General features: G+C 41.3%; 29 protein-coding genes across 29 annotated transcripts in view; 10 read left to right on the top strand and 19 right to left on the bottom strand.

Annotated features, from left to right (window-relative positions):
• Positions 1 to 186, bottom strand: part of EAF01_004657 (uncharacterized protein) — a gene marked incomplete at both ends in the record, with an annotated part of 1,746 nt that extends 1,560 nt beyond the window's left edge. The window contains 2 exons of the mRNA XM_038912911.1: positions 1 to 99; positions 171 to 186. The exon at positions 1 to 99 is cut by the window's left edge and continues 87 nt beyond it. Of these exons, the coding sequence (XP_038770997.1) occupies positions 1 to 99; positions 171 to 186 (115 nt within the window). The remainder of the gene's footprint in view (positions 100 to 170) is intronic.
• A 3,850-nt stretch (positions 187 to 4,036) lies between these two features.
• Positions 4,037 to 5,446, bottom strand: EAF01_004656 (uncharacterized protein; the record flags this gene model as incomplete). Its single annotated transcript, XM_038912910.1, has 1 exon — positions 4,037 to 5,446. The coding sequence occupies one exon, from the start codon at positions 5,444 to 5,446 to the stop codon at positions 4,037 to 4,039; it is 1,410 nt and encodes a 469-aa protein (XP_038770996.1).
• A 1,776-nt stretch (positions 5,447 to 7,222) lies between these two features.
• On the top strand, positions 7,223 to 8,059 carry EAF01_004655 (uncharacterized protein; the record flags this gene model as incomplete). The annotated part of the gene is made up of 1 exon (XM_038912909.1): positions 7,223 to 8,059. The coding sequence occupies one exon, from the start codon at positions 7,223 to 7,225 to the stop codon at positions 8,057 to 8,059; it is 837 nt and encodes a 278-aa protein (XP_038770995.1).
• Positions 8,060 to 9,962: 1,903 nt separating this feature from the next.
• Positions 9,963 to 13,346, bottom strand: EAF01_004654 (uncharacterized protein; the record flags this gene model as incomplete). The annotated part of the gene is made up of 3 exons (XM_038912908.1): positions 9,963 to 11,489; positions 11,546 to 13,148; positions 13,228 to 13,346. The coding sequence occupies 3 exons, from the start codon at positions 13,344 to 13,346 to the stop codon at positions 9,963 to 9,965; spliced, it is 3,249 nt and encodes a 1,082-aa protein (XP_038770994.1).
• Positions 13,347 to 14,310: 964 nt separating this feature from the next.
• On the bottom strand, positions 14,311 to 16,234 carry EAF01_004653 (uncharacterized protein; the record flags this gene model as incomplete). Its single annotated transcript, XM_038912907.1, has 5 exons — positions 14,311 to 14,974; positions 15,023 to 15,587; positions 15,666 to 15,717; positions 15,874 to 15,957; positions 16,049 to 16,234. The coding sequence occupies 5 exons, from the start codon at positions 16,232 to 16,234 to the stop codon at positions 14,311 to 14,313; spliced, it is 1,551 nt and encodes a 516-aa protein (XP_038770993.1).
• Positions 16,235 to 19,636: 3,402 nt separating this feature from the next.
• EAF01_004652 (uncharacterized protein) lies at positions 19,637 to 21,366 on the bottom strand. Its single transcript, XM_038912906.1, has 4 exons — positions 21,016 to 21,366; positions 20,445 to 20,864; positions 20,074 to 20,387; positions 19,637 to 20,019 (listed from the first exon to the last, which is right to left on the bottom strand). The coding sequence occupies exons 1-4, from the start codon at positions 21,174 to 21,176 to the stop codon at positions 19,946 to 19,948; spliced, it is 969 nt and encodes a 322-aa protein (XP_038770992.1). The 5' UTR covers positions 21,177 to 21,366; the 3' UTR covers positions 19,637 to 19,945.
• A 6,223-nt stretch (positions 21,367 to 27,589) lies between these two features.
• Positions 27,590 to 27,952, bottom strand: EAF01_004651 (uncharacterized protein; the record flags this gene model as incomplete). Its single annotated transcript, XM_038912905.1, has 2 exons — positions 27,590 to 27,597; positions 27,664 to 27,952. 2 exons carry the CDS (start codon positions 27,950 to 27,952, stop codon positions 27,590 to 27,592), a joined length of 297 nt encoding a protein of 98 aa, XP_038770991.1.
• Positions 27,953 to 32,341: 4,389 nt separating this feature from the next.
• Positions 32,342 to 33,974, bottom strand: EAF01_004650 (uncharacterized protein; the record flags this gene model as incomplete). The annotated part of the gene is made up of 5 exons (XM_038912904.1): positions 32,342 to 32,893; positions 32,949 to 33,194; positions 33,387 to 33,463; positions 33,585 to 33,610; positions 33,934 to 33,974. 5 exons carry the CDS (start codon positions 33,972 to 33,974, stop codon positions 32,342 to 32,344), a joined length of 942 nt encoding a protein of 313 aa, XP_038770990.1.
• A 1,201-nt stretch (positions 33,975 to 35,175) lies between these two features.
• EAF01_004649 (uncharacterized protein) lies at positions 35,176 to 35,361 on the bottom strand (the record flags this gene model as incomplete). Its single annotated transcript, XM_038912903.1, has 1 exon — positions 35,176 to 35,361. The coding sequence occupies one exon, from the start codon at positions 35,359 to 35,361 to the stop codon at positions 35,176 to 35,178; it is 186 nt and encodes a 61-aa protein (XP_038770989.1).
• Positions 35,362 to 36,308: 947 nt separating this feature from the next.
• EAF01_004648 (uncharacterized protein) lies at positions 36,309 to 38,097 on the top strand (the record flags this gene model as incomplete). Its single annotated transcript, XM_038912902.1, has 2 exons — positions 36,309 to 36,689; positions 36,745 to 38,097. The coding sequence occupies 2 exons, from the start codon at positions 36,309 to 36,311 to the stop codon at positions 38,095 to 38,097; spliced, it is 1,734 nt and encodes a 577-aa protein (XP_038770988.1).
• An 8,925-nt stretch (positions 38,098 to 47,022) lies between these two features.
• EAF01_004647 (uncharacterized protein) lies at positions 47,023 to 47,259 on the top strand (the record flags this gene model as incomplete). The annotated part of the gene is made up of 1 exon (XM_038912901.1): positions 47,023 to 47,259. The coding sequence occupies one exon, from the start codon at positions 47,023 to 47,025 to the stop codon at positions 47,257 to 47,259; it is 237 nt and encodes a 78-aa protein (XP_038770987.1).
• A 4,958-nt stretch (positions 47,260 to 52,217) lies between these two features.
• EAF01_004646 (uncharacterized protein) lies at positions 52,218 to 55,029 on the bottom strand (the record flags this gene model as incomplete). Its single annotated transcript, XM_038912900.1, has 4 exons — positions 52,218 to 53,402; positions 53,532 to 53,738; positions 53,861 to 54,356; positions 54,425 to 55,029. 4 exons carry the CDS (start codon positions 55,027 to 55,029, stop codon positions 52,218 to 52,220), a joined length of 2,493 nt encoding a protein of 830 aa, XP_038770986.1.
• Positions 55,030 to 56,054: 1,025 nt separating this feature from the next.
• On the top strand, positions 56,055 to 58,705 carry EAF01_004645 (uncharacterized protein; the record flags this gene model as incomplete). The annotated part of the gene is made up of 6 exons (XM_038912899.1): positions 56,055 to 56,417; positions 56,652 to 56,840; positions 56,892 to 56,949; positions 57,002 to 57,025; positions 57,189 to 57,251; positions 57,309 to 58,705. 6 exons carry the CDS (start codon positions 56,055 to 56,057, stop codon positions 58,703 to 58,705), a joined length of 2,094 nt encoding a protein of 697 aa, XP_038770985.1.
• A 5,082-nt stretch (positions 58,706 to 63,787) lies between these two features.
• EAF01_004644 (uncharacterized protein) lies at positions 63,788 to 64,891 on the bottom strand. Its single transcript, XM_038912898.1, has 2 exons — positions 64,369 to 64,891; positions 63,788 to 64,283 (listed from the first exon to the last, which is right to left on the bottom strand). The coding sequence occupies exons 1-2, from the start codon at positions 64,540 to 64,542 to the stop codon at positions 63,843 to 63,845; spliced, it is 615 nt and encodes a 204-aa protein (XP_038770984.1). The 5' UTR covers positions 64,543 to 64,891; the 3' UTR covers positions 63,788 to 63,842.
• A 1,537-nt stretch (positions 64,892 to 66,428) lies between these two features.
• EAF01_004643 (uncharacterized protein) lies at positions 66,429 to 67,333 on the top strand (the record flags this gene model as incomplete). Its single annotated transcript, XM_038912897.1, has 3 exons — positions 66,429 to 66,483; positions 66,533 to 66,896; positions 66,946 to 67,333. The coding sequence occupies 3 exons, from the start codon at positions 66,429 to 66,431 to the stop codon at positions 67,331 to 67,333; spliced, it is 807 nt and encodes a 268-aa protein (XP_038770983.1).
• Positions 67,334 to 67,968: 635 nt separating this feature from the next.
• On the bottom strand, positions 67,969 to 68,691 carry EAF01_004642 (uncharacterized protein; the record flags this gene model as incomplete). Its single annotated transcript, XM_038912896.1, has 1 exon — positions 67,969 to 68,691. One exon carries the CDS (start codon positions 68,689 to 68,691, stop codon positions 67,969 to 67,971), a length of 723 nt encoding a protein of 240 aa, XP_038770982.1.
• Positions 68,692 to 70,200: 1,509 nt separating this feature from the next.
• On the bottom strand, positions 70,201 to 72,816 carry EAF01_004641 (uncharacterized protein; the record flags this gene model as incomplete). Its single annotated transcript, XM_038912895.1, has 1 exon — positions 70,201 to 72,816. One exon carries the CDS (start codon positions 72,814 to 72,816, stop codon positions 70,201 to 70,203), a length of 2,616 nt encoding a protein of 871 aa, XP_038770981.1.
• Positions 72,817 to 75,450: 2,634 nt separating this feature from the next.
• Positions 75,451 to 75,994, bottom strand: EAF01_004640 (uncharacterized protein; the record flags this gene model as incomplete). The annotated part of the gene is made up of 1 exon (XM_038912894.1): positions 75,451 to 75,994. One exon carries the CDS (start codon positions 75,992 to 75,994, stop codon positions 75,812 to 75,814), a length of 183 nt encoding a protein of 60 aa, XP_038770980.1. The 3' UTR covers positions 75,451 to 75,811.
• A 3,285-nt stretch (positions 75,995 to 79,279) lies between these two features.
• EAF01_004639 (uncharacterized protein) lies at positions 79,280 to 80,347 on the top strand (the record flags this gene model as incomplete). The annotated part of the gene is made up of 1 exon (XM_038912893.1): positions 79,280 to 80,347. The coding sequence occupies one exon, from the start codon at positions 79,280 to 79,282 to the stop codon at positions 80,345 to 80,347; it is 1,068 nt and encodes a 355-aa protein (XP_038770979.1).
• A 736-nt stretch (positions 80,348 to 81,083) lies between these two features.
• On the top strand, positions 81,084 to 83,891 carry EAF01_004638 (uncharacterized protein; the record flags this gene model as incomplete). The annotated part of the gene is made up of 1 exon (XM_038912892.1): positions 81,084 to 83,891. The coding sequence occupies one exon, from the start codon at positions 81,084 to 81,086 to the stop codon at positions 83,889 to 83,891; it is 2,808 nt and encodes a 935-aa protein (XP_038770978.1).
• Positions 83,892 to 84,570: 679 nt separating this feature from the next.
• Positions 84,571 to 84,777, bottom strand: EAF01_004637 (uncharacterized protein; the record flags this gene model as incomplete). Its single annotated transcript, XM_038912891.1, has 1 exon — positions 84,571 to 84,777. The coding sequence occupies one exon, from the start codon at positions 84,775 to 84,777 to the stop codon at positions 84,571 to 84,573; it is 207 nt and encodes a 68-aa protein (XP_038770977.1).
• Positions 84,778 to 85,212: 435 nt separating this feature from the next.
• On the bottom strand, positions 85,213 to 86,328 carry EAF01_004636 (uncharacterized protein; the record flags this gene model as incomplete). The annotated part of the gene is made up of 2 exons (XM_038912890.1): positions 85,213 to 85,814; positions 85,999 to 86,328. 2 exons carry the CDS (start codon positions 86,326 to 86,328, stop codon positions 85,647 to 85,649), a joined length of 498 nt encoding a protein of 165 aa, XP_038770976.1. The 3' UTR covers positions 85,213 to 85,646.
• Positions 86,329 to 88,101: 1,773 nt separating this feature from the next.
• EAF01_004635 (uncharacterized protein) lies at positions 88,102 to 89,835 on the top strand (the record flags this gene model as incomplete). Its single annotated transcript, XM_038912889.1, has 2 exons — positions 88,102 to 89,623; positions 89,678 to 89,835. The coding sequence occupies 2 exons, from the start codon at positions 88,102 to 88,104 to the stop codon at positions 89,833 to 89,835; spliced, it is 1,680 nt and encodes a 559-aa protein (XP_038770975.1).
• A 1,873-nt stretch (positions 89,836 to 91,708) lies between these two features.
• On the bottom strand, positions 91,709 to 92,879 carry EAF01_004634 (uncharacterized protein; the record flags this gene model as incomplete). Its single annotated transcript, XM_038912888.1, has 3 exons — positions 91,709 to 91,854; positions 92,038 to 92,407; positions 92,568 to 92,879. The coding sequence occupies 3 exons, from the start codon at positions 92,877 to 92,879 to the stop codon at positions 91,709 to 91,711; spliced, it is 828 nt and encodes a 275-aa protein (XP_038770974.1).
• Positions 92,880 to 93,656: 777 nt separating this feature from the next.
• EAF01_004633 (uncharacterized protein) lies at positions 93,657 to 94,171 on the bottom strand (the record flags this gene model as incomplete). Its single annotated transcript, XM_038912887.1, has 3 exons — positions 93,657 to 93,682; positions 93,839 to 94,048; positions 94,114 to 94,171. 3 exons carry the CDS (start codon positions 94,169 to 94,171, stop codon positions 93,657 to 93,659), a joined length of 294 nt encoding a protein of 97 aa, XP_038770973.1.
• Positions 94,172 to 94,700: 529 nt separating this feature from the next.
• On the bottom strand, positions 94,701 to 99,026 carry EAF01_004632 (uncharacterized protein). Its single transcript, XM_038912886.1, has 2 exons — positions 95,899 to 99,026; positions 94,701 to 95,851 (listed from the first exon to the last, which is right to left on the bottom strand). The coding sequence occupies exons 1-2, from the start codon at positions 98,809 to 98,811 to the stop codon at positions 95,093 to 95,095; spliced, it is 3,672 nt and encodes a 1,223-aa protein (XP_038770972.1). The 5' UTR covers positions 98,812 to 99,026; the 3' UTR covers positions 94,701 to 95,092.
• Positions 99,027 to 99,649: 623 nt separating this feature from the next.
• EAF01_004631 (uncharacterized protein) lies at positions 99,650 to 102,459 on the top strand (the record flags this gene model as incomplete). The annotated part of the gene is made up of 2 exons (XM_038912885.1): positions 99,650 to 99,820; positions 99,874 to 102,459. The coding sequence occupies 2 exons, from the start codon at positions 99,650 to 99,652 to the stop codon at positions 102,457 to 102,459; spliced, it is 2,757 nt and encodes a 918-aa protein (XP_038770971.1).
• Positions 102,460 to 104,302: 1,843 nt separating this feature from the next.
• On the top strand, positions 104,303 to 107,091 carry EAF01_004630 (uncharacterized protein; the record flags this gene model as incomplete). Its single annotated transcript, XM_038912884.1, has 3 exons — positions 104,303 to 104,920; positions 104,976 to 105,937; positions 106,051 to 107,091. 3 exons carry the CDS (start codon positions 104,303 to 104,305, stop codon positions 107,084 to 107,086), a joined length of 2,616 nt encoding a protein of 871 aa, XP_038770970.1. The 3' UTR covers positions 107,087 to 107,091.
• Positions 107,092 to 108,342: 1,251 nt separating this feature from the next.
• EAF01_004629 (uncharacterized protein) lies at positions 108,343 to 110,155 on the bottom strand (the record flags this gene model as incomplete). Its single annotated transcript, XM_038912883.1, has 2 exons — positions 108,343 to 109,151; positions 109,201 to 110,155. The coding sequence occupies 2 exons, from the start codon at positions 110,153 to 110,155 to the stop codon at positions 108,343 to 108,345; spliced, it is 1,764 nt and encodes a 587-aa protein (XP_038770969.1).
• Positions 110,156 to 116,456: the final 6,301 nt, after the last annotated feature.

Here is a 116,456-nt window from a genome sequence, read left to right as displayed (position 1 = left end):
CAAGCATTGGTACAAACGGCATCGACAAAATAGCACCCAAACTGTATGCCGCAGTCACAATGCCTAAAAGCTCTGCCTTCAAAGCATACGTCGAACTCCCTGCCCCGTCAATCGTCGGCTCTCCAAAGTCTGTATTTCATCATCAATACTCCTCCGACCAATAAACTTACTAAACACCAAACTCATATTTATTTCAAGAAGGAATAAACTGCAATTCATTGATCATCTGAGAGTCGAAACCCGACGTCATCTCAATTCCCATACATGTTGGATTCTCAAATTTCTTTTCTTCACCAAGCCACCTTATTCTCATCAACAATACTGGTGAGAACGGGATCTGCTTCATGACCCCAATTGACTAGACCCATTTTCAAACCCGATCCCTAGAAATCTTCGAACTATTGAAGAATATTGACGCCCAAAGATATTATTTTCCAGAACGTTCTTTGCGTTCGGCGTTGAAGTGAATTGAGGAAGGTGGTATGATGGTCAATAACTAGACGCGGAGGAAACTGAACAAAAGTTGAATGCGTCCGATCGTGCAGACATAGCTTCCAAATATGCACTTGACTGATTCCAGGGGGGTTTCGACCCCGCGCTGACTGCACACTTAGCGCCTTGGTCGGCATCTTCCTGTTGTACAATAAATGCAGCCAAGACGGGGTCAGGACCGGAAATCTCCAAATTACTGGATGAATGGGTTCGTGGGGGTCATGCAACCGGTATTTGGAAATTTATATAATGCATTCCACAGAAAAGTTAATGTTATGTGCAGGTAAAGCGGATTTCAGGAGACTTTTCCACAATCAGAAATTTATTTCTTGTCTCCTTCTATATCCAGGAAGAAAGCCGGAGTTCCTGCAGCGACTTTATGCGCTGTGGAGAGCTAATGCATGTCGATTTGGGGGTGGAGATCTTCTAGAAGATGAGTTTCCTTCTGTTTCACTGCATATGTATGCACGGAATGAAGAAAATGTACGGTTCGATTCAGGGAAGAGGGCTCTTTCTCCGAGACTCCCGCTGTGAAATACCGGGCCATGTCATCGTGAAAACAAGTATGTACAATGGCAAGCATGCTCGTAGCTTTCGAATTGATCCAAAAGTGACCCCCATCGTGTTTCGGCGGGTCCCGATTCTTTTCCAGGCATAGTTCCAGATTCCACACAGGATTTGACGGCATCCAGGACAATTTCCAATGTTCTTTTGAGTAGATCTTGAGACATCAGGTCAGTAAGGTATGGATCGCTCGTCATTGACCTCTTCGTTACACAAGACCACAAAATGCAACTTATCTCCATTCAATTTTTCAAATTTGATTTTTCTACATAATCGATTTCCAATGACCTCATACCTCCTGATTACCTGTTTCAACGATCTCCATCTAGAAAGAATTGTGTGGAATCTACACAAATTCGGGCACATCACGCCGTGTGTGTCTCCTTTGAATCATGAATGCTGGAGCCTATCAATATCTGGTCAGTTTAGAAAGCTCCAGAAAGACAGATGGCGTGACTTCTAGTCCATCTTGTAATCATGACGATCTTCGAGAAAAGACAGGCTGTCCTTTCAATGATTGAATGTATCATCAGAGGAGCAGTGATATCCATATTAGTCAGAATGGGTCAGGCCAAAAGGAAACTCGTACATTTTCAAGGTGATGTTTCGTCAACAGGAGCAAATATGGAGTGCAATATGAATTGGCGTAGTTGATGTATATATTGCTTGGTTCATTGTCTGTTGGAGCCTATTTCAAGATAAGGATGTAGAGTAGTGACTGGTCGTTGGCTGTGACGAGAATTACTCGCTGTCCTTCAACCTCACATACAAGTTCCCATATGCATATTTGAAGCTCTGGAGGCAATGTTGAGAGACTAGTAAAATCCCTAATTTCACCAAAACTCTCCGGGCTAGACTCTCCATTTGCATGGCTAGCTGTGTTAAGCTCTAGTATTGGCACGAATTGCGGGCTAGAACAAGTAGGCTTTGTTTGCACCAGATATAGCCTTCAGAAGTGTGTAGTCCAAATCCCTCGTGGATGAGAATGGTTCGAGTATTGCCCATGTTGACCTTCCGCAACGACCTCACGTTTATCATCATTTCCGCGCTTGCTTCAAATGGATTGTAATCAATGACCTACCTCGAATGTATGTCGTCTAGGATACGGTGAATCCCGAGGAAATGTATCAGAGAAATTGTCTTAATGTTCGTAGTCTGGATGTATATGCCAATATCTCCAAGAGCTCATCTTGTAGAGAATTTATCTCTTGAACAGTAGTGCTTTTTCGGTGTCAAGCCGTCCAGCAACTGGCCCGAAGGCTTTCGTGAAAGCACCATGTTGAAGGCTATCCCTACCTTTACCACCTTGTAGCTTCTGAACGTATATAAATCACGAAAGACCGTCCTTCACGATACCTCCGCAGCATTGATGCGTAGACTTCCGAGCCAGCTAGAACTTTCCCATATATTTTATTGTTTCTTAAGTGGTTTGAGACTTTGGAAGCTTCGCGAGGAAATCATCGGAATTGATTGCCCACAATGTCGTCGTTCGAGTTGACATACCTAATTCACTCATATTACCTGTGTGCTGAGATGTTTAAAAGACCAGGAGATCGAGTATGCTAGTAGTGTTCGGGGGGGGTCCGTTTGCTGCCTCACATGCTTTGAATCAATGGCATTGTGCAGTAAATGGATCAATCTACAGAGAGACCCTTCATCGCGATTACCTGAGTAGTCTAGAAAAAGCTACGTAGCCAAGTGCAAGATGTTGTTCGTATCACAGTATAAGTGACTGGATGTCGATTTTAAAACTCCATGCGCGGAGAGTTCGGGACGGAAGTGAACTGAGATGATTACGTAACATGGATCACTCCCGATCGTATCCTCGCATTTTCCGACGACTCCTCGTTACCATGCAACTCAAGTGAAGACTAATCTCCGTACCCTTTTCAATTCTAATTGCAAAATACAAATCGATTCGTCTAAAATATCTAACCCTCTTGACATACCAGGTAACGGCAATTACAGTGTGTTAGAGTGAAATTAGTGAGAGCCCATTTAGGCTTGCACCGGGATATGATCTGTTGGTACATCTGACCTGGCTTAATGTACTCCAAGGACTCCAAGAGTCTCCCTCTCCATTTAACCATATGGAATGCCTCAATCTGAGAAAACCACGGCATAAGGCAGCTTTCAAGTGGAGGCCTATCATCAAAGTATCGTCTGCCCAGAGGGGTAAATTACGGTTGATAGTGAGGCTAAAGCTAAACACGCGGGCTAGCCTACGGATTTCTGCTCGGGAACATATCATATTCAAAATAGTCGGAGATCATATGACAATGACAGACTGCTAACGATATTGAGATTCAATAGGCACATTGGGCTTCAGACTTGTTTGATGAGATCAGATAATACTTAGTCTGTTCCAAAGACTTTTGCACCAGATTTGTCAAGTGTTAAGAGTAGTGTTTCTTGATCTAAACAAATCTAAGTATATATTTATTGCTTCTAGAAGATTTGAAGGATAGGCTATTAATTAATTCGAAAGACGCAACGATTTCGGTGATACTGCTTGCAATATCGTTTCAAGCCTGTCGATACTTTACATTCAGTCACAAATAGATGTCAAAGCAAGGCAACATGAATAGGTATCATTTACCATGAGTCATTTATCGCAAAAATTAACACAGGCAGCGAAGGTTCACTGGCTTGATGAGAAACAAGTCCCGAACCAAAACCCCAAACCCGTTCATATACACTCAAGATGACAGAAAATGCAGATATCCTTCCCCAGGTCTCCCACAAATAAACGCGCACTCATTTTGTTGTGTGCAGCCTTCCCTCACATCAAATCAAGAGCCACCCCTGTGTCTAAGCATCTTCGACCATGTCAAACCTAGCTTCATCTCACATCTCATAACACACAGTCTATTTCGGCATTCTCTCCTTTTCACCGAACTTCTCCACCCTAGATTCTCAAGATCTCATCCTTCATGTCACAAATTTTGATGCAATCTGTCCACCTCAATAAGACTTTCCCTCACATCTTTTCATTCCAACCCCCATCAGCTACCTCACCACTGGAAGAAAATATTAAAGCCAAATGTTCGAGCAGCGTACGGATAAAAAGTATAACAAGAATTACACCAAGTAGCCACACCAAACTCACAAAGGCCCCACATAAGGTATCCCAAAAGCTCTCTTCTGGTTCGCACTTTGAGGGTGGATTGGGGCGTGACTTGCGGGAATTGTGTGATACCTGACCATCGTTGACACCCCAAGTAAAGAGGTATGGCTCGTCAAAAGACATAAGCTCCTCGATAGGTTGAGTAGGGAAAGATGGAGTCAGCGTAGGGATATTCATTCCATATGGAGGAACGTGTCCACCAATTCCACCATGGCCATGACCCGGATTTTCTTTCTTGCCTGTTAGGATTCTGCTCGATGTCATCCATACAAGCCAGATGATGGAGCCTCCAAACAAAATATAAGCACCAAGGACTCTGGGCCTCACGTTATGTACAAAGCCCTGGTGTATGTTTTTAAGGAACGCGCGAGACGTGCGAAACGAAGGGGTCGATCCAGAACCAGAAACACCGGAACCGTAGCCAGAGCTATCTCCAGATGAAAATTTCTTGGAGGCGAATGGGAGATCAATAATACCGTTAATGGTGTGGTACTCATAGAATTCACTTGGAGCGCTGGTTGAAACAACGTGACGAGATGGCCCAGTGGAGGAACGATGTCGCTTTGGGAGTAGTGGCGTGGATTCAGTTTTCTTTTGTACGGGACGTGATAGGAATGATTCTGCGGGTTTGCGAGTAGCACTAGGTGTTGAGGGTGCCGTAGAAACTTGTATTGGTGTATACGATGCGTCAGACGTGAGTACTGGCTTCATGACAGCCGAAGAAGCGATCGTTCCAGAGCAAAGTTGGGGCGATTTCATCTGAGAAATGACACCCTTAATGAAAGTAGGCCCAGGTGGCGAAATAGCGGTAGTGGGTGAACTCTTTCTCTTGTTTGTGAGAGGACTACCTATGTCTGCTGCAATGCTTCTAGTCTCAGTCTGTGGAGGTAGCGGAATATCACAATCAGGCATGGCAAATTGATTTGTATCCATTGCCTCCGCGATCCTTTCCCTAATCGTTGAATCTGAATCCGATGAAGAGATACTAGGATTGTCTCTATAACATGAACCCATCTTACCACCACCAGCACCAGTAAGGGCAAAGGCAATCGGACTCGTACGAATCAAAGACGAAGCATGAGATCTAGTTGAACCAGGTCTACTTGGAATCTTTGAACAAGAACTTTTTCTACTCCTGCTCTTGTCTTTTCCACCCCTCTTGCTAATCGAACGAGTGCGTGCTGAAGTTTCAGGAGTTCTACAAGTAGGAAAATAGCTCTCGGATTTCTCGGGTGAGGTAAATGGAGGTGTACTGGGATTCATCTTGATATGGGGATGTACGATAGCTGCAACACTTCTGGGTATTTTGGTGGGTTTTCTGGCGTTGCGGAAATTTTTGGAGTCTTCTGTGGTGATTAGTTAGATGTTTGGAAAGTTTTGGGCGAAATGAAAAGGAGAGTGGTAGTATGGGAATAGTAGAATGGAAGAAGAAAGAGGAAGGTAGAACGGAAATTTATCATACCTTTACTGAAAACTATTTCGATTGTTATCGTTGTATATTTTGTGATTTTCTATCAATTTCCTGAACCGAATACTTATAGATTTTAATGTGATTTAGAGTTGGAATTGAAGACCATCTATCGAGATGTTTCTAGATCAAATGAGTGGATCGGATAAAAAAATCCTTATGTATCCAACCCGAAGAGTTCAATACGGCTAATTGATAATGATATGATGAAACGGTTGCTATTATTAATGCGCGTACCTAGTAACTTCTAGAGTGTGGAAGTCTCCGGCTAGGTGATGTCATAAAAGTGAATATCTATCTACCTACCGTAGCAAGCGAGGCTGGTGAAGGGGCTATGTGGAATTGTTGGAGTGCACTTGCGCGAGTGAATTTTTAGGAACTAGTCGGCCGCTTACGAGAGCCGACTATTGCCGGAGAATCTGTGTTGGAGAATTCATAGACTAGAATTGTGAGTGACATATTCTACAGTGATAGAGAAAATCATCTGATACCGATTGTGCTTTCTGGTTTTTGTCAACTTTCAGATAATATCTAGTGTTCACGTCCTCGAGCGAAACTCATGGTTTGGGTTCAGTATGCACTATAAACAATGGGACTGCACGAGCAGGATTTCATGTCTCTGAATAGTAAATCTTTTCACATTTAAATGTTCTTTATCCTCTTCTGCCTCAGACTCGTCTTGCAACCGGCTCATGTTTCGGAAAATGAACATTCCCTAACCTCTACACCAAAGACAAACATACTGACAAAATCCCCCCTCATGGTCAATACGGAGAATTTTCTACATCGTGACTTGACTAGTATGATCCGAGTATTGAGTAATTGATGACTGCCATGTAAAGTTCTACAGCTCATCGTGAAACAAACTTGCTACTTCTGAGCCGTGACATCTCCATTCCTAGAAGTCTTGATCGAGGTACTGCCGCTCCAAATTCACCTCAGTATGATTCGTCAAACCATAATACTGTAAACATCCCAAAAACTATCTAAATGATCCTGCTAGTTCCTAACCGTAACATCTTCATCCCTAGGAGCCTTCATGAGGATACTGCCACTCTAAATCCACCTCAGTATGATTCGTCAAGCCGTAATAGTTTCCAAATCTATATACACAATCTCCCTCCATGCAAGTTCCTAGAATTTAAAGTAATAAGAGATAAACTCTTATACAAACCCATACAACCAACTTTTAAGAACTTGTAAAGACGCACTCACTTTACCATCAACCTATCACAAGATCGAAATATCGAGATATCGAAACTTCAGCATCCACTCGAAAACATACAAGAAATTAAAATCTAGATAGTGTTCGATACTGATTGGGAACTCGGAAGTCTCGTAGATTTTTCTCAAGAAAAGGAATCGTACCTTAGAAGCTCCGGATATCCAACTACAGTAAGTATCCATTCAACTTCATCGATCGCCATCTTCCCCCTTCTATTCACATCCATACCCACCCCTATCTTCTAGCCACCTCAATACATCTCATCTCACCACATCTCTCCTCCACCCTCCCACAACCAACCAATCTAACCACAATACAGATTCCAGGAACCAACTCACTCAAAAACATGTTTCCAAGACCAAAAGCAAGAAAAAGCTCCACCCCCTCGCTCTACTCCATCTCCGGCGCCTCCTCGCTTACCAGCATAATCTCCACCGCAAGCAACGCATCCCTAACTCGCTCCGCCTCCCCCTCTTCCTTCGCACCTGATCCCAATCCCAGCCCCAACGACAACAACCCCGCCACTCCCCCCGAAGAATTCATCTACCCCATCCCCTTCAGCGGCGACATCTCCGAAACCACTCCTCTCCTCGCAAACCGCCACCAATCACCATGCAATAACCGCAGACCGTGTACCTGCATCTGCAGACATCCTCATCCCAATCTCAAACACAACGTTCGCACACCAGAAAACCCATCAACCAGAAAATCCTCTTCCATCCACTTCCGCTATCGTTCGATCCAAATCCCGCGCTCTACACTGCTCCATCTCAAGATTACCACCGGTGTTTTGTCTATTTTCTGCCTCTCTGTCGTCGTACTATCTCCTCATTCAAATCGCACTGAGAATGGATCTCCGACACTAGAACGAAATCTCACATCTCCAGAACAGCACGACACTCTCACATCCCTTCACGGCACTGGTGGTCCTCTCGAAACCCAAACCCAAATCCAAACACACAAACTCAACAACCCACAACTCAAAGGCATTGAATTCGCAATCGTGTGTTTCGGAATCTTTACAATTTGTTCGGGTATTCGAGCAGCGAGTTATGTGATGAGTAGATGGGGATTATGTTTTGGAGGGGAGGGATCAGATGGTAATGCAGGGATTCTCGGAGATGAAGAGGAGATGATGGGGTATAGAGAGAGGAGGGAAGAAGTGGTCGACGATATGGTTTAGGCAAGGGGTAGGAGGGAGGGATTATAAGGGGAGAGGAAGGAGAGCAAATGATGGGATACAGACAAGGCGAGAATTAGCAGTTGATGATACGGATTAAGCGAGTGGAGGATAGTGTGATTCACGTTGAGGAATGGGGCGGTTAGCAGATATTAGAAGAGAAAACGAAAAGAATGAATAGGAAATGATGGGATACAAACACAGGAATAGTGTGCCAACTCATCAGACGCTCGACCGAGTAAAATATCACAGGAGAGAAATCACAGCAAACACGTGATTCCAAATATGCTGCAGAAACCATAGGGTGTAATGACAAGCTTAGCTCAACGAATGACCAAATAATTTGAGAGTGTATACAATATCTCAAATCTCAAATCTCAAACCCCAAGAATATCCTCAAAGAAGATAAACAAAAAACTTACGGATACTTATAAAGCAAAGAATCAATGGTTTGTTATAAATAGATTAAACGAGTAACTTATCTTATAACCTAAAACATTACAAGTATAACAAACACATAATTCCAACTAATCACGCAGAAGAACCCGAGGAATTTGAACAGAGGCAACAATCAACCATCAACAAGGTATTCTGAAAGTGTACCGATTACAACCAAAGATCAAACAACAAACCATAGAAAAACATCAGCGGTAATCCACAATTCACCGCCTCAATCACGCGAGTAACCTACACACAAGTTACAACCCAAGATACCACATCGAATACAAGATCCTGATGATCTCATTTTGCGAAGAAAGGAAGGTCCACAAACAGATACCATCAGTGGGTGCATGAATTGACGGGACACTTCCCAACTTTCGAAATTTTTAACAAATTCAATCTTTGATTGTTGGATATGAGACTTCACCATTTTATTGTTTCAAATGTAATGAATAATTGTAATAGTTCTTAAGAAATATGATTTAATTTATCAAGAGATATTCACAAGTCAATTTTTATAGTGTCCCGTTAGTCCGTACATTCACTAGTGGACTATACTCATCAATTCATCACAACGAATTCGTGGAGTAACTTATATACAATTCAAGGAATCACATCAAAAATATGATTCCAACTAATTCCGGGCAGACACCGAGGGTTCCATAGTTTAAATAGAGGTGAAGCTCAATAATTCATACAATCCAATCCAATTCAATTCATTCACTCTCATAAACCCCATCACATTAAACTCCATCATATAACATTACATTAAACAACACATCAAGAAAAGCACCTCAAAGCTCACATAAGAGAACAAAAAAAATCCAAATCTCCATTCCTCATTCCTCACTTCCAATTCCCACATCACATATCACACATCCCACAACCCACTAACCACATAATAAAAGATGAAGCAACACAATGCCCAATCTATACCCCATCCCATCCCATCCACATCCACATCCATATCCAAAAACCCATCAATTACAATTCCATCTCCATAATAAAAATAAAAAATAACCCCAAAAAACTAATCCATACATCCACAAACCCACTTCCTTCCTTAATCGCGAGCACACTCCTCGAAATCATTATTGATAGTGATGGAATCGTAAGCCGGATTACCCATCTCCCACAAGCGAAAGTAAATTATAATAAGCTCAATTATATGATAGAATCTGAATTATAGGCTTGCACTAGCGAGACTTTAGAGTAAGTGATAACACATGTGAGGTAGGCGGGAATTTAGGAACCAATGAACCTTCCTACCCCTTCCCCTCACCCCAAACAATCTGTCATACAAAACCTGATTCACATTTACTATTTCAACCAAATCTTCATAAATGATCAAATAACCATATAATTATTATTTCTTTGCCCCTCTCCCCCTCCATTTCTCTCACATCCTCAACCCCCTCCTTCCTATCCCTTTGATCTCCCCTCCCTCTCCCTCCATCCCTATCCCCTACCCCCCACCACCCCCTCCATCCCCTCCCCCACCCTCCTCCTCCCCTCCAAAAAACCCACTCAACCCCAACATATCCCCCGGCAAATACTCCAACCAAGGCATCATATCCTCTCCCAACCCCCTCATATCAATATCCTGACTCTCCATCATCATATCACCCAATCCCTGATTTCCCATACCCATACCCATATACCCATGCGAATGCGAATGCGAATTCGAATTCGCATGTGTGTGATGTCCCGCATGAAATGAATTTCCCTGTGCATTACCCGCTCCACTCGCATGCCCGTTATTCACAGGATGTATATTATTACCATGTAGATTACTTCCGTTATTACTATTGTGATTATGATTGTTGTGATTATAGAATCCTCCCGCACTCGAGGTCGATGGGGTATGCGAGAAATCATACCCGCCTCCACGCGGTGTACTCGAACTTCCTGGTCTGGGACTCATTGTATTTCTTGGTCCTGGGTCAAACGCATGATTTTCACTCCTCGATGTCGGATATGGACTGCCACTTCCATTACCTCCAGCACCCAACCCCAATAACATTTCCGCATCCGCCGTTGCACTCGCATCAATATTCGAGTTCGTATTATGCATGAATTTTGGTCCCGGAGGAGGCATATGATTACTCCTCGAAGTCCCTATAAATCTATCAAACCTTCCACTAGTCGACGTACCCCCCGCCATATTTTCCGGTAAACTTTGTCTAATGGGATCATAAATCATGTTTCCCTGACCATATTCCTTCTGAGCTCTCATCTCTAAATGATCCGCTGCACTTTGATTTTGATACATAAATGTCAAATTTGAACTTGGAGAATTAGTAGTTCCGGTAAGGGACCAACCAATAGCTTGAGCCAAATCAATTGCCGGAGATCCAGGAAGTGCTTCCATCATGGGTGAACGTACAAATTCCGGAAATCTCCCAGGAGAGTTTGCAGAGAATTTTCGTCTCCAATTAGGTATAATTTCATGTCTTGGTTTGGTAGCTTCGGTATATTCTTCCGCCGTATATGTTTCGACTTCTTGTGGATCTATTCCACTTTGTTTTTGTTCCATAGCTACTCGAATATATCGTGTTCCAGCCCAATACGATTCTATGTGTTGTAAAGCTTTGTGACATCGTTGATAATTTTGATTCGCTGCTGCTGCAAGCAATGAATGTTTCTGTTTTTGATTTCCTTGATTATTGTGATTCCCTCCTGGCTTTACGGCATCCGATGGAGGGCTTTGACGAGGACTGTGGTTTCTAGAAGATGGTTGAGAAGTGTGCAATGCAATCTCTTTGAGAAAAGCACATCCAGCGATATATATCGGTTGACATGTAAATGGATTCCCAATAAATGATCTCGGATCAATAAGTTCAGCAAAAGCCAAGATATCGGCAATGGTTTTAGCAGATGACATGCTGAGTTCTCGACTATGAGGAAGTAATTGTAATACTTGTCCTTCGAGAGATTGCATTAAAGTAGGTTGATGAAGCAACATGATTAAAGTATGAAACCAAAAATGGACCTTGACAACAATTAGCAAATCTCATTCACATGTTCCGAGAGGTCAGGTAAACTCACAAGTATAAAATTTGTTCCCTCCCCACTCTTAACATAATGTTGAAAGTTGGTCGCTGAAAATTCCAATCTCCCATCCAAACTTTGATACAACACCGTCAAATCCTTTTCCATACCCTTGAGTTGTTTTATCAACCCAGGTGTGATATCATCCGCACCTCTTATCCGATTCAACAAATCTGAAACTAGACCATATAAATGTATGATTCTGATAAGTGCAGGAAAAGGATCTGGCCATGCTTCTTCTGTATTATTGGATACGGATGGAAGTGTCAATTCGAGATCTTCATCTTTAAGACTCACTGGTCTACCAGTTCCAGAAGAAATGACTCGATCAAGCATGAGAACTGCCCAGAGTGTATCCATTCTTTCTTCTTCAATTGCACTTTTCTCTTCCGCCGTAATAGTAGCATCAGGTTCATCTGATTCGCCTTCATTTGTCAACCTATGATATCCTGGATCCTTCTGTCCTTGATGTTTGACACCATCCAACTTTTGAAGTCCAAGATCCACAGCCATACGTATAGCACATCCAAGATACATCCATAACGCACTATCTTGATTCGCACCAAATCCCTCATAAGCAAGTAACAAACAAGCTTGTACCGCTCCAACCGTGGGACAAGGAAATGTATCCACAACAGCCGCTTTAGCTCGCTGAGCAAAGACTTGTCCATATTCTGATTTCGGTTGTGGTGAATCATGTGAAGTAGTAAGAAGTGGATGATCTGAAAATCGAGCCGCTAATGCACAAACTGCATCTACTAGAATAGGTTCAACTTTCTTTTCTTCGACCAGACGTTTGAAATTTTCCTGTCGTTTCGATAGAAAAGGATAATTGCAACCCAAATGAGCAAAGAATACTTCCACAAGATGAATGATAAGTCTATTGACCGGTAATGGATCATTAGGATCATAAAGTGGCATATCGATTGCAGACCTTGGTTCAGTACCCGCTTGAGATGGCGTGCCATTGACAGATCCCCCACTAGAATGTTTCGCGGATATAGGTGACATTGTGAGAGAAGAAGACGATGGAGCACCCATACCTCTTTTATGTTCTCGAACAGAGACTACCATTTGTTTAAACCCGGGCACGATAGCCGTCGGACCAAAATATCTGAAATATGGTACTCGATGGCTTTCACTAATGGTCGTTTCACTGAGCAGTGGTTGATCTCTTTCCAGAGGATTGGGACTCTCCTCCGGAAAGAGAACTGCATCCCTATAATCTACCCTTCGATTTCCAGGTCGATTATTCCCCATATCCTCGCTTCCCAGCTCTCTAGACGCATCATGCATATATGATTGATCAACCTCAACTCTTGTCCGTGCAGCAGTCGTATTCGCTCTCTGTTGGAATTGTTGCGGTACCGTATCCCTCGAGTTCTCTCTCAACGTTCCAGGCCTCCGCAGATTCGAATGTGCATAATCCCCCTCATCTCCTTCCCCACCATCTGGTGTTTTCACCTCCTTCCTTGTCAAGTTCGTTGCCCCATCAGATCCCTCCGCATACCCCATACATTCATGACCATTATCCGTACATGTCGAACAAAGTGGTCGCTTCCCATCGCATCTTGTTTTCCGTTTCCTGCAAGTCCGACATCTACGCCGCATTGAAGGTTAGCTTATACTCTCGGTAAATCACCCCTTCATTCTGCGAATATTCCGAAAATTATACATACGCAGCATTCACCCTCCGCCTCTTCGCAGGTGGTTGTCCCTCATTATTCACGAAGCGAATCTGTTTCTGCGGTGCTCCTCCTGCTCCTGCTCCTGCTCCTACTCCACCTCCAGCACTCATATCTCCTCTACAGCTCAAAAACTCTCTCTTCCGTAAATGCCCTCGCTAATCTCCCTATATCCCGCGGAAAACTCTGCTTCACTTCGCGCAAACCTCAGACACAATCAAACAAGAATCCCCACTCACATCATACGTCGTTTCTTCCTTTCGTTTGTTGAGCTCGTTTGATTTGTCTCATCCGACCTGGTATCGTATTGTCTTTCCCGGGTTCCTTCTCTCGATGCGTACCTTGGCCTGTCGTCCCTTCTAGTCGTCACTTTGGATCTCGTGTTTTGTACTCGGTGTCTCTGTTCCCTTTCCTTTTTTCTCTCTCTCCTGTCTTTGCCTCTTTGCCTTAAGCCCAATCTATCTTGCACAGCACCCTCGCAGAAACAATCACCCCACTATAAAAATAAATCGTGAGATTGGGTATCAAATAAGAAATAAATTTCATAAAACCCAATGAGCGCCAACCGTTGAACACCAGATGCAAGATGAAGCAAAATTCCGTTTCCAGAACGATAATTTCCGTCTTACAGGAATAGATACCTGGTACAGAATAATACAGGGTGTCCAAGTGCCGATCCCGGGGAAAAGCTAGGGTCAAATGTGCGCTTACGGATGGAGGCGGATCAGCATCGATAGCCTCAATTGGCAGAAATTTATATATATAGTTAGTAGGAAAGTACTCTGGGACATGCATATACTGGTGATGTAGAGTTTGTAGATAAATTTGTATATAGTCGAGTATATTTAAATACTTTCTTTTAGAATCAACGGAAAATCCACGAATATTTTGTTTCTCGTTAAGAGGCCATCATTCATAAACCCATCCATGAATCCATCCATCATATCATTCGTACCTTTCCACCGCCATTCCCACCATTACACCATTCTACTCATGTTTCCATCCATTCCTCAAATATCACCATCGAAACCCAGCTCAAACGAGACAATGAATTTAAAAAGCCAATGATCCGCCATATTAACAAATTGCATGAGTCTTACCCGTCTTTCCTTGCAAACTATGTTTCTCATTCTTATAATGAGAATGGTTATGCTTGCTCTTTCCAGAGTGAGTAGCATGTGTCTTGATGTATTCTTGATTCTTCTTGACAGTATCCTTATCCATCTCATCCAAGACACTGCAGCATAATTTGATATCAGTCAGTAATGAATCACATCTTGATTTACTGAAATCCTCACGGACGACTACACGTAACATCTTGAGGTTATCAGTCTTTGGTGCCATGGTATATGCTGGAACAACCCATCCACGCTGACGGAGTTGATGAGCAATTGCGAATTCATCATAATGTTTTTCGGATTTTGGGTCCATACGGAAAGCGACAAGTGGGAGACCTTTACCATTCTTTTGAGACATGATGAGGAATCCGAGTTGTTCAAGAGAATCGGAGAGATAATCGGCGGTTCTTGTCAAGTTACTCATGATAGCCTTGTAACCCTTCTTACCAAGACGAATGAGTTGGTAATATTGAGCAATAACTTGAGAAGCACCCTTGGAGAAGTTAAGAGTGAACGAAGCTTGATCAGCACCAAGATAGTTGATGTTGAAGACAAGCTCCTTGGGAAGGTATTCTGGTGCTCTCCAGACAATCCAGCCAACACCAGGGTAGACGAGTCCATATCTAGAATCTTGTTAGTGTTATCCAGGCAAGAGAGGATGAAGAACATACTTGTGACCACTGGTGTTAATAGAAACAACCTTTTCTAATCTGAAATCCCATTCCAAATCTGGTACAGTAAATGGAGCTACAAATCCACCCGAAGCTGCATCAATATGAATGACAGTATCGATGTTTTTCTCGATCAAAAGATCGTTGACAGCCTTGGCATCTTCATACTCTCCAGTGTAAGTCGTTCCGAGAATAATGCAAATACCAATGGTATTCTCATCCACCAAATTGACTGTCTCCTCAGGGTCGATTACATATCTCTCTGGAGTACAGTAAACATATTTTTCCTCAACCTCGAAGTATCTAGCTGCCTTTTCCCAGCAGACTTGAACAGCAGAAGACATGACAATGTTTGGATTATCGGTTGATTTGCCAGCAGCGATACGAGCATTCTTCCAGCGTTTCTTCATGGCCAAAACTGCCAACATGATGGCCTCGGAAGAACCGACGGTCGAGGTACCAACGGCAGCATCACCTTCTTCATTTGTAGGAGCGTTGAATAAACGACCGATCATGGAAACACATCGGTTTTGAATGTCTGCGGATTGAGGATATTCTTCGTAATCTACCAAGAGGTTAGCGTGAAGTGTAAAAACGAGGGTATGCCATGCGGAATCTCCGGATGAGAAGAAAGTGGACTTACCAATGAAATTCTTGCTGAAACTCTCAGTCATGAGGTCTTCGACTTCTTTTTCCTATGGAACATTAGAATTAAACAAGATGGTTTCGCATGTCCCCAATTCAATCGCATTCAGCGAGATGGGTGCATCATCAATAACCTCATCGTCTTCCCAGACTCCAAAGACCGAGGACGCTCCAACTAATCGAGGAAATCTGTTCCATAAACTCACCATAAAAGTAGTAACAAAAGATGCCAAATTCAACATGGGATTTCCATCAAGTGAGAGATGATCTTTGATCATACGATACGCAACCTATTCATGCATCACACAAGATTAGTCTTTCTGTTCCAGTTTCACATGTGCATTCAAATGCTGAGTCTATATTGTAAACTGGATCACATACCTCCTTGGGCATCTCTCCATCCGGCATCTCATGCTCTGGCAGATCCTCCGCAGCAAATCTAGAACCATAAACACTCGTTGTGAATCGATCCTCCTCGCTCGAAGCAGCCATTGTAAGTTTCTTCAACCCTTCGACGAGAGGAGCAGCAACTTTATTATCATTGGGGATTTGGGAAAGGTGAACCATGGTTGCGGGTGTTGTGTATGTGGTGATGGGGGTTGAGTTGAAGAGAGATCAGGGAGCTGTTGTCAGGAAGCTGTTGATGATTGAGATTGTTTAGTGTTGATTGAGTTGGAAGATGAAGATGTTGATGGTTGGAAGTGGGATTTGAGAGGAGGGATGTGAGAAGAGGGATGTGAGATTTGAGAAGAGGGGTGGAAATGGATGTATGAGTGGAAAGAGGAGAAGATGAATCAGAACTGGACAGAATAGAAAACCCTACCCCCAAAGAGTGACAAGTCAATAAAATCTTGTATTCATATATCTACCTCCCTCTCTATCCTTGATCAAACGGTGAATATTAGTCTTTCGTATCACTTCTAGACTTTTAGTGGGCAAATTCCGTATTTCTTCTTGATTTCCCATTCATCAATCCTTTCCCCCATCAACTTACGAGGACTCTGCCCCTCTTTTCAAGGATGTAAGCTCCAGCTGTTTTGGGATCTGGTGATAAACCTTGGCAGAAAAGCTTAGTTTATTTATCAAATATGGGAATTGAATCACATGATTGGTTACAATGTTGCGAGATCGATTGTGGATTGGAATTTTATATCTGCGTCATCTTTTTATCGTTTGATCCTACTGTTCGTTTTTCCCGCATAATAAGTTACATGGTATATATCAGAAAAATGGATTTTATAGAGAATGAACATGGTTACCATTGGACCAGCTATACCCCTTAGGGCTCTGGCGTCGTATTGATGATACATTATATACCTATTCGGGCTAGCACCTTCTTCTATATCCTTATACTTAGCTATAATGGACTGAATCGATTAAGAATTTACTACTACTACTACTACTACTACTACTACTACTACTATATCCTTCTATAGGTAGGTATGTACTTGTCTTGTAGAGTATATTTTTTGATTCAACCATCTGTCCCCTGCCAAGAATACCTAGTAGATATCTATCCATTATCTACTTTGTACATTTAGAGAAGGTAACCAGAGAGGGTACAACACATGGCACTTTTCCAACTTACTTACACTTACATACTTGGTACTTGAATGCAACCCTCTCTACTGGTCGTGGGACGATACAGTGGGAAAGGAGGGGTTTCAGGATCTATCGTCCCGGTAAGACCATTGGATACACAACGACTTCGTATGTACCTGTATCCATGTATATGTATCCCCGCAACAACCACACGTTCATTCATACACCCACAAATCAACTTTGATTCGATGAAGATGCGGTGAGATATCGATGTTGAGCTGATAGATTATATTACATTCATCATGCACATGCAGGATCATCGTTGGGCTAGAGATCAAATATAAATGTTATTCGGTGGTACTGCGGCTCGTTCTCTGAGCCTCTGATGTTTGTGCATAATACGCTGTGGTGATGAATCGGCCCTGTGATAATAAGTTTGAGTATGATTAACGTGATTCCTCAGTATATAGACTATATCACTATATAGGCCACTTCATTTTATATACAAAATTCTTCTATATATAACCATACACTTTCTTTATTAGGTAATAGAATTTTCCAAGAACTTTTGATATAAGATCTAATTTTTTAATTATTTTAATTATTTTTTCAAAATTCTAATTATTATTAAAGTTATTAAAGAAAAAGAGTTTTTATATTACAAAGTATAACAATTTCGAGCTAAAATGAAATATTTTAAAAATATAAATATCACGAAAACCTTGATTTTGATACATTTTCGAAGTAGCTTATGTACTAATATAGCCCACATACTCATGAACCATATTATAATGAATTCAAGATAGTAATTGGATTTACACTGGACTCAAAAGACAGATCTGTTTTACTTTTCAAATCCTCGCAGCTAAGACCACCTCATTTTCCATGAAGTAGCTATTCGCTTGTCAACATCAAACTCCCTCTCATCCCTCTCCACAGCAGCAAAATAAACGGCTAGATTTGATTGAGTACTTCAATCTCATTGATCAATTGTCATCAAAAATCAACTACAAATGAAATTCAAAAATTGAAAGCTCAAATCAAAAAATTAACTTCTATTTATCTTAGACCTCATAAAATATTCCGTTTGGTTCCATTTGGAAGAAGATTAATTGACTTGTAAAGACTTTTCGAGGATACTCAGATCTGGCTATTGATTTCGCTAATATTCCTTCGTTTGTAGCTTCAATCAACCATTCCTGTTCCCCCCCTAGAAAGCTATATATTCCAGACCAGCAGATAAACCTCAAAAGCCATACATAGTAACATAGCAACACCAAATCCCATAGCAATCCCCTCATCAATTATTCAACATCAACACCTCAAAAAACATCCATTACAACCCCTCATCTCGCAATACCTCGCTGAGAATCATTCACACAATTCATACAAACATATCACAGATGATCAATCGAAATCGAATCCTAAAAGCCATTCATTCGTAAGCTTGAATTTGAATCGGAGTCCGAATTCGAATTTGAACAGTTCAACTAACTGATAGAAATCAGCGAACAATTTCTTGTAAGATCAACACTGCTAGATACACCTCACCTCACCTAGTAGTGATGTGTAACAACCAACTCTCATCTACTGTATACATCAAAGAGATAGAAATCCTTTAATCTAATTTCGAGGCGTCATCACGAAAGTCGAAACCTGCAAGCTCTCCATCCCAACTCAAATCAAACTCTCCATATTCAAAACACAGAGACTCTGTACATAAAACCCACCATCATATAAAACTACAGCAACATACACCCTACCTTGACCTACCAAATAGCTCTCTCCATCTCCTCATCTCCTAACCCATTCCTAAGATACCCCCTACAATCTCAAATCCCAGTCCCCAGCCCTCTCTCCTCTAAGAGATCTCCCACAGCCCCAACCTTGACCCTCTCCCTCTCAAACATATCCATCTACATACTTCCCTATCCTCTTCCCCTCTTGTGATTCAGATTCATCATAACCCATCAAACCATCAAACCTAGCTTCAGATTCCCAGAGCGTAGAAGCAAATTTGACATTTACAGAGTAAATAGGGTAAACAGGGCAACATATCATGCACTACGCACTACACCTCAGCAAACAGGTTCGAGTAAGAAGAAGGAGAGAAGAGATGGAAACAAGGGGGGTAGAAAAATAAATGATATGATCAAGAATCTTGGAAGGTAAATTGTAGGTGACAAAATGCAGGCTTGTATTGGTGTACACAACCAACTGAATCCTCCCCCTCCTTTACCCTTGATCATCACTCCCTGAAAACCTCCTCTGCTTTGATCTAATATCGTCATGGTAGCTGAAGATGTAACAAATCGGCAATACACGACATTCAAGTTCAAGAAAAAAGCAAAAACAAAACATGGGACGATGCTTCAAAATCACAAGTACTAACTCAGGTCCTTATCCCTCTTTCACACATCGCACTCGATCACACTCCAGTCCAATCCAAAACAAATCAACATAAACCACATCCAATTGTCATCTATTCTATTGGAGAGAAGTCTCTATTATACAGACAGACGCCATGAAAAGCCCTTCCTTTCCTTCCCATCCTCTTCTAAAAGTTCCAGTCCATCATCTAATCTATTCCTTCTCTATTTCAAGGCAGACCGGAATATTTTTCGATAAAGGCGGAGAGGAAAAGGTTTGCTGGAACAAACAAATGCATGCGGGTTCGCTAAAAGATATCCGACGATCCCGTAAACCCTTTTGAAACAACTGCTTTTATACAATCATTTATTTAACAGCCAAATCAACACCACCAGTGGCACCGAGAGCCTTCTTGATATCTCCGTAGATAGCAAATTGACCTAAAGAAATTGATTAGTAAATAGATATGAGAATGTGGAAACGAGTTTACTTACCGGCAGTAATAGCACCGACCATAGCAAGACGAGCACCAATACCAGTGTATGAACCTCTGAAACCCAACTCTCTACCGATCTTAATCAATCGGGAAGTGGTTCCCTCTCCTGGAAGACCCTTGGTCTTGTTAATCTTTGACAACATGGTATCAGCTGGTTGTGAAACAACGGCAGCAGCCATACCGGCAATGAGACCGGATCCCAAGTTAATGGTGGTTTGCATTCCATCGGAAGTCTTGGATTTGTCGACCTTGGTGTAGATAGACTCAACGACCTTTTCGAAAACAACGAACTTGGCCATGGTATATGGAACTCTGTTGGGTTTTATTAGTCTCATAGTGATATCATCACCAGGAAAACTTTGAACCTACTGCTTGAACAAGATTGGCCCGAAACCAGCATAGAAAGCACCAACACCCTCATTCTTCAACATCTTGGAGAAACCACCAATGAGACCATTGGCATATGTTGGGTCAGAGACCAAACGGATACGGGTAGCCTCAAGAGGGCAAAGAGCGATATCAGCGAAGAATTCGGCGGTAGCAGAAGAAGCCAAGTAGACAGCGGTCTTGTTGTTGACGGCATTTTCATAACCGATCATGTTAATGGCTTGTTGCTTGAAGAGTTCATAACCTCCGAACTTGAATGCGCCTTGAAGGAAATAACCAGCGAAGGTTGGTCCAGCACCGGTCAAAAGAGCAGATGCTCCCTCCTTTGCAATAACTTGTCTGAAACCTCCAATCAATCCTCTGTTGTATGTGACGGGGTCGAGTTGGATTCTAGTCTTGACGCTGTGAAGAAAATTTATGTTAGTTATCTTGATATGTTGGTCATCTCCCACTCTCATGCCCACTTCGACTTCCACTTCCACTTCCACTTCTATCTACCCATCGAATCGAATCCTCAAATTGCGCAAAATCCAACAAGAAATCTAATACATACACATCGACGGGAGTAAGACCACCGTGGGTGACTGAACAACAGACAGCTCCGGCCAAAGCAAATCTGGAGTATAGTGCGAAACCACTGAGCTTCTCTGGGGTGTTAGCAGCGACCTGTTGGACGACTGCATCCACCTTTGTTGAACCAGTAGAGCCAACCATGATGAATATCTAGAGAAAAAGAATTGAGAGGAGAGGTGAGGGTATTATTAGATACTTCTTCTACAGAGAGAAGGAGAAGACAGAACAAGATATATCTCGTTGGTGGAGAGAAGATAAGGTGGTCAATTGAAACAAATGTAATAATATTGATTAGAAAGAAAAACGACAATTAAAACTTTTGACGCTAGAGGATCGGAACCTTTCGGACCAATAATTTATTTTGGGTCGCCTGAAACTGAAGGATTAATAACTGTGTGGAAATCTGGATGCCTGATTTTTGGGTTCGGAAAACCGGTTTCTTTTAAACCGAATCCCAATCCTTTTTACACGTGTGGTCCACAGGGAATAATATGTAGACGTCTATCTCATCCCTCAGCCATGGTGAGGACGGTGATGTTCTGAGGATAAGTATATCTTCATATTTGCCTATGTTGGAAGGATTTCCTATTTCTCCGTATACTTTGAGGGCTATCCCAATGGCGTAGCGACGTCAACCATAATAATGCCAGTGCGTTGAACATTATCGTCGGATAAAACGGAATTTGAATGCGTTGGTGTCTGAGTCGCGCGATATGGCGTCAAATGTCTTATAGTTGAGGCTCTATATGTTATGAGATTTTCCCATGAGTATGTGAAATAATCTAGCAAATATGAAGCCTTTCACAGTCGAGTCTTGCTGCTATATCTAACGATGGCGGAAGTTAATGCAAGGGACGCCAAGAATTATCCGGCAAAACCCATCGGGTGTCTCGTTGTATCGTTCTACTTTACGAGCTTAAGGATTATCTCTGAGGATGTGCTTTTGGCCTCTCCCATATAGTCTATATGGTGCTCATGTAGTAAGACTTTATCATTCTTCGCATACCAGGTAGTGTTCAGAATTTGCAAGCAATTTCTCAAACTGAGCTACGAGGTATCTCCTTCAAGCTTGCTTAGGTATTGTACCGCTCGCTATCATATCTTGACCCCTCTCGTTACTATACCCGACCTTGAGTGTTATTTGACTTTACGCTACACGCTACCAAGACTGTCAATTGTTATCCAACCCAGTCTCTGTCAAAGCTTCAAGAACGAAGTTTATTACCAGTTCTACATTCAACAGAGAACCAGTATCTGTTGGTTTGCCCTGAAATGAGATTTACTACGAATTACTATTCTGGCGGGAGCTTGGAGTGCAAATTGACCAATATCAAACCCTTCTGTACCACAACAAGCTCATATATAACTGTCCATGGCCCTACGTCTTTGCTTATATACTCGAGATTGAATTTCACTAAATTCAGCCACACTTGGAAAGCCTGTATTTTGCACAGAACTAGCTATGTAAACTCATATTGCGTCCATCTCCCATCCCTATATAAATCCCTACTGATTGAATGTATGACCATCAAAAGGGAGAAATTTGGTCTGCCTCCCCGCCCCAGGTGACTATGCCGAGCCGCGGGAAAGACATAAATAAGACCATAAACAAGAAGGCTAATATTTCGGAAACTGGAGATTAGTTTACTGTTGAGATTCGTTCTTTCGCCATCGCTATACAGTTTCTATCACCGTTTTCCCAAATGTTGAAACCTCTATAAGTATTGCGTAGCTACCCATACATCTGCCGTTGATCTGCAAACTATAGATACAATAAACCTCGATGAGTGTTACCACAACACTACAGAATGCGGCACCTGCTTATCAATGGGTCGCATAATGAATTCCTTGAATCTATGACATGACAAATTTCAAAGCAGTTTCATAAGAGAAATTCAAAGACCCTGCTATATGCTCTTGACAGATTCACTTATTCCATCTCTACATTGTTAATTTTGCATCATGCCGCTCCACTGAGAAATTCAAAAGAACTTCCCGCTCAATCCATAAAAGTCATCTTTCAAAGAACTCCGTAAGGCCATGCATTATCGGCAGATAATCACCACATTCGTACATGTGCCGAGGAGTTGCCGCAAAGATAGGTTCGACACGTATAATGCGACTGGGGTGTCTCAACTCAAAATAAGTATCTACCAAAATCGTAGATTCAAACTTCAGTTTCAAGGTTACTTGTCAGATAGTGCTTTAGTGTCGTTCCTTTATCATTATTCTCATTTAAATAGTATTGTTGTCGAAATCTATCATATGTCTATCCAATGATCGATCTATGTACTTCAAAGATGTGTTGAAGAATAACTAAGAAATCATCACAGGTTTTCCTTATTCCCCCAAGATGAATATCTACCTCTTGTGCTCACTACAAAAATCGGTTGTCCCTGTAGAAGCAGATAGATATTATCTGTTCTTTGCTTAGAGAACTCTCTACCTAAAAATCGAGACCATTTATAATCACAAGAACTTTTGGGAGTAGAGCCACGCGTACCGAAGTAGCTTCGAAAAGTAGTAGTAACAAAGCTCCGCTCGAAAGTTGGACTCCTTACGAGCTTCTCAATGTTTGTTGGTAAGGCTATAAAAGTATCTATTTCAAGCCGCCATTGACAAATCAGTTCGAAAGCGCATGCAAAGGACATGACAAGGCAAGAATGAACGATGAATCCCGCTATTATACCGTCGAGGCCTGGAGGCCCGAAGATCATACCGAAGTGTGATTTCAGTATTACTTCTGGCTCATTCGTCATATTCACTGCTAGGAACTCTGATTTTGCTATCACTTGGTTTATTATTATGTTTCATGTGCTGTTGAAGTTGCACTAGTTTAACAACATTGTCGAAGTATCAGTCAGTGTATCATCTCGAAATAAAACATCACTTTCAAAAGTAGCCATATCTCAATCTATCTAGCAATCATGCTCTGCAACCCGAAAAGAGCCTCCTCATTCTGTTTCGAATCATAGGACTGGCGTCCTGGTTTAATCGAGGTTTTCCAATTTGTAATTATCGATATCCCTCCAATTTCTTCACTCTCCAGGATTTATATACCCTCCTGTCTTGGATGGCTCGGATGACGAGACTGTGAATCAACTTCGAATGAGAGATGGTCGATATTGTCTAGTTCCCGAGTTAGTTGGCTCCGCAGATTCCCCGCGATAGAGTGAGATGGTGAAGTATCTATCTAGTATAAAATCTACCATGAGAAACCTTTACAAGGGTAAGATCAACAGCTTAGAAAGTCTAAAAGCAATAAGGAAATATCTCATTGATTTCCCTTGGAACATAATCTCAGATGTTGTAGGTTGCCAATCTAGTGAGATGAGGCACACCCCGAAACTCTCAAGGGGATTAGTGTTCATTGTTGTCATCCATTACTTCTCGCTTCCATTGCCATCTTCCAGTTTCATCTCATAACGCTATTTTTCTCCTTATCATCATCTATGCCCCCGAAATCGATTTGTAAGGATATGTCGCGATATCATTTCTACTCCCCACAACCTCAAAATTCGAATCAAATCTTTATGGCACCAAACGAAGAGCAGAGCGCCTTGCCTCCGTGTTAATGGTACTTGGTTTGTCTATGACGAAAAGGAAGATCGGTTAGGTCAGTTTATATCTTTAATTTGGTGCCAAGGTCAATGCTGGCGCGAACTGAAGATGGTTGCAACTCATGCTCCGTCAGGTTTCCAGAATAAGCAAGAGTGATGTAATGACAGTTTCGAATTTTCAAGCCGGCTATACTACCGGTGACATCGTCGCAATCTTTCTTACATCTTGAGTCAATTCGAAATCGAGAACTATCAAATAGCCGCGCTTAAACGAGAGATTGAACCTCGGAAAGAGAAGTTCGTAGAAAAAAGATAGTCCAGGTGCAACTTCAGTAAGAATCTCAGTATACTAATCTTGAGGATTTCACATGGGATTCTATACCTTTAGTGCAACAAACACTCACTTTTTGATGTCTAGTCATATTACTAATGTTTCCACTGTCGATTCCACGGATTGCCACTTGTCGTTATATCTTTAAGCCTTATCGTTCGTTGTGAACAGGGCATACTCATCTACCTGCCGTTCCATATGCTTATGTTTCATTTTCAGATTACATGGATATATTTACGAGACACAAGAACTGCCCATGAAAGCTTTACTCAGCATATCAAGTGTCAGGCTCCCTTGCCCGCAAACTTGCTTGGTTTTAGACGATTCATGGTGATATAGGGAACTACTAAACGACGTTTATTTACCAGTTCCCTGAATATCCTCCTGAAGTATGGTCTCAGAGAATATGTGGAATATGGATGGGGGCTTTGACTGATGTGGTTATTACTAGTGAATATTTCATGAGGAGATTCAAATTATAAAAGGGGCATCTGTTCCATTCTTGCTTGCTCATTAATTCGTTTACAGAATGACGCAGATGAAGGCTCAGAACTTTGGCGTGGGCACCCGTTACTGCTGATTCATGTGTGGTTTCCTTGAAACTTGTATTATGGTGTTCTGGAACCCAATCGAGCCTATCTGTGTAAGATTGACTATCAATTATCCTTATTTTTTTACTCTCAACTCCTTTCAAATATTACTTATCATGTTTTTGTCACGTCATATTCTCATCACCGTCTTTTTAACTTCACGCTCATCAAACATCAGCCATAGTCACTGCCCCGACCTGTCACACACCCTTTCCCCTCAACGAAGAGACATGGATTCCAAAATCTAGTAAAATATGAAGCACACGTTGTTCAAAGTACACATCTCTTTTTCCTTAGCTCCCTGGAGACGGGGGTAGGGCTTCCATTCTAGTTCAGTCAGGCCCAAGTCCACAATTTCCTCATTTATTCACCAAATTCGCCCCGAGAATTAGTCATAGTTTTGCCAACGAAGAAATCAGGCCAAAGGGATATATCATCTACCTGTAATCACTATAAAGAAACTCCGAACGAACAGAGGAAAATATTTCTCTGTCACCCCCCTTACAAGAGCGTCAGCCCGATACAGGAGATATTGCCACACGGTGTCCTTCATGGCACATCTTTGATATTTCATTTTGGGCTTCCTAGCCTACCCAAGGGGTTCCTGGCAAAGTCACAACTTTCGACTTCTAACACTGTTTTCGTTGTCAAGAAGTTTTATCATACTTTTTACTATCGTTCTCTTCAAAAACATCATTCATCATTACTGTTCCACCACTGCCGGTAAGGAACTCGATATATCAGTTTTAATATTTAACCAATAAGCTCAAACTGTATAATTGTTCTTATCTAAAAGTTATTCCTCTACTTCCTCTGCGAGAATCCATGCCGCACCTATAATATCCAGGTCAACTAACGCATACACCAATTGCTCGCCAATACTATGAAATACGAAGCTCATATATCCGCTCGATGAAATCCCAGAGTCATCTGAATCCGAAGTGAGCCCACGACTAAGATTTCATGCGAAACATCTCTCATTTAATACTTGTAGTAGAGAATATGAATGAGTGGGGTATGGACAATATTCCTCCTATAAAGGGGTCCTTAATAACATCTTTTAAGCTTAACGGAGATATGTAACTTGATATTCAGAGACTATGACTATGGATACCACTCGGTGCGTCCCAAATGTAACTCGCGTTTCCTGGAAGGCTGCTCTGAAAGGTAGTTTTTCTCTGGGAATATCTAAGGATTTACATAGTTACCGCTTTATCATGTGTTTTGCTGTCAAGATGTCCAATTCATATACTATATCGATACTATCATCCCATCGCTCTTTCGGTGTCCATATCTTTTTACTTAATCCAGATACGCATCCATATAGAAAATTATATAGGCGTCGAGGTGTGATTTAATGCAAATTGTATCTCACTCCATCCTGTACCCAACACGATAAATGCTGTCGCGTGGTGTTTATTCCTGTCATGCAAAAGCACCTTCACTACCTACTGTAGATTTGATACTATTGAATCCACATATCTTCGATCCTGATTCTCATCTTGATCTCTTGTTTTCTAACCTCTTTTAACTCATAATCCGCGTCTCACTCAAAAAAGTTCGTGAAGAAGATAAATCAGTATCACTCAGTGATACAATTTACTCACCTAAGGAGCAGAGTATTATACCCTCGTACACCCTCAAAGATTGAGATCTGAAATACTAATACTACTATCATCATCATTAATTGTGACGGATCTGAATGATACTATTCAGAGACCAGATCTTGACCCATCAACCACAAGTACATTTGCAATCACGATTATTCACTTATTGGAGACAATTACTATTATTGTTGCGCATTTTAGAATTGTATAAATGTAAATCGTACTAGTCTCGGTATCACCTCAACCATATAAAATGCTCATGGTAACTATGAAGCACCGCCAACCATGCAATCCCCAACCATTGACGAGGAAAAAAAGCTTCATCGCGGATCGCTCAACTCTCCTAGATTGGCGCATGTTGTTTAATTTTCAATAGTGTTGTTTAGGCAAGCTGCCAGGTGAATGTCAAGATTGTAGCGCGGTTGCAGTTTGACTGCCTTGGATCATTACAAAGTATCAGTAGCCTCTATCTTGCTATGTAGTTATTAGCATAAACTTCCGACAACAAGTCATGAAATGTGGTGAAAATCGACCACTTACTTGATAGCGTGGATACGAAATGAATGATACCAGCGAAAAGAACGACACCAACAATTACCCCAAGAATCGCAAAAACAGCCATCGCTATCTTAGTAACAACGAAGCTATATTTCTGGAGCGACTGAAGTTCTTGTCGCTCAGGTCCATGTCGAATCAAGGGAAGTCCATCTTCGTCGATGGCAGCAAGCAACTTCGTGTCCATTGTGTGCATTTTGATTGTTTGAGTGTATGTGTCGATGATCATTGCGGATACCGTAATGAGAGCCTTTGATATGTCTGAAATATCCATGATAACTCGTTAAAACTGTTAGGAGAATAGATACAAGTCGAGTGAAAGTGATTGTATTCCAAAATGTCTCGATCATAGTGTTGGTACCAAATTTAAATCGAAAACTTGATACGATAATGTTCTTAAAAGTAAGAAGATAGGCTTCGGCATGATAGGAGACATGATGAGCAGTGCGGTGAAGCTTTGGTAAGCGACGAACTCCATCGCTAGTTGATGAGATGACTTTGAAATAGACAAGAATCGTGTAGATTGTAAAAGAGTATCAGAGTTGGACTGGATAATTTTATTATCTAAGAAGTTGTTAAATGTTTGTTGAAATAGAGAAACTATATAGGAAACTACTACTGACTACTGTTAACGACTGCTGTCCGTTGCTTGAGCCCCCTTCTGGTTCAGGGGCATACAGGTAAGATTCTTTGTTCCGAATACAACCAACCACCTAGAACTGTATATTTCTTCTCCTACAACAAACCTATCTAAATCATATCTTGGCGTGGATTTCCTGAAAACAATTGAGCAGACCAGAATTCCGAATCCATTGAAATTGGTCTTTCTTTCTTTTCAGCTCATCTAGCGAATGGATTTCTGAAATGATTCTAAACCTATCCAACTTTGCAGTCTACATTGAACTCAACCCTTTCCAAACTCAATCACTAACTATAGGAGAAACCATGCAATTCAATACGGCTTCATACGGTAGGTTTTGCAACTGAGCTGGCATAAGCATGATACGGATGTTCGGATCCAGAACCTATATTTGCACACCGTAAGATAGCAGATGTTCTCAGAATACCGGAGCATGATTGACGAGATCGCTTGAAGCGATACGATGGGAACTTAATCTATTTCACAATACACAACGCCCATTAAACAGACTTTTCGGTCGGTTTGTGACTTCAGCGAGGGTTGAGATGCTGTGTCATTAGATAAACCTTTGGTGCTTTCACCCCAGAGCCCCTTCAATGCGAAGCACAAATCTATGGTGACTAGTGAGAACACCTTGCTATTGTAGTGAGGGCATCGCTTGGAGAAAAAGGGTCTGATATTTGGAACAACAGGGGATATGAATTATGAGATTAGGGAGTTGGTATTAGAATGATAGAGAGAGGCCACGTAAGAAGCCCTTCTTTGATGCTGCAATAATTGGGTTGTCTTTTGCTTCAACTCTGGATGGTTGGTGTGAATAATAGGATGAAAGACGTCAAAAGTCTAATATATCCCTTGAAGAAGTCTCTCAGCTGTAAGAGCTCAGCCGTTGGAGTATTCCTCAATAAAAGAAGTAGGGTTATTGTATAAGCGAAGCGGGCAACACACAAACAAGCGAATAAGGGGTCATGAAAGAGAGTCAAAGTTATTCAAAAAGAACATTTTATCATCATAGAATCGATTAATCAATTAAGATACTCAATATGAGAGAAAAATTTAGCTGCGAAGCAAAAATCCACAACACCATTCCTAATAAATAGGAAATTACTTGAACATTAATAAGATGAATAGGAAGAGGAAAATTCATCAGTTCCATTGATTTTATAAACTGATGAATCTCACCTCTTACTTACTCTTCTCAAATATACTAAATTTTCTGGATCTTTGTACAAGTCGTATTTTCCCGACTTACGTAGAACTGTATCTATACACTGCCAATATGATGAAACATCTTAGGCTTCGAATTTCCGGCACTCTTTGTTTTCCCTCCAGATTTTGAACAAAAATGTGCCCATTCCAGTTCAATCAGAAGCATATTAATGGTTCCTGTAATTATCATCAACGACTCCTCTTATTGTCATCAAGCTTGAGATTTTCACTTGCTATCACCGAATCATCACCTAGCAATTCTTCACCCGCATTTTCATTCTTCTTCCGTATACTTATCCACTTTCTCTCGAATTGCCCTTCGACTTTCACCCTCTGCATCACTGTGAATACTCACAAGATTGAAGCTCCATACTTCTTGCAGTTGACAAATTTTACGCACCTTTACAAGAAAAATCACAAATCGAAGATAGTAAATGTTTATATACCTCAATTTTTATCTCTGTGAATCCACTAATCGCCCCCATATCTATAGCGGCCTCTTGTCGCGTATCCCCTTCTATTCTGCATAGCGATAGATTTCCAACTCCAAACGAAGGGGGTGGATTTTTTCGCCCTGTCTTTCATACATTGGCTTTCTCTAATAGCTTTTGAAATCCTATCCGGATCTCAAATATCCCTGTACGAGAATGTTGTTTTGCTTCCTTGTTGTCGACATTCTCAGTCATTGACTTCTGATTCTGATGATTATTGTTATCAAGAATAAATCCTGCACTCACTCCAATATTAGCGTTTTAAACTACCTCACCATCCAAGACGTTACACTCCACACCTCCACAGCCCGCAGCCCCCCTGAGTTGACAATGGACTCGACTTCAGCCCCGTTGATACGAAAAAAACTTGATCTTGGAAGTACCTCTATATGCTCTTCTCTCGTATCCGCTTTCTCTGTTCTTCCTTCCCTATCCTCGGTGTTTCGTTTTCGATACCTGTATCAACTTACTTTTATTTATTCTATTTATTATTTTCCTCCCTCCCTCAATCCCTCTTCCAATCGTATACATATACATGTACATATCCCATGCCCCCCCTCCCTTTCCCCCAATTCCCACACCCATCCCCTATAAAGCCCCCCCCTCCTCCCCTCTCCATCCCCAAATCCCAAAGCACCCATTCCTTATCAAGTACCAACACTAGGAGCCATCGAGATTTGAAAGCGATGCCGTACCTAGACCAATTCACATTCATACTATTCATTAAGTGTACTACTTTTATTGTCACTTTCGTTGTCATTCCTATCGATTTATCGATTCATTGAGATTTCTATTTCAAGTGTTGAAATAATTAATAGTGATTATTGTCATTTCATAAATCATGACCAACTCACAAATTGAGAATTATTATTATCATTACCAACACACGAATCCATACCACCCTATCGTCAACTTCTTCCACAATCTTTCTTTCCTCAAATACCCTCTGCCCTACCCATCTCGGTCCTTCCCCAACTTTTCCCCCTAATTCTAATCCTCAATCTCATTTCTCATTTCTCACCACCCAACCCCCACTACCCAACATCTTCCTCATCCTAAGCTGCCTTGCAATCTCTCAACTCGACCCACAGAAGACAGAAAGAAATCCCAACCATCCATCTATTTATTCTCTATACAAACTCTATACCTTCCCACCTCTTCTCCTGCCCTGCCACCTTCCACTAACCATCCTATCAGGATTCAGATTTCTCCCCTTCTCAGAAAGCTGTCGTTTCCAATTTTTAGAATAGATATCCTCTCACATTCTCATTCCCATCCTCCTACAACCTCAATTCTTCTCTCCTGCCATCCCTATCCCTCTACCCACTACCTCCTCTCACACCCTCCAAATCTCACTGATCTCCTACAAGACTGCCCACTCCCCCCATCCTCTTCTCTAATTCTTATTACCCCCCACTGCAAAACCCCAAGAAACAGATGCACTAACCATTAGACACCTATTCTCATCACTTCTCTCCCCCTATACCCCACTCTCCCCCACACCACTCCTTCTCCTTCTCCAGATACCTACACCCCCCCCCATCTCCATCCAACTCCCCTTTCCATTCATCTGCTCTCTCTCCTCCCTTTCCCCCCCTATCCCCCCTATCCCTGCACTCCCCCCATCATCCCCCATAACCTCCGCAAAACCACCTCCCCCATCCCCTCGTCTCTCTCCTTCCTTATCATTCTACTTTTCCCTTCACCCTTCCCTAGCCTCCAACTTCCCTGTAACCTCAGCCCATCAACATCAAATGTATAGACATGCACTCTTGCATATACATCTCTCAAATGTACACCACATTCGCTCACTCACTTGCTTACAGTTGCACCCTCCTTAACCTCACGAAAGAATTAAACACTTTAACAGTCACCATTGCAATTACGACATACTCACATCATGGTATACTAACACAACATGCAATTTCAATACATGATTAGTTTATAAAACTTCGTATTCTTTCAACACCTTTCAAACCACCATCCATTCGTCTTCACAATCTATTTATTGAATCGCGGTGCAAAAGGAAACTTTTCGACACAAGAAAATCAAATGAGATAAAACTTTGAAGACAACAGGATCAAGAGGAACAGGGAAAAATTGCTTAGGTAATAAAGTACAGCGGCGACTAGTTTGTCTTTTCTTTTTGTATGGCAAACTATCATTGCAAGTTGCTTCAACACCATAGTAATAGATGTCTGTAACAACTTCAACCTTGTCGCTCTTCAACCACGGCGACCGACCCAAAAGGCGCTCATTTCGCATTATCATCAACCACCACGACAATCAACCCCCCCCCCCCTCACTCCATTCTACATACGTTTACTTGAATGCCTTTCCGAACATCAAGACTTGCATTTGATCGTAGATGGACAAGACACCGGCACCTGCGACACCACGGAGAATGTTGGCACCAGCACCCTTGAAGAGAGACTTAACTCCTTCCTTGGCAACGATTTGACGACCAGCATCCAAGGAAGACTTGTACTTAACGGCCTCACCAGAAGTCATCATCATACGACGACGGATGGTGTCCAATGGGTAAGAAGCGATACCGGCACCAGTGGTGACAGTCCATCCGAGCAAGAAGGATGCAAGGAAGTTACCCTCAAGAGGTCCAACAAGGAGGACTGGCTTGATGGAATCGTACATACCGAAGTAAAGACCACGGTAAACAACGATACCAGCAACGGAAGGACCGAAACCACGGTAGAGACCGGCGATACCATCGGAAGCGAGGGTCTTCTTGTAAACATCGACCAAACCGTTGAATTGACGGTCGCCACCGGTCTTGGCGTTCTTGTTGTCGTTGGCAAGACGGGTACGGGCGTAATCGAGGGAGTAGACGAAGAGGAGGGAAGTGGCACCAGCAGCCTTTTGGATTCAATTAGTATTGGTATAATGAAAGAAATTTGAGTAGAAAACTTACACCACCGGAAGCCAAGTTACCGGCCATCCACTTAGCATATCCATCACGGTCCTTCTTGAAGTTGAACATCGACTTGTAGGTATCACGGAAAGCGAAGTTCAAGGCTTGTGTAGGGAAATAACGGATAACGTTGGCAGTGTTACCTCTCCATAAGGAGGCGACACCCTCTTGTGCGGTGGTACGCTTGAAGCACTCAACGATACCATCGTATTTACGGTCAAGACGACCAGTCTTCAACATCTCATCCTATAAAAAAATTGTATTAGTAAATGTAAACAAGCAAGGTGGGATGGATTTCTTTTTCGGGGTAATGATTTTCCATATTTCAGATACCCGAAATGGAAATTGTGCACATTACCCTCAATCTGTACATATGCATGTGCAAATTGTGGTGTCCGAAAGAAGAAATTGAAACAGAAATGTTCAAGATAAACATACCTGGTTTTGGATCAAGAGCTTGACACGCTCGATGGGAGCAGCAGCGGTCTTGGAGACGGCAGCGGAGACACCGCCCACTATCGCACAAATCAGTATTGTGAAAATTATATCAAAATTCCTCCAAAATCCAGTATTATTTCAATTCCATCGGGAACGATTGGAAAACTTGTCGATTTCGAAGTCAGGGGATAAACGTACTCAAGAAGTCAATGACGAAAGGTGGACTGTTGAAATATTGTCAGTATCATGGTTGACTGGAAAAGATTTATTTGTGCGAACTCGGGGCCAAAATGGGATATTTGTTCGATTGGGAATGCCACTACCAACAACGATGACCTTGAGAATAATTGATGTGGGATAACAAAGATTTGGATGATATTCGAAATATCCTATGTGATCTCTTTCTTGTTTTCATCTCTTGATTCTCTCTTGATATCGTTGTTGATGTAGCATTCCCCAAAATCGAGCAAAAGTCCATCCATATCTGAGCCCTTTCACCAGGAAAACGAGAATCCAGAATTGGTCAAGGGAACGAGATGTAACTTACACGCCCATGACGGACTCCTTCTTTGGTGGTAAGTTGCTCATATTGACGGTATTGATGATCTAAAGATCGGAAAAGGATTGAGAGGAGATGGTATTAAGGTGGTTGATGTTGGGAAAACAAGAAGAAGAATGGGAAGAAGAAGTTGTAATTTTGGCCCCAGGAAAAGATTTTATGTTAACAAGTGTGAAGATGGACAGCTTCCGAAATTACCCACAGAGACAGTGCGCTAAGTGGAAACTAATGACTAAAAGGGTTTAGTCGTTGAGCCGGGTGCGAGGAATTTTTTCTATCCTTAACTTCTCTATCCGCTGCCCGCACTCCCGCACTTTATAGCGAATAGACCGAATAGACGAACGAGATAAAGAGAGAAGATTTCCATATTGAGGTACTTTTTGACTGGATGGCGGCAAAGAATTGATACATACGTTCTGATGGAAATGAAAAAGGGGAAAAAATGTTGAATATTAAATATTATTAAAAATATCAACTCGAAACTTGAGTGTCTGTCTATTTTTGATTCTTTTATAATGAGGGATATCTAATAGGTCAATTCATCTACCTATCTGTCTGTGGTTTTTCTATCCTTGATTATCTATCTTGTTGTTTTCTTTTCTTCTTCGCTTCTGTCTTCACTCCCATCCATTCCTTCACTCGCTACAAACCTCTCACCCTATCTTTTCCGAGGCGTTGGTCTTTTAACCTCGATACATTTTCAAGGCCAAGGGTTCTGGCTACTAGGTATATTATCTACTATAACATCAACAAGCTACCTATCTACCCACGCTACCTTTGAATCATCATGATGGTCGGAATTTTCTCATTTGTATCGAGAGTAAAGAGTCTTCTATAAAACATATCTCCGTTCCATAACTTCCTTTTTGTCTCCATTTCTTTTTTTCCCCTTTACTCTTGGAGAGATTCCTTGCTTTTAAAGTATTTAGTGTACTTGATTGGTGTTTGGAACTGCAATGTCATGCTTTGGTGGGTATGTTGGTTTTTGGCGAGTCAATCAGTAAGCATAGAAAAGTGGTGGTGCTAGTTGTTGGTGAGGTATTTGTATACGAAGAAACAGAACAACCATGATTGCGAAATCGCCATATATTGATGAGTAGGTTGGGCTCCGAGATATGATGAGATTGCTCAATAAAATGCATACGATACGATGGAGATTCACTCAATGAACTGGATTATCGTATTCATGGATTGGAAAGAGTATAGAGTCTACTCCGCGAACTCTCCTCTCTACAATTGCTTTGAGATCGAGAACATAGTGCTATTTGATGGAGGGAGAATTCGGACTGACTTCTCAGAAAGCTCCAGTCTCAGATCAACACTAATGGAATCACACATTTCATCGAAAAGACGCTCCGCTGCCCCTTCGGGTGCTTTAGGGTTGGTGGGTGGTGGAGGAGGTGGTAGACTATTCATCTCTTTAGGTGATCATTGAGGATACTCTTGAGTATACTTAATCATAGGGACTTGAAGGCTTGCTTTAATCATTATGATTGATTATCTCCAAAAGACGCTCCGCTGGCCCTCCGGGGGCCACTGCCGTGGAGGCAGACTAATTGGACGTCGATGTTAAGTTGTGTTGTTAAACTTGGATTCATTGAGAAAACAAAAACAATGATAATTCCAGTCAGGGAAGGCTCTGAGTGATCCTAGAAGAGGCCCGTCTCCAAGGCTATTCTTGAGCATACGACCATCACAACGGTGAGATCGAATAGTGATATTCTACAGAGTCTGACCTGGGGAGTATCATCAACTAACAGAAAGCACCTACTATTATATTTCTCTTCTCTAGAGTGAAGCGAAGAAGCCTCCACGGCAGTGGCCCAGCGGAGCGTCTTGTTCTTCCTGATTGATATAGACAATACGGCTTGAGATTCTCATGGTAATTGATAGATGCGGAGTCAAGAGTAAGGATGTAAAGTACTGCCATTTTACCAGACGAAAGAACCAACCAAATTTCAAGCATGGAAATATCAAATACAAAATCTATCCCTTTACACATCTTTCAGTTGTCCATCATACCAATCATTTATGCTCTTGACTCTCTCTGTATATAAATTTTCATCCCATCTTTCTTCAGACCTCTGTAACCTTACTATCTGGTCTAAGCTTCGGCTTTAGACTGGTGGACTCTATCTTTTCTTGTTGTTTCCCGGGTAACCACACTAACCAAAATAAGCATTAGTGAGTGAAGTAAACAATCCAAACTCGGACCACAATTTACAATAATATCTCCATAAACTTAATATCAGAGTTTGTAATCTTACAATTCTTTTTCCAAGACATCATAACATCATAACGACTGACAGATTTCTGGTTATACAATCAAATTCATTCAACTTGATTCGGACTCAAACCCAATCATGGATTCACCTAAAAAACTCACAGAGAATTGTCCTCCAGGATCTCCATTAAACCAAATATCTCCTGAATGTGCCAATCAACAAAAACAATGGGATTTACCGACATCTCCTACCGCTACAGAGAAGGGTTCGAAATCGAGTAAACATTCAAGAGACAGTTCAGTCAATGAGAAGATTGCTCAATTCAATTCTTTGGCTTATCAAGGGAAACAATTGGAAAGAAAAGCAAATGATGCGGCTTTGAAGCGCGCCATGGTTGGGAGAGAGGAGGCGGAGAGTGAAATGCGCAGATATAGGGATGAAGCTAGGATATTAAGGAGACAAGTTGAGGAAGGAAAAGAACGAGAAAGAAAGGTTGGAGAGAGACTTGAAAGTGTCATGGTATGTCATCAATATGCGCGTCGTTCTGATCATTTGCTAACTTCTCATCTTATAGGAAAATTATGGTCGAGCCAAGGAAACCCATTCACACACACAAGCATTATGGGAAAAGGAAATTCGAAGAGCTCGAAAAGAAGGTTTCAAATCGCAATCGGTCGTTGTCAAATTACAAGAAGAACTCAAATCTTCAAGGGATACATTGAGGATGGTTCAAGGTGGTTTGGAACAAGAAAAAGCACGAAGTGTGAAGAGGGAACAAGAAGCATTCACAGCAAAATATCAACTTGTTGAAGTGCAGGAAAAGTTGACAAGATTACAAGAAAGAATTCAGTTGATCGAACAGGAGAGGGACGCATTTAAGACGATCGCTAAGAATGAAGAAATCGCCAGAATTGCAGCAGAAGGACATATACCATTACCACAATCCACCAAGGACGAATTTCCATCACCAAAGAATGATCAAAGATCCATAGATGCTATGGCATTGGCATCAGGCGCTGGTCAAGAGGAACTTGATGAACTCAGACGCAGATTGGATTGGGAAATTCAAAGAGCAAACCGAGCCCTTGATCAAGTCGAATTTTTGGAGATGGAATCTAGCATTCATACCTGCGAACCAAAATCAAACAAAAGAAAGTCAACCGACACACAAGAACATCGTGAAGATTCGACAAGACAATCCAAAACTCAAAGAACCAGTACAGTTTTTGTACCTTCTGAAGGTATCTTCAAAACTGTACCTGAAGAGTCCGCAGCAGAACCCGTTGAGAATACATCCTTGGACACCAAAATACATTTCAAACAACCATCGGAAAATTCTACTCATCAACGAAGAGAAGTAACTCCTTCTCACGATCCACCAGCTGCGGCTCGTATTTCCGATGCCAACACTTCTTTACTCTCTATCTTTGATGAGCCAACCAGTCCAAAAGTCACTAGATCACTTCAAAGCCCGATCAATCTTCCTAAAAACGAAGTCGAAGACGAGACAAATCCCGAAGATCTAAACGGTTCCACTTCGACCACAATTCATCACCCCCAAACCCATGAACATGAAAATCACGAGCATCACCATGAACACCACCATGAACCTACTTTCCACACAGTATCAACCACAACCCGTATTCCACTTGCTTCTCCCTCAGAAGAACAAAAAATGGAATTAGCACCAAGTACACCAAAGTCTCTCACTTTCCCAAATGGTACCATCGATCCAGCTTTGACAGCAACAGTGTCAAGAGAAGAAGCATTGGCTATGATTAGAGAAAGAAGAGGTAGAGCTAGAAGTTTGGCAGAAGGCAAGATGACTCCGAGAAAGCAGATGGTAGAGGGTGGATCGAGAAGAGATATAAGTGCACCGGCTACCACTGGAACGCCAGTTAGGGGAAGAAGTCAAGGAAGATCTTAGTAGGTCAAGAGATGTGGGTGGGAGGACGAGATGTTTATATTCTGGTGAAGGGGCTAGGGCTTGGGCTGTGAAGGTGTTTAATTTTTCTGGTAATACTTAGGGATGGAATGGTTGGATAGTACATTGTGCAGCAGGGAGCAAGGGAGTTGGAGTTAAAATAGTTATATATCCGTCCGTCCATTTAGCGCCGGAGTTCTTGTCTTTTGTCTTTGGAAAGGAGAGGGCTCGGTATGTGCTGGTTGGATTTGGGGTGGGTTTATGATTTATGAATGGTTGGGTTGGATTGGGTCACTCTTTGAAAATATGGCTCTATTTCTTTTGTTGGATGGCTTTTTTGTGGTTGGATGTTGGAAGGGAGGTAGAGGGTGGGTGGGTTGGGTTGGAGAGTGTCAGATATCAGGGTTGCAGAGTATTGTGTGGTACATTATGAATGTGGAAGTATGCATTCCACGGTAAATAACTAAATAAATGGATAGTATATCATGAATTTCCTCTCTTGTATCTCTGATGCTTTCTCGCTGTCGTTTTTCTTCAGAATAATTGACACTCTAAATGCTTATCTCTCTTACATAGAAAGGTTCTACGATTCCTTCCCCGTTTGAGAGTATGGTGGGTACTGCTGGTGATGATAATGATCGTGATGAGGATGATGAGTATCCATATAGTGTGCTAGGGAATAAATCGATTGATTGATTGATTGATTGATTGACGCAAGGGTTTTTGAGGATTGGTGAGCGAGGGCTGAACTGGGCTGAGCTGGGGGTGAGTGAGGGAATGGATAGTGGACGAAGAGATGGATGGATAGATAGATACGAGAAGAAATAATATATAAGGAGATAGAAAAGCTTGTGAGGATTGGATATACAAAAGTTGAGTTGGGGATCGAGTAGGCGAGAGCGAGGCTGGGCTGGGGGTGATTTGGGAAGTGGATGGATGGTGGGTGGGTATGAGAGGAAAGAATGTATAGGAATGTAGAAGATTTTGTGAGGATTGGATTGGGTTGATGAGGGTTGGATTGGGCTGGGCTGGATGGGGGTATGAGATGGAGAGGGAAGTGAGTGAGTAGATGAGGAAATGGATGGTTGAGTGAATGGTGGACAAGAGATGGATGAGTGGGGAAATGGATGGATGGTAGATGGTGGATATAGATTGGGGCTGTATGCTTGTGTTTTTGAATTGGAATTTGGGTGTTGAGGAGTGGGTGTTAAGGTTGGGTTGGGAAGTGGATTGTAGGAGCTGGGGAATGGGAAATAGGGAATGGGAAATGGGTGGAGTAGTAGATTGAGGAGGAGAAAGGGGGGATAGATTGATAAGGGTTGGTTGTGTTATGTTGTTGATTTGAGATTTGAGATTTGAGATTTGAGATTTGAGATTTGGGTGTTAAGTGTTGAATGGTGTTGGGTGGGTGTTGGAGAGTGGATTGAGGAGTATAGGAGTATAGAGGGGTGGGAAGCAGAGAGGGAATGGGGAATAGGAAATGGGTGGGTGGATGGCGGGGGTAGATTGATGAAGGAGGAGTAAAGGGGGAGGAGAAGGCAGAAGGGAAGAATGGGATAGAAAAGGGAAGGCAAATGGGTGGAGAAATAAAGGATGTTCAGGGATAAAAGAGGGGGTGGGAAGGAGAAGAAGAAGAGGAAATGAGAGAGATTGAAAAAGGGTAAAGAGTGGCAATGGGTAAGAAGTGAGTCAAAGGACAAGTAGAAGAGAAGAGGAGGAAAAAGAAGTGAGTTAGAGCGAGGGAATGTGAAGGGGTGAGAAGTTAGTGAAAGAATGTGAGAGGAGTAAGAAGGGTAAGAAGTGATGGGAATGAGTGAGGGGAATATAAATAGAGAGATAGTGAGATCGAGAGATCAGATGGATGATCGGACCTATAGGAAGACTGTTGAGGGGATTGAAAAGAGTGTTTTGGTGAGTGCGTGGGTGAGTGGTTATGGAGGGTGTAGAGATTGGATAGGATGGGATAAGCGTTGGTCGGTGATAGATAGAAAGGGGGGTTGTTTATAAGGTGATTGACTCATAATAAACAATGAGCTGGATGTTTTGAGCATATATTATTAGAGATTTGCGGAGGGAGAGTATAGCTTTTAATTTCTATTTGCGGACTTGGGATGGAGAGTTTCTTGGGATCAAAAATATGCTCGATTGAAGGCTAAATGGAAATTTGGAAAGAGAAAGGGGAAATTGGGAATGCAGGAGTTTGGGTGTGATGAGAGAAGGGTATATGAGTGAGCATCTTGTCGTTTTTCAACAGATAATAATGGTTTGATTTGATGATAACAGTGACAAGGAGGGGTTCAGATTGGTAAATAAGGATACAACGATAAAACTCAATCCCACGTATTTCTCCGTGTTTCGACGGAAATGTGTTTTGGGTTAGATTTGGAGCTCGAAATGGTCGAATATCTGATACTTTGTAGAAGGATTGGATTGAAGTGGATTATACGTTGGAATGCTTGCGTTTATTCTTGGGTTTGTCCTCGCTCGTGTCATCTAACCTTGTAGTTGTTGTTTATATAGGGGATAGCGGAAGTAGGGAGAAGCGGGTTTATATAGGGTGGGACGTGTTTTATGGGAAGCATGTCCGTAATGTAGAATGGGAGGAAAGGAATAGGGTGTTTGAATGGGTATACCAATATTTCTTCCTCGCATTCCGCAAACTTGATATACAGAGATGGAGGGAGGTGAAGGAAGTGGGAAGTATATAAACCTTCACTCCATCTTCCTTTTAGTCTCTACCTCTATTCGAGAACACCGAGAGTATTTTGCCTATGCCTATAGGTTCGAAAGCATCTATCGTAGCTGATGTGAAGATCGGCGTCTTGAATCACAAGGAAGGGGGGGTGAGATTGAGATTTTATGGAGAAGATAGACGGGACGATTTATAAAGTGAGGTTCAATGGCGATAGAGATGGTGATGAAAGTTATGCTTGGGGTAATGATTAAATCGATCACCCTATTTTCAGGCTATTTTTATTTTGAGCCACCCTTTTACACCAAAAATTGCTTTTTTAGTCTATTAATATTTTTTATCAATATATAATTTAATATAATAAAAATTTATATATATATAATTTAAGCTATTTTAAGTTTATTTTGAAAATTTGAAAATTTTAGGAATTTTCTGTATTAAAATCTAGAGCTTTAAAATTTAAACACATTGATTTTTAAATTTATATAGGAATTATATATAAATTTAAAACTTTTATAAAATCTTTAATAACTTTTTAATAATAATCATTAAAAGAAAACTATATATCTTTTTGAAAGTTTTGAATTTAAATTTATATAAAAATTAAAAAAAAATTAAAAAAATTAATAGATATAAAGATATAGTACACAATAAGTTTAGAATAGTATAAATAATTCTTATAATTTTAAGAATATTCTTTTAAGTATTTATTTATAAGAAATTTTTTTTTTTTTTAAATCCTTCAAAATAAATTTGTTATAAATTTATAATAAAATTTTATAGTTTATTTTTAATAATTTTTATTAAAAAGTTATTAAATATTTTATAAAAGTTTCAAATTTGTATATGATTCTCATATAAATTTAAGAATCGATATTTTAAAGTTTTAGATTTCAATACAGAAAATTCCTAAAAATCTGAAATTTTTAAGGTAAGCTAAAAATGATCTAAATTATATATATATAAATTTTCAGTGAATTCTATTCATAAATAAGAAAGTTAAAAATTTCATTTTTGGTGTAAAAAGTGCCCAAAAGGGGGGTGGCCCGAAAGTAGGGTACCCGACTTATGGTGTAGATATAGTGATTGATATTATGGAGATAAAAAGATGAATGGAGAGATAATGACAACAACAATGACATCAAAGTCTCGCCAATTCTAACGTCACAGATCATCATCTTCGCTTCTTGCAATGCCTAAAGGTCCGGCAATGGACTGGAAATTATTCTCTCCTATAATATAAGCTGTGTCAATTTTCCTTGTGGTCCTAAAAATGTTTACTAATAAGAGTTTTACGAAGAAATGAGCTTGAGTACTGAGAATTTGAAACTTTGGAGACGAAGTTAGTGTGAATGTTGTACTTGTTTGAGTAGTGGCAGTGATAATGATGATGATGATGATGAGTATCACCAAGTAACAATAAATTACGAAATCAGCAACGAAAATCTCTTGTCTCTTCCCCTATTTCTCTATCCATCCCTCGATTTCCACTTGAACTTCTCTAAACCTTGCTCAAGAAGTTAGTCAACGGGAAGAAAATAAACCACATGATTCTGGCGTGTTTCGTAGCTTTATATTCCCACGTAGAGAGAAAATCGAAGAGAAGGATTCCAATTTATATTGCGGCAACGGACGGGGAATCTTGGATAGATGTGAATTTGGCGAAGAAGGGAATCAAAAGAAGAGAAGTATAGTCGAAGGAGCCAAGTTCACGTGTTTCTTTGGTAATTGCCTTTCGCAGTCCGGTGAGCTTCTCATCATGTTTCGCATATCAATTTCCCTACACGTCGTTTATATATCCTACCACTCTCTAGATGTAAAATTCCTCCTCTGAGTACACATTTTCTTCACACTATAATTCGAAGCTTGATGGAATAATCACAGGTTTTAATGTGCAATCGGGAATTAATGAGTGGTGACGTTATGTGCTTGTAATTTGAGAAGTGGCTCCTAGCTGGTAGGATGATGGATTGAACCTATACACAATAGTGACGGCGAATCGTGCCGATAGTTGTAGCATATAATGATTGTATACAAATGACAGTGATAATATTAAAAGTCTTTTACTATAAAAACAAGTTCACCATCTTACAGTTTACCCATACAGACAACCCAGATAGAGACAGGTCTACAAATCGATTCAAGTAACAGTATATAATGCAGCTCATGCTTCCCTTAGGAATGCTGGTCGAGAGTCTTGTGGATTGAGACATGGAGATTTACAGGATGCGAGGATATTTATATAAGGAATCTATTCACAAGGAGAAGAAAATAAAAAGTGAGACTCGGAAACGTGCGGAATTGGGGTCATCAAGCATTGATGCCTCCGTGTAGCTAACTTCTTGGACCAATGTTAATGTTATCAGATCAGAGTTATATTCGGCTCGTGAACTTGTCAGTGAACTATATAATTATACTTCTTTCCCCTCTATCACCTCTTTTCAAAGCCACAGTCCCACTCCTCGGTCTATTTTTCAGTGTCATACAGTAAGCTTGGGTTTCACGGGGCTATTATTGACAGTTTGTAGATGAAAGAAGCTTGTCCATGTTTTTCGCAAGCAACAGCTCTGAAGCATGAGCGAGAAGTTGGTTGGAGGTGCATTTGGGAAGGAATAGGATTGACAGTGTTAACTATGATAATGATAAGAATTATCAGTGTCAATGAATGCCTGCATCTATGAGATAGGAAAGTGGGCAAATGCCTCCGAAATATTTGATCTACCTAATCGCCTCCTTAACAAATATCTCTTCTCTACCTATGACTAGGAAGAGACACTAATTCTAAGAAGCCATAGTACCTTATTCTCACAGTGTTTTGGGTCGGATATCTAGGACAGATATATTATGAAGCAGAACCTACTTACATAGATAGCTTAGCACTTTCATTGAGATGATGTCATAGTCACGCTGACAAAACCGGATTAATTATTCATTCGCCTCCATGATCTCCTCACTCTATCTTGGTCACCGCATAAATAGAGGACTAGTATCTTGTAAATAGGTAGAGAATTATTCGCAACCAGCTTTTCTGGTCCAGGTGTTCCGTTTTAGCTGTTTCTTGTAGGTTGCACCTGTTCCGCGCAATATGGCATGTGCCTCAGAATATTGAGCGTAACTGGTGTCAACTGGTCAGATAGTTCATTGAGAAAGTCAGACGTTTGGCACAGAATATTTGATGATGATAGAGGGAAATTTGGTGGTTAAAATGCTTCATAATGACTTTGAAAGCGACGATATTCTCATTGTCATTCTCATTTCTAATTATTTTGCCCCGAATTTTCCTAGCATTGATGTAGTCAGTCTGGTGACATGAAAGATTACATTTCGAGTCACCATTTACTTCTTCGAAGCGTCAAGTCTAGTTCCCGCTCAATCTTTGTGAGATCAAGACGTCAAATCAATGAGTATATTTATAATCACTCGCTTATTCTAGTGGCCTAGAGATCTTGGGATGTTACAAGGCACTTAGGTCTTGGAAAGTTTTTCTGGCCTTCTGAGAACCCCTAAGTTTGTTATGTCGTGGGTATAATATATATTGCTTCTGCTATTATTTCCCTTCTTGTAAAGCATTATGAGTATCTACATCACGAACACATTTTGTCACTCTGAGACCTTTCTTTCGAAGAAGGTCAATTGAGCACTGGGTAATAAGATACTCAAATTTTGAGGAAAGAAGAGATCAATGAGTGTCCTATATGACGATGGAAAGTTTACTGCATAATTTTGATAACCGAGCCCCTTACTTGTTCTAACTTGACAGTAAAAACGTATTAGCATTTAGAGGCAGCGATAGAATTTACAAAAGCCTGCTTCTCCTTCCGCTTGCGTGGAGGGCTAATACTGTCTCCCTAACATTGTGGAAAGAGATTGATGGGGTTACCATTTCTTCCGATTGATATACAGACTTGGCTAGAAATCCTTGTCATTTACGAGAACCCAGAAGGTAATAATTACTCAAACCTTTACCATTAATCCTGACTACAACAGAGAAGAATTAGATGGATGACGCAGATCTTGACTTCCAAATAAACAAGTACCGTACCCTTTTATATTGAGCAGCTACCACATGTTATTGTTGAGATCTTGACTTAGCTATCATTTTGACTTTCCCATCACGAAACCTTAAAGTAACAATCGACTGAACCATGTCTATCAATCCGGGCTCCTCAGCTGAAGCTCTCCCTGACGGATTAGATAATGAATTCATTTTGAGCGATGACGATAGCATCGGTGAAATTATCAATGGACATACTCTCAACGATCTAGGCAAACTTATCCTAAAGCTCCTCATTTCTCGAAAACCTAGCCAGAATTGAAAAGTCCAGTCAGAGCTCGAATGATTCAATTCCTCAAGGACTGCCAAATGAGATTTCAGCTACAATCCGCACACTATTGTGCTAAATCAGGGAAGATACAAACCGCGAAGGTCTCAGAAATTCACCCGACAGATACGCAAAAGCGCTTCTAGAGAATTGATGATTTCACAAATAGATTGCTGATTTCCAGAAATGCATCTCTTTCCATTGGCAAAATGCAAACATGTGGCTGCATGGTCTTGCTATTCCGCGTTTTCTTTTGTGGAATTGACTATAAAGCTATTTCAATATTTCACGAGCTCTCTCTGCGTATTCCTCGGATCAACCAAAGCAATATGGTTAGTCTCTATGAATCGAAAAAGGCTCTTTTGGGGGATGTCACGACGGAGATGTTCATCGAAACCGGTGCTAATGATAACGGGCAAGCTTTCGATCTCATTTTTTTTTGTCATAGCATGTATGGAATGAAGTTGATGGGAAAATTCATCAACAAGGCGCTAGGAACGCTTGTTTCAAGCCTAGAAAGTGGAAAAGTAGTGATATTTCATCACGACTAGTGCCTTGAGCTTGATGAATTGACTTATTGTCGTACGGCTATTTTTCCAAGAGGAACCATCTATATAGCAAACAGTAATGAGACATTGGATATAGACTGCGCAACAGGTACCCGCAGAGTAGATAATAACCTCTACAAATAATCCACAAATTATCCATTATAGAGCAAATAATTCGAAATTCTAGATAGGTAATCCACAAATTATCTACAAATTATTCATAAATACCCATATATTTATAAATAATTTGTGAAATAGATAATTTATAGATAATTTATAGATAATTTATAGATAAAAAATAATCTGTAAATTATTATTTAATTTTTAAAGCTATTTATAACTTTATATTAATTTTTATATTAATCTATTATATAATTACTTATATATTTGTGAATTATTTGTGGATAATCTATATACTTACAAATTATCTACAAATTATTTACTCTGCGAATTATCTACAAATATTCACAAATTACTTGTTATAAAGCGGGTAATTATTTGTTTTTATAGATAATCTGCGGAACGGGTAGAACCTTTGGTAGGTAACCTGTGGGGCGGATTACCTGCAGATTACTTGCGGGTGCGGATAATTTCTGCGCAGCCTAGTTGGATGCCTTCTCCCCCTTCATCGCAGGTTTCATCAAGCAGGATGTGGAGGTGGATATGGCTATACGAATCAAGTGGAGAAAAACATGTCGCGCCTTGGCTTGTCATGATGAAAAACTACCGGGGTATCTGTTGTTCAGCTCACCTCAATGTATGGTATCCATCAAAAGAGACGCGGATGCGTTACCTGATCTCGTATCACAGGTGCCATTTGCGAAAGACCGAATTGTCAAAAGCTGGGAGGCTCTCTTGCATCGACCTACTTCGATCTTCAGGCCAACAACTATGGAGCATGTTCAACTTTGGAGTCAATTGGCTTTGAAGCATAGATTAAAACTTACCGTAATTGGTGGTGGTCACAGCGCACACTGTCTGTGACCTAATGTCGTCTCACTCGATATGGAAGCCTTCAATCGAGTACATGTTATCACCTCGAGCGATGATGTAGATAATGCCAACAATCGGCTTGGTTCCAAAGATCCGGCACGTACTTGACATCTGTCAGCAACCGGGTGGATTGACCGTATGTACTGGTCTGCTGCAAAGGCACTTCATTGGTGAATGGGCTAAAGTCGATGCTTTAGTTTGTTGTGGATCCGGTGGCTTTGTGTTTGCATCAGCTTTAGGAGCGCAGACTGGTGTAAGATTGACATTGGTTCGAAAATCTGGCAAACTACCACCACCCACTATCTCAGTCGAAAAGTCGCCATCACATATCTGGTCTACGGAATCGGGCGAGTTATAACAAAAACTGTTTGCGATGGATCCAGGTCTGATTAGCAGAAGTGACTGTGTTGTGGTCATGGACCATGTACTTGCAACGGGAAGGACACTTTGTGCAGTGTTGAAGCCATTGATGAAAGCCGACGTTCGGCCCAAAGATATCAGAGTCATGGTTGTTGCCGAGTTCCCCTTTCATAGTGGTCGAGAATTATCACGTCGGGAAGGTTTTGGGGAAGTTTCGATTCAAAGTCTTTTGGTTCTTGGTGGTATGTGAGAAGGGAATTTCCTGTCATGTCATATTTCATGGATGAAGAAGTGATTGTGTTGAGAGTTGCGCGTTGGAAGTAATCGTGAAACGCGGGGTGAGTTTATCATCACATGACTACATTGTGACGCCTCTGGAATCATCAGCCCTCGTGGCTCTAGGATTTACTGGGTTTGATATAAGACATTGAATGGAGTATTGTTCAATGTATGCAAAATGGTTCAAGGGATTTTGTGCATACTATTCTCTCTAGTATGCAAGGGGAAATCTGTACGGGGGATAAAGTTACTCAACATTTATCATAATTTTATCAAATTCTTAATCTTTAGGTTTATAAAATTCGTTTCCATTTCCTGAGTTTTCTGGCAGATTGCAAAGAATGGACGCGATGAGGAGCGAGGGTTAGAGATAGCTTTTGGTGGTGTCACGCTTGTGGGTTGTATCTCATGTGTAATGATGAGAATAAAGGAGCTTGTGAGCCGATAGCAATAAGTGTCCAAGATGAAAAAACTTCTTGCTGTAACAACAAGAGGCAGTAAAGGACAACAAGAGTTGCACAGGCATCAGTGAATAATAAAGACGTTGGTAAAGATGAGGCCATCACGATTGCCAGATTCTATTATTATGAATGTTGCCTGATTATAGATCCTCACAGATACAGCAATTCTGTCACAAAACTGATCCTTCCGTCGCTTATTTTGTGCTTATGAGAAAGATTATCCTGGTCAACAGAATCAAAGTAAGAGGGTTTTATACCACTTGAGTTGAAGTCCAACCCTCATCTTCAGTAACTAACTGCACATTCATTGTCTACTGGATTCGCTTCAAGTCTTCAGTCGCTCATTTGTGACTTGGCTCAAGAAATTTGAGATATTGAGATATAAACCCTCATTACAAGTTTCAAACATTACTTACAAGTGGATGATCGACAAAAGCTTCTGTGCTTAAGAGAGGTCTTTCACGCTTAAGAGGGATCTTTTTCGAAGTTCGGGTTTGTTGTTTCGGCAACTAGGGAGAGCATGTCGAGAGATTCGAAAGTCGGTGGGATTCGAGAATATGATTTATATTCACAAGTATAAAAAATATGCCCATTATCGCATCAACAAGAGTGTGTATCATAATGTATATGGAGAATATCATGTTCACTTCGAAATTCCTTTTCATATCAATGCTGATCTGTCTTCGTGGTGGTAGATACCTGTGGGTTAAGCAGTGGTAATTGATACATTTCTCCCCCGCTAATTGCTTCCCATATTTGCCCTAGAGTTTTGGTAGTAGTAGGTTAAATCATACAGCTCTAGTGATCCATGGTAACACAACATACAGAATACGATTCTGACCGGTAGTTGGCAGAAATCGTGAAACTACATCATCCACAATGAAGATATGTCCTAAGAGATGATGACAACACCGCGTTAATTTAACAGCAGCAAGATCCACGAGCTCACAGTCTGTTGAATTTTCCTCTTGTCTTTTATGTCTCAGTAGAAGAAGCCAGAGTATTGCACCTATTAAGGATTATCTCGATATATGGTCACGAAGGAGGCGCATTTAACAAATTAAAAGGTCGTCTTCACTATCACTGATGGAAGCTAAGAGCTATAACTGCGCCGTTATAGAGCATTTCTAAAAAAATTGGCGAAGGTTCTACTGTAATCTTCTTTTCTACTAAAAGTGTGAAGTTTCGATCAGGAATAGAGCAGAATAGGGAAAATACGATTGTGAGATCTATAAGAGAGAACATTTCAATGACTCCGTTCACAATCAAATCCTCGGAACTGCACGTTGAGACCGTTATGGAGGAGCTTCAGCGGCATTTGCAAGTGGGTCATTGAAAAGACCGAAGTATAATATGTTACAAGTAATGATCAAGCGAGTTTATCGACTTCAAATTCTTCGCACTATTTTGATAAATATGGAGATTGATAACAGCCGATTATTGATAAATAGCGACAATATTCAAAGAGAATTGACGACAAGCAACAACTAGGTATTTACACTTTTTAAATCTCGCCTAAAATCATGAGCGAATACAGATAAATACTTAGACACAATTAGACAACAAACTGCATCTCACATCTCCCATCTGGTTTCTTCGCTGGATTGCTCACGTCCGGTATCTGCAAAACATCGAACCGAAAATCAAGCAAGACGCGAGAAGTCTATATACCTCTCTCGCGCAAAATTCTTTCCCGGAACTGCCTCCGATTTCCAAATCCCATGTTAAACCATGCTACTCCCTCTGCATCAGCCCACAATTTGAACCTTAGGCTCTACGCAAAATATCAATTTCCCAGATAAACATTTTCGGGTATATAAACTCCTCTTACCCATTAGTATATTCGAGATCCAACATCAAACTAGTCGTTGGATACACCACCCAAGATGCGCCCTGAGACTGCAAGTTCACAGAAGGTCAGACTTCAAAGCAGAGGAGGTTACTATACGATAGATCTAATTCCGATTTCCTCACCCGTTTTTTAGGTAATGTCGGCAATATTAGTTTTTCTATTGATGAAAACGTTGTGGAGTTGACAGTAAACACTGAACGAAAGTAAGCTAAATCTAGGACAAACTTACAGAAATCACTCCTCCGCTCGATCAGTAAACTACACAATCAGAAATCTATCATCCTCTGCCTTTCCTTACTGCTCCCTGATTCCTTGCTTTGGCAATTTCTCTTGTATCTACTTCCTCCCTATCCGTAAAAATTTATCAATTTATACTCAATCATGTGATTCCGAACTCCCTGACTAGGAGATACAGCAGTTCTGGCGGGTACCAGCCATTCTCATGCCATACTCTCCTAGCTATAATTCACCTGACTTTAGGTACAAATTTGTGAGATAGAGATACCCTGCCAACGATTTATCTACCCAATTCACTTTGGAGTGTATAAAGGGACTAAGTATTCGAGCTCACGAGCGAGCAATTTTCATGCCATGTGGAATACAATGGAACGCAGGGTAGGGTTTCCGTGAGATATCCCAGGGTATGATTGGAGATTCTGAGTAATGTTTGCTTGCATAGTGCTTTGTCTACAGCAGTAATGGAACAACATGGGATGGATATAGACAAGTAGTGTTGTCGAAATATGAGTATCTAAGTGATTTTTACAACGAAAATCCAATCATCGACAACAAAACCTGCGATTCTACACCAGTAACAACAACAAGAGATTAATCATCACAAACCCCGAGATACTACACTTCTGCCCGCAAAAGAAAATTAAAAACTGCTCTAGAAGACAATTTGTTTAAGTAGTGGATAATGAGTTGCATGCTCTTGGTAGGTCAGTAGAATAAATGAACCTTTTATACCTCACTTTTCTACTAATTCATGGAAAGATCTTCCTAGAAGTAACCACTACATTTTTATATACACCTTACCCCCGTCTACACGGGCAACCCGGAATTTCCAAACTCAAACAAGTATCTTTCCATCCACTACTACTAATCCGGGTGAGAAATCTACAAAATCTGTCAATCACAGGGAGCGAAAGCGTTGATATGCACATACCTTTTTCTAATAATGAAAATGACAACGAAAGATATCTGTAGATATCTAGTCTTCTGTATACACACTCTGACAACAAAAAATTCATAGAAAAAAACACATACTCACACTCCCAGCTTATTAAAACAATCTTTCAATCCTAATCCAAACAATTCATCATCCATCTGAATTTCCATCATCTCAATCCCGAACATCAAATCTCAAATCTCAACTCCCTATCTCCCCCTTCCCTTCCCTTCCACCAAAATTATTCCCCTATTAGCATCTCTCCATCCTCCCATTCCTCTCCACCCCCCTCCAACTCCCCACCGGCCTTCCAAATTATTTGTCCTATCATAACAATCATCATTATTATCCTTCCATTTCCTATCCCATTGTCTTTCTCTTCTCGTCCTCCTCCCTCTCCTTCCTCTCCCTCTCCCCCCTTCCCTCACAACCACTTTATCCGGTCTCCTAACTCCCTCCCAATCACCATCACCATACACACACCTCATCTCCAATTTCTCTCCAACCCCACCTCTCGCACCACTTTTCCACATTCCTCCACGTGTTTCTCCACCATCTCTCCACCCCCATACACCATTCCATCTCCATCCCCATGCTCATCCCCACCTCCCCAATACCTCTCAACCCAAACCCCTGATCCTTCATCAAATCTAACACAGCACATATACCCTATCATCAACAACACCATAAACCCCAATATAGAACCCAACACAATCCCCACAATCGCACCACTGCTCACTCCTCGTCTTCGCTACGCCGACTTGCAGCGTCGTCGATCTGGTATTCATAACAGCATCAGGGAATATGATCGATCTGATGATAACAGCTTGAGCTGTCAAAAATGTTGAAAAGCAGTGCTTTAAGCGAGGAAAATGGGAGAGATAAAAGATCTATCTCTTCGAGTCATAATCTGTATTACTTCCTTCGAAACACGAGGAAGAATGGTCGCTTGAGGAACCATTCGAGTCTTTAGGGTTATAGGAGCCATTATGACTGTGAGTAGTGAAAAGTTTAGCACTGCCCCAGAAAAGCGTTGAGAGAGTTCCGGATTCAATCAGCCGAGATACATCCATCTTATTTAATATCCAAATCCCACGGATGGATTTCATAACTGTCATAATGACTTTCTGAATGCGCTGGTTTGGTTGAAGGACCTCATAGCCTCATGACGGGCATCTACACGGTGTGAAATTTTGAGCCGCTTGAAGAAAGGATGCGCAGATTTACAGCCTTCACCACGGGTCAATTCTTTCGGATGATAGAAATTGAACCCGTAGATTGGGTAAGTTACGTTGCAGTAAACTAATGCTATCAGCATTGTGTAGTACATATTTCACGTTGATTCGTCGAGATTCAGAGACATGTGTACGAGGAAGCTGGAGAAGATGAAGGATACATGCAACCGCAAAAAGACTCGAGATCCCTGCTCTATATATCATGTATCTCTACCAATTTTGATCATAATTATTACCAGGTTGACCCGTATAAGCAGGAAGATCTCCATCCAATAATGTTTGCCAATATTCCCAATCCATAGGAGTAATATCAGGCATTGAAGTATCGAGGAAAGAATCTGAAGCGAGCCATGGTTGTTCTTGAGGCATTTGCATTTGCATTGAAGGTCCTGGTTGTGATGGTTGTGGCGGTGGTATGTAATCAGGTGGCTTTTGTCTAACATAAGATTCGGCTGTAGCTGGCATTTGCCAATGATTTACCGTTCTGAATGGATCCGAAATATCATCATGTTGCTCAATAGATCTTTGAACTTGATCGTGTTTCTGTCTCTGAGATCTTAGGATTGATATGAATCTTGGCGGGGTAACTTGATCCGGTGAACGACTACCTTCTTCTCTTTTCTCCCAAGCTTTGAGTACCAAATTACCCAAGGCAAAGTATAGAGTACTTTTAGTATCGTTGAGCATTTCTGCACGAAACTCATATGCAAGTTCGACTTGTTGCCATGCTTTATCAACTAATTCTCCCCTTTCCCTACGTCGAAGTTCGCTGAGCAAGTATATGAATGCATCCAATTGGAAATGCACATGAATATGCCACAAATATCTTTGTACAAGCTTTTCAGAATGACCTAGACCATCATATTCAAGCATCTTCAATGATTCATTAAAAAGCATATCTCTTTCCTTCTGTGGCATACTTGCACCTTTATCAGGATATTGTCTTGGATGGTGAGCCATTAATCTCATCGTACAAATGACAGATTTTGCGACATATATCGATAGTAAATGTAAAGGTATCGATGGATCACAGTATTGTAAGTACTTTTCCTGAAGTCTTGCCTCCAATTCATCAATAGTCTTATCCTTTTCGGCAATGACGTTTGAACCAGGAGGAATATCTGAAGGACCGCCACCATGATAACCACCACCATGATGACCGCTGTCCTTATGTCCACCATGGCCACCTCCCCCATACCCATGTCCATGTCCATGTCCACGTCCCCCATTGCCAAAGCTATTAGCTTTTCGTATAGCTTGCGAAACTTCGTATCGAATACAACAGAAAAGCATTTCAGTTGCACCTGCACGCTCGGGTGGAGGTTCTATCATGTCGGGGGTGAGATCGCTATCGCTAACATTCAGTGGTACTTTCGTGTCAAATTTTGCGAGCCACTACGTAAAATTCAGTCAGTAAAGCTTAGGCATAGGTGGGAAATGATTTCAAAGTGAATGAGGAAGTGTATATTTATAGTGAAAAGACCTGCACGGCTAAGAGCAGGTGAATGTCGAGTATATACTTACGGCGGGATATCCTGCTCCACATAATTTTGCTGCAAACCCATCAAGGAACACAATCTGCCACCAAACTCTTCTTCTCATTTCCGTATCGAAAGGAGATAAACTATGAGAAGATCCGTCACGATGAATACCTAATCTTTGACCAATTCGAACGGCAGAACCTGTCAAGATCCAAAATGCATGAGCATCATAATGCTTACGAGCTGCAAGCTATTTATTTGAAGTCAGTTGAGAAGTACAGGGTCATTTGAGTATGTCGGAGAGGGATGGTGGGGTCGTCTAGGTCGTTCGCTTCGAGTAAAAGGAGTCAAGGGGTAGTGACAATAACTTACAAGAAATAAACAATAAGCTTGTAAAGAAGTTAAATTGAGAGATTTGATATATTTGACATTAATAAGAGCTTGTTGGGTGGCATGAGAATATCTTGATAAAAGTATTGATTTTGGTTCATTGAATGTACTCTCACATTCATCATCCTTGAGTGAGCCGATGGATAAGAGGTATATAACGAACATTAACGCTTCTGTAGGTTTCGGAATATGATCCATATCTGATGTTGCTTCTAAAATCATCTCTTGAACTGTAGGAGCATGAAAAAGTTTGACCAATGGATTGACATTGGTCAAAAAGATTTGCCATAATCTAAAGATTGTAACAGGTTGTGGATGAAGACTTCTGAGGTTTCTTTTTGAACTAATCAAGTTTCCAAGTAGAATAGTTGATTCTTCTGGGAAGAGAGGATTGTCATTACTGTCATCCTCTTCCGATGAGACTTGAAACGCTTCTTTTGGATCTTGTAATTCATTGCTGAGATTCTCCCAGACAGTACTAGAACTCGTTAGCCATGCATTCGAATGATCTAGTCACGCAAAAGAAGTTGGACGAGAGCTACGCACTTTTCTATGTAACGCGAGTTACCATGTTTAGAGTACAATCGACCTCTTCCAGCTTTAGAACCACGAGCACAGTGATCCTCATGAAATTGATGAGAATCATGATTACATCGATGTTTATGTGGACCATTTTGATTATCATCATTTTCAGTCCCGATTGCTGTAGTGGTAACTGGTTCTTTACCTTTATTGGTTATTGGAGGGATTTGTGGATTAGGATTGGGTGTCTTTTCTTGTCGAGTTGAAATCAATTCATCAGCATTTCCATCTTCAGTACCACTTGCATTTGCACTTCCAACACCACCAGTAACACCGTCCTCCTCGATTCGAATTCCATTCACTCTCAATAGGTGTTCATATTTCCTTAATCTTGCTGCAACATCCAATTCGCTAAGCTTCCGTCTCCTCCGACGTGGAGCAGCCGGTGTACTCGGAATACATTCAGCATGTGCTTTGACGCAATTGGAACATTGAGGTTTTTGCCGGTCGCATCGTACTTTTCTCTGTTGACAGAGAATACAAGAATGACCACGAGTTATCTTTTGATGAATTGGTTGAGCTGGAGGTGTTGGTATCGTCGGACCCCGAGGTTGAGGAGTTGATTCCATCATGATATGAAGATATACAATATATGAAGGTCAAAGTCACCGTAGCCGGAACCTATAGCTATGAGAGGATGATTGATGTGATGAAGGGGTCATGAGGTCGTGAGTTGACGATGGAGTTGAATTCCTTGACTCGTATGTACCTACCACATTGGTATCTGATGGCCGGAGATTCGGAACCGTCGGGAGTTTGGGTCCAAGCTATAAATCAAGCCTTTTCTTGCTGACTTTTCTTCCCTTTGCCTTTGGATAAATGAAGTCTTCCAAATCATATAAAAACCCCTTTTGGGTAATATCAAGTGATATACATGGGGAGAAGGAAGAACATTCTGCATCTGATAGTATCCAGTATTGATAAATTGATTGCACAAGGCTACAAGAGGTGGTATACCGGTATATTAAATATGTTGGTTCTTGGGATCAATTTCTTGAGGTGTCGGGTGTCGGGGTCGGAGGTTCGGCCTCTCTTCGGTCCCGACAATGTTCTTTCCTTAATTGTTCAACCTTTTTAAAGCTTTCTTATTGGATGACAAGGAGGAAAAAAGACTTGTGAGACTTGTGAGCCTCGTGAACCTCGTTATCATTGCTTCATTCAGTAGGACGTTGGTGTGAAAGTAAGAGGACATTATTTTGCATCTGTTGAATGGTAGAAAAACTACGGAATTTCATCATCTTCTGTAAAATCTATATTACCCTTTGATCTCTCTACAAGCTGTGTATATCCATCCCTTCAGGCTCTTATAACAATGCAACTCTTTAAATATTGATACTCTCCCTAGTTACCATGCTTCTCTCATCTCCCTCCTCTAATCATAAGGCTGCATAAAATCTTGTCGTCTTCAGATTTGGGTGAGTAGCGAGACCGTCAGCCTTCGGTTCTCACTTTTTGTTCTTCCAATCCTTTTCTCGCCAAACCACATGATTTCTTCCCACACACAACATTAAGATCGAGCCTCAACAAGTACGAATTGGTCGTTATTCTCCTGTCATCCAGGACCTAAGTCTTATAAACATCGTACGTGTTTCATATGCTTTCTCGTCCATTACCCCAAGGTCAACGACTTGATCTTATAAGCTTCCTAGCTCAAGACTCATTGCCAGCTTCGATTTCTCAAATTGCTTCCGAAATCCAATTCTTGAGAGAGTGTCCTCAAGTAACTACTAACAAGAAAAAGGCCAAGATGGTTCGTCCTGCGATGGAATCAGACAATTCGGGTGAATCCGCAGTGATCAGCTCCTTCGGTATTCCATTATCAACCACTTCCAATCGCAATGGTCGCGTCAATCGCTGGGGAAGTAGAGTCAACGATGCGGATGAACAGTATCCTGGATGGAGAAAATCGATTGCCACTATGTTATCTCTCTACCTGCTTACGCTGATTGTAGCTCTTGTAAGTCCTTTTCTTTGCACGCGTGAGTTCATCTCATATTCATCGAATTTTACCCTTGAGTTTTCCTACTACTTCCAACCAATTTCAAGTCCCTTTTCTTCCTCAATAGCTCTCTGGCTCAGAATCTTTCAAGAACTCTCGAATTATGCAGACTGTTATCTCCACATACTGCAACTCCGAACTTCCAACTCCTCTTCCATTTACGTGCAATGCAGTGATACTAACAAAACTTAGGATCGAACAATTCTCAGTACTGCTATCCCTGCTATTACCATTGAGTTTAACACACTTGAAGATATCGGATGGTATGCATCTGCATATCTCTTGACAAGTTGTGCTACTCAATTACCTTTTGGGAAAATCTACAAGTTCTACAACTATAAATGGGTTCTCATGATCGCAGCTGTCTTTTTTGAGGCTGGCGTAAGTGGTCCTTCTACACCTTGATCTGCCACTGTTTTAACTGATCTTTAGTCTGCTATATGTGGATCCGCGTCAAACTCTAAGGTTTTTATTGTTGGTAGAGCAATTGGTAAGTCTTCCTTTGTCCTTCTGATATCATCTTCGGAACTGACATAGTGAAGCTGGCCTAGGTTCTTCGGGTATCTGTAAGTGCAATCGATGCATGACTTGAGTTTCTCTGTTTCTGATTCTATAACAACCTTGCACATAAAACACCATCATTAAGTTTTGCTGCTTGTCTTCTCACTCTTATACTCCCAGAAAAGTTAAATGACAAAACAACCACTGACTGTTCAATCTTGCTTGTAGTCAATGGAGCTATATTAGTCCTGAAAGAAACCGTGCCACTTCATCGTCGCCCTATTTTCATGAGTAAGATATACCAGCTACCAGGAAACTCAAGTACATCAAGCTAACATGGAAACGAAGGTTTATTATGGTGTATGTTCGCTGTTGCCACTGTATGTGGACCTTTACTCGGAGGTTTACTCACCGAAAGAGTCACTTGGAGATGGTGCTTTTATATCAACCTGCCAGTGGGCGGAGCCGCTGCATTTATTCTACTCTTCGTTTTGAAAGGAAAATCCAGGAACAATATGGACACTTTTCTCCAAAAGCTTCGAAAAATGGATCCCATCGGAACATTCGTCTTCATTACTGGTATTGTTTGCGTACTTCTGGCATTACAATTGGGAGGCAATCAATACAGGTGGGGAGATGCAAGAACCATCCTCCTATTCATATTGGGTGGCATCTTACTGATATCCTTCGTCACGATCCAATTTACGACCGGAGATGATGCAACAGTACCGATTCGAATTCTCAAGCAACGATCTGTTGCTTCGGTGGCGTGGTTTTCTTTCTTCAATTCATGTTCTTTCTATCTTGTCGTCTACTACATTCCAATCTGGTTTCAAGCTGTCCAGGGTCTTGACGCATTCGATTCTGGTCTTCACACACTTCCATTGGTCTTAGCTTTGGTCTTCGCCACCTTCTTCGCGGCAATATTCCAAAGATCCATTGGCTACTATGTTCCAATGATAATTGTATCATCAATCATCGCACCAGTCGGCGCAGGGCTTCTCACCACATTACAAGTTAATAGTGGACCAAAAGAATGGATGAGTTGGCCGGTTGTCTTTGGATCCGGTCTTGGTTTGGGTATACAACAGATCAGTTTGGCAGTTCAAGCATCTCTTCCAGATGGTGATATACCAGTTGGTCTTGCACTTATACCTTTCTTCCAAACTCTTGGCGATACGATTTTCGTCACTATTGGTCAAGCTATCTTCTCTCATGAATTGGTCAAGAATCTCTCGGCTCTCAATATCCCTTCTCTTTCAACCTCACTTATCTTACACACGGGTGCTACAGAACTTCGAGCTCTCATTCCGGCACAATATCTTCCAGAGTTGTTAATAGCATATAACGCGGCTATCATGAAAGTTTTTCTTGTGGCTATTATCACAAGTGCTCTTACGATTCTCACCGGTCTAACTTTGGAATGGAAGAATATTAACAAAGTCAAGAAACCGTTTGAAGTTACAAGACGATCTATCTATCAATATCATGGCGAAGGAGACTGTCCATTCCCTTTGTATGATGCTAGCAATTCTGAACATGTACAACCTGGACTTGTTGATACAGAGAGTCAGTCTGTCATGGAAACAAAGCTTGGCAATGATCTTCAACAACAATTGGAAACAATTAGAGAGGAGAGAGAAAAGTCTAGTTCTGCTGAGACTAATTCTCATATTATCAACACTTCTAAGGATATGAAGACAATTGTAGTTGGAATTTCAGAGAAGACTGGGGATGAAAATTAGAGTTGTGGGATGAGTGGATATGTTGTCTTTGTGGATGATGGATATCATAAGTGAATGAGAAATGATGGATATGAGATGACACAATGGGTTACGTTTTTACGTTAGCTTGTTCTTTACACTTCTTGTCAACTTAAGATAGATGCTAGAATTGCTTTTTTGTACATAGCTCGAGGTAGAAAATACTATTCTCTGATGATGTAGCAATGGATAACTATAATTTTGTATTTTTCTACTTGATCTCTTGGGACTCTCAACCTTCCTTGGAGTTCTGGGAGTAGAGAAAACTGTCGAACTAAGGAAGTTAGGTACTTAGCACATCTAGTTTTTAGATGTTTGATTGTTATACCATCTCATCATTACCACTCTTGCCTTCTATTGAATCTACTTACAGAAATCAAATTTCATAGGAAGAGAAGTGAAGATGACCGCAGGAGAAGAACGGAGGGACGAAATTTAATCATCCAGTAATATAGTCTCGAATAAATACTTGTGTTCTTGAAATGATCAAATCGCTTTTCCGTTTCTCTCTTGTATATCTTGATATTATCTCCTAATCTTAGAATATCTGTATGAACATTGATCATTGGGATCTAGTGTATAGCTTCAATTCATTATCTACTGTATTGCAAAAGCCCTACGCGAAAGCGAAAGAGACTAGCTCTTTCCGTAGCGTCTATCTAAGGCCTACAACTTCCTGTACATAGCTAGCTCTTTAGACAGAATACAATTAGACATGTAGGACCTACGAATAATACGTGGGTGCTACGTCTTCCGTATCCTTCTCAGAGCAACAATATTCTCCTCTCATGCTTTTCTTCAGGTATTTTTGAAGATTTGTATGATTTCCCTGGGTGAGTGGATGGGAGGGGGAATGTTGTGAATTTTTGTGGTGGAAGATTAAGTGAGGAATATAGAATATTTGAATGGATAGCTATTTATTGGGATAATTGTACTATTTTGTATTTGATTTTTTCTCCTGTCGGGTTTTCGCTCGAAATATAAGAGAGTTAACGGGGTTTTGGTTGGGGATTATTGTGTCGACAGAATGGTTTTCTTTTCTACTTTATTTTTATATTTTATTTTATAGTTCTCTTCCTGGTAGTTTAAGAACTTGTTTGATTCCCTTGGTGAGGATGGCCGCGAGTATAGGACGATAGTCAATCTTCAGCACTCACGCTATTGGAATAATTAAATTGGATTTTTTCGTTTCTTTTACATGCTTACATTATCCTGTACTCCACTTCCTCCCCACCCCCCAAAGACCCCTTTAATCCCCCTCCCCCACTTCCTCCACACCCCCCTTCCTCTTCCCTTCCCCCCTCTCTCTCCCTCCTCTTCTCTCATCTCCTCCCCAAAAAACCTTCCCCAATACCCCTCCCACCCCTCCCAAAACCCTACACACCCCTCCTCCCAGCTCCCCCAATAAAGTACCTCTCCCATCCACGTCGGCATCGCTTCCTCTCTCACTCCCTGCTCCTCACTCAATCCCTGCACTACGAGATTCTTCATCTCCTCGCCTTTTTCGCGGAGTTCGATATTCAGGAGAGAAATGCGATGGATGAGGGTTTGGCGGGAGAGTTCGTTTTCGTGGGCGAGAAGCGCGAGGTGGCCGTAGCGACGGGAACGGAGGAGGGTGCTGAAGAGGTGTTGGTCGAGGTGGGAGAGGGTATGGAGGGGGGGTTGAGGGGGGGGGAGGGAAGAGATTGGTGATAGGGATTGATGAGGTGAGGAGGGCGAGGAGATTGTGCGGTACGATCTGGATTGGAATGGAGATTGAGATGGAGATTGAAGATATGGTTTATCAGGGTGTGAGTGAAAATATTCGATTATTTGCGCATCGAGAGTATCTTGATATGACTCCAGTGAAGGAGTTTCTGGGGCATGGAGAGATGTGGGAGATGGGGAATATTCGTAAGAAGGATGGGGATATTCGGATTGAGATGTCTGGTTCGAGTATTCGGATTCGGATTCGGATTCGGAGTTGGAGTCGGAGTTGGAATCCCTTGTGTAGATAGAAGCGGGAGGTGTAGGAGGAGTTCTGTTGGAGTTTTTAGATTGTTTTTGGGGAGTTTGGGTGTGGGGATGTGAGCTTGACTTTGAGTTTAGATGGGATTTTGAAGATGGATCGTGGACGGTTTTCTTGGTGTTGGCTTTTGATGGCATTTTGAATTGATGACTCGAAGAGAAATAAGGAAGGAAGTGATGAATAAAGAATCGATACAAATTAATACAAAATCTCAAGGTTTCTCAAGCGGTTCAATATGCAATATGCGGAGGAAATTATACACGAAATTCAAACACATCAAATCCGAACTTTGGCCAGGTGTGGAGGTTATATATAGAAGTGATACTATATTCTTCTATCTGTATTTCCGGCCGTGTAGTACCAACAAGGTGGTAGGCGGTCAGATAGCGGGTCGATAAAACAGAAATTTCTTTCCGTCATCGAGAGACTGATTAGAGACCGGATGTTCTGTAGGGCTGAGATTTCGGATGTGTAATAGTTTGGAGTGGGTACTTGAGGGTCGTAGAATAGGTCAAACGATGGGGGTAGCTGACTTGAGCCGAGAGGAGACGAGATGGGGTGGTATATCGCGGGATATGGAGTGAAATGCGCTTGGAAACCCGGTGTTCATGATGAGGAAGAATGAGACTGGTATGTTTAGGGGTGAGTGACGAGATTATTGAGGGGTCCGCATTCACAACACAGTAGTTGAGTTTCAAGGATTCTTCAATCTTAATCTGCATATATCTCGCGAGATATCTCGCGAAATTCTGTAACACAAAAATTGAAGACATTGAAATTCTTCATGTGTATAATCAAACGCTCTCAAAAGCCCAATCATGTGTGCCAGCCCCGCCAAAATGACCATCAAGTGAAGAATTTGATGACTAGAACCTAATATATCGTGACTATTTGGAAACCGTTTCTCAGGTATCTACGTATTAGAATTTTTCGTTAACCATATTTCTCCCTCTGAGCGAATTGAAAGTGGGGAGAGAACCAGAAGAGAAGGGAAGGAAACCTCACCCTCACAGAATAAGCAACAGCACCCAGCAAACTGAACCCCGCCATAACTCCCATCCAATCTAAACTGATTCTCCATTTTTGCTTTTCGTACCCACAGAGTATAAGGCCATGAGTTGTAAAATAGTAGAGGAAAGTCCTAGACAGCTGTAAATTATTGCTCTATAAGGAAGTAGACGTGGATGATGGAACTCAGAATAAAAAGTTGTGATTGCACAGACTATTGCGGAAATGGAGATCTGTTTTTGTTACCAATGTAGATGCAAGAAGAGAAAGAAGGGGAATATGTTTACCATCATGTAATAGGTTCTCTGAATCACCGGATCGTAGTAAATTCCATAACAGACAGTGGGAATAGTAGAGCTCCACATCAATATCACTACGCCTAGATAATCAAGCCGATTACCTAGTACATCAACTCTCTTACTGTGATTTGCTATGAGATGAAAACTATTGGAATCTTAGTTGAGAGATAAGTATAGTGGTTGATCTATTCCATATACATAGCTAATAGTAGAAAACAAATTGCTACTCCGAAGAAAAATATCGTGAATAATACAATGATATCGGCTATTTCTATATCTACAAAATAAGGAAAATTGCGTTTATGAAGAAGGAATGGCAGCGAAGCGAATAGAATTGAGCCGAATAGATGAGAGTATATGTTTACTAAGTGTTTCTATTTATTAACGTAGTTTATTAGTATGTACATCATATTAATGCGTGCACCACTCTTTTTATATACAAAATTCATCTATATATAATCATATACTTTCTTTATTTATAAAAAGAATTTTCTGAAAATTAAATATATAATATTTAAATATATAAATACTATGAATTTCTAATAATAATTATTATAAAAAATAATTTTTTTATAATAAAAATCGTAAAAATTTTAACTTTTTTTTAGAATATAATAAGAATATTTAATTTTTAATTATTATTAAATATTTTTTTTAAAAAAAAATAATGATTAATTATTAAAATATAAATATTAAGAAAAGCTTGATTTTGATATATTTTTGAAGTGGTGCTTGTATTGATATAGTACATGCACTGATAAACCACGTTAGGTGTATTTGAAAATATGTAGAAATCATATACTTTATCTGTCTCGTTGTATAAACAATCTAAACTCTAAAGAGACTTGAGAGATGAATCCGAAGCAGGTCTATGATTCATTAGTGGTTATATTTATGAGCTTATGATATGAAGAAGATACCGATAGCCTGTGAAGAGGTATTCATTATCTCTAGAGTATCAAAGCCTTTAGCTTATTTTCCAGAGAATGCGTTAGACAAACCAACTGCTACCAATTCTCTCCAATGTGCTGTTAGTTGTTATAAGCAATTATGACAATTTTGAGACACATACGAATTTCATGCTAATGCAGTGGATTACTTCTAGAACTATAAAGTTTTATGTTCTCGTTACCACAAAGTTTGGCTAATTTCTTTATGTCCTGCCTTTGTTCTGATTCTCTTTTCCAATGTGTCCGACTGATCTTGATAACATTTTCAGAGATCAGCAATAAACTGTATCATAAGTTCCTAAATACAACGAGCAATGGATGTATGTAAATAGATGAAACAACACGATCTATAGATTGATGCGTCAAAGAGAAGCTACTCAAAGCAACAACGAATCAATGCCTCGAGGGTCTAATCACGTGCATAGCGCTGAAAATCACAATGAACCTCATATGTTCTGGAACATATTAAACAAAGCATGAATATATCCAGTTGGAGAGGTGAATACCTTTCTCCTCCTTGCACTCAGTTACTTTGATAGCTTTTGAAATGATGATTTCCATGAATTTTATTTTCAACAACCTTTGATGAATTCGTGAATATTGCGATGATCTCTGTGTAAACCCATTTTCAACAACGAAACCTACGAAACTGGAAGGAGATAGAATAAAATTTCTTGCGCAGACTTGTATATGAGTAGTAAGATCAGTGACTATGATAGCAAACAACCCAGCATCCTCAACAGACCATGAAAAGCTTTCAAGCTTCGATAATCATGTATAAGAAGGTTTCTAGAGAGATCTGACAGAGGCTCAAGACGGGCAGGCCATGTGCCTAAAATCCTACTCTTTCTTGTCTATTGTGTGACTTCATCAATTTTCGGAAATCTTCTCAAGACAGCGGAGATCATCTGTTTGAACCAATAAATGTTCAAGAGTGTCAATATGGTATTTGTCCCCAAATATCCCCAAGCCAACCATATCGGTAATGTCAACTCTTCAGATCCTCTCGAAAATCTGAAAACATCCCATTCTAGACCTCCGGGGCCCTTAAATTCTGGAACGGATATATTGGGAGTATGGAAAGCCCTCCATACATCTTGGTATAATTTTGCAGGTTGGTAGATACCCCAAACGAGACGACATGACAAGAATGTTGATAGAAGTATTGTGCCATTGTAAAGTTGTGCTTTAGAACCTGTCATATTGAGTTTATCAAAGAACCAGTGGATATTGAGAAATGGAGTAGAAAGCTCATCTAGGACGAAGTTTTGGCCATAATAATTTGCGAATAGTCTCTGAGCATCCCAAATATTAGTAAAGTTACTCCCTAGAATAACCTACACAAAGTGTTTGGAGAGGAAACAAAAATGAAAATCTAACAAAACCAATGCCAACTGCTAAAATCGCATAAATCGCATGTATCAACAAGCCCCATCCAAGGATATCAAAATGGACTACACTAGCCATCAAATCCCACAAGAAACAACCCATGGCAAACGCTTGAACGAGGCCAAGAGCCCCAGTGTATCCCCATATCCTTCCTGTCCAGTCCATGTTCCATCGTTCCTCGTCTGTCCAAATTAACCATAAGGCTAATCTGCATATCAATGTGGATTGAACGAACGAGACAAAATGTATGTTCCAATTGATTTTGTTGCGACGGGAAAGTGATGTATATGTTCTTGGAAAGAGTCGAGATGAGGCAATTTGTGATACATGGATATCTATGGTAGAATAAAAACAGAATGCGATGAGTAATTCATGTATGTGGAAGGGCAGCGTCTGCAAGTTAAAAGTATTTGCGAGGGTTTGCGCTTTCTTGAAGAGAATATCTAGTGGAGAATAAACTGGATCGAGTATCTTGTAGGTTTCGTCGTTAATTATGTAGATCTCTTCATCTCAACGATATGTTTATCGATACCATTTGATGATGGCATGTAGCACTACATCTCCCCTTGCATACAAGATGTCTCTATTGGAGGAAGTCCGACTGACGCTGCAATAACTTTTGCAATGATTGAGAGTGCCCAGTGATCATCTTTAGCCTGTTGGAGACGATTCGATTCTTAGAGCGGCCATAGCAAAAGGTACACTTGTAACCTACGAGTTGGAGTTGGTGAATAGATACCTGATCTGGGAATCTAACGATGAATTTCAAAATGATAATGGAAACCATGTTCTAAGTTCACGAAATAGACCAGATTCACTCATGTTCTCACACATACAATGTGGCTTGGAAGAATCTAGAGGTAGGTAAAGTTCAATCCCGAAGTATAGCCTGGAACCCGTGACATAACTCTAGAATCCTTCAACCCTCACGAATCTCCATCCCAAGTTCAAACACATCAATAATTCATCTCAACAATTTTGAATCTCGTCACCAAAAAAAGCAGTCCCATCCTCCACCCGCTCAAACCCTTGAAAATAACCTATAATCAGACGATATCATCGTACAGTCGTACATTCAACCCATGTCATTGAAACTTGGGACGTTTTAAGGTTGTCGAAGTTGATACACCTCCGTGCTTCATGTACTTGCTTGCTTATAATGCCATGGACGGACATGATTGAAGCCGAAGAGAGTTAGGGTTGGCAACGGGATGAAAAGGTGGACTTCCATTTACATGGGCAGCAATCATGCTGTATTGCTATCGAAAAGGGGAAATATCAATTTGGATGCGAGTCGAATATTGTACAGTTGTTGAAGAAAGATATATACACCTAAAGTTAGGCTAACCTCCTGTTATATGCGAAGTTTCGCGATCATATAAAGAGACGGAAGAAAAATCCAATCCACCATTCAGACCCAGCCTTACACATATTACCCCAATCACCTCTATTTATAAACCTCTAAGCAAGGCATTCAAACATGATACACACCATCTCAACTTCATAAGATAGTTACATGCCAAGCCTTCACTCCCGTCATCTTATCTCAATCATCATCCGTAGTTTTGGTTCCCGTCAAAAGACCTAACCCCTGAAGTTTTAACCCTCCCTTCCCAAAACACTTCAAAGTCATTTTTGTTACAACCCCAACCTCCGTGACGTCCTTGAGTATTCTTGGATGAAGGAATTGTATTGCATTGTACTCATGTGTATGCCAAGGCTGTAACAATCGGACAAGCATGTTGAAGATCATTCAATGTTCGTTTTTGCTTAATTAATGCCTTCTTTCCCTCTCCGTGTAGATTTTGATATTTTCGATAATCATCTCTTGTATTTTACTTTGTCTACTATTTTTTTTCTCTCTTCATTCTTCTTACCATCTCCTATAACATACACGGATCCTTCAATTGTTTTGTCGGCGAGTACGATATACATACAACTTTCATTTTCAAGCGCCAGTCGCCATCATACTATTCTGTTCTATTCTATAATCTCTAGAAAGACTTACTCATATAGTAGTTCCTAACTTCACAACTATTCATTCTATCAAAATGTATTTCACTCGGTCTCTCCTCCTTTCCGCCTTGAGCATCAACACTGTCTATGGTAAGTCCTATGCATTCCCTCTCTCCAATTCAACTAACCCTTCTTCCAGCCGCAGCCAATACAACCACTCCTCAAACCCATATAGTCCGCGTCGGCCAGGCCAATAATAGCACTGCACTTCAATATTTCCCTGACAACATTTCCGCTAAAGTAGGCGATGTAATCCAATTTCAATTCGCAGCTGGAAACCACACAGTAACCCAATCCACTTTCGACGCACCCTGCGTTCCAATTAGCCAAAGTTCGAATAACACAGGTGTTTTCAGTGGCTTTATGGATGTAGCTGCTGGGTTGAATAATACGGGTATGGTACCAGTATTCAGCATGCCCGTCAAGGTCGCCACACCATTGTGGTTTTATTGCAGTCAGGGAAAGCATTGTCAAAAAGGCATGGTTTTGGTTGTTAATGAGAAGTGAGTTTTCCCCTCTTAACTTCATGTAATCTATACTAACACCTCACAGCACAGCTGCAAACTCAACCCGCTCTCTCGCAAACTTCGCAGCACTAGCAGCAAAAGCTACTAAAAATATCGCACCTACATCCAACGGTACTTCATCCACTTCTTCGTCTACTTCCTCGACTTCCAATTCTGGCTCTTCGGGATCGTCGGGTTCTTCCTCCGGCTCTTCAGGTTCAGACTCTTCATCTTCGGCAACAACACTCTCTCCAGCTTCAGGTACATCGTCTAGTAACAGCGGAGATTCATCTGCAGCTGCAGCTGCATCCGGAACTGCTACTACCAGCTCGGGTCTCACGGCCGCCACTGCAAATGCGGGAAATAGATTTGGAGTACAGAGTGCGATGGGATATGTGGGTGCACTTGGAGCTGGTGTAATGGTTTTGTTGTGAGGGTTTTACCAATAAGTTGGATGTTTGACGATGAAAAGAGACGTGCAAAAGAGACGTTCAACAGAAGAGAGAAAATTAGACTTGGTGGAAATAATGTGGAAAAGGAAAGAAAAGATGGTTTGTTATTGTATCACTATGCATTATACCGCGATCCTGTGGACGGGACGCGATGATGGCGTCTGGAGAATTATCCTCTACTTTTTTTGTTTGATTCGCTGGATGATAAAGCGATGTATTATGATGAGATAGAATAGACGATGTCTGTCATATCCATATTCATTTTCGTCATCAAGTGTGTTATCAAGTGTGTGTGAGATGATTGTTTATGCTAGTCAAATGCACTACTCGGAATTAGATTGTTCAAAATAGCCACTCCTCTTGACTAAAATTCAGATTGGAGATGGGTGGCTCTTTGACTTCATTCATGAGAATCATTGCGAGGACATTTAACAGATAGTAACTCTAAATCAGGAAAATCGCCCGCTGACACTTCTCTCATATCACATAATAACGCCGAATCCCGCTGTGCTGCCTTGCTACAAAGGAAGTACGTGTAGACCAACCTTCGTACCAGCAACGACCCAAACTATCATATTCATATTACTTCTTCCAATCACACCTCCCTCCCATTTCCCTCAAAAATCCAACAACAACTGCGGTGCCATCTTCTCCAGATCTTCCACCTCCCAAAACCCACCTCCTCTCCCACTCCCCCTCTCCGCATACCTCACCCTCGCAATCGCCTCTCGCACAAACGTATCCATATACTTCCCCACCGCTTTATTCGCTTCTTTCGAAATCCGCGTGTTCGGCTCTACAAATAATTCGTGCATGATTTTCGAGAGCAGATCAATCGGAATCGTGGTGCGACTTTCGGAATCAGAATCGGATTCTTCTGCTGGGTTTGGGTGGGTAGATGTTGAAGCGGTGGTGCGAGGAGTAGGACGAGGGGGTGATATCATTTCGAGCTCGGAATCGGAGAATTGGGGATCGCCGTTGTTTTTAGCTTTGGAGGTTGAGGGTTTGGTTGTGGATTTAGATGTTGATATAGATATAGATGTTGATGCTTTGGCTTTCCCTTTTGATATAGGTCGTTGTGATGCAAATGGATCGTCGCTATCCTCGTCGACTTCCATTTCATCATTTTTATCTTTTTCTGACTCGGAGTCTGAATCTGAATCTGAATCTGAGGCTTCAAGTTGAGAAGTGGGAGTTTTGGAAACGCGGGGTTGCTTGGAAACTGCCGGTTTGACTGTAGATTTAGGTTTGGAAGTGGCAGATGTAGAAGTTGTGCCTTTGGGACGTCCGCGAGGTTTGGAACCGGACGGACGAGGGGGATTGAATGGTTTTGGGGGCATGTTTGTGGGTGGATGGGCAATTGAAAGGGAGACGAGGGTTATTGCGAGCTTGCTTGTGTATGGTATACGAGTGACGATGTGCGGAGGTAGATGTGAATGTGCAGGCAATTGCAACGGTAATGTTGATCCAGAATCTTTTCGCTGAGAGAGTTGAAGAAGCTGAGAGACGCGACGCGAAATGGAACGTTAGCATGTGACGCAAGAATATGCAAATACGGTGACCTTTTCGCTCACATTTCGGAAAATTATCTAGCATCAACATCAACAAAGCAGTGAAGAAAACACAGTATTACTCAATTTAGTTTAGGCTTTTGAAATAATGAATTATATTCATCAGATGTGCAACAAAACCTCCTGAAAGGGATGCTAGGGGATGCGGAAGAGGATGGTAAATTGATCGGGAGAAAAGGGAGGTTAATTCTAGTGAATCTTTGAATCTCCCCTTTTTCGAATTTGAGGTGAATGTGATGACATGAGATGTTTTGGGTCATCACGGGCGACTGTAGGTTTAGAGAGGCGTCTAATAGCTGAGATCATTCAGACTCTTCCGTGACTTCACAGAATTTCAGCATGAAGTACTGGTAGTATGTTGACGTTCCTTTCCCATGTACTCGGGCTCAAACCTGGCACAACCTCTGCTCAGATTTCAGCATCGCAAACTCTAAGATCTTTACTGTACTTATCTTACCTCTTCTCAAATGGTAGATGGCGATCGAAGTAGGTATAGCCATGAAAGTAGTCCGCGTAATCCGAACGAATTCGCAGAAGGACCGTGCTTGGTCAGCGGAATAGTAGCTGCCAGGTGTAAATATCAGGGGACGTTTCTCGTTTGAGGGTTTAAAAAAAGGGGTCAATCATCGGACTTATCAAAGTAAAGCTCATAATCACCTGCTTCTGGAGCATCACGCTCTCAATCCTGGCTAGTATGTCAAGAATGACCTCGCATCACTTCTCTTGTGGAGTTTGCTTCGATAACATCTCGCGAAAGTTGGGATTTTTATTTACCACTCACATACCATACGACTCAGCTCACCGCACCATCAATCATAAGAATCCATCAATCTCAGCAAATTAACTACTAGAACATATTATAACTATTTTCTACACACTATATAAACATAAACCAAACGACAGCAGACAAAAATGCCTGCGGATATAATGCAAAATGACAAAAGAAAACTTTTGGGCCACGCCAAGTCCACAAGGGTAAAAGGTATCTATCTATCTTCCGTTTACTTGGTCGACACAATCATCAAAGACACTCTATACCAACGCCGTTTTCTTGCTGTTCGGAGTGAGATTTGTGGATATTACCTCCTTTGCACGAATACCTCGCTCACTATGCCTCCTTCCCTCCTTTTCAGTTTCGCTTCCTTCGGTAAGAAGGCGAATATGAAATTATATACAATGTGAATGTTTGTTTTGTAAATTTTGTTGGTGCCAAATTGAATCGATAGCTAACTGGGGATTTGTCGTGGAGTTCTATACGTTGATCAATGAATCTCGGGATTAGATGATATTTGTAATACTCATCCGTTCATTACCACGGTTTCTGTCGTCTCTTCGAGCCGGAAGACTTGTTTGTGCCTTTGATGCAATTGGTCCCATGCCACTCGCTCCGATTGATCCTCCCGTTGGGCCGCCCATTCCTCCTGCTACCCCTGGCGCTACACCCAAGCCTAGACAAAATACACCTCGAGGCTCGGGCAAATATGCATTTCCTTGTCCTTGTTCAGGGAGAGATCCAGAACCTGGCACAGGCCCAGACGCGTTAGATTCTCTAGCCAAAATATCCACCAAATATTGCACTCTTTCCCAGCCACCCCAGTCCCTCGCTTCCGCCTCCCCAAGCACCAAAAGTCCTCCACTCAATCCACTCATACCTCCCATCTCCCTATCTCTATCTCCCTCTCTTGATAATGTAGGACTAGTCACACCCGCTCCTCCAGCAACATTGGGACTCCTCATCCCCATCGTTTCTCTGCCTTGCCAAATCCAACTCTCATCTCCACCTTGCAGATCTCCACTCAAGTATGCTAATACCTCCTCGTCCATATCAAATCTTCCTACCCTTTGACTAGAATTCTGACCTAAATACACCAGCTCCCTACTTTTGTTGTCCGAACTCCTCTTCTTATCAATCAACACACCCAGAAAGAATCCGATGTATCTTCCACATGCCACATTAACCTCTTTTTCGAATCCAACATAAGCTAGCGCTCTAATACACGTCGCAGCAGCGTCGAAACGTCCGCCAAAGAGTAAAAACAGGGTGCATCGCCATATATGCATACAAATCATTGCGCTAGTACTTTGGCCCCAGCTCCGATTTTTCGAGGATAGTGGGCTTGTAGAACTTTGAGGCAGAGCGCGAGAGAGTATAGAAGCACTGTTCATAGAATCTAGAATGCAGGATTCGATAGCGGATACGCGTAGATCGGGTGGTGAAGATGTAGTGAGATTGTGGCGGTGAAGTAAGAGACGTGCGTTTAGAAGGTGGTAGATGGGGACGAGAGTTGTGGATTCGAGAGAGTCGGAGGAAGAGAGATGGAAGGGGAGTGGGAAGGTGGATAGACAGTTTGTAAAATGTGTGTCGAATATCGAGATTGTGGAGGGAGGAATAATGGGTAATTTGAGGGTCTTGAGAAGAGACCCTATGGCGCGCATGGTGTGGATAATTGGAAGAAGATAGGTTGACGGCATGCTTGTTTGTGCGCTATTTTGAGGTACGGGCGGAGATCGATAGCCCAGATAAAATTCATCGATAGGGTTTGGGAGGTTAACATCGCAATCTGCATCGTCGATGAGAAGGGGCCTTCCAAATTCAAGCGACATGTGCCGGTCCCAAATATAGATTCCCCACCATACTCTCCTGCGCATTTCATCTTCAACTAATTGCCATGGTCCCGTCTCGCAATGAAGGCCTAAATCTTGTCCAATTCGAACACTTGATCCAAGCCATGTCCATGCTGCCGATTTAAGATTCATTTCGTAAAGAAATATACTAACAAGGAGAGCTGTACGCGCATGATCCATATGGTAATTGTCGTTCCAAAGATCCGTAACGCTTATGGATACTTCTATGTATTCTTTACCTTTGTAGGGTCTTTGAATACTAGGCTCTGTGCTGAAAAGAACCCCCACTGCCATCACCGCAAAGAATAATGCAGTCCAGTTCCGTGATGTAGTTTCCAAAGAGCCCTTTTTGTACACTTCTTCATATTCGCGCTCAAAGTTTGGCCAATGTAATATGGGTGTTACTAGATGTATGGAAGAATAGAAGGCTCTCAAGAGATGATCTGCGAGATGCTTAGGTGGTAGTTCGGGAGGTGAAGAAGTCCTGTTTACTGGCGATCCTATTTGTCGGTATGGCGCTGGAGTTTTGAAGATTCCATGGCTATAATTCCCGATGCTTGATTGTATTTTTGACAAGTCGTGTAGCAGAGGGGCTCTTGATCTCTTCTTAGGTTGCGATCCAATCTCTGGTAAGTAAATAGAAGTCGAACCTTCATCAGCACTCATTTGATCCTCTTTCATACTGAGCATGGCTCTCAATTGATTATTCTCGCGCTTGACATGGGCAATCTGTTTCTCCAAATCTTGAACCTGTTTGATAGAAGACATCCGTCTATTAGTCTCTTTCGTAAATTGACATTTGACATTCCTACTAGAGCACTCTGAACAGCTACTAGTTTCCGTTGCATCGCATTTAACTTTGCGTTCTCGACAGGCATCACAACTTGGATCCTTTCTTCTTTGACGATACGCTCGCTTTTGCGCTTGCATATTTGCCGATGTCATTTGTCCAACAGAAGGGCCTGGAGTGCCGCTTGACGACCCGTTTGATGCTATGGAATCCATGCCCATTCCGCCTGGAGATGTGGTAGCAGAGCTATAACTATGATGGAAGGGACTTTGCCCGGGTGGCGGAAGCCCTGAAGTCATTGCCATGTGTTGTGAGTGAGGGATGTTTCCGGTCATTGGCCGTGGCGAAGCCCCCATTAATCCTCCTTCGTACAATCCTTGGGGCCTAGGAGAGGTCGCAGAAGACACCGAAGATGAATCATAAGATGATATAGATGGTATCGGTGATCTAGGATATGTATTATGCAATGGATCCGTCATCGTTGGAGCACGCGAGATCTATCTCTTCAATTGATATGATGACTGTAGGTGGGGTTGATGTATCTATGAAACGAAAATACTGATACTGTATTTGTGTTTGCTTAAAGATGTCGTTGTTGGTGGTTTAGCTTCAATGCTTGGTCGGCAGGTACCGGTCTATAGAGTACTTGCCATAGGAAAGGGTGTATAAAAATGTTCTGATCAGGAATTATCGATGATAAGGTCCACACAATGTCTATAAGATCTAGTCACAAAACTATTAGTCAGAAGCAGGTAATCTTTCAACTGCTCCGTATGTTGAAGATTTGAAAGATTCGCGATGCGCCGCAGGGGAAAGAGTATTGTGCAACGTTGAAAGCTGCCAAAATCCGACGCACGCCTGCAGTGTGCTCAAGCTAGAATTTCCCCCACTGAATCTTCAATGCTAGATGTATCAAAAGTCGGCAGCTGATCCGTGAGGTGGAGGTGATGAATCTGTGACAGAACGGGCATCAGCCTGTTATATTAAAGTAAATGGTCGCATATCGGGAAATACTAAATGCTTTAAAGGAGAATGACCATTTTGGGGCGGTAAATGGGTATGAAGAGGGAAAAGATTATGCCGATGAACAAGTGATATGAGCTTTTCGTGCTAGAGTAAACTTGGATGAGTGGTTGGATGGAGGGTATATGACGGAGATGCAAGCATTGGGCTTCCGCTTTAAGGCTGATTGGGAAATCTGGAGTAATTGATTGCCAAGATTGAAAGGCAAGCATTGAAATCAGAGGTTCGCCAAAGTATGGTAGGCCCTAAATTTCCCTCCTATCCGGCCATCCACGTATATAACATGGACTATTATCATGTTAAAAGGTAGCGGCATAATTGCGATGCTCAAAGACCTCATCAGTCTAGTTTCTTGTGACAGGTTATCGGCAGGGGTTCGAAATATATGCCAGTGAGTAGTAGTAGTTACCGGAACACTCTGCATGAAGCAAATGTCAAGGGTGTTAAATCCTAAGGTGGGTATGGCCACGAGGCAAATTCATCTTAAGATCTTTCCCGATTGGGACGCAAACTTGAAATCTCATCCTTATTTAGTAGTCGGGTCGGCAGGAGGTTCCTGTCATACTTCGGGACATGATATGCACTGCTGATTGCGCGCTTGATTCGATTCTCCAGTGCAAACTTAACGCTCAAGGAGATAGTTGCCAGGCAGCTCGGTACTGGTGAGCCGTCCTAAAACTGAAAACGACATGTATAGGAGATCTTTCAAATAAATTAATAAAACATACCGGGAACCTGTTCAACTTGCACAACTAATTCACCGACCACTGATATTTGTGAAGGATGACCTCCCTGCAGAATTCTCGGGTTGTGGCGTGGGTAAGCGTTCCTACTTGCATGTATGCGGACTCCAATCCACTTCCGGCAGAGGATACCGACAGGTTCGGGCCGTTGATAGGACAGGGTGAATTCCAATGACTCGGAGGTATTATGTTGATACTTTGGGGGCGACGTAAGTCTTGTATCAAAAAGACGAGCAGATAGAGTGTGACGAAACAATATGTGAGAATCTAGGTTCTAGGTAAAATGTATTGATACAAGTATGTATTGTGCGACGTTCGAAATGAAGAGACCCTTCACGGGGAATTTGGGACTATTCTGATAATTTCCTAGCTCAACGATTCGATGTCAATTTGGGAAATGTGTGAATGTGAGATGCACGTGGGTGATCTTCCTGACTTTCGTTTTTGATGATCTTTTATTTTCCAGACGCCAAATGCGGATTTGTACATCAACAATGCTTGAGTCTAGGATTCCGAACATGGTCTAGGTCTAGGCCGTTGATGGCATTAGAATAACTGATGCACGATTTGTGTCCGTAGGAGATTTAATAGGCGACGCGGCACAAACCTGGTAAAAGAGGTTCAACCTTTGGTACTGGGAATATAGTGATGGGATAAGGTGGTGGTACCTGCTATCCTTGTATGTCCTTGCTACAATGTATTTAAACAGGTACCTTGAAGAGATTCACTGGGGTTTGTCTCGACAGCATGCTGTGTTCCTAAGATCAGCGTTGCCAAACATGCTCGAGGTGCATGATAATGTATGCAAGGCTGCTTGTGAGAGATATGTTGCAAGATGCAGATACAGTTTTCAATGCCATTTAATTTTCATTCACCCCCGCGCGTACAAACATAGCTTTATCTTTGACAAGGAAGAACCAAGGTAACGGCAGTGGAGTTTTCAAGTTCCGGTTCTTCAACAATGCTGTCGAGCCGTCAAAGATCTCGAGGCAGGGAAATCTCCTGTCGACCTAGAAGCGAGCCGTGTGCACCCAATGGCGAATTAAGTAAACACTAGTTGGTGTTTCACCTTCTGGATCCTGCTCAAAGCCTCTTTCTTACTACTGCCTCCGCTCCGGGTAGTCGATCGTTCGTAAGAGCGAGGGGGATGTACCTTTCCGGAAAGAAAGTATATTCAGAGAAGTGGTTCCGTTAGCACTGTCGGGGTTTAAGAAGCATGCCAAGACTCTAGATGTTGGGCCATGACATCCGAGGTACCTGCGGATTGTTGTGGGGACAATAAATGTTGAAATGAGGGGATAGTCGACAAATATGCCGATTTAAGTGGGCGGTATATCTGTTCGTTTTTGATCTGTATTGATGGCGACACATACGCGCCACAGATCCATTGATCAACTACTTACTCTTTTTCTTTCAAACAAACTAGAAGTGGTATGATTATCTTATTTTGATGATTGAGCTTTATCATTATCTGCATCTTTAGTTTCAATTAGATCCCTTCAACATACCGACGGTACGTCGAAAGCATGACTATCTTATCCAGTCTGACATAGATATTGATATTTACCTTGGATTGCATCGAATTCATTGATTGTGCTGCTAGCTCTAGATTCTTGCAGACCATTTCTGCCCGCTTCTGATAGGCCTACAGGCTCAAAAGAATTGAGGCATTTCAATTTGCAGTACTGATCATACCGGATCTTATTAATTAGTTGCTCATCTGACCGCTGCAGGAGTCCATCTCACTGCTAATCGAATTGGGCTTTACAGGAATTGGCGGGGTTTCCTCAGCCATGAAGCCCGAATCCTTTTGCTTGACAGTTGCAATAGCCTCGGTGTAGTCTGCCACCGGTTGCAGAAACGATACTGTATGACATACGATAGGAATCATTGGGAGATATTTGGGACGAAGATACAGCAGCCACGTCCAAAGTTAAAAGTGTTGATAGAGGGGTGCTACTATGCTTGTTTGGACGGGTTCATTTGCAGGGCCTACCTGGACTGCTTCAAGATTCTAACGGCATCAGATATCCACCCAACAGAAAGATGCACTGCCTCCTCGGCCGTGATTGTCAATCGAGGGGGTTTAGATGGGCGTCACGGGTCGCATGTTTACCCGATAAGGTTTTGTTAGGACAAGCCTTCCAATGTGTCGGTATGAGATAAATGATGTCTCCCAGCCCGGCTGTGAATCTCGATCTAAGAACCATATTAACTTGACTCATGGCTGCGTAAGGAACGTGTGGTTGGCTCTTGAGCTTCAATTAGATGGTGATTGACAAGGAGATTCGTTGTAGACATGACTGTCACTATTCCCATGTATTTGGATTATGGGGAAGTACCCTAGGTGACGTTGAAGAGCATTTGACGTTACTCCAGCGGCATGGATTCCATGTCTTAAGATTAGAGTTTGTGCTGCCATGGGATCGCGGTCAACCATTGCTAAATTACTTACGCACACTTCGGAAACAGAACTACCGTGCTCATCTAGTCTAAATGGCCAATTTCAGCAAGTCAGTAACCAATATCTGAAAACTAATACACGAATTCTTCTAATTGAGATATTAGCTATGTCGAAAAGTTTGTTTAGTTGAAGATATTTTGATAAAGCTAGAATTGATTGAAGTTGAATTTTCTATTTAGATAAAGTTGACGAGGCACGAAAATCGCTTCTTTTTTTTGGAAACGAGTTATTAAATCAGGTGTATCTTATCGTCGAACGTTACTTTACCTGCTACCCACTCCTCTGGAATGCCGGTAGAGTTTGCCGAAAAAAAGTAAATGAGAATATTTTGATATTCAGCATGGATGTGAATCCGTTTTTTTTTTTTTTTTTTTTTTCATTCATTATCCGGTTACTGGGTATCGAGAACTGATCGTCTTCTCATGGTGTAAGATTGATATTGTTCGGTATCAAGGTAGAAAATTGCAATGCTACTGTAAAAACAAGGGAAAACCGCCATTCGCCTAAACATCATGATATTTGAAATATGCCCGAGAGAAGATGAGAAGCTCTAGCCCAACTAGGATGTGTTAGTTTGGCTTGGAGAAGATCCATTCTGAATGTCAGTGGGTATGCCGAAATCTGAAACGTATGATAGGAAGCCATGATATATCGTATGCCTCCTAATTTGGCAATCACATGCTCTATCATGGAACCAACCGCCAGGAACGGAGAACTGGTTCCAATATTAGTTGCAGATCTTTGCTTCTCTTCGTGTTGAGCTTGAACTGGGGCGCTTTAGGATATCCAGGGTAGTAGACAACATGGATTGTTCTCCGAATTCTCCTCAATAGAGGGATAGATGCATCCTCATCAATCCACTATTTCACAGTCATGTTGGAAGAAAACGATTTACAGACAACTTCCTTAAATCAGGTTTTAAAATAGAGGCTGAAAGGGTATGTGCGTGCATTCAACGTTGCATGTTCAGAATGTTTTATATGTGTACTCTATTGAGGGATACAGGCTTGGATCCGGGAAATTCTCCGAGTTCCGCTGTAGTTGCACACCTCTATGATGCCCACCATCAATGCTTGCTGTAAGTTTGCGACGGCAAGCGGTAAGAAAACGCAAATACGTGTGACTGGAACCTCGAACAGACAGCAAATTGATGCCCCTGTAACGATCACAAGATATTCGCAAACATTACTCCAAGAATAGTTCGGCGATTGACCCGAAAAATCGATATTACCTTCCAGTTTTCATATTAACCACGTTGACATACTAGCAATATACCCAGGGATCGGAATTTTACGAGCAAGGGGTGCGAGAAGGTTAGGGCGTCTGCTCAGGACCAAGAGATCATGTAAAGAAATATGTCCAAGGCTACCAGAAGTCTTTCCCCGATGTTAGACAAGATCAGGTACGTATCCGCCGCTCCGGGAGTATAATGAAACACTCTGTAACGCTCCACCATGTTCAATGGCGACGTTCGGTATCTACCTCACAAACCCTTCGTATATAAAATGAGCTCACAAACAACTTCGGGGGTGACGTTGAGTGACAGATTGACAGTTGATGACTCGGATAAATTCTAAGGAAAATATGGGAAATGCCGTTCGTACAAATTCAAAACTGAAGACCCGGTGAGGTGACAGTAGCACCAAGGGGAGAGGAGGATTGTGGAGCCTCAATGAACAAGTTATCTTCATTCCTGGGTCTACTCCCATGTCACTAGTCAATTCAAACATTCGGATAATGAGACCAATGGCCGGGCAATTATTCAAGACAATGCCTCAACCTCAGTAGTCGGGCCATGACCCCCCTTGTGCGTTGCCATTTGTAGAATGTGGTATGTAAACCTACCCTACCAGCGACCATCGACTCCCCAGAAGTTGGGCCTTTGGTTGTGTTACTTGTACAGATGAAGGAACTCGGAAATACAGAGATGGGTGAGAGATAAATTGTGCTTCGTTGGATCATAGATGTGAATTTAAGTATAAGGTACCTGGGTTTTCTCGGATTTCGCCGTCTAGCGATTGGCTCCCTCCTGCATAGTCCTTGTAAAGCTGTTGCATTTTAAGACTCCACCACAGAACACAATAGCCTATGGAATTCAATCAACCTCTATCTCCCTTCAAAGGATTGGCTAGAACATCAAGAACGTCGGGTCTTTTGGTCTTTTACTTTGACCGCCAGCAAAAATAGGATGAAAAGTTTCTGCCATTTTTCGGTCATTACCACCTTTGTTCAAAAAAAGTCAATAACTATTACCATACATCGTCAAAGTTCGTGATTAGACCATAACTTTGCATTGTGTCAATTCCCTGACACCTCTGCCCTAGAAGAAGGGAAAAAGGGCAAAAAGATAACGATTGGTGAAGTAATACTGTGCTGTAGTTTGATATCTATCAAATATTAATGGCCGTAGGCCCGAGGTATTTCAATTTTGCTATCTGTGCTATTTGGTGGGTTGTCCCTTTGTAAAGCGTAGCCCTCTCTATCAAGGTTGATATTCACTCAGTATTCACGATATTGATCATTCATAAAAGTCATTGTTGGATCTTCTTCTTTCCTAGAGCAATTGATTTTCAATAAAGGTGCCTTTCGATAACCAGCTTGTTACCCGAATAGACACGAACAGAGCAGACAATACACTTTGCGATCTCGATAATCCGACTCAAATAACCATATCTTCCTCACTCAAACCCTTTCAATATACAATAATTCAAGATGTGTGGTGAAAACATGAAGCAATTCCTGAAGGAGCTCCCAAAATGTGAGCATCACATTCATATCGAGGGGTCTCTTTCTCCAGCGCTCTTATTCGAGCTGGCCAAAGCAAACAATATCGCCCTTCCAGACTCTGCGACTGATGCCTCCTTCAAATCTCCCGAAGAACTCGAGTCTCGCTATGAACGCTTTACTTCCCTCAACGATTTCCTCCATTACTACTACATTGGCATGTCAGTTTTGATAAATGCTGCGGATTACGAAAGTCTGGCCTATGAATACCTCACAAAAGCCAATCGCGACGGAGTTCACCATGCCGAAATTTTCTTCGATCCACAAGCACACACTGAACGTGGAATTTCATACAAGACTGTTGTTGATGGTCTTACTGCTGGATTGAAGCGTGCTGAGAAGGATTTCGGTATCACCTCAAAACTCATTCTATGCTTCTTGCGACACTTGCCTGCTGAGAATGCAAATGCTACATATCAGGAAGCATCTTCGCTTGGTCACTTTTCAAATGGAACCGTAGCTGCTATTGGTCTTGATAGCAGTGAGATTGGGTTCCCACCAGAAATCTTTAGAGAGATCTATGAATCCGCGGAAAGCAAAGGAATTCATCGCACCTCGCACGCTGGTGAGGAAGGTGACACCTCTTATATTTCCAGAGCACTGGACATCTGCAAAGTTGAGAGAATTGATCATGGAATTAGACTGGTTGAAGACGAAAGCTTATTGAAGCGGGTTGCAGGGCAGGGAACAATGTTTACAGTCTGCCCACTAAGCAATGTTCGCTTGAGGTGTGTTGAAAATGTTGGACAATTGCCAATTCGAAAGTTCTTGGACGCAGGGATTAAATTCAGCATCAACAGCGACGACCCAGCTTACTTTGGTGGTTATATCTTAGATAATTATGTTGCTGTTCAAGAAGCATTCAACTTGAGTTTAAAGGAGTGGAAATACATTGCAACCAGCGCAATCGAAGGAAGTTGGTGCGATGATGAGAGGAAGTCTGTGCTCTTAAGCAAGGTCGACGCATGTTTCAATAAGCATGAGGCATTGATCTGAAGGAAGGAATGAACAAAAGTTGAGTCGGCATTTCCGAGTCTGGATTACATCTGGAACGTTGCAGATATACTGGTGCTTGCAATCATCACTTTCGGGTGCACATCTATATTCAACTTCATTTCGCGATTTTATATACACAAAAAGGAGAGAATCGGCGCTGGGACTGGAAAAAATAATTGAATGAACACATATATATATATATATCACCTCGCTTCCCCTTGCTAATCTGTGATCTTCTTCGACTCAATACACCATTGTGTTCTGTGGGTGACTCGGTGTTGAAATCTTTACTAATGTCGTTGAATTTGACGTTTTACTCAATATACTCCAGCTGCGATTTCGGCCTTCATCTTATCATGAGAAGTGGGCGCACTGAATATGGTGAATTTCTTATATGATATGATTCACAAGCAAGATGGTCAGGTGCCGACTTGCATCATTCGTTTATTTACGACGGCAGGAATATCAAGGAACGAGAGGAAAGAAGGCTTGCTTTTGTGTCTGAGATAACTTCGTTCCGTTTCTGTGCTGAAATCCACGACATGGTCATACAACTTGAACTACTCTAGCTTCTTGTAAGTTTCTATAACATTATTGAAAGGCCAAATCTCTAATATTCTTGATTCTCAGAGCAACAAGAGACTGAAAAGCGACCACCAAGCCAGCCAGTTGACTCGTGAAATCTACTATCCTTAGGCTCACTTTTAGTGAAAAGACATCCCAATAGTCAGCTCCAATGGGGAAATCGGAGTTGATACCCAAAATACAGCCAAAGAAGAGGGTACGGCCAGTCTCCAATCCCCTCTATACTAATGAAGAGGCCTTTTTCTGCAACATCCTCAAGCATCATCATGTGTGCCCAGGAGAACAGTTTCCTGCCTTCGACCGCCTCTATTCTGTATCTTTAGAGCACGGAGAAGGTTTCTATTTGGGATGTCAAACATTCTATACCTTCACGTTGGAATTCATGGATCCAGAAAAATGTGAGAAATCTACCGAGATTGCACCTCCTACTTGTCAAGTTGTGGTTCGGCCCAAGTCTTACAAAAAGCCTGCTAAATATGACATTCAACAATTGACGCCGATTGATGAGTCCAGTGAGTCCACCGAAACTATTGAAGAGAGAACGAGAAATGGTCGGCCATGCTTCTCAATGACAATGTTCCCTAGACAAGATTTCGATCATCGGCAAGATGAACAGCTCGGAGTGGTCTCTTCACAAATGCCTGCTACAATTCCGAACAATAAAACTTTATTACTCGGAATCCCACATTATTCAATCCCTCCTTTATCCCCAATGTCGAAAATGATTCAGGATCTTGAGTACCCATCATTATTGGTACCCACAGAGACCTGTTCAAGCGAATCACTTGATTCAATTCATGGTCAATTGTTGAAGCCATCAATCGCCGAAATCAATGGAATTGAATCAAGTAAAGACAATGGACTCCACGCCATCTCTATTCACTCAATTTCAGCGAACCCCGCACCAAAGGTACCTGATGAAATTCAACCGACGTCCCAGTTTCCTAATCTTATATACGATACTCGAACCGATAGATACATCGAGAAATCAAAGGCTGGAATCGAAGAATACTCTAGACTCAATGACGATCTAGCAGTTGATAGCATGCACACAACGACTCATGAAGCGAGGGGAGAGAAAGGCATGGTCGTGAGCCGAATAGTGGACCATCCTGAGGCGGCAATTATGAAATACACAAATTCAGATGGTACAATGGGAATTCGACCTTTGAGGATGAAGTCACAAGTTCAAGACAATGGTTTATACCGAGAATTTAAGGTTGGACTCGGAAACGAAAGTGCGGAAGACGTTGTTAAACGACATTTGCGAATGGCTTCAGAGCCAGAACGACTTGTGATTCCAGGATCAGATCAGCATATTGGCCCATTGAGAGCCGATACAATACCGATCAAGAGAATCGCGAGACATTCATCTGCGAATTCGTCCCGGAAACTTGAAGACTCTCCGACCTTATCCCGCAGAAATTCCCGCCGCAGGAAGGCCGGCCCAATCTACTTGCCGGCTTGTAGCGAGAACAGAGATGGAAGTCCAAAAAGACCCCTTTTCACTCCAGTCAATACAAGATCGCCATCACCAAGAGCTCATCCAGTTCGTTCGCCTCCACCAATGGATCGTCCATATCGTCATATGAGTCAACTATCCATAAACAACGCACCTGGTATTGATAGCCCCTCAACACAAGATCGTGGTTCGGTTGAAAGTGATATTTCTTCAGTCGCGGTTGATGTTACTTCTTTCGTACCGCCAAGAGCCACTACACCATCTCCAGCCATTGATATCACTTCTGTCATGCCACAGTTAAAGACTACCAAGTCCCCAACTATTTCTGGGAGCCCAATAAAGGTTCCAACCTATACCCTTAGCCTCCCTAATATCTTCTCATCTCCATCACCAATTGCTCCACCACCTAAAGTTGCATCCGCAGTTCCCGCTGCTCCCATGTCGAAGTCCAATTCTACAAACATCCTATCTGCCCCTATCTTCAATCAGATAAGACATGGTATCACTTCATCGATATACTCCCTTCACATCCCTGAATCCTTTCCTCACAATAATGTTCATATACAGCCTCAGATTTCCAGGATTCCCAGCGTCCCATCTCCACCAACTACGCCAACGGCTAGCCTTTTTCGGTCCGACACAACCAATACGAAGAACACAGTAAGTACTGTACCCAGTACACCCACTCAAGGTACTTACAGCCACAGCCGCCACAATACATATTCGACAGATCTATCTAGCATTGCATCACCCATGACTAGCCCGCTTTCCAATGTCAAACCGTCCTCCGATGCTGATCCATTTCGGATCCCCAGTCCATCTCTCAATGCTTTTTCATCTCCAAATGCCGCTCCATACGTCAACCCATCGCCCATACCCTGTCCCCGCAGCAATCTCAGCGAAGAAAGCATCGCCTTAACCGAACATCTAGTTCGAGAGGGTATCTACGGCGGTATCGTCTACGACATCGCTGCTTCTCCCAATCTCTATCCGACTCATCCAGAACCACCAGTTCCCCATCTCACAAAAAAGCTTACTCCCTCTCAACTTCAACGCAAAAAGAAACGCGCAGCCCGCAAACTCCAATCTGCGCTACGAAAGCGCGCAAAGGCGGAGAAAAGAGAAAAGAAAGCTGCAGCGAAACAAGCTAAAACTACGCTTAAAAGAATAAAATCCCGAACTAGGAAAGCGAAACTAGCGGTGCAGAGTAAGAAAGGAACGTTGAATTATCTCACCATTCGCGTCTTCTTCAGGAGCTTAGGAAATGGAGTTAGAATGAAGTGGCAAGGAGCTAGACGGAGACTGAGTCAGGTACAGTTTTCGAAGGTTCTGGGAGCGAGACAGGAGAGAAAGGTGGCGGGTGATGGATTTGATTTTGTTTGTAGGGGAGAAAGCGAGGATAAGAATTGGGAGGATGTGAGGATGAGTGGTGGGGTTTTGGAGCCGATGGCGAGTAGAGAGGGTGAGGAGATTACGGAGTCGAAGGTGAAGGAGTGAGTATAAGCACGCTGTATATTACTCACTAGTATACGCTCTTTACGATGAGTATTTCTTTTGTTTCTGGGCTGTGGATGGAGTTGGTACTAGATTTGACTAGTACTGGCATTCGAAGATATTCATCATGGATAGACAAACTCTTAGGTCATTCAGATATTAGATTAGACTAGATGTGTAGTTTTCCTTTCTCTCGGGATTTTCTCAGCATGCGCGTTAATGGAGTTTCATGGATTTGAAGGGAGGATTTAAAGGCGTTGCTACTCACCATAAATTTTGGATCTGGAAAGCAAGTACACGGAGGATTCAACATGATACCCATGCATTGTGAGGATATTTTTATCGATCTTTAGGGGATGGATATATTACGATCAAGATGCATTATGGAGGCACAGGGTAGATGTTTAGAGCCATGATATATTATGCGACGTTTTACCATTTTCTCGCTATCTAGCTACTCGGTTGGTAGAAAATTTGAACTTACATCATAATTCTATTTTGAAGTTTGAACTTACATTCACAACTACACTCGCAAATGACAGCCCACTTCACATCATGTAATGAGCTTTGGGATGTTCTTGGACCATACACATCCATTTGATAGATTGTGAGACTTAATTCGTAGAAATCATACCTGCAATGAATCCACCGACAAGGAAGAACAAACCAAAGGAAGCAACAATTACATTTCCAACCCCAAATCACACCATCCGGCCGGTATATTAGCGCTTGACAGACGATGATACTCTCTGCCATCGTATCTATCCTCAGATTTTGCACCCAGCATTTTCGAGCTTTCCACATTTCTTCGCACGTCCGTCTCCGCATCTTCAACGCTTTTCCCCTTCCCCTCCTCCCTCTTCCCTCGTCTAATCCCCATACCAACCATTTCTTCTCTCACCCTCTCTCTATTCCTTTTCGCATCCCTCGCACACCCTTCACAACTTCCTTTGTCTTCAACCACCTGTGCAAGACCGGTTTCGAGCCCGATTCCAAGCCTTGCAGTTTCCCATGAACATACTTTCTGCCTCTCTTTGGCGCGGGGACAAATGGAGACGGGATTGTAGTTTGAGTGCGTAGACGGGCAGAGCTTATAGTACACGTGTATGTATCTGCACATTTGGTGAGCCGTTTAATTTTGGGGTTTAGATGGTGTGCTGGATCTGGTTGTTACTTGCACATTGTACGAGTGTGTAATCAATTTAGGATACGGCTAATGTGAGCTTCGAACTTATGAGGTACTAGTTAGTTCCAAAAGAGGGAAAGAAATAAGAAAGTTTTAATATGGGTCATGTCTTTCTATTGAGATTTTGTTGAAAGCATAGTAAATGCTGACCCTATGAATGGAAATCCCCATTTCGCCCTTTTGTAGTAGATGTCAAGGTAATGGTACGACAACAAACCCTATGTTCAGATATTTGGCACAGATACAACAGAGAACAAGCTTGAATGCAATACTTTTGCTTATGATGGGAATCATCCAAGTGTTCAATTACTTTTCATTTCCCAAGCCAAATAACTCCGATACCAAGGTATCTTTCACCATCCAGTCTATATCATGAACCCCTCCCTATGCAAGTCATTATCTTTGAATCATCAACTTCGTTCCACTTTTACATGTAGTACACTTGGCTCTTTGTCCTCTATCTGGGTAACAACGATATCCAGTCCAGTATTCAGAACATCTGGAATACGAGACAGAACGAAACAATGATAGCTGTTTTCTCCATTCAAAGCCTTGATCGCACCAAAGCAGAATCACCGCATTCCCCTCCTTTTTTCAATAAAAGGGACCGGTGGAACAGGAGGAATTGTTGATTTCCCCTTTCCACTTGCCGTGTGCACACTTAATCTCTGCGCTTGCAATTCTCGATCGATACTCAGGAGATTCTTTACTATTTCCGCGAATGAAGATTTTCTTGCTAGCTTTGTTGTGTCAGTATGGGTTTATTCTTTGTCTGTAACCTTCTCTGGTTTTTGAACAGTTTCTGATAGCAACTTGCGTTGTGAAGAAGAAGAAGAAGAAGAAGAAGAAGAAGAAGATAGAACTCTCAATTTTGAGATTTTAAGAATCATGCCAAACACCTCACAGTCAAAGGATAGAACTTACCAGCCGACTGCCCTCTTTCTCTGCCTTACACTTAACACAAAATCCATCCACCCACCTCTCTCTGAACTCACTCTCCAACTTTATTCCTCCTGCGTTCTTTTTCCACTTCCCTTCGTCCCTCCTTTCCCTTATCATTAGATTTTCTTGGTTTTCCTGACCCTCTGCTTCCCTCTTCCACCTTTCGAATCGTTCCCTGTCGAACCTGCAAGGTGGATTCTCGTATCTCCCACCTCCAGAACTCATTCTTCTGTTCAGTGACCCCGGACATCGTTCCTGTAGTAATAGAGAGGTGTGTGGACAAGCATGATGGGTTATGATGTAGATGCACATTTTTTTCTAAAGAAGAGGGTCAATGGATTTGATAATGTGTCTTTCGATCGCTTGTGCTCTATGGCCGTGAAATCCTTAGGTGTTGCTCGTTCTCTTGATGTTATATCGGTATCATCGACGCTCTTCTAGATTCTTTGTTCTTCCGGATGTAAATGCAAATCCGAATGATCCTGATCCAACCAACTAAAACACTCCTGAGAAGTTCTTCTCCCCGTGATTCTGGAGCCGTAATGTCGTCAAATGCTTCCAATCCGGGGTTTCCAGCTCAAGAAGACAGAAGTTCCAAATTCTCAAAAGCAGTGGTGCTGTATCAAAAAATCATGCACCAGCAGCTCTATCTCCGTCTCAACACACTACTGTACACGCAAAAATTCTCTCTAGTGAATTATGACCGCCCCAAATTTCTATCCTGATATCGGTTTTTATTCGTTGAATCTTCGTAATATACCTCGGTAGCCCACTAGAGATGCCGTCGCGCAGAATTTCAATTATTCAAGTAAATGGTGACTGGTGATCGAATGGTGTTCCTTTGTTTGAAATTCAAGACGTGATTCACTTCCAAACTCATCTACCATTCCAAATACAAATAAACATGCAAATTTTGTTTCGTACAGCACATGAATTACACGTGTGATTACAACTCCACCTATATTTCCAAAGCCATGATAATATTCACTTCCCTAACATCCTTCATCTATTCTCCGAGACTTCCGCTGTCCTCACGAGCCACATCTAGTGAACAACCACAAGTCTAGACCCAGATTTCAATTTATTCCGAGTTTCTTTGGATTTCCTTTGATTTTTTTATTTCACCCGAGATCCTAGATTTTATGGGTATCTACATCCCATAGCATCCTTGGACTTTTATCCCTGGATTTTGCAGTTTTGCTGCGAAAACGCGAGGATAATTCCAAATTGCGAAGCTTTTTTGTTATATATATATCTCTTCATGCACAAAAAGCAAGTTCCTAGTGGTCGTTGTTTAATACAAACGTCAACTAGTGGTGATTTATTATTAATTGTGAACCTGACGAGTGGAGTTCCCGAGAGGAGATTGCCGATTTATAGATCTAATAAATTCGTCATTTCACAGAGTTTAGTAATTATCGCAAAGATTCCTTTTCTTAATCTGCGCTGCCCCTGCAGATTTATGGCGACAATGATACATGCTAAGTGCCTCTTTTCTTTGATAAACACAGCACTCTTTCAGGGCGATGCATGCCGATGTAACTTGTGAGAATCTCCCTTCAACAGCATCTCTCAATAAGTATATAGTTCAGCTGGTTGCTAGAACATGTGTATCACGTCTTTGATACCAATTCAGACAACCGAGGATGGGAAACTGAGGGATCATAGAGGATGGACGTATCAGGTTTGACTCGAAGGGAAGATGGCAGAGATTACATGAATATTCAGTGTTGTATGGTGGCTAATTAACTCCAATGGCTCAATGATAGTAAATCCATATTAAGCAAGCGAGGTATTTAAGGGGGACATGAGATGACAGGTTTGTGGTGTTCGCAGGTTCGTTGGTAGGTACCTATGTTTGGTACGAATGAGATTCGAAAGTCAACATCATACATAAAACCGCATAAATGATTGCATAAAATGCCAAAGTTATGCAAAATTTATGCGCAACCTCGGTACGAACGCTCGATGTTCCCCTCCCCCGCATAATAAAGAATAAAGTACCCCATACATATCTACATATCTCGATATTTCCACCCATACTACGAGCTCATAAGCTTCTCAAACATCTCCAAATCATCCACAATGACCTCCCCTCCCCCCACCACCTGGCAACAAATCTCCCACCGCAAACAAAAAACCAGACAATCCCTAATTCCCACCCCCTGGCTCCTCACCTCTCCCCCAGCCCCCTCCGTCTTCAACGTTCTCTCCATCCCCCGCACCAGCGGTATCCTCACCCCCTCCGAACTAAGCATCACCGAGTCCTACGACGCTACATCTCTTTCCACCGCGCTCCGTTCCCACGAACTCACCGCTCTCGAAGTAACCATCGCGTTTTGTAAACGCGCGGCCATCGCTCAACAAGTATGTAATTGTCTGACCGAGATATTTTTCTCCGATGCTATTGCTCGTGCTAAATGGCTTGATGCCGAGTTCGCGAGGACGGGGAAGGTAATTGGTCCTTTACATGGTGTACCTGTGAGTCTGAAAGATACGTTTAAAGTGAAAGGATATGATGCTTGTATTGGAATTGCTTCTTTGGCTGGAAATCCCGCCGTGGAGAATTCGTTACTTGTGGATATATTGCTAGAAGCTGGTGCGGTACTATATTGTAAGACGAATGTACCGCAAACATTGATGGCGTTGGATTCAGATAACAATGTATTTGGACGAGTTTTAAATCCGAGGGATAGGAGACTCACTGCTGGAGGTAGTTCTGGGGGTGAAGGGGCGTTGATTGCAATGAGAGGGAGTGTATTGGGAGTAGGTACAGATGTGGGTGGTAGTATTAGGATTCCAGCCATGTGTAATGGTTTGTATGGGATCAAGCCGAGTGCTCAAAGAATACCTTATCTAGGACAAGAAGGTGGCCAACAACCTGGGGTATCGAAGATTGGACTGCCTGCAAGTGCAGGACCGATTGCGAGGAGTGTGAGAGATTGTGAATTGTTTCTACAAGTAGTATCTGATTCGAAACCATGGGAACGAGATCCAGATGTAGTGTATGGGATGTGGCAAGAGCAGGGCACGATTCCAGAGAAGGAGAAATTAGTATTTGGTGTTATTAGAACAGATGGAGTAACAACACCACTTCCTCCTATCACCAAAATTCTCAACGAAACAGTACACAAACTCCAAGCTGCTGGCCACTCAATAGTTGAGATTGATGCTCCTGCATTTAAGAAATGCCAATCGCTTGCCAATCAATTCTTCGGCATCGATGGCGGAAACTACATGTTTGATCTTCTTGAACAAACATCCGAACCGCTTATCCCATGGTTATCCACACGTTTGAGACGGAAATCCCCAATTGCTCTCCCAAAACTTGTGGATATTCATGCCAAGAAAGTAGAAATAGAAAGGGAAATGCTGAAGATCTGGAACGATACTAAGATGGGTACCATCGATGCTATTATTTGTCCTGTGGCTCCGCATCCTACACCGCCGATTGATAGCTGGAATGCTGCAGGTTATACGAGTAGTTTTGTATTATTGGATTATCCATGTGGAACATTACCAGTGCGAGATTTCCAGGAAGCGGATTTGGAAGGAGAGTTGGCGGAGGAGGTGGGAGGAAGTTGGGATAAAGCTAATAGAGAGTTGTGTAAGTTTTCATCTCAAGGGATATAGTGGTTATCGTGCTAATGGAACTGAATAGGGGACAAGAAAACGATCGATAGAAGAGTATATCTTGAATCGACACTTTGCGTTCAAGTCATTGCACCGAAAATGCAGGAAAAGAGATTGCTGAAGGCAATGGGTGTTGTTGATGATGTTCTGCATGCAGAGGGACTCGGAGGGAGGGCGAAACTGTGACGAATATCTAGATTTATCTATGGCTAATTACTATTCATCTCATTTTCCGCTTCTAGATTATCTTCTCTCCTGTCACCTCTGCTTTGCTAGCCCCGTTATCCCCTCTCCTCTCAACCCTATATTTAGCAAACCTCCCTCTTAATGGATGGATATAACTAGAGGCAGAATTAAGTGTAGAATTCCTCGCACCAAAACGACAGGCTAGAAATTTGACCAGAACTATGGTTGTTTTTTGACGCCTCAGCCCCAACTATTTCGTTCGAAATAGACCTAGAACACTGGTTTCTACCCAGAATGCTGTCTAACAATGCCACACTATCATCCAATGCCCACCCTCTATCTCCACTGATATTCCACCCCTAGCATCTCAAAGTGTCCTCATCCAGACCTCTATCAACTACTCCTGACCATCTATTCCAATCTCTCCAAGTCTTTTCATAACCTCAAACTACCGACTCTAAACTCTAAAACCATAAAGCAAGCAATCATACCATATACCATCATTAAAACCGCCCCTTTCAACCTGTCACCTCTCTCCCCAAAACTAATTAGCAATCGCACTGTTACCAACACTCCATCTCACATTTTATTTCGTCTCATCCAATCTAAATCCAAATCCAACTCCAAATCCACATAACAAAACACAACACTACACAACACAACAATCAAACAACCTCACACACCACCACTTCCTCCCATCTCCATCTCCAATCCTCTATTACACCAGCAAACAAACAAAACCCAAACGAATCCATCAAGATTGAGAAAGCAAATCTACATTCACATCATCTAAATTCACCACCCATTCTTTCCCCATCCAACAAATACCCAAGCTAGCACCACCACACCCAACGCCATATGAATTTTGGATACTCTTGCCTAACCCAATGACACTAGCATCTCCATTTGATCATTCCATACACACTGATGATGAAATTGGATTGCCATCACCATCATATTTAGAACATAGAACATAGAACATAGAACATAGAACATAGAACATAGAACATAGAACATAGAACTTAGAACATAGAACTTAGAACATAGAACTTAGAACATAGAACATAGAACTTAGAACTTAGAACTCACAACTCAGATTCGGAAGTAGTACATATCATGCCGATGAAACCACAATCACGACTCACGAGGTACGAGGAACGATTGCCTTTTTAGCAAGTTCCTGGATACTACATATCTGACATTCATCAATCGTGGATTGAGTGAATTTGATTGCCAGGATTGCTGTTCCTAAATCAGTATATATGGAGAGGTAGATATAGATATAGATATAAATATAGAGGTGCAATATAGACCTGGTATTCGTATCCTGTTTGGAAAATTCAAGTGCACCAATTCATTGTTGGGGAAAGTCCAGAAACATATAGAACAAAAAGAGGAGCATTGAGAAAAAGAGGCGCTTGTCCTGGGTTTCTTCTCTGATGTTTCTATTCTTCCCCCCTTAGCTCTTCATCCCCTCTCCTCTCCTCCCCACTCCCTCTTCCCCTCCCCCGTCACCCACCTACCAAAAAAAAGCAAAAAGTAAATTCAACATACAACAGTAGGGATTCGCTGGTGGTCACCCACCCAACTACTAATCTACCGATCTGAAGCTTGTGTATGGCGGAGCGGACGGGATGCCCAATTCTCTTCAGTCTATGGTCGTATGTGGCAGAGACGTTGTTGAAAGAAGATATATTGGCATTTGCTGTGTAACATACACACTTCGAAACACCCTGAAAATCTCCAAAATGAATCTTTCAAGCTTGATATAAGAAACACCTCATCCTACCACATTCGAAATTCAAAATTCCACTTCCCCTTCCTTCTTTCTTCCCAGAACCCCGTCGCAAACCCACATAAACAACACTCAGACTTAGATTCCCCCTTCAGGAATCGTTCTCTTCTTCCTTCCCTTCTGCGCCTTCTCACACAACTTTGGTTTCTCCCCTTTCGTTTCCCACCCTTTCTCTCTCTTAACCTGTCCTATCTTTGGATACTTTCCACTATTTTCAAAGAAACCTATTATCACACGCACAAATTAGCCAACATACTCCAAACGTGCCCTCCCACTGCATCTTTCTCCCTTCCTCCATTCCGCGCCCCCCTGCCCCGCTCTCCACTCGAAAATCGCAGAAGCAGTAAACACAAAACCCAAGACCCAAGACCCACGAAAAAGAAGAAAACAATTTAAAAAGAACCCACCAATCCAATGCCCCAACGCATCCCTCACCCCCTTCGCCGCCTCCCTCCTCTCCTTCTCCCTCAACTTCTTCATCCCCCCCTTCCCAACCTTCTTCAAAATTTCCGCATCCGTCTCCTCATCATCCACCGGCAAAAACATATCCTCCACACCCCTCAAATCCGGCGTCCGATCCTCCTCAAAACAATTCGTCACAAACGCTCTCGTCGCATCCACGCCCGCGAAAAAGTGATAACTGCCTCCCGGACCATAATGTCTGCGTCCCGCCGTAACATCATAGATCGTGCCATTGAGCGCGAGATAGATTGGAAGATCTGGGTTCGAGCCGTCGAAGCGCGGGAGATCTGCGTCGGTGATTTGGGGAGGTCCGTTCTGGAAGGGAGTGTGAGATGTTAGTTATTTATTCCCAATTCTAAAACAGCGTTCATGATTCTCAAGCTGTCCTATCCTCTGCCCTCCTCTTCTCTGCTCTCACACCAAGCTCCCTAGCTAGCAATTTTAAACAAAAAAGAAGATGAAGAAATCTACTAACCCAATATCCCTTCAAAACCTCTGCATGCGTCCAATTGGGCCTCTTCATTCCCCAAAAGTAGCTATTCCTCGTAACCACATAACTCAACCCACAGCTCGCAACTAGTACAAAAACGATCGATCTCAATAAATCTACCAATGAGAAAGGTGCTGCATCGTCATCTGCTGCTAATTTGTTAAGTGATTTCTTGGCTTTCTTTTCTGCCGACGAAGAAGCAGCCCGAGTCGAAGTTTTGGTGAGAGGAACCTCATCTTCTAGAATATCAATGGAATTTCGTTTGCGACGTTCACGGAGTGCGTCTGTATCGGCCATAGTGGGCGGATGCTAATACGTGTATGTATTGTGATGAAGTATTCAACTCGTGCTATATTGTGAAGGGGAAGCGGGTTCAGAGCTTAAATGGAGGGAGGGAATTGACAAGTGGCAGGTTCGTTGGAGATAAATTGATATGGGGAAGTTACGGACGGGTCTTGTGTAATAATAGCTTACAGCTTGGAGATTTAGCCTCGGAATTGCATAGTAAATGGAGTCGTCGTCATTGGTATTTTTAGGATTCGGAATTGGATTACATGTAGCCTTGGGGTAGACGGAAAGGGGGAGAGGGAGTTTTGAGCTGGGGAGAATTTGTCTGCAATTAAGGTTTTCTGGAGAATTGGACCAAGAATTGGTAATTGTGGTGATCTCAAAGGCTGAGATGTGGTTAAACTTGGTCCGGGAACTCTTTCCACCGTTCTCGTACTCGCACTCGCATTTTTGGTCTGGATCTTGCTCTGTCATGTTCTATTCCTTCAGATTAGTCTGCACTTTCAAAATCACATCTTTACCACGATATCACATCTGCAAAACATATATGAAGGCCCATCAAATTTGGCATCAATAAGCAAAAGGCTGAATTCGATATGCTACACCTGCTTGCCTTTCCTAACAAGTCCGAGGAAAAGTCATAATATAAAAACCCATCCGGATATCTCATGCCAAAACGTCCACGTACAATCCATAATCGTAATTTTGGCCGATTATTTCGAAGACGAGGTCATGACCATCGTGTATTGCCTTGATCGTTTTGAAGTTTTCCGATTATTGTTTTCTTTACTCGTCGGCTTGGATAGCACGGGCTGTTGAAAGAAATATTGTTAGCATTTTTATTCTGGGAATTGCCCCTTTGATATTTCTCTCTCCCAAGATCATCATCCCATTGATAGGAGATGATTCTACTCGAATGTCCTCGCGCTTGTGTCGAAAAATGATTTATCGGAATGTAAAAGACATACTGTAGATATCACCGGCGTGATGCTTGACAACAATCTTGATTTGTCCCTTCTCCTCCAATTCCTTCAAACATCTTCTGGCCAAAGATCCGTTGATCTTTAATCTATCGACCAAAACAGCGACGGTGACGAGACGGTAGGATTGAACATCTTTGGCGAGTCTGTCGGAAGTGGACTTATCGAGGATGACGGCGTGTTGAGCCTTGTCCTTGACTATATTGATACTTCATCAGTTTCCATTCGAAAATTCCAGGGTATGGTAAAATTTTAATGCGCACCCTTTCCCTTGGACCACTTCTTCTTTTGCTTCTTTGCGCCGGTGTTTGCTGGTGCCATTTTGTCGATTTGATGTTGTCGTGAAGGAAATGGATGTTTCTCTCAAGATCAATTCAATAGAGGTGGATTGATTTTTCAATTTAGGGCTTGTGTGTGCCGAGTGGAACAATCGCGCTAGTCTTGACATAACCATCACGTGATGATATCAGAATAGATAGAAAATTGAAGGAACATGTTCAGATTCGAAAAGGAAGAGAATGTGAGAAAATTCGGTATGCGGCTCCATTATAGATTGTAAATCAATCATCGATTAATATAAAGTCATATTCGAGTGACCGGTATTCAGGAATCGATTGAACGGGGGAGACCTTCAAAGATATGGACATGAACACCAAATGCTAGATGACAACACCTGTCGAAGCAAAATCTAAGCAATACAATACACAATAGCAATAGTAATCTACAAAATCAGCTATCTAGATTCTGTCTATAGCATTGCTTTTCGAGAGAGCCAACGAAGTCTTACATCAAAATTTCGACTTATAAATGGTATAATTATGGGCGCAAGCCCCCAAGCCCCCTTAGCTCGCTGCGCTCGAAGACTCTATCTAGATTCTTCATTGCCGCAAGCCCTTTCACTAAAATCTCAATGTTACTACCCATAGCAATATGCCAGTAATTATTGTACAGTGATCCAAAAGTTTGCTCTCCCATCAATTATCCCAAAAGCCTTGATCGCTGCAAAAACTTTTGCAAGGATATTATTCATTTGTTTGTTTCCATATATCATTTTGAATTCTATGTATGTTTATACCTCTAGCCTAGCATACTACCATATATGGCAAATTTCCTTTTTGTTCCCCAGGGCAATGTCTCCAACAAGCCTCATTTATGCAAATGTTTACATATATCCTTGCCACGCCATGCCATGTGTTGCTATGTGAAGATCATCCGCCTTTCGGGAGCATTCCTTTTATCCTTCTAATCTAAAAGTTCATCTTTTCCACTGTCAACACCTATATTACTGTCCGACATCTGTATACTCGATCTCCTACTTCCACCATCCGTGGCTGCTGCAATAGAGATAGCTGCATCCAACCAACTCTGCGATCCAGTTCTGAGAACAAAATATGGGTTGATTTCCTGACTGAAATATTTTTCTTTCCTGGTCGTACTTCTTGTACCACCTTCAAGGGCTGACATGGCTGCTCGAGTTGTTCTCATTCTCTTGGGTTTCGGTGCGATATTACCTCCATTTTGACTAAGCAGATTGCTCAGACGTACTCGATCTTTCTGAAGACGAGCATCGTAGGATACTATGGACCTAACATATGGAGCAACATCGAGTATAATGAGATTCATAGTTCGATCAAAGCAGCAGGCTTCAAGATTTCCGGTAGTCCAAACATATGTCTTTTCGGACTCTGAAATAGGATCAAAAGCCAAGCTCAAATCGCGGCGAGTAATAGTATTCCCAAAAGGACGTGATTGAGACCGAATAAGGCCTTGAACTTGTTTTTCGGTCAATCCATCCAGCTCTCGATGAATTTCCCATCCACGTTCAACATGTTGACGAATTTGAAGAACTTCCCTAGCTCGAGATTTCATCCAGAAAGCTATATTGATACTTGTCTCGTCAAGGGTGATTTGAGGCGACACGTCCAGTAATTGATTTGCCATAGTGTAATCTTCTCTCGCTTTGCTAGACATTTTTGGGTGACTCGCATCAATGGTGACCTTCTTTCGTTAGCAACGAGTGGATGTAATGCTGATAGAGGAAAACTTACTTTGTAGTCTGTGCCGAAGCTATTATGCGAGAAACAATCAGTAGCACTCATAGCTTCGGTAAAGTCGTCGTACATTGCTAAAGCAGCTCGTCTGGTGGCTCGCTCGTTGGTGTAATCCGTGATCTTGTCCGCCCAAGTACTAATATCTAGATTTTGTTGCCAATCGCCTACATCGATGCCCCAACCATTCCAAGCTTCATGCAAGGTCTCTTCTTCAATATCGATATAAGGCCATTGACTCTCAAGAGTGTCTTGAGAAAGCCAGCCCATACCAGTGTGATAAGTATCTTCGCTAACAACGCGATACTTCTTACCATGCTCATCTAGATCGCAACCCAACGGTAAGCGAGGATAAAACCACTCCATTCCAGCTTTACGATCTCCAACTGCAAATTGACACCAAAACTCCAACTCCATCAATGAACCACGTAGATCTAACGCTCGACTTTCATATAAAGCCTTGACCGCCTCGCGACAGATAGCATGACCTTCATTCGCTGCTACGAGTAGCATGTAATCGACAGCGAGATCAGTAGGCACTGTGGTGAAGCGTATAATTGCATGTAGAGATAGAGCAAGAATTGGTACCGCAGCCTCATCATTACAAGTCATAATAATCGGTCGCTTACTCTGAGCGATGAGAAGCAAAACTGTTTGCCAAAATCCTCTATCCTCCTCGAATAAAACATCAACCTCTTCGAGCAGTATCAAGGATTGTTGCTGTTTTTTTGGTGGTCCTTTTGTGGCGATTACATCCTTGTTGATGCCCGTTTTAGCTGCAGGTTGCTCAGCATCCTTACTCTCAGATTTCATCTTTGTCGGTTCTTTGGATGTAAAGAATGACTTCGTCATGCCTGTGCGGCCATTCTCTAGATCTTCAGCCATATCATTAGATGGATGTACCTCATTATCATTCTGGCATTTCGGCTTCGTTGGTGCTTTGGATGTAAAGAATGAGTTCATGGTGCCCTTGCTTTTAGGTTCTGGCTTGATTGGTGCTTTTGAAGTGAAGAATGAGTTCATGGTGCCCTGGCGGCCGCTCTTCACTTCATCAGCCACAGAATCAAACGAGTTTTCTTCGTCATCGTTCGCACTTGAAATCTGACCAACTTTGGATCTCTGGACTAGATGATTTCGGGTCATATCTCCAACTTTATCCATCACCTCTTTCCCGCTTCTCTTGGAATTTGGATTGATTTCGAAGACTTCGAATCCTAGTTCTTTTGCAACAGCAAAGACCGTGGCAGACTTGCCACATCCGTGTGGCCCGCTTAAAACGACTGCATTGGCTAGGCGCTTAGAATCTTTAGAGCCTTTTGCATTTAAATCACCAGATCGTATCACTGTTTTTTTGACCAAACCTGAACCTCCTAACAAATCCCCATCTTCCGGTTCCGTTATTTCATCCATCTCGTTATCTTCTTCGCCATCAGATACTATAAAATTATCCAGCTTTTTCGATTTTCGCTTCCTTTTCCCAGATGGTTCGCCTTTTGACGATGCAGACTTCTGTGTAGCCTTCATTTCAGCAGAACCTGACTCTACTGACATTACTGTCAATTTTTGCAACCAATCTTTCAATATGAGGGCCTCTCTTCCAGTCTGTAAGATCTCCTCGGCACTTTTGGGTGCATACTTCTGTGTCCAAGATATATTTTCGCATTCAGCTTTGTCAAATGCTGATAACGAAGTAGCAATTGAATTGTAAACATTTTTAAGAGCGGGGTGGGCATTTGAACGTCTTTTATCTGGCTCTTGGAGTTCGTCATCGCTCAAATCTTCATGGACAACCGGTCTGCTAAGCTTTGAGACAAGTTCTTTACGAACTCGACACTGGAGATCTGGCCCTGTTTCGACGTGTTTGGAAGGTACCCGGAGGCAAGGAGAAACTGGAGCAAAATCATGAATATGCAGGTCGTGGATGCTATTGATTGTCTCATCAATTTGCAATTTCGCCGTAAAAGTGTTGATAATATTTTCATCTTTAACGATCTCAACTTCTCGATATTTTGACCCTTTCTTGACATCGCTGGATTTCCCTGGAATTGTGCTGGTGGAGGAGCCCTTTAAATATTCTTCGTCTCTTTCTCCACGTACATGCACCATTCCAGACCATGGCCAAGCTGGCTCAATGGCGTCAGGGAATTTGGAGGTTTTGGGAGCTGTTCCGAAACCTCTGAATGTCGGAGGGGCTTGCTTTCCATCCCTTGAAAGTGGTCGGCCAAAATTGGATACAATTGTCGATGGTGAAGCTGGTCTACCCAATGTTGATCTCTTTCCTGTAGGAGATTTCTTTCCTTGACCCGATTGCTGTGACTTTGAGGATTCCTGGGGCTCTTCTTGTGTTGGTGATTTCTTTTTTGCTATTTTCCACCATGGAATAGCGTCAACCCCATTCCCCTTTCTCGAAACTATCTCTTTTGTATCCTTCACGTCCGGAAAAGTTGACTCGGTCTTCGGTATTGATAATTCGATGCCGTTGAGAATATTCTCAATCTTGCTACCAACTTTAGAAGGTGGATTTTGTTCACTGCCATAGCGTATGACGACAATTTTTGTTTTTGCAGGTATCAGGGTAGTTTGCTTGCGCTTCGAGGTTCGTAAAGCTTTTGCTGTTTTTGTCGGCGCAGTGGTCTTTGTGACCGTGGATGATTTTTCTGCCTCTAACTCTGTTGTAACTTCTGGCGAGGCAGTCTTTCGGCGTTTCCTTCTACCATTATTTGGGTCGACCTCCAGCAGATCTGCTTGTTCTCCATTTGGCATATGGGATAAGTCTAGAGCTCCATTTTGCGGTGTTACATTGTTTCCCGCAGTCGATGACGTTCTTAATGGCTTTTGAAAGAAGGGATGCACAGTCTTTTCGTGCCCCTCATCTATGAGAGGATTCATGGTTTTTGCGATCAAGACCGCCATTCGTATGCGACCAAGTCGAGATGATCAAACGCGAACTTCACACATTCGCTTTCAACGATAGCGACTTTCAATCGATCAATTCGTCAAGGAAAGTGAAACATTGGTAATATTTGTAAGAAGCTTGAGAACAGGTAGAGAATATAAATGAAAAGCCTTTTTGCAGAGAGTGAAAAAGTGATTGGGAGTGAAAAGCAATGTGCATCCAAAAGTTGCCGGGGACTTAAGTAATAAGGCAGTGACATCAAGGTGAAGTTGAGAACCGCGTTCGCGTTTTGGTGAAATTAGCACTTTAACTGCTGGTCTACTTTGTGCCCCATATGTGATAGGTAGATGAAGTACATGGAAAACTATTCACCCTTTTCAATATTCAATATAAAATCAAACTGTCAAGATTTCAGCTTGAATATTGTATGAAAATCTTCCTAACCTTCTGGATTATAAGATCGAGCTCAGAAGCGTAGTATTTCAGTTTACTTCCTCCATTATTCTTTGACATCGGAAGATAGATACCTTTTCAGAAAGCATTTCGATGTATGATTTTCTGACTGCTTGAGTGTACATTGTCGACCCACTTTACAGTCTTTTGCTCGCGTTTTATGAGTGCTGATTGGTGATTCCAGCCTGCAGAATAATCAATATCACATGATCGACACCAAACAAACACGGTAGAGTGTGCAAGGTGAGGTGTGCATAAGAAACATAAAGTTTTATGCTACGGCAGAATTATTTCACCGCCCAGAGAAATTTCAAAGCTTTTTGGTTCTTTTTACTGTGCGCAAATCTATAATTACTGCTTCAATACATTGGAACTGATTGCGTAAAAATTCCAATTGTTAATATGTCTTCGAGAATATCTTTACAGCAGCCATACGTGGTCGCTACTTTACCGCGATCAACACAGGCCCAATATGTAGTTGGGGAAGTCTTTGGCGGTTCACCTGGATCAAAAAAAAGAAAGAGGTCAGAATTGGCGGTTGGAATTCATGGAGAGGGTGTGAATTTATATGATGTAAGATATCATAGATAGTTCTTGAGTATCTTCAATCGTTAATGTCTTTTCAGGTATCATCTTCGAAATTACTTACCTCTTACGCTCTGCCTCCTGGCACTTCATTCTCTTGTCCGCCATACTCTTCCAGGTCGAAAACGACGAAAACCAGAACCGAGCGAAGAACATATGTTTCGACATCCGGCTCGGAGGATCAAATCACATTGTTCCATGATATTACGGAAGGGACTAGCACGTCACAATCTACATCAGTCACACACAAGCTCAGTCAATCGAAAGCGCCAGTAGTTCATTTGGGTGCTTTAGCCTCTTCCGGATTGGATGCGATCAAAAAGTCGGATATATTGATTGTGAAGAAAGATGGTGAGATTCAATGCTTAGATGGTGAAAGTCTTCAGCTATTATGGTCTTCTCCTGCCACCGCCCTCGGTCGAGCTTCATCAATGACAATGACCAATATCGAGGTGGAATATGCGCACATCACAAATGCCTATTCCGCTGGGCAGGGAATCTTGAAAGGTCGCCAGGATGTTTTTGCATTTTTCCCACAAGAAGTGACTGAGGATGGCTTCAATCCAGACATAATAATTGTGATTACAAAGTCAAATGTGCAGGAAGCTGGAGAAAGTGTGCGTACATTACACATTGTAGCGTTACCAAGGAAGGCAACGACATATTTGAATGGCACAACACATTCTGTCGAATCTCTTCTCGACGCCCCTCTACCAATTCGCAAAGCTCCAAAGAAGAAAGCAACAGTTGGGAAAGCTTCCTTCGGTATCAACGTTTCCGCCGGTATTTTGCAGATATTGGAAGCGGAAGTGTTGACAACTTTGGATTTACATGATACATTCCCAAAGATACAATCCGAAATCAACACTCCTGGTACTGGGTCATTCCTTCGCCTTTCAAGCACTTCTATCATCATGTCAACTCAACAAGCTATTAGCATTCTCAATCCAAAATACGAGTCTGTCTTGGCTACCATCAAGTTGGATGATGAGACAAACAAAGAATCACTCAAGCGCAAACGAGACTCTGACGATAAGCAGAGACCACGATTGGATATTCCTGCTCAATTCATATCTTACTACCCCAAACTTGGGACAGCTTTGGCTATCTCAGATAATGAGCTCGTTGCCGTTCAAGTGGATTTCCAACCTGGCCAAGGATCGAAATCTCGAGCATTTGGACTATTGATCGATTCTCTTGGCTGCTCGGATCCACAAGTTGTACGTGCCAAACCCGGAAAGGAGCCATCACATGGAAAGTGGCTTTTCGTGGATCATTATCTTCCTGGATCAATGGGTATGAAAGAAGATGCATGGGTAAATGTGACGAGAGAACCTGAGAGGTGTGTCAAGAGTGGAGATACTGCTGCTTTCGAGAAGGCGTTGGGCAGTAAGTTTGATCAAGATTGGAGCACCGAAACGTCCGAAAATCCTGCAGACAAGATTGCCAAGATAGAGCCTTCTGAAGTCGATCGTAGATGGATATTATATGCACTAAGTAAGATTTTTAGCTGGTCTCAGAATCTGGAAGGAATGTATGAACTCTCTATTGTTTTCTATCCTCCTAGACTTTTTAGGTGGTTGCTTCAAACAGGAAATATGACGATTCTTAATATTGAATCAGCATTGAGACAAGAGATTCGAACCTCACTTTCTGGCCCAATACCAGCTGGCCAACTTGTCAATGCTATTGTTAAGTTGGACCGGGAAATGGAATTACTACTTCATCTTGTTTCGTCCAACTTACTCGGCGCAGCGGAACTTCTCCACGCGATTCGAAAATTAATGGAAACTATGGATTTGTTTGAACTGGGAGACTGTTCAAGCCCAAAGCAAGCATTGCTGACAAATGGGGAAGACGCCCCCTTGGAAACTGATAATGCTGAAGAGGAAGTACAAAGACTTGAAGCCGAGGCTGAAGATGATCTCCAACTCGCCGAATTTCAATTAGGAGAAGGTTCTGGTGTCAGAGGTGAAGCCTTGAATGTGGCTCTCTCAAAACTCTATACATGTCCAGACAATAAGATTACGGAAGCTTTACAGACAACTTTTACAAGTCAAGAAACGGTATCACTAATCTATATTTTGAGAGTCGAATTGGCTAAAGGTGGATGGACGGGTCGATACCTTGATATCTTGGAAATAGATGATGACGAAGTTGAGGCACCTGATAATTCCATCATTCTCATCTCCAGCTTACTCAACAATTGTGTTGATGCTCTTGCAGCCGGTGGTTGGTTGACTGGAAATGCAAGATTGATCAATGGTGATCAATCCGAATCCGAAGCATTCATTGGAACATTGAAAATGGAAGTTAGTGCCGCACTCGAAGGTATCGAAACGGCTGTTTATCTCAAGGGATTGACATCCGAAATGGTCCGTTACGGGGATTCCGTACTTAAAACCCTTGGCAATGAAGATACTGGACGAATGGCCAAGTCAATATTGACACTTCCTTCGGGCGAAAAGGATCTCTCGATATTACCCATTGGACTCAAGGCCGAGAAACAAATTTCTCGTCTTCGTGTAGGTGCAGGAGGAGAAATTCAAAAGAGAAGTAAGAGAGATATTGGAAGATTGTTGAGTAGACAAGTGGGAAAATATACAAGAGAAAGAATTGTTGTGTGAGGAGGATGAAAACAGCTGGATAGCATTGAAGATGAAAGAGTTTATTATTTTAATGATATGGATTGATTGATTGGTTGGAGAAAACAAAAATCATAGAAACTCTTTTGCTCGTAACATACCATAGCATACCTTACCGTATAATTTGTACCAAGTTCACCTCGTACAAATTTCATTCATTTAACACTACACTACCAGTAACCTGTGTTCACATGACATGATTTTCGGAGTTCCCCTCCCCTGTCTTGCCTTGCCTTGCCCTGCCTTGCACTGTCTTCATGCAGCCTCAATGCACACTCAAGAAGTATGTGTCGAGATTTGAAGAAATCTATGTCTAGCGATCCTATCATCTTTCACACATGCGGTTACTCGGCATGGTGTTTGCACGGGTGGATGGGTGGATGGGTGGATACGATATTCGATGGTATAAGCCTTCATCTGAGCCTCACGCCTTGCTGTGTGCGGTGATGGATCATAATGGATGGGTAGATGGAATGGGTAGATCGGTAGATGAGACTGCGCCACAAAGTGCAGGTGTGGTTCGTGAGACATAGGGTTGGAGGTGCTTTGCTTTGGGAGTTTGGGGTGGACTGGGAGGGGACTGGGATAGGGATAGGGATGGGGATTCTCTAGTTTTTTGTCGTGTTCTTGGGTTTTGGGTTTTAGGTTCGGATATATGGTCTGAGTTTTTACTTCTCGGCTGTTTGTGTATACAGAGTACTCTGTGTGCTTGGAGTGAGTTGGATCGTTGGGTGTATGGTGTGTGGTGTTTGATTGGGTTGAGGATGGATGGATGGATGGAAGAAGAGAGGCATGGATGGTTCATGGATTGGATGGACGGAGAGGCGGATAGGATAGGTGGAGAGATGAATAGATGCATGGATGGATGTTCGTTTGTTTGTTCCCACGACGTCACTGAATCTTGGATGAACGGATTGGAATATAATTATGATTATCGGTTTCTGTATCTAGTATGGTTTGGGTTGGTGTGATATGGTTCATAATGGATTTCTTCAATCGTTAGCTATTCTATCGGAACTCAGCCTCGATTGATGGCTTCGATGGTCCTTCTATGCAGCTTCTACTCGTCACTTTAAGGAAGGTTGATTTTGCTGAAACTTATTATATGCTCCATTTTAATTCATCTTTTTGGTCTTGGTTTGCTGAGTGCTGAGTACTGAGTATTGAATTTGGATGAATTATAGGTTATTTATTATCATGATTGTGAATCTGTATTTGATATTTGAGAAGTTGTACTTATTTTACATACCTAAGGTTACCACCTAGGTTACATACTTCCCCGAATAATCATCCATCAATCCAAACTCCCCAACCCTCAACTCAACTCAACTCAACTCAACTCCAAACGCGAACTCGGCACAATCCTTTATTATTACTGTACCAATTACGATTAGAAATCTGGGAATTCAACCAGCAAAATATTGCGGGGTTTAATAAAGTGGAGTAGTTCGTTACGTCGGAGCTTTCATATCATCAGGATAGAGAACTCAGCAGGAAAGAAAGAAAGAAAGAAAGAAAAGAAAAGAAAAGATATCCACTCCGCTGCAGCAGAACGAGCAAAGTCCTTCGTATATGAAGAGAAAGAGAGTACAACACATCATATCGCACACATACACGCATACTCGCATATTTTTCTTGAGTTTCATTCGATCGATCGATTAATTGTTTAATTGTTTTGCTTTGCCACTTTTTGGATCCAAGGGATGGGTTTATAATTGAACTCTTCCTTTTTCTTTCTCTCCTTCTCGAAACTTGGTCGATGCGATATCGAAGTTCGGAATTCGAATAGGAAATAGGAACTCAGACGTCGCATATTGAACACCGAATGAGAAACGAAATGAGTGTGGGACCACCATCAGATATCAGAAAAGTATCGATACGTTGTCGCGATGTCTATCGGAAATGTCGAGAGGCGGGTGCGGAATATGAGGAGATCAGACGGGAAGTGAAGGGTTTGTATGGGGTTGTGAGGGAGTTGAAGGAAGAGGAGGAAGAGAGGAATGGGGAGTGGGATGAGGGGAATTGGGGAAGGGTGGAGGGCATTATTGGGGATTGTGAGAGGACCCTTGGACAACTTGATGGATTGTTGGGGAGGTATGGGAGGAATGGAGGGGGAAGGTTGGGGAGTAGTGAGATGGATCAATTGGGTGGGATTCGAGTGAGGTTGATTTCGCATAAGAAGAATATATCACAGTTTCTCGATTCGCTACTACACGATGATGAAGATGGAGATGCAAAGGAAGAAGAAGGGTTAGACGGTAAGGGAGAATTGGATATGTTGTTGGATAAGGTGGATGATATTGCAGCGGATAGGAGTCGGAGGGTTGGGACTTTACAACTGATGGGTTCTGAGGATGAGGAGGACAATATGCGGATTTGGAAATGGTTCAGGAGGATTCTAATTGAAGATGGGGTCAACAAAGTAGTTTTGGAACGGCATAAGGTATTTGGATATTTCCATGCGGTGGGACAATTACTTCTTACTAACAGACTTTTAGGATGTTCTAATTGCGTATATACGACAAATGGAACAAGATGGGCTATTAATCGAAAACCCATCTGCATCTACACCTCAAACCGGCCCAAGAACTCCTCATAAAAACCGATGGGATTCTGCATCTTCCAAATCATCTCATACACAAGCAGCACCAGGTTCATTCGATAATACCAATATCAATTTACGGCGCAATGACCCCGGAGCAAAAGAATTGATCCAACGAGAAGACAATATAAAATTCCCTCCAGCGATGAAATTCCAAAGACCCAAACCCGAATTTCTCGTCGACTCCTATTCATATGCCGGACGAGATATATCTTCGACAGCTCATCGACAATTATCACCCCCTTTAACTCCCAAAATCTCAACCACAGACCTCGATGTATCAGAGACCCAATCCCGAAAGGATATTAACGGCTCAAAATTAAACTCTGATGATAATACGTCATCGATGCATCAGACGATATCACGATATCCAGTTAATTCGAACCATAATAATACTTCAATAATTCAAACCTCGGATCTTCTTTTGCTTCCTTGCTTTACAACAAGTAATCCTCAACTTCTTCCACCTTCATCTCCGGGAAGTTGGAATTCGAATTCAAACTCATACTCATATCTCAATGAACCTCCCAACGAACACATACAATCACCTCAATTGAAAAAAATGACACTACGACCAAAACATAGCTTGGACCCTGTCCAGAAATCATCACCTCGTACCAGTGGTGTTCGATTCGATCTTCCTGATGAATCATCAAAAAATCACAAATCTACACCTAGTACTGGAAATAATCCTCACGATTCTACCATTCCAATTCCCATTCCTACTTCTATTCTAAAGTCGAAAATTGCACCAGATTCATCTGGTCACGAAATTCCTCAAGACGCAAAATGGACAAAGGTCAAACGATCTTTGATATCACCAGAAGTATTGATGAAAGATGGGAGGAGATTCGAAGCGTAAGTTATCCCTAGTCTTTTTTATTCTCAGCATAGATATACCATAGATATCAAGAGAAGGAAATGATATGAGGTGATGTAATGTAATATGGTGCTAATGAATATACCAATAGCCGACCCGAATTCGTAGCTATCTTAGGAATTCTAACAAAAGAGGAAATTCAACAATATGCTGAGCGTTCACATATTTTGAGAGAAGAACGCTGGTGGAGAAATCATCCTGAGCAGAGAGAAAGAAGAGAGAGGAGTAGAAGGAGTGAAAGAGGTCGGAGGAGTAGAAACTCAAAGGAAGAGGAGAGTCCTTCTTGCAGTTCCACTTCTAGTTCAGAGATGAGCTCGGATTCAGATTCAGATTCAGATACAAATGATCACAAAAGACGTGGTGATAAAAGAAATGGGGACGCAAGAGGAAAAGATAGAAGAGGTGATGAATGGGAAGAGAGGAGAGAAAGAGGAGAAAGTAAAGGAAGATCGGAAAGATATAATCGCAGAGAAAGAGATCGTGAAGCAAATTATACTTTTGCTCCTCAATCACAATCACAACCTCAACCTCAAAATTTCTCTCCCTCGCCATATCCTGCATTGAATAACTCACTTCCAGCAAGAGGTATGGATATACCCGGAACAAATCAAACACCAAATGGATACGCACCTCCTCCAGGTTCTTTTCCCGGACAACAAAATTATCCACAACAAGGATATCCACCACCTCCACAACAACAACCTCCTTACCCAACACAAAATCAATTTCCTCAACCTCCATACCCTCAAGGACAAGCACCTTCCCCACAAGTAAATCAAAATCCATATCTCTCACCAAATCCCTACGCTCCTTACTCTACTTCTCCGCCTGGCTCCTCACCTACCTATCCACCCCACAACTCTCGACATCATCATCATTCCCATTCGCATTCTCATTCTCATTCTCAATCTCGCTCTCCGCATTCTCATTCGCATTCTCATCACTCTCGCTCCCGTCGTTCTCGTGATTTAGATCCTAGATCTTCAGATCCGAGAAGACAAAATTCGGGAACGGCTAGTACGAGTAAATGGCGGGATCATCTTGCGGCGGCGGGAATAGGTGGAGGGTTGGGGGGTGCGGCGGCGGGGCTGTGGGAGGTGTTGAGTGAAGCTGCGGAGGGGTTTTAGGGTTAGGGAAAGGCAAAGGGGTGAGGGGTGAGGAGTTGGGGGGTGAGGGATGAGGACGGGATGATAGGAGAAGAATGAAAGCAGGGAAATGCGATGATGGGGGAATGAAAGGATAATGATAAGACTGGGATGAAATGACATGACACACATGAAACGAGAATGAAAGTGGGAGTTTGAGAATGAAGATGTGAATATGTGAAGGTACGAAGTATGATGGTATGATGGTATGATATGATGATATGATGATATCCAGGAGAGGAGGGAGGGAGGGAGGAAAGAGGAAATGAAATCATGAAATTATAAATCATGAATGATGATTAGGATTAGGATTATGAGATAACGATATAATGGATATAATGGATATATGAATGTATGGATTTATCGATATAGTGTAAAGATAATACTTAGAATGAGAATATGATGATTTGATGATTTGATGATTTGATGATTTGATGATTTGATGATTTGATGATTTGATGATTTGATAATTTGATAATTTGATGATTTGATGATTTGATGATAATACTTGAATGATATTGATGATGAGGAGAAAGATGAGAAGATTGAGAATAATAACAATAGTGGAAACGGGAATGAGATTGATATGACGATGGGAATCAAATACTCAAGGACACCCCTATGAAGCGCATAATACATCGATCCATCGTGCAAACACACCATTACTCAAGAACTCAAGAACTCATGTACCAACATCAAATCAAATCAATCCAAATCAAATACAAACAAACACAAAACATAAAGTCATAATACTTAAAATTCCCATTCTACCTCAACTCAATCCCTCTATCACTATACTATTGCTATTTCCTCCCTCGGTCCTATCCCTTTCCATTCCATCCCGTTCAATCCAGGCCAAAGATCCAAATTCCCATTCTCATCTTCATCGAGAATAGATGAGATTTATTCATCTCTTGTGTAAGTCCAACCTAGCACAGCATAGCCTAGCCCAACCCCATCTCCCTATCCTTCCCCTCTCCTCTTATCATTCTATCCATTTCATCCTTCACAAATAAGCCTCACCAGCTCATCCATCCAGTCCGCCTAACAAACAAACCAAAATATCCCACCAGGTGATAAACGAAAAAAAGATAAAATATATATAAACTAAGAAACAACAAACAAAAGAAGTTATGTAAAAATGACAAGACTTTAAAAAAAGAAACGCTAAACCGCGGCAAGAAATACAAGATTTTCCTCCTTTCGTCTTTCCTCTTTTCCCTAAACTCAATACCCCCTTACAAGAACATTGCTTCTAATCTATCCATCATCGAATCCAAGTTATTACATAACCTAGTTGCTCTATTGAAAGCATTAGTTGAAACTAATTTTTCGCTTTCAATATCACGAACAACAAGTTCAAATTGAGAAGGTTTGTCAAGGCCAAGAGTAGAGAAATCAATATCGAGGTTGAAGTCAGTTGAAGGTGCTGAAGATGATGAGGTGTCTTCGGCGAAAAGAGCAAATGCTGGATCAGCATCAAATTCTTCATCAACCATTTCCTCAACAATAGCTGATGGAGCAAGTTCATGAACTGGTTTACGTTCAACAATTGGAAGTTCTACTTTCTCATCTTCAGATTGTAATGAATCGACGAGGTTTGAAGATTTTCCGGAAAGAATCGATGAATTGATAATCGTTTCTGGGATGGAAAGAACGGAATAAACTTGTGGTTGATAACCAAATCCATCGGCATTGATATCAAGCATAGCAAAATCCATAGCTTGTTCTGGAATCATGACCATACCAATATGTTGTTGTTGTTGTTGCATGTGTTGTTGAGCACCATATGGGTTAACATCCTTTCTAACTTGTCTTGGTTGTTCATGTTGAATAGGAGCTTGTTGTTGTGGAGGTGGTGCTTGTTGAGTCGCTGGGTTCGAAGATAAAGTATCGAGGAAACCAGAGAATGCAGGTGAAGAAAGAAGCATTCTTGTAAGATCTGACAGGCGAGTATTTTCCTCCATCAAAGCTCTGTTTTGCGACTTCAAATCCATATTCTCATTCACCTTGACAGCAATTTCTCCTTCCAGTTGACTGATGTACTCTATAGAAGATTAGTATTGGAACTGTTTTGATTGTCAAATTCTGCTTACCCTTTCTTCTTGATCTGAAGGCACGAGCTGACACCTTATTTCTAAGTTGTCTTCTCTCCTTGCTACTGAGTTTCTTTCCTTCTTCACTAGCCAATAATCGCTCATCTTCATCCATATCTTCTTCTTCCTTTTGCATACGATGAACGTGTGTCATATTTTGAGAATTTCCGTCATCACCTTCGGTTACGACACTGCTTTGTCTCATCGAGTTGAGTAATTGAGAAATCTTTTCCTCCACCAGCGGGTCGGTAGCAGTGTGGGCTCTTGAACGTGATTGCTGTGGTTGTCTTTGTTGTTGACCACTTGCCGCCATAGCATTTTGACGTTGTTGTGCGATTATGGCTTGTTGTTGCTTTTGTTGGGCTTGAGCTTTTGCAAGAGCAGCTTGTTGTTGATGCATGCCAGGCCACAGACGACCGACGTGACTGGGTTGTGTTGGTACCACATTTCCGACCGGTAAGTTTTGAGATCCGATGTTACTTGGGTCCACAAAGTTTTGTTCGGGGTAGAAGAAAGCTGGATCTTGTTCCATGTCTACATCTGATGGATGAAATGGTGTACGAGATGGAGCGGTTCCAAAATCCACAAATTCTTCACTGGGACTCATGGCAGAGAAGTATGAAGGATCTTGAAAGTTGTATCTGTTGATGTGACCGTTGTTTTCATTGACTGCCAAAGTATTTGCGATGGCACCTTGTGGAAGACCAGTTTGTTGCCTGTAGAGGTCGTATTGATGACTTGGACCGGAAAGAGTTGGTTGATTTGATGAAGGTAATGTAGTTGGTGTAGATACAGCGGATGATCTTACGGACGCAGGAACGAATTGTGATTTTGAAGAAGATGGTGAGAGCGATGGTGAATGATATGATACCGTTTCATATTCGGTATAATCGATTAATTCGAGAGGATCTAAACAACTGACTTGAGGAGTTGAGGTTATTGATTCGGACTTCATGATTGCGATGGGGAGGAGGAGGAGGAGGAGGAGGAGGAGGAAGTTGTTGATGGATTGATGGATGAGGTGGAGGAGGAGGAGGAGGAGGAGGAAGTTGTTGATGGATTGATGGATGAGGTGGAGGAGAAGGAGGAAGTTGATGGATTGATGGATGAGGTGGAGGAGAAGGAGGAAGTTGATGGATTGATTGATTGTTGAAGTGGTGAGTGATTGAATGATTGATTGATCTGTCTGTTAGTTGGGATTTCGATTCGACGACGATGATATTGAAACCCTTTTCCTCTTCCTAGAATTGATTTCTTTTTCTTCCTTGATTTGATGATTCTTGATTTGATGATTCTTTCAATTTTGATTGATAAATGAAATTAATCAATTGATGAATTGATAAATGAAGATATTCTCCCGGGATGAATCGAAGAAGTTCTCAAGAGTTGGACGAGTAATTGATGAAAAAGAAACCGACTTGTTGTTTTCACACACACACACTAGATAACGGGTACAACCTTGGAAGCGCCAGGATAGAATGGGTTGTTGGGGCGCAAGCGTAGTTGAAGTGAAGAAAGAATACACTTATTCGTGTACGGAGTGTAGCGGCGTTAAAAGTTGATGGTATTATTTTGGTAGGAGAGAGTAGTGTTTTTAGTGAAGGAGATGGGATTTAGTGGATGTGGTGAAGGGTAATAACAATAAGTGAAGGATATGTAGTGAGGATATGTATTTAGTAAGGATAACTAATAATATGTGGATATGTGATGAAGAATAGGTAAAGGATATCAAGTGAAGAATAAGTAAAGGAAGAAAAGTTCCAAGTAAGAAACGGAAATATTCCATGAATTGCTTTCTTCGCTTTCTTCCCTTTCTTCCCTTTCTTTCCTTTCTTTCCTTTCTTTCCTTTCTTTCCTTTCTTCACTTCCCTCTTCATTGTTGCCTTCCCTCGGTATCCTTTATCGGGGAAGAGAAGAATCATACCTAGATCCAAGTGTCAGTGTCAGTGTCAGTGTCAGTGCCAGTGCCAGTACCGATACCAATACCACTACCAATACCACTACCATATTACTACTATATTACTATTATACCACTACTATACCATTATTAAATCACTACCATACCACCACCATACCACCACCATACCATACCAACACCATACCACCACCATACCACCACCACTACCAAATCCCTCCGTGGCTTGGATCAAACCGGGACGCAGAAAATCAATCGAACGCGCGTTCATCATCAAGATTCATGCATCTGATTGGTTCACGACGGTCGATTTATTTATATAAACCTCGGCGATCGGAGTATCGGCTATCTTAGTATCTGTATCTCGATTGGGTCGTGGTGATTATGTTGGTTTGTGGGTTTTTCGATATTGGATGATAGGTAGATAAATATTGGATGGTTTAGATATCGATTGAGGTTCTAGATATAGATGTTATCATGATATATATAGAGGAGAGAGGAGAGAGGAGAGGGTAGAAAGGGCAGTGAGGACAAGTGAGGACAAGTGAGGACTTGTAGATGATGTTAATGGATTGACGATAGTAGTGTGATAAGTCACTCCCTACTCAATGTACTTCGTATATGTCATATTATATCATATAGTAATAACCTTATATAACATCATTTTATATATTGATACCTTAAATATCAAAAGTACTAGTTAGGATTTAGTATATACTATTTCAGGTTATTTTGATTTTCAAAATATTGTTATTTTAATCTCAATTTGTAAAGTATTAATTTGATTTAAATTTATAAGGATATTAATTGTTACGGAAGCTGCCTCTAGGATCATGTGGAAGTGTCTAGAGTTCTCTCGAGATGGTTTAGACTAAACTTCAAATAGGAATTCAATAAGGTTGTAATTGATTACAATTTTCATAATTATAATAATGAAATTAATAATTGTTTTTGAGCACGAAGCTCTATATTATAATGAAACCCATTTCCTTATATAGATCTTCGTTCTCTGTTGTCCTATTAATCCCATTGTGTCCCACCAGATGAGAGTAGTGGGATCCAGTGGGAGTCCCTAATCCCGTGACTTCCTGATCATGTGATGCGGTATGTTGGATGCCGTCGTAACATTAATATTCTAATCTCAATTAGAAATATTAATATAATTCAAATTCATAAGGATATTAATATTCTAATCTCAATTTGAAAAGTATTAATCTAATTCAAATTTATAGGGATATTAATATTCTAATCTTAATCAAGAATATAAATAAAGATAAAAAGAAAAAGAAGAAGAAGAAGAAGAAGAAGAAGATGTTACGGGAGCTGCCTCTAGGGTCACGTGGAAGTGTCTAGAGATCTCTCGAGGTGGTTTAGACTAGACTTCAAGTAGGAATTCAATAAGGTTGTAACTGGTTGCAATTCTCGTAACTATAGTAATGAAACTAATGATTGTTCTTGAGCACGAAGCTCTACATTGTAATGAAATCCCATTCCCTTATATAGATCTTCGTACTCTGATGTTAGTTGGAGTTTCTTGGAGTCCTGGCTCCCAAGGACCTCCTTGGAGCCCTGGCTCCTGGGGACTCCACCACGTGACACTTGTCACATGGCATTCTGTTACCCATCGTAACAGAAGATTAAGAAAAGTAAGAAAAATATAAAAAGAAAATATAAAAAGAAAAAGGAAAAGAAAGATATTTATAAATTTAAGAAATTGAAAAAAAATCTTAAATCTATAAATTTGTAATTTATAATTATTCAATATACTTTACATTATATTATAATCAGAATATAACTTTTAAGATTAAAATGATATATAGTTTTTGAAATCAAAATAATATATAATTTTTAAAATTAGAATATTAAATCAATTTGAGATTAGAATATTGTAATGAATACATTATTTAAAATACTAAGATAAAAAGCTAAAAAAGCTCTTAAAAAGGAAATAATAATATACAGGATTATAAATCATATAAATCCTTAAGCAATCTATTAATATAATAAAATCATTACAAATATCAAATTAATTTAAAATCAGAATATTATATATTTTTAAGACCAAAATATCAATTCTTTATTTAAATCAAATTGAAACCAGAATAACAACATTACTAAAAAAAAGTCGAGACTGAAATGTCAAAAATGCTAGTTGAGGTTATTTTGGTTATATTCCTGACATTTAAGGTATTAATATATAGAATAATGCTATATGGGGTTATTACCGTATATCATATTACATCATACATTCAAGAAGATATGATTACCATCGTAAAGTATTCGTACTCGCTAATGGCTGCATTTTGCTACACCGGTATCAGTATATCATACCGGTGAGAGAACAGGGTGAGAAGGAATGTATAATTGGGTATAAAGATATATGATGCAGAGGATGAGACTATCGAGTATCATATGGAACCACAGAAGAAAGAATCTTCAAAGATTACCTACCTGTACTCTCTATAATCCACAACGATAAGATAGAAGAGCGCGCTTACTCCATGAATATATATACCACTTTACCTTGTCTCGATCTCAAGTATCGAATTCAATTTTATTTACATATTAAGAAGAGGTTACTCCGCTGCCGTCCTCTAACTATAGTATTAAGATATATACATATAATGAATCTAGTTCTTTAGATAGACACCAAACTCCACTTGGTATCATATAATTCTTAGGATCTGTATGTATATGTGTGTTAAGAATTCAATATCGATTTTCCCAGTACTATTCAACCTTCGTATTACTCATACAATACCTACACATACGATATATCCAACAACTCTTACTCTATAAATATACCTAAGATATAAAAACTCACTAACCGCTCTCATATCACATCACATCACATCCGATCCGTTCATTCTCATCATCCCATCCGATCCTCCTTACTCACAACTCAAACTCATCTTTTTATACTTTGCACACAGCCCCTATCACAGTCATATCATACTATATCATCCATCCATCCATCCATCCATCCCCTCCAATCCCAAGAAATTCAAAGCCACCTCTCTCTACACATTCTCCTCTCTCATTCTCATCTCACATCAACTATTTCCTCAAATCATAGGCACACTACACAACAGTAAATAACACAGACACACACACACACACATCATCCACCCATCAATCACAATTCAATACGCCCCCAACCCGTGGCAACATCTCTGCATGCTGCGCCGAAGAATCAAAATATATTTCCTATATAGGATTACTCAATGAGATTAAACCTCTACTATAGAAATAAATGAATGAATGAATAAATAATCTACATATGAATTATAGACTCTCAGAAAGTATCTGAATCCCATCTCATCCTATCAAACCTATCCCATCTATCCACATCGCTGATTATATCATATCAAAACATTAAAAATTCCTCCATTCATTCATTCATTCTAGATTCAAAAATTCAAACTCTCTTCGAGACCGAAGAATGACTGTAACACGTGATGCAGTATAACATGTTGATCTTAAATATAATGTCCGGGTTTGAACTTGAGCTTAAGTTTTACATACCTATGTATACCTAAATAGCGAATAATCATCTAATATATAATATAGTATAACATTTTACACTAGATATAATGTCCGGGTTGAACTTGAAATATCTACTTGATTATATCATATTATCTCATATCTAATAAATCATGACGAACATTCATTCACCGATAGTAATAAATGTAAATAATACAACTCTCAAATAGCTAGCTGTAAGTAATACTAAAAATTCTTTCCTTTCTTTTTCCCGTTATCGTTATATCATTACTAGGAATCGTTCTTTTACTACTCTCTATAAGACTATTATCCTCTTCTTACGAAAAATATCTACTTTAGTATGTACTCTGTACAGGTAAAATATACTCGAGACTATGATATTACCGGTATAGTACTAGGTTATGTTTACTTCACTTGTAGTTGATTTACTTGAATGGTTATAGGTAATTCATTTCGCTAGGTTTCCTTCTAAGTCGACCACCCCCTACTTTCGGACCACCCCTGTTTTAGGCCACCCTTTTACACCAAAAATCGCTTTTTTGATCTATTAATATCTCTATCAATATATAATCAAATTTAATAAAAATCTAAACATATATAATTCAGATTGTTTTGAATCTAATTTGAAATTTTTAGATTTTTAGGATTTTTCTGTATTGAGATCTAGAGTTTTAAAATATCGATTTTTTAATTTGTATGGGAATTACATATAAATTTAAAACTTTTATAAAATCTTCAATAACTTTTTAATAATAATTATTAAAAGAAAACTATATATCTTTTTGAAAGTTTTGAATTTAAATTTATATAGAAATTCAAAAAAAAATTCAAAAAAATTAACAAATATAGAGATATAATATACAGTGAGTTTAGAGTAGTATAAATAATCCCTGTAATTTTGAGGGTATTCTTTTAAATATCTATTTGTAGGAAATTTTCTTTTTTTTTAAATCCTTCAAAGTAAATATTTTATAAACTTATAATAAAGCTTTTTAGTTTATTTTTAATAATTTTTATTAAAAAGTTATTAAAGATTTTATAAAAGTTTTAAATTTATATGTAATTCTCATACAAATTAAAAAATCGATATTTTAAAGCTTTAGATCTCAATATAGAAAAATCCTAAAAATTTAAAAATTTCAAATTAGATTCAAAACAATCTGAATTATATATAAATAAATTTTCAATAAATTCTATCTATAAATAAGAAAGTTAAAAATTCCATTTTTGATGTAAAAAGTAGCTCAAAAGGAGAGTGGCCCGAAAGTAGGATACCCAACTTACTTTATTACTCTGTCTTTTATAGATGAAAGATAAATAGATAGTATTGATATTATATATAGAAAAACACGTATAGATTATATAACATTTTCTATAGCTAGTTGTTACGACGGTCCTTACGAAGTACCGCGTCACATGACTATGAACAGGTGACGGAGCGTTGAGGAGCTATAGCGCTTTTGGAGCGCAGTAAAGTCCATAGCGATTTAATCTATATAAAGATCCTAAGGAATAGAATAAGGAATAAAGGTTTATATAAAGGAATAAGTTTCATTATAATATAGAACTTCATACTCAAGAACAATTATTAGTTTCATTATTATAATTACAAGAATTATAATTAATTACAACCTTATTAAATTCCTATTTGAAATCTAAACTAAACCATTTCAAAAGAACTCTAGACACTTTCACATAACCCTAGAAGCAGCTCCCGTAACACTAGTGTTTCTAGTTCTTCACTATATACTTTAGAAAAAGATGATAAGTTTCTATTCATTTTAATATAGTTTATTATTGAGTAGATTACATTAAGTAGATTACTTAATTTATACTC

The sequence above is a fragment of the Botrytis porri genome, assembly GCF_014898465.1.
Source record: "Botrytis porri strain MUCL 3234 chromosome Unknown BPOR_006, whole genome shotgun sequence".
Classification (NCBI taxonomy): domain Eukaryota; kingdom Fungi; phylum Ascomycota; class Leotiomycetes; order Helotiales; family Sclerotiniaceae; genus Botrytis; species Botrytis porri.
The sequence above is the reverse complement of the archived record's forward strand: the minus strand, read 5'-3'. Positions and strand labels throughout refer to the sequence as shown.

Bases quoted from the DNA above. Each gene is read 5' to 3' on its own strand.
- EAF01_004652 (XM_038912906.1), bottom strand. From the start codon at position 21,176: ATGGTTGGCTCTACTGGTTCAACAAAGGTGGATGCAGTCGTCCAACAG. The intron at 20,865-21,015 runs GTATGTATTAGA...TTTTCTTCACAG, and splicing joins GGTCTTACTCCCGTCGATGT to CGTCAAGACTAGAATCCAAC. The intron at 20,020-20,073 runs GTAAGTAAACTC...CAATTTCTTTAG, and splicing joins GGTCGGTGCTATTACTGCCG to GTCAATTTGCTATCTACGGA.
- EAF01_004644 (XM_038912898.1), bottom strand. From the start codon at position 64,542: ATGGACTGGACAGGAAGGATATGGGGATACACTGGGGCTCTTGGCCTC. The intron at 64,284-64,368 runs GTTAGATTTTCA...TGGGATGCTCAG, and splicing joins TAGCAGTTGGCATTGGTTTT to AGACTATTCGCAAATTATTA.
- EAF01_004632 (XM_038912886.1), bottom strand. From the start codon at position 98,811: ATGGCGGTCTTGATCGCAAAAACCATGAATCCTCTCATAGATGAGGGG. The intron at 95,852-95,898 runs GTAAGTTTTCCT...TGCTAACGAAAG, and splicing joins GCTTCGGCACAGACTACAAA to AAGGTCACCATTGATGCGAG.